The following is a 118,651-nucleotide window of genomic DNA, read 5'->3' on the forward strand; positions in this document are numbered from 1 at the left end:
ATACAATAATAAAACAAGTGGTAAAATGTCATCATATAGCAGAAACACACACTAAAACAGGTGACAACACATTGTGAAACGTGAAAACGGATGTGAAAACGGTGGTGAAAACGATGGTCAAAACGGTAGTAAAAACTTATCTGTCCAGGTGACACTGTTTATAATTTTTTAGAGTTTGGTACCTCTCAAAACATGGCACAGCACAGACACCACACTGACGGCACCTGAACTTAGTCTGCCGACGACCTTTAGGCCGGGTACGGTCAGAGCAGACAGCACAGTCTGGTCTGTCATCAGCCTCACTGAGCCAGTGATGCTCAGTGAGTCTCTGTGGCATCTCTCCCCCCTCCACTGAAGGCCACGCTCGCCACTGCCACCCACCCCGTAAAAGCCAGATAAAGAGACAGAAGGAGTATGTGTTTGTGCTTGAACATTGTGTGATCCGATGTCAGGATCATTGCGCTGGCGGATAGGCAAAGCGCCGCGGCTAGCCGCACCACCGGGGGCTGGGTGGAGAGAGCGCATGCTAGAGATACCAGACCCACTTCTCCCACCCCTGATTCCTCGACCAACACCTCTACGGACACTGCGACCGCGTTCCCCACTACCACCCACTCCATTGAGGTTGGATAACGGCACCGAATGAGTTGGAGTGTGTGTGTGTGCTTGGAGAACAGCCTCGCTTCGCATGCCGGCACCATTGCCTTCGGAAGTTTCACCGTGGGAAGCATGAGTGCTCGTCCGATCCTCCTCCTCACGAGGTAAAAAGTCTCCTTCGGAGTCGGAATCGGCAAATAGCATGCTCAATACCTCCGCACGGTTCAACTTCTTACAAGCCATGGTGTTAAAAACTCATTAATAGTTCGCTGACAATAAAAATTCGACTCGCACGTCTCTACAGTAAAGCTCTGAATAACTACTTCCGTATCTGAGCTCGCGTGGCTTTTTTCACTGCTTCATATAGACACTTTGAACTACAAAATGACGTGAGCTTGGTCTTGTTTGAAAGGGTAACATGTTTGCCAACTAGTGGTAGGAGGACTGAACACCTTAAAGTAGGGTAGGAGATCCTGGATTTTGAGTCCAGCGAAGCGAAAATACACCGAAAATACAGCGAAAATACACCGGTAAAAAGTCCCAACCCTTTTCTTCACTTTCCCCCCGAAGGCACGCCTCTAGAGTACATGAACGCGCACGAGCACGAAGGTGCACGAGCGCTGTTCTGACAGCAAGCATCGATCGTTGCCGTATTTAGTATTTAGTTTATGCTAACTATACGTTTAATAATGCTAGGTACTAGCCAAGCTGGCTCTAGTTTAGCTTCCTGCCAAGCTTCGTTCACGGAGCAGGGTACGCGCACAGGGGGAAGGAGGGGGAAGGAGGGGGGGGGGGGGGGGGGAGGAGCAGATTGCAGTTTGATAGACGGCATCAGAATCCAATCATTGTGAACGGTCCGTTCACAATGATTGGATACTGTTTTTCCTAGATTGTACGTTCTAGAGGCCACTAAAACTTTTCATATTTGTGTCAAAACTTTTAATTAATTGGTTGCAATGGGGGTGTGAAGAGTATTTCAAGCAATATGTAAAAAAATGTTCCAGAAAAAGATCCCCTACCCTGCCTTTAAAGCCCGTTTATTTTATCTACAGACTGTTTTGTTTATGCTGACGTCATGTCGCAATTCTGCGACTTTGGCGGTTAGAGGGTTAACTTTCAAGTCCGAGTCAAGTCTGAAGTCTTTTATTTCTTCTCAAGTCAATTCAAAAGTCATCAAAACAGCGACTCGAGTCCAAGTCACAGTGACCTGAGTCCCCATCTCTGGTGATAGGTATACAACAGAGGATGCAGGGCTCTAAATTAACACCCGCCAACCCACCAAATGCGGGTGAAAGTTATTTTTGGCGTATATTAAAATAAACTCACTAGCCGGCTTGGCTATTTTGCGGGACGCAAAATTATTATATACAGTCTATGCGCGGGCAAGCGAGCGCAGTTTCTAGGGAACGCTTCCACCGAGGCTGCCGTACGAGGGGAGTGGGCGTGGGTCAGTCTTGGTTTGGAAATACGATAGATGCCGGTACAAATACAAATACAAATACAGACGCAAACACTTACAAAATGTGGCGATGGTTGGGACAGCCGGCCGTGAAGAGAAAAGATATGCCTGCCAAAGGAGGGGAGGAGGATGATATTGAACCTTGCGAAACAAAAAAAAGGAAATTTAACTGTAAATGGCTAACTGGTCGTGAGTGGCTTGTGCATGATCACGAAAACAACGTAATGTTCTGTCAGGATTGCAGAATGTATGCTAAAGAAAAACACAAAACAAATCAATTCGTGGTAGGAACTAATAATTTCAAAGTAGAGGCGGTAAAGGATCATGAGAGTGCCCGAAGTCATCAGGAGAGCCTGAGGACGAAAACCGCCAAAACGTGTCGTATCAAAAAGAGTGACGCTGGAAGGAGCCTGGCCTTAATGAAGACGTCTGAGTTTGAGAAGATGGAGTTACTTTTTCGCAATGCCCACGCCATCGGGAAAAAGGGCAGGCCTTTCACTGACTTCGCATGGATATGCACATGTTTCAGGCTCGTTACATTTTATATGGTATCTTGACGTACTATAGTGTCTCTGCTATAGAATACTTACCTCAATGGCGCCTCCAGATGCAAGTGCTACACCATTTTACGGTTCAGCTTCACACTTTATCAGTCACAATGTTAGAATAAGTTTTGTATGTACATAAGTTTAATTATTGTAATTATTTTAATTGCAAGCTTTAAATTAATTTCATTTTAAAATTAATTTAAAGCTTTAGTTAATAAATTGATCAAATGAATTCAGTGGCTCTCATCTGTCTTTTTTGCCCGGAAAAATATGTGGCTAGTGGAAATTCTGACTGGCTGGTAACTTCAGAAACTTACTAGTCACATTGGCTGGTGATCAAAAAAGTTAATTTAGAGCCCTGAGAGGATGCCATAGGTGAAATTGAAATTTGTTCAAACCTATTGAATCCATTCTACTCTTCAAGTCTATTCATCCTGCACAACTTATTCAAGTCTTTTTAAAATGAAGAGGGAAGGCATCCATGAAGTCACTGTCTTCAAATAGTGAGATCACTCAGACAGTAAGTTCAAAACACAATTTACTCCAGAGAGGTCTTTGTGGGGAATTTGGGTGGGTGGCTAAGAATGTTTTATTCCAATTTCCATTTCCTCAAGCACAAAGGTCTAAACAAACAGCTTGACAATCAGCTGCTGTATTTCTACATTCAGCTTGTGTCGATCTAGGTTCATTATGATCTTCTGACAAAACTCAAAGGTGTACTTGAGGTCATCTGGAAAACTCAGATCAAGTGCTTAAATCAATCCAAAGAGCAAGATGAAAGCCCTCAACTTGAGGGATTTTCATTTAAATTCATTACATTATTGTAACAGATCAAAAGATTGATAAATAACAAAAGTGATTTATTGTTGTTAACAGACTTGAACAGATGCAGTCCTTAGCCATTTACATTCCGCTTTATTTGAGACTAGTCCCAAGTGCTGCCTGCAACCTTTAGTTTCGACCTTTTGTCAATCTCCAAATAATTAGAAAATAAAACACCAGGTCCATATAAAGTGCTGTAAATTAACACATCAAAAAACAGTAAGAACACTTTTCTGATAAAAGCATTGATAACTGAACTTGTTGCTTTTCCTCTACTTCAGATAATATAAAATAAATAAAACAGACCCAGCAATCGCAGTGCTGTTAGCACATCACACGGGGTGTTCTCCTGGAGTTTAGTTTGGCGAAGAGCTTTGCTAACGTTTTCTTTGCTAACATTAGCTGTGGCTGCACTTGCGACTGGGTGCTTTGCGTTGATGTGGTTGGATAAACTTGAGCTGCTTCAGTGGTAAGCAAACTCCTTCTTACAAAGACCGCAGATCACTTTACATTTATCAATGGTGCCGTCGGGGCATTTGTGAAATGTAAATTTTTCATTCATTGGTCCGACAACTCTCACAGGCTCCTCCATTTTCAAGTCTCCTCACCGCTCCTCACCTTGCCCTCCCAACAACAATGGGAGCCTATCACCTTATGCTAAACAATCCCCAACACAATGACAACCAATCAATGTCCACTTCAGGGTGTGACTGACCATTGTTTCCCACCCCCCAACAACTCAAGCACAAGAAGCCCAACGCAGAAAAACTGATTTTATAAAAGGGCAACTCGCATACAGAAACAGTAAAGTTAGAGATTAAAAATTGGATTAACGTGATTAAAAAACACAACGCACTAAATTTAACTGTAATTAATTAATCGCAATTGACGCGATAATTTGACACCCCTAGTATTTTGTATATTTCAACATTTCTTGGGCTAACCCAATGAGGATGAATGCCTTTCAATTTTGGGTCTGGGTTTAAGCAGGGTTGCCAACTTTTCCAAAAACCTTGGAGTGAGATTTCAGCGGGTCGGTTCGCGACGCGCATCTCAGAAGTTGTTCCACAGTACAGATATATATATATATATCTGTGTAGATATGAAGTAGATACATGTATACATTTTATGAATATGCAATAGTGCAGAGTGTGGGGCCTTCCTCTAGAAAATTTTGCATTTCTTAAATGCAATTTCTTCCATTCTAGTCGATTTTAGGGTGACTAGTTAGACATGGCAAATCCTAAATCCACATCTCATTCATAGCCTACATCCTCAGCTGCCCTTCAAAAGACAATGTTGTTTAAAGCAATACAATGTAACTTTTCAAAAAGCCCATTATGGAGCTCCCCCTACAGGCTTGGAGGTAATGTGCGGTTACACTGTCGTAAATACAACGCACTTCCACTTTCACGTTTCACGTTTGTTGACGAACCGGCGAGGAGTCAGAAGGTGCAAGCTATGTCGACCGAGACGGTAAGAGTAATCAAATGTACCTGGGAGCGTGAGAGGGGTCTATTTGTTTTTGCGGTAGGTGTGCCAGAAAGCAAGTCGAAGTACTTCCGCTCAGCTCCCGGGCCGGTCCAGCAAAGTTACATAGACCCCCAGACCCCCGAAGGGCATAGGAGACAGGCCAATCGTAATATTAAAACTCATTCTAGCCGCACAATTTTTTTCAAGCTGTTATTTTAAGGTAGAAATGTTACCTAGTATTGCTTTAACAGAGAGAAACTAGTCTAAAGTCAAAGTCAAAGTTTATTTATAATGCACTTTTAAAACAACAATAACAGCTGACCAAAGTGCTAACAGGAAGGCCTAACAGGAACGCCTTGAGGAACATGAACAACACAGACAATAAGACTAGAAGACACCCATAAAACACACAATAAAAAAGTTACAATAAAGTAAAGCTAAACTAATGGAATAACAGAAGGCAACAAGAATGTCAAAACATAAGAAGGATAAAAGAGAAGGGGTTAAAAATAAATAGATAAGACTCAGATGAGATTAAAAGACTAGGATCATAAAGAAATAAAAGCCTGGGCATAAAGATGGGTTTTAAGATCTGTTTTAAAAACAGCTAAGGTGGGAGCCAGGCGGATATGAAGAGGGAGCTCATTCCACAGTTTTGGGCCAACAACTGCAAAGGCCCGGTCCCCTCTACTTTTTAATCTGGAGCGGGGCACCACTAAACGCAGTTTGTCTGCTGACCTGAGGGCCCTGGAGTGGCTCTGGATTTTTAAAAGATCAGCTAGGTAAGGGGGTGCCAAACCATGTAGGGCTTTAAAAACAAATAAAAGAATCTTAAAATTTATCCTATATCGTATGGGGAGCCAGTGGAGGGCAGCAAGAACAGGAGTGATATGCTCACGCCTTCGTGTCTTGGTGAGAAGACGGGCTGCTGCGTTTTGGACAAGTTGTAGCCGCGTGAGAGAGGTGGAGCTTATGCCGGCATATAGGGCGTTGCAGTAGTCTAAGCGGGAGGTGACAAAGGTATGGATGACATTTTCAAAGTTTTTAAAAGATAAAAAAGGTTTAACCTTGGATAAAAGCCTTAGTTGATAAAAACTGGATTTTGCGACCAAACTGATTTGTTTCTCCATTTTAAAAATTGGATCTAAGGTCACACCAAGGTTTTTTGCTGTGTCTTTGACATAGGGCCCAAGAAGGCCTAGGTCAATAGGTGGGGCAGGGGAAGTATTGGGACGAAACACTAAAACTTCAGTTTTGTTTTCATTAAAATTTAGAAAATTAAGGGCCATCCAAGCTTTGATATCCTTCAAGCAGTTGAGAAGGCGTTTGAGGGACTGGGGGTCATTATCTTTAAAAGGCATATAAATTTGAGTATCATCGGCATAGCAGTGGAAAGATACATGGTACTTTCTAAGAATAGACCCAAGGGGGAGCATATACAGGGAAAAGAGTAGAGGGGCAAGAATGGATCCTTGCGGCACGCCACAAGAGAGAGGTGCAGAGGAGGACAGTGAATCCCTCAGACAGACAGAAAAGCTTCTGTTTGCCAGGAAGGATTTGAACCATTGAAGGGCAGTGCCTCTGATGCCAACACAGTGCTCTAGGCGAGAAATTAAAATGTTGTGGTCAACCATATCAAAAGCAGCAGTGAGGTCAAGTAAAATTAAAATTGCAGAGTCACCAGAGTCAGTAGCTAATAAAAGATCATTAAAAACCTTGAGGAGTGCTGATTCTGTGCTGTGGAGTGCTTTAAAACCAGACTGGAGGGGTTCCAGGATGCCATGTCTAGGCTGGTTCAACAAATTTCAAGGCAAAGGTGAGATGGTATATGTATATTTTTAACCATCAAAAAATAACCATTCATCAGGGTTGCTGATCCATTTTTTTGTTTGCCTTTTCTTGGTCTCTTTTTTTTTTCTTTTTGCCTTTTTTGTCTCTTTTTTTTGCCTTTAATGACCATATCCAAAGTGTCTCTCTTCAATTTCCAACTCATACAGTACAGTCCCCTCCAAAAGGCTACCAGGCACACACACACCACCAGGCACAAATACACCCAGAAGATATCAGTGTGTGCATATCTAATCATCACATCGTAAAGAACTGTTATAGCGGGTTGTGGCAGACTTTGCGTCTTTCACTATCTGAGCCGGGGGCTCATACTTGTAGCACGGCTCTAGGTCGTTCATTTTTATGCACATAATGGAAGAGAGGGTACCATCAAGTGAAAGCCTATTTCTTGTGTTACCTTACTGATTTCGCGGCTTCTCAGTGAAGTGGCAAATTATGTCCTTCCCCTCAGGCCACGCTCACTTAAATCGAATAAAGGCTCTAGCATGGTTGCCGCGTCAGCTAGCGCGAGCGGTGTTGATGACGTCACAAGTTCGTGCCCACCATATATAATGACGCAAGTCGTTGCGCCAGTATTTGCAATTTTCTCCGTCACAGAGGTGTCCCTGCTACGTGAAGGTTACCGCTACTCTATAACCACGAAAGTGGAGAAGAAAACAATGAAGAGCAGGAATACTGTCATTAATGATACTGCTGCAGTATTCGGATAATTTAGATTTTTTAATTCAGTTAAAAGAGGTGATGGTCTGAAGCCCCCGGCATCACCAATTTTTGTGTCTCTGCCCTCTTCTTTGCCTTCACGTATCTGTCCCGTAGCTTCCTCCACACGTTCTTACAGAACTCTCCCTCTTTCCCCAAAGTTCTGCCAATCTCTGTGCACCTCCTCACTGAGCCTGGTCTCACAACGGTCCATCCGGTTTTTCGTTGGTGGCGCCGCCAAGTTACAAAAATCGACTGGTGCACGACAACGCGCTGCGCCATCTTTTCAAGGGAAGCGCCATGCCTGAAACGTCATTTTGACGTCACGGTCCGCCACGCCGTGACAGACGCGTCAACCATGCTAGCGCCTTAACACTACATTGCTGTAGTGAGACAACGCTGCGTTACCAATCAGATTTCGCCTTGGCAGACCGACGTCACTGACGTATCGACTGACGTATCGACTGACGTATCGACTGACGTATCGACTGATGTAATGACAAGCCGTTTCCAGCGAATCAACAATCAGAGAGGGATTATACACTCTGCTGTGGTCCAATCATGAGTTTAAGCATTCGGAAATTATAGAACGAGAGTGAAAAAAAATCAACACAGAAAAAAAAAATAATCTAGCGTGAGATTTCTTTGTTAAGTGTGAGAGCGTGACACTAAGTCTGAAAGAGTGAGTGTCACGGCAGATCCGTGAGAGTTGGCAACCCTGGTTTAAAAGGATACGCCACCCCCAGGCCAAATTAAGTGTATCCCCGCATTCCCAAGACATAAATAAGTGTGTGGGAGCGTTTTCCTGGCGACCCAGGCATTGTCCGAATCTCACAGCACTGACCACTGCTTGATTGTGCGTAATACATACATGCTAGCGTCGCCAGCGTCGCCAATCAAAATATTTCGCCCAACGGGAATTAATTTACTTGATTTACCTTCTAATTACTGTGTGAGTGGTGTACTTTCACATCGAGTGCAAATGACTGTGTAAATCAACACGAAAGGCTTGGTTTGCTCATGTTGGTTTGGGAACTAGTTTCCGGTGCGGAAAACACAGCCAAAGCACACTCCCCGCTACGTCATTGGGAATCCCCACCCCGTGGCTGCTTCACGCTGGTTTGTTTGAGGAAGTCGGGGGTAAATATTTCGATTGGCGACGCTAGCATGTATGTATTACGCGCAACCAAGCAGTGGTCAGTGCTGTGAGATTCGGACAATGCCTGGGTCGCCAGGAAAACGCTCCCACACACTTTTTTATGTCTCAGGAATGCGGGGATACACTTAATTTGGCCTGGGGGTGGCGTATCCCTTTAAGCGTGTGCCATTTGTCTCAAATTATGCATTCTTTTGCTGGAGCTCTAACTCAGCCTCATGTGAACTTGGGGACCACAAACACATTGGGCCAAGAGGATAGTTTTGACAGTTGAGTCTCTGGTGATGAGTGAGGGGTTGATGTGCATAGTGTATCATCAGTGCAGGATGAGGCTATTGAAGACTGGGCAGTACTGGTTGTGTCAACTGGGTACAAAGTGATGAACTGTTCTTCAAGTGCCAAGTTAGGACTATGTATCCTTTTGTCTTTAACTTCAGACACTGAAGTTAAGTTTATAAATGCATTAAAGTCTGCATCCATGTACTGCAAGCGGAAGTCCTCTTTTAAATCAAAGAATGTCTTCACGAATGTATGCAGCTCTGATACTGTTGCAGGAATTCCGGAGGTCAGAGACATTTTTCTGGAGTCAGATTCATCCCCAAAGATGATTCGGAGAACAATTGGGCTTGCCATTATTCAACACCTTAATACTTTAAAAGAAACAGAAGAGAAAGAAAAACAATACATTAGTGACACATTGACAAAACCAATCACATTTTAAGAAGAGTAAGACTAAATTCACAAATATAATATTTTAATTGATGATGTTTTTTTAAGTATTACAAAGCATTGAATCGCTTTAACATCACCATGCACAAACCCCCCACGATGTAGTCCACAAGGGGATTTGGGTCCTCTAATGGCACTTTTCCACTAGCACACAGTACCTGCAACCGGGTAGATTTTCCGTATCACCTCAGCTCTGGTTCCAAGCTGGCCGAAGCGTTACTAAAACGTGACATCAGCCGACTGCCTTCCACTGATTGGCCGATGAGTGTCATCACTTTTCAATTCTGTTTTGTCTGGCGGCCAGGAGTCTTCTCTGGCTCTCTTCTCTTGCCTTCTGTGCGACAAAAAGCCACAGGGTGAGCAGCAACACGAGCGCCTCAATGTCCTCCATGCTATCCTCCTCGTATGTTGTTGTTGTTGTTGTTCTGGTCGCGCAGCCGTGTTACGACGACCCCACCCACGTCGAGGAGGCACGAAGTGATACTCGGTTGTAAATGGAAACACAACCAAACCGAGCCGTGCCGAGCTAGTGGAAATGCGCCATAAGTCACCAAGCTCAATTATGGCAATCTCTCTTGTGAGGCAGTCAGCTCAAAACCACTGTAATGCTCCCCGTACCAAGAACATAGATCTTTCACTATAAAACACAACTTCTCCTTAGTAATGCACAGCTGAATAATCTCATTAAACTTTGGCAAGCCATTCACAGATCTGTGAATGATAAGCATCCCTTCACTATAATGTATGCGATTGCGAGACACTTTCTTTGCAAGAGGAACCTCAGAAATATCTGGGTATCTTTCCTTCAGATACTACTCTCACATTAAGGACATCAACAAGCATGACAGAGACATTTGTAACTTCCAAAGATGACTTCTTGTGATTGGAGGATTTTGCATTTTAGGCGATCATGAACTGGTGTTTCATAGATAGTGAACGAGGTATGTTTTTGAAGCAATTTGTATGACAAGTAACTATGTTTCGCCTCAAATCGTATTGTCCACAGTACAGTGAGAGGTCCAAAGCATTGAATCATATGTGGATAATGTTCTAAATAATGATGTTTTGGCAGGAGCTTGACAAGTGGAAAGTGGTCAACATAGAGTTGTCTCTGATCATGGATCTTTGCCTCAAGATAAGCTATGGTTTCATCTGTGTGGACAGGGGCAACAACCAACTCAACTATGTCTTTTAGGTGTAGAATTACCTGCCATGCTGGCTCATCCTCTGGCAAAAGTGGTCCAATAATTAAAGGAAGCAATCTTAGCAAGGCCCAATTTTCATGAGCATTACCCCCTATTCTGTTGATAGATAAATAAGTACGTGGTATGGAGGGCGATTGGTTTTGTCACCAAATTTGTATGGAAATGCCTGGATCAAAGTGTTAAGGGTGTCAAGTTCAGTGGGAACAATACCTTCAAAGATATCGTGAAGAAGATCAGGGGGATAACCAGTGCAGACATGAAAATATGAGATATGCTCTGTTAAAACACAGTTTTTTTACACCATATTCTTGAGCACAACGGACAGGAACTTCATGGGTCTCTCTGGTTTGCAGTTGGAAACTCTTGGACATTACATCCTTACTCTGAAATTCTGATTTGTTCTACTGTACAAAACCTACATACAAACCCACTAACAAAACTCAAAAAATCCACCTAGCCCATGAGCTGCAAGATTGTCCACTATTACACACTGGACAGAGCCTTTTACAAATCGACCAAGCTGAGACACAAAAACACCATGGTGTTCTAAAATACTCAAGTCCTGCAGGAGAGGCTCCAAAACCTTCAAATGACCAAAAGACTTAGTGTCATCAGATTTGCACAGAACTGCTAGTAGATTGATTTTATTGCTGAAGAGGAACCTGGTGGTAAATTGCCTAAAACCCAATCGACACCGCAGAGTTTGTGCTTCTCACGAGATGTCCCAAGTGGGTTACAAATCTCAAAATCATCAATATAAAGATGAACTGCAATTCTGAAGCTTTCACTACAGAGAAAATGGTTTTGCTTATAATACTCACCGTCTCTTATAGTTCTGTACTCTTTGAGAGAAGTCAGTTGTTGGTTTTGTCTTCTATGAATTTCAAGAAGCTCAAGAGTATCTTTCTGAGAAAGCAACTGTTGGAAAGATTGTAATAAAGGAATGTACTGAAATGTTCTATTCCTTGGAGCATCTAGTATGTACTCTACTGGCTCTAGAACACCAAAATGAGAACGATAATACTGCATTATTTTATATGCAGTAGCTAAAGGGCCATCATTTGCTATTGGTAAGCAAAAAGGATTAGATTTGCATACAACTGAGGAAATTTCATCTACAAATTTCACTACAGACTTCAATTTGAAGCTTATTATTTTGAAATATTTCAGAAATTATTGTATAGTTTTTGTAACAAGTAAAGATGCTGTACTCAATAAGTAATGAAGCTCTGAAAGGACTTCATCAATTTCTGTCTTTGGGACATGGATAATATTTTCCAACTTCAAAAGAAGGCAAGCAATTTTTCTTCAAGATAATCTGAGATAACCAAGTAATTCTGCCAAATCATCATCATTTATTTTGTCATCCACATAATCGGTGTCTACAGAGTGAGACGGATAATCTGCAGAACTTTCTGACTGGTGATACTGACCACTAGTGCAGATTATATTACTTTCAAAATCATTCAATGAGCATTTATGGTGTTTCCTATTTTCGTGTGTATGAAATGTACTATATATGTTTGTTTTAAATTTACAATCTAGAAACACACATTGGACAGTTTTGTTATGCCTGAGATGTCTGTTAATATGTTGAAAAAACTAGCTCTGATATCAATTCTCTATATGAGCACACGTGACACTGAAATGTAATTAATTCGGTTGACTTCTGAGTTGTCTGTTCGGAAAGATTTTTGTAGGTGTGATTTAAGAGCTGACTCCACGAAGTAAACGTACATGGGCAATCTGTGTATGGACACGGAAAGCAATAATTGCCCCTTGTATGCCATGAACTTGTCTAAAATGTTTTAACAACAAATACCAGTTAGATAACTCCAAACTGCATTCTTTGCATGTCCACATTCAACCTAAAAAGGGAAAATGCACACAATTATCACAAATATAAAGAATACTGATTAACAAGTACTAAGAGAAAACTTACTATTGCTAGGAGGTTGCTAGAATACCAACAACTTAAGTCTATAAAAACTAAGAAATGTATCCTCCACAAACCAGACTTACAACTCCCCATAAAGCCTGATTCTTACTCGGCGCAACCTCGCTCTTACTAGCTGGTCGCAAATGGCGCAAACGGTCACGTGACCCAAAATTCCGCCACGCCCCCCGTCGCAAGCTAGAAAATCCTCGCACATCGCAAGGTCGCGCACACAACTTTTTTTCTGACTTCGCGCGCGCTCAACCGGAAACAGCTGACCAAGAAAAAGAAAAAATGAACACTGCAGAGACCGCGGTGATCGAGAGGGTGTGCCTCTACAAACATCTGTACGACACGTATTGTGTATGCTTTCTTCGTATGCTTTTCAGCTTGTTTCCTCAACAGTGACGCCCGCTGGTCTGGAGAGAACTGCAAATGTGACGCATACTCGGCGCAAACTGCGCTTATGAGCTGAAGGAACTGTGAAGGGGCTGGCGCTTTCGATGACGTCATTAATGGTTCTCGAGCCAGAACAGTTGCGCGTTTGCGCCGAGTAAGAATCAGGCTTTAGGGTAGCAGAATTTTTAAGCATCTGCACACTAAAACTGCTATCAAAAATATATAAATTACTGTCTAAGATGGATGACACAATTTCTCTACCATCCTCAAAATGGGAGGCAGACTCGAAATCCTAATTTGCAGCTCATATATTACAAAATTCTTCACAGAACACATTATAAAGGACAAAAGATGTTCAGGATGGGTCTTACACACTCAAATATCTGCTCATGTTGAACAGATAACACACCTGATGATTATGCACAAGGTTTATGGTTTTGTGTGCCTGTCCAAAAGTTTTGGCTTGAGGTCTGTGAGGACCTATCAACAGGGCTTAAGTGTAGTATTCCTGCATGGTTGTGCGCTGGCAGGGGCTGTGTGGCTTCGGGTGGCTAGTGGTCTCTCGGGTCGTGGGGGCCGGGTTGATCATTGCTTGGGGGGGACTGTGTGTCTGGCCTGGTTGGCAGTTTGGGGGGCTTGTGGGTGGAGCTGTCTTGCGGTGTGGAGCGTGGTCACTTGGGGGCCATGGGGTGGTGGCCGTTGGCTCTGGGTCGGGTGGCCGCGACACTCTGGCATGGGTTGTAGTGCTGGGCCTGGGCCCTGGTGTCTGGGCGCTGCCTTGCGCCCTGGGGGTGCCCTGCCTGCGCCTGGGGATTCTGGGTTGCCCTGGGCACGCCGCAGTGAAAGTGGGTTGTTGCGGGTCCTGGTGTCGGGCTGGTTGCTCTGGGATCTCTGATGTGTCTGCAGGTTCTTCTTTGTTAGGGTGGGGTGGGGTGTGGTGGTGCTTTTCCCCTGTTGGGGGCGGCTTGGGTGGGCCTGGGTGATGGTGGGTCTTAGGCCTGGGCTGGTGTGACTGGAGTGACCGCGTGGTTTGTTTGTTGTTTGTTTGTTTGTTTTGTTATTTTCTTTATTTGTAGGGGCCGTCTGGGATGGGGCGGGTGGATGCCTTCGGGTTGCCAAGTGGCTCCCCGAATACGCTGCGGGCCCCAGACCTGGTGAACATCGAGCCCTCCTGCCCTGTGGCAGGTCCCAGGAAACGGGGGAGCCTATTGCAGCCATTATGTGGCTGCCCTCTCCGGGGGAGCCTCTCTCCCCCGGTCTTCTAGATCCCCATATCCCTCTACCTTCTGGCTCCTGTACACAGCACACATTCACACACCTAGGGTTTTGAGGGCGGGTGTGTTCTGTGGGGTGCAGCGGATGTGTCCACGTAGGTGGTCCCCTTTGCTGCACTCTGCAGCCCCCCGCCCTTGTTTTAATTACACCTTAGACATCACTACTCAAGAGACACACACACACACATTAGGTCTTGGGGGGTGGTAGCACTGAGTGGTATCTGGTGGGCGGGGCTCTTTGGGTATTTAGGCTGCCCAGAGGGCCACGCTCCCAGTTCCACAAGGTTGCCTGCCCCTCAATTTTAAATGCTCACTATTAGAAAATATCAAAGAGCCAGAGGGGCGAGGGGAGGGGTCTTCCTACACCCCTATTGCCTGGTTGCTGCCTTGGGCGGGAGGGGCCAGGAGGAGGAGTTGTCCTGCTGGTTCGGGGTCTGTGGTGGCTGGGGAGCTGGTGGCCCCCGGATGTGCCCGCTGCGCCACACCCCAGCGGAGTTGGGGGATGGATGCATGTGCTGTGGGAGTGTGTGTGGATGTGTTTATTTATTTTTGGGGTTTTTTCTCTTTCTTATATGATTTATGGGGTGACTGGGTCTGGGTCTGGGTCTTGCTGTCCTCTGGCCTGCTTGTGCTGTTCCTGATGGGGGGGTGGGGGGGCATTGCCTCTCCCCGCTGCTCGCGGCTTCACCCACCTGTGGGCACGTCTTGACTCCCAGGGCGCTTGCCAGGGGCACTGGGGCATGCGCTGGCCCACTGCGCTTGGCTGTCTGGGGCGCCTGGCTCTCTCGGATGTTGAGCGGGGCCTCTGCCGGGGGGGTTTGGTGGCACTCGGGCTCGCGGGGACCGGTTACGGTGCACGGCCCATGTCTGGGTGGCGGGGGCCTGGCAGAGCTGGTAGGCTGCCACCTCTAGTCACCGGGGGGCCTCTGCCCTATGCTTGTGGAGGCTCTGTTCGGGGGCTTCCTCTGCTGTCTTCTGGGTGGATGCGTGGTTGTCCCTGCGGTGGGCTTCCCAGGTTCTGTGCTCCTTGGGAGCTGTTGGTGGCCTGGGTCTGGGGGCCCTCTTGGCCTGCTTCTGATTGCTGGGGGGGTGTGGATTGTGGCGCTATACACTGATATTTAAGCCCGGTTATTATGTGGGACCATCTATGTGTATTGTATGTTCATGCACACAAACACACACACATTCATTAGCCCAGTAGCATGCTCGCCAGGGCTGGACTGGGGAAATTTTTCAGGCTGGGCATTTTTAACCAAGACCAGGCCACCACCAGGTATTGAAGGGGAAAAAATTAAGTGCGCTGTGACAGCGTGTTTTTTTTTTTTTTGTCCCTTAAACCACTGTTTCCCAACTGCTTTTGACGTGCGTACCCCTTAAGCCTTTTTGTCATACCATGAGTACCCCTTCACTCATACTCTATGTGATTATGCTGCACACATTTGTTAATTTTTCCACATACCCCCTGCAGTGTGCTTGCGTACCTCTGGTGGTATACGTAACCCTAACCCCTTGTTGGGAATCACTGCCTTAAACGATCAATGTGCACCAGGAGACACAAACATTTTTAACACTATGAGAAGCATTATGAAAAGTTCTCCCAAAATACTGTTATTATAGGCTTATCAAAATTATGATCTATTGACCTTAGGTCACATTACTTTTTAGACATGTGTCATTTCTTTCAGCCTTGTTACTTAAATTTAAGTTAAGGAATTATATTAAAAGATTAATTCATTCATTTTAGTTAATATAAGTAAAATAAATGTAATACTGTAGGCTAAACTATGAATAATATATCATTACTTGTGTGATACAATGCATTATATAAAGCAAGAAATGACTGGATGACTGTACCAATGACTGGATACAAAGGCTGAACTTCTAAAATTGCAATACACAAAAAGGCCACCAGATTGAGACAGTTGTTTATCTCACTACAAGCTACAAGTAACATCAAGGATTTCTTTTATTACCAATTTGTGTTGCTAATCAACTTAGAGAATGACTCTCAATTCAAAATATAATGTTAGGTATGTGAAATTATGCCAGGACTTGGAAAGAATAAGATTTTTTTTCATCCATTTAATTTAGAATACAAAATAAAAAGGCATGATACACATAATAGAAGTTCAACATTGATCTTTATAATGAGTCAATAATAACTTTGTACAAAATAAAATAAATAGAAAAAAATAAAGTAAATACACAATTATATATTAAGAATATGAATATCAATAACACACACACACACACAAACAAACCAACAAGTGAGAGAGATGCTGATGCTGTCTCATCCTGCCTCTTCTCAGCAGCAACACCCTGCACTCCTTAACCTTCAAACCTTCAAAAGATGAAAAGACAGAAGAAAGATAGAAATGTGAGAAAAATAACACAGGTGATCATAGTAATGTATTTCTACTCTACAAAAACGTTCTAAGACAGTGACACAGTAAATGCGTACTCAGATCTAATATGTTTTAATTCTAAATTACAGCGATTCTAATACAAGGTCTCATGTGCACTAAAGGTAGATACTGCTTTACGTTTTCTTTGCAATGTACTTTGTGTGAGGACAGAGTTTAATTTAATCTGATCCACTATGAGTGTTTCAAATCAGTGTCTTATTTTACCTCATCACAAAAGCAGCCTTTTCATCAGCTCACTCTTCTCAGCTACTCTGTCAATTATGACATCGGTATCCAGAGACATGAGGATGTCCTTTTCAGTGGCCATCAGCATAAACGCCTCCAATTTGTTTGCGGACAGGCTTCTTCTGAGTCTGCTTTTAATGAACTTCAGTGTTGAAAAGGTTCGCTCACAGGCCCCCTGAGTAAGGGAGAGGGTCAGCAGGTACTTGTACGCAAGCCCAAGGAGATGATAGGCATCCGAGAGCATGTTGAACCTCCGAAGCACTTGATAGCAGCAGAGTGGGCAATCTTTGCAAGAATCACAGATTTTGGTTATTATGCCACCATCTTCTTCAAATTCTGCCAGGGCTTCCTCTGCTGTTCTTGTCTGGTATTCATCCACATGGGACTCCTTCAGCCTGTCCCACTGTGCGGCAAATCTTTTCAGTTCCGACTGTAGATTATTGACTGTAGCCCTGGAGTCGAATTTCAGGAGACACATGCAAAGATTTTTAAGTGCATCGCCCGGAAGAGTAAGAGCTCTGACCTGATCGAACCTCCTGGGGTACAACCATGCCAAGTCAGCAATTAAGGTGCCATGTGTGAGGAATCGCCTGTGTATTGCCTCTATAGCCACGTCCAGGATGGGGTTGTGCACCTTCATCTCGTACAACTTGCCAGCCTCCAGTGGGAGCTCATCGTCTGCCATCTCTCCAGCCATGCGCTTTCTTTTTTTGGCCCTCTTCTCAGGCAGTGCAGCCTCCACCTCCACATCTGTGTTTTCCTACCTCTCCTCCAGTTTCTCATTTGCCCATTTAACAAATGAGTCTGTGGTCGCCTTCACAGTTCTGAAATCCCTCGCAATGCCTTTGAGGCCCTCTTGTGTGGCAGCCACCATGCGATGGGCAGAAAGGATGTCCATGCCCTTGGACTGGAGGTATTTGAACAGAGGAGTCGTCAACAAAGGACTGTCCTGTGGACGCTTCACATCTTACTACTGCCACCAGCCTCTCCTGCACAGCCTCATTGACATATCTCAGTATTACGGAGCACTGGTCATGGCCTGTTATGTCCTGGGTGGTGTCTAACTGAAGAGAAAACATCCCTGCTTCCCGGACATCACTGGCGATGCTCTGTTGAATGAAGTGCCCGTCAATTACTGAGTCTACAGTTGTTTTGGAAAGTAGGGTGATGAGGGAGCCTCTGCCTCTTCCACTGGAGTGGTGTGCCTTGCTCTTCTCAATGCACTCATTAAGGTGTTCTCTGAGGCAGTTATCATATTTACCCAGCAATAGCACCAGCTCCAGGAAATTGCCATGGTCTATTGTTTGGTCGTCCAGGGTGACGCATGACCTCACACAAACCCACTGACACATCAGCGTACACAGTACCAATCTATGACAGACTACCGTTTAAAGTGAACTGGTAATATGATTTCATTTCAATTCACTTCAATTCAATTCATTTCAATTCAAGGGTAGCTTTATTATAATTGCAGTAGTGTTGACAAAGCTGACAGAATGAGGATGGGAAAACAAAATGTATCTGAATAAACCGATTGGCCTATTTGAAAATGTAGGGGAAAAGAAAGTATGAAATTGGTGATGTCAAGGGCTCTCTCTATCTGCCTGGTAACAACCTCTGTTGATTACCTCCACCTGTCCCTGCTCTGCTCTGCTCTGCTCCACTCTCGTTAACCTGCCAGCTGCACTTCATTCCAGCTCATCATGCTCTGTATTTAAAGCCCTGTTTTTCAGCCACATCTTGTCAGATCGTCTGCAAAGCTCACACCCGGAACCAGTTTGCTTGTGACTCTCTCTGACTCCTGTTCTGTGATCTTGGTCCCGCCTGACAAACTCTTCTGCCCCGGAAAACCAGACCTGCCTTCTGCCTTTGCAACTACGATTTCGGATTCTCCTTGAACTGTACTTCTGCCTTTTCATCTGCCCTGTTGTCTGTGTGTCCCCCCCCCCCCAGGACTTCCGGACCATCCACCACCAGCTCCATAGGACACATCACTGCCACTGGGGGGGACACACATACAGCACCTTGGACGGACCACCCTAACCCCGGTAACCCCTGTACCCTCGTAACCCCTGGAGCCCCCTGAGACTTTCTCCTCTACTCACTCCCAACTTCCAAATGGTTTGGGCATTGAATGGTTAACTTACTCCGGGAGTAAGGTCCAAATCAATTTCAAAGATCTTGCCCTCCTGAGACACATAACGCACCACAAATGTTAGTTGGTCAATGTGACTCAAATCCGGTGTAGAATCCACAATAAGTGAAAAATACTTTGCGTGTTGTAGGTGCATTATTATCTCTGAACTCGCTTGCCCATGAGTGCAATAAACTCCTCGCATATAGTCGATGACAAATAGGATGTCCCCCGCCCCTTATTTCCAAAACGTTTTAAGTGTTCATCCAAAAAAAGGGTCAAACTTGGCCAGCAACTCTAAGATGCCCAAACAATTCCTGTTGTGCTCTGAGCCCAGTGTTTCATTTTCTCCCCGGAATGCGAGCCCACGCTCTGACAGAAATTTTATTACGGCCACAACTCTCCTCAATACCTCTTTCCAGTAATTCGCCTCATCTTTCAGTTGATCCTGCAGCCCCGCGTCAATCCCACGCACCTGCGTGCGCGCAAGCCAAGTAAGCACAGCCTTTCTGTGGGGCTGGCCCGCTTCGTGCATCTCAACTCGGTCAACTGAATGTTTCCAATCAGAGAATCTGTGCGTGAAAGCAGACGAATCGTTACTGAATAGTTTGGAAAAAAAACAAAACACATTTCCAGTAGATGGGGAGTAAGACGACCATTCTCTTGCCACCTTCTCTCCATTTCTGAGCGAGCGACTGAACAATGTTTTGCTCATAAATCGCTTCTGATTTTTATAGCTACTTTCAGAAGCCGAAAAATCGGCATCTTTATGTTGACATTGTGTGGGTGCTTCAATTCCCTTTCCGACCCAATAGCTTCGCATCTCCTCATTAACTTCTCCCCAGCATGCAATATCTGTTGATATATCTATTTTCGCCCCCGCCTCAGAATCAACAGGCTCATCTGCTACATTACCCACTGGTTCTTCTCCATCACTTGTTTCCTCAGCGATTGTAGCGCTATTGCTAGTAGACTGGTTAGTTGGCTAGTGGTGGTAGCTGCTACAGCAGGCTGACTACTCCACATCTTGGTTAATTTGGGTGTTTTCTGTAATAATTCTGTCGCTCTTTCCTTTTTGATTGCTTGTAATTTTCTTTTGCTCCGCTCTCGTGTTTCCTTTGGCCCGACATTTTCACTCGTTTTCGTTTTATTTATTTTTTTCTTCTATTATTTTTTGTCATTTCACATTCAGCGACCGGAGGCCCCTAGTGGCGAGGCCCGGGACTGCAGCCCTTTCAGCCCATTCTTTTAATCCGGCTCTGAGTCATCAGGGCAGCGGGCAAATGCCCGGTATGCCTTACTATCAGTCCAGCGGTGATGCTCGCCAAGCAGTTGTTGTGTTGTCTTGTGGTTTAAGGTCATCCGTATCCGCAGTTATATTATATGTGATTGCTGCTGCTTGTGCTTTTTTCTTTGTTTGTTTGTGTGTTTGTTCTCTGCTTGTCTGCTTACAGGTGCTCCTAGTGCCTCTAAGGCTGGATTCCCCACAAAAGCCGTGGATTGTCTTCAGTTTTGTTTTTACAGGTGTAGCAGCTGGTTGTCTGATTTTTCATTGTTTTCTATGTTTGTCTCTTCATATTTCTGTTCCTTTTTTCCTCTTCTTTGCTCTGCCTCTCTCTCTGTCCCCCGGTCCGGTTCGGCACTATCACATGTTAAGTATTGTAACAAAATAAATAAATAAATAAGGAGTTGATGGGCATCAAGGGGAGCTTTACATTCATAAAGCTTCCCTTGGCATAGCAAATGTGTTTGGCATAAACGGTATTCAGATTACAATTCTGTTGCCATAATGCTGGACAGGACAAGGGGTTAAAAAAAATGCTAAAACTAATTGAATTAGTTAAATGATAAAATAAGTGAATAAAATAAAAAAACAGGGACATCCTGGATCTGTTTCTTCGCCATTCTTAATTTTTTTAATGTACTGTAGAAGTATCGGATCGGGACTCTGTATCGGCAGATACTCAAAATCAAATGACTCCTGATCAAAAAAACCTTATTGGGACATCCCTAATATTATGCATATTATATTCAATTTGTGTGTATACAAATGTTATAAACAAGCACTGATTTGTTTAAATGAGAGGTTGAGAAAACTCAAATTCAATCCAAACCCCCCCCCCCCCAAAAAAAAAAAACATTTGACAAAAGGGCACTTTGGGCAGAAAGGGCCAAAGGCGAAGGTGCTCCAACACCCTCCGCTCCTCGCTCTGCACGTGCCTGAAGTTGTGGTGTTTTCAGAATTCTCTAGACAAATGTTTTATGAGATGGTGGAATGGAGAAATCGAGTTCTTTGTTTTATCCAAACTCTCTAATGCTAGAATTAGATCCCTCAAAAAAACACGCCCAGGCAGATGTCACAACAGTTCCAGGCATATCATTGGCTGAAAGTGTAGTGTAAGCCTACGTCATGCCTCACCTCTGCGATAGGAAAGTTAGTGCGAAGAAGAAGGATGAAGGATGAAAGAAATTAAAGAATGAATGATGGAAGAAGATGGAAAGACTAAGACAGACAGAAAGATGACAGGATAGAAAGATGAGAAGGAAGAAAAAGATCTGAGCAAAGAAAGGAACAGGATGAAGTAGTAGAAAGATATACATTTTTGTGTTTTTATGTTCGTCAATATTGTCTCGTCTCTATGTCTGTTTTGCGTCGCACGTTTTTAACCACGTTATCACATCATTAATTTTTCTTACCAAGAAAGCCAGTTTAAGCTTGTCAACTTTTTGTTAATATTTTGTGAATTTAAGTTCACCTCCTCAGAGTTGGTCAGCAACCCAACCAGTGTCCGACACTTGGACAATTTTGTCATTTTTTGCAGTGAAACCCTTGATACCAGCCAGTTCCGTCTCCTTGGCGACGAGAAGCCCTCTGGTGTAGAAGAGCAACCTGTCTTGAAAGTCCACGAAAGCCACCCAGAACTAAGGAAGGACTTGAGACGCGGAACCGAGAGAAACCCACTTGGACCCCGCTGGCTATCACCTGGTGTGTTCAGAGCTGACTAACAGGGCTAAAGTGTCAACCCAAGTAAGGTCTGCCCTCTTCTTACCTTTCAGACGGTATACGGTGGGTGTCGAGAGAATTCACTGTTAAAATGATAAATGAATCCAAGATGTTAGCCTTTAACTGCAAATAGTAAAGAAATCTAGACAATTTAAGTAAATCCAGTATCTCTCCATTCCCCATAGTCCTTTTTCAATTCACTAAGGGTTTCCTATATAATCACCCATATATACGCATTTCTCCTGTTTGTCTTAAGGTTCATGTCTTTGGTCATATCATTTTAACAAATAGTTCATATACTTTATATAAATAATTAACAGGTTGTGTTGTATGTTTTCTTTACAAAATTGTTGGTCAAACCAAACGAGAATTCACAAATTAGTGCTATGAGACTGAACATTAATATTAACATACCAAAATCTAAATATTCTTTTTTTTTTTTCTTTTCTTAAGGTGGTGCCCATACATACGAGGTTGAATAAGGTTTATTTAGACAGTGAGAACTTCTTGTAAATCCTTATATTTTATCAAATTACGCTACACAGTGTAGCCCCCTGTCAGAAGGTCTCAGGTCCCAGCCCAAATAAATGAATAATGTTATTTATAGCTGTGAAAAAAGGATTTGGGAAGGAAAATAGGCAGACATTGAAAAACACATGTTGGTAGCACATTAATTAACAATTGTAATGCCAAGACATTTAAATCCTGTGTTGGCTATTTGAAAGGGTATAGTCGATGGCAGTTTGTCTGAGGCCAGTTGGTTGATTGGTAAGTATTCGCTTTTAATTTCAGGAATGCGTGGGATGCTTGACAAAGGATCACTTAAATAGAGAAGAAGATCATCAGCGTATAACGAGACCTGGTGTTTTATGCTCCATCTTTCAACCCCCCAAGTCCCTCCTCCACTTTTAGAGCAGCTGATAATGGTTTGATTGCTAGCGCAAATAATAACGGGGATATTATCGACACGCAAATAACAAACAAATAACGACACGCACCCCTGTCGTGTTCCCCGAATGAGTGGGAATGGAGCTGAGCATTGGTTATTTGTACACACTGAAGCGCCGGGAGAGGAGTAATCTGACCCATGAAATGAAGTTGGTATTCAAACCAAACTGTCTCAGGAAAAAGAGGAGAAATGCCCACTCCACCCTGTCAAAGGCCTTCTTGGCATCAAGATATTATGACTTCTGGGATGTTAGAGGAAGATGGAGAGAGAATGACATCAAGAAGCCTTCTCATATTAGAATATAAGTGTCTTCCCTTTATAAATCCCCTCTGGTCTTCTGAAATGATCAGGGGCATGACAGACTCTAATCGCAGAACTAAGATTTTTACGAGTATTTTAACATCTACCGGTAGGAGTGATATTAGTCGATAAGATGCGCAGTTCAGTTGGTCCTTACCCTTCTTAAAAATTAGTGAGATGGAAACTTGGATAAGTGTGGGTGGCAGGGTGTCCTGTCTCAATGAGTGATTAAACATGTCGAGTAATAACGGAGCTAACTGATCTGAATTTTTTTATAGAACTCGACCGGGTATCCGTCGGGGCCTGGAGATTTACCCTTGTTCATTGACTGTATCGCTTCTTTAATCTCTGAGAGAGCAAGAGTTGCGTCTAGTCTTAGATTGTCATCGGGTGAAACTTTAGGTAAATTCAATTTTTCAAAAAAGTTGTTAAGTTGGTTTTCATTTGTGAGGGACTCTGAGGCATAGAGTTGGGAGAAGAATAACCTAAAGGTATTATTCATTTTGTCCGGGTCAGAGGTTATTTAGCCTGATTTGTCTGTCTGTTGTCTGAGTAATTTGATTCAATGCTGTTTTTGCCTTCAGCTGATGAGCCAAGAGACTTCCAGCTTTGTCGTCATGTTTGTACACCAACCCCCGAGAGCAAAGCAGAAGCTGTTCAGCTTCAGAAAGTGAGAAGGAGATCAAGTTCTGTTTGGAGTCTTATTCTTTCTATATATAACTGTATTTGCGGAAGAGAATTTATTATCTAGATCTGCAATGGTTTTCTCCAGCTCTTTCTGTCGAGATCTGCGCGACTTATTTGCATGACATGTGAACAAAATAATTTGACTCCTTATGTAAGATTTAAGAGTGTCCCATAATATGGACGGGAGGTTTCATTATTTTAATTAGTTTCACAAAAGAAAGTGATCAATTCAGAAACATGCGTACAAAAGTTAGCATCTGAAAGAGGATTTAGCCTCCAATGTCTGAATCCCTTTGGCTTCAACTTAAAGTGGAGGTCCAAGATTACTGTGGCATGATCCGACACTGTTATGAGTAAGTATTGGGCGGAGACAATCGCTGGAATACGTTTTTTTCTCTACCAAAAAATAGTCTATGTGCGAAAATGAACGATGTGCATGGGAGAAAAAATAAAACAGAAAGGTGTAAAAATCAAAAAGGGTCAACAAATCCATATTGATTAATAAACGTGGAAAAAGCCTGGGACATTTTAATAGACGTAGTAGATCGCGGGCTGCACCTGTCCAGTGCTGAATCGATCACACAGTTCATGTCTCCTCCCATTATCAGAAGGTGAGAATCTAAATTTGGAATTGCAGTAAATATTGAGCTCACAAAGTTACGGTCATCCCAATTGGGGCATAGACGGATATTAGGATAACCGTATAATGTGCCAGTAACAATAACACAACGACCGTTTGATTCAGTTATTACTTTATCTGGCGTGAAATTAACATTTTTCCGGATTAGTATGGCCGTGCCCCTTGTTTTAACATTGAATTGAGAGTGGAAAGTTTGATCAATCCAAGGTCTATTTAATTTTCTATGGTCAGAGTTGCATAAATGCATCTCCTGAAGAAACAATATGTCAGCATTTAGATTTTTGATGTGTGTCTTTTGCATGTTTGATCGCAGTGTTTAGCCCACCAGTGTTTAGTGAAATAATCCTCACAGCCTGTCTACCCGCAGCACCTCCACTTGTTACACTAGCCATGGATAAGCTCCAGCAGCAGGATTGTCAGGTCAGTGTAAAAGAGCAGCGGGGTGGAGCTTAGCGGAGGTGCCACTTTCAAATCTTGCTAGCTCTCTTGCTAGCTCTCCAGGATTACCAACCATGCCTTTAATGAACAATGTGAGTATTCAGACCAATGTGCAGGACTTGTTAAGTAAACATAGTTGGCAGTTTCCCATGTGGCTCACTTTCACTTTCCCTTCACCAGTGCCTGACTTCCTTTGCTTTTATTAATTAACATTTTGTTTGGTTTATCACACTAAATTAAACTTAATCTGTATTTGTTAGAACCCACAAGCCAAGTTGTGACAAATATAGTTTGAGTATTTCTTTTCAAATCAGAAATCAAACCTTCATTGAGGTGACCACTGTCCAAAGTAAAACTTAGCTTTTAAGCTCAAATTAAGTTTAAAATGATATGGAAGTAAGACTTGATGTGCATATCCATAAATAATCTATGTGCTTTGATTAAACATGTGGGAAACAGCATGGACATCATTAAAAAGAAAGGGGAATTGAAAATATACCATTATCAAATTGACGTTTCTGTCAAATCAGGTGAATATTAGCCAAGAGGAAGGAGAAAGGGTTTGTGAAGAAACTAGCAGATCAGTAATTTAATTTAAGAGTTTGTGTTCACTTGGATTCTCCAAGCATGTCATTTATGCCAGGAAAATATCAACTAAACACTAACTTGACAATAATATGCAAACTGTGGTTACGCTATGAAGTCCCCAATTCTCAAAAAGCAATTAAACAAGCCATTTAAGGCCAGACACTGCAGGCAAAAAATTTTCATGCAGTGGTCAATTTTGAGATTTTGGGCCAGTCTACTCCTTCAATATGTTCTTTCAACCTGGTATAAAGAAAACGTTGAAAACATAAATTAAAATGTTTATTTCATCACATTTTCAGTACGTTTCGCCCAAATTTACCAAAATGAATTCCCCTATTTAAATTTTTAAATGCCATTTTCTCAAAATCAGTGTTTTGTATTTTTCCAGTATCAATATCTCAGCCTATGGAGCACTTACTAACACCAAACTTTCCAGTTATTCTAAAGATATTTACAGAAGGATGATAAATAATTCCTGGCATGATTTATGTGACATTATAATAAAAAAAAATGTGGCGAAAATTGATGTTTTTTAGGCTATGGGCAGTATATTTTGATTTCCTAGGAAATTAAAGCAGATATCCTGAAATTCCTCTGTAATTTACTTTTCATTTTGTGTGTAAACACAAAGAAAAAAAGAATTTTGCACCTTATATTTAATGAGATAATGCCTAATTTGCATTATTAAACATATACATTTCTAAAACTTGTAATACATTTTTTTCATACTTGTATAAGTAATCAACTGAGGAAGTTTCATGGTAATATCTATTATTTTAAGATATTACCCCATTCACCTGTAGTGTCTCACAGCCTTTATTTTGAAGCGTCACAGCGGAAATCCACGTGAGCGTCGCTAACTTGAACGCTTATTCTGCACACCGAGTCTCCTCGCTGTTGCCGATAAAAACGATTTAGTGCAACACTTTCTCCTCCATCACTTCCTTCTTTTGAGCAATGTGTTGTGAGGCAGGGAGGTGAGGAGCCCGACTCCTCACTCCCTCGCGCAGCCTCGGGAGCTATGGCGGAGCGGACACTGAGCAGCCAGCGCGAGCGCAGCGGGTCCACAAGAAGCGGATCAGACGAGGAAGGGAACCACGTTACCTGCTGCACCGACGCAACTATTGCTGTCGGAATACAATGGTGACGGCGTCTCAAGTTTTTCCCACACATTTTCAGCTATTGTCACAGATGGCAGAATTCCCTTTTTCACTGACTGATACTATGTTTATCTGGATGTAATCACAGTGGCGACGAGTTTGTTGTGCTGTTTCAGGACGTCTGTCCTGTTAAGCCATCTGCCTCAGGCGGAAATCTGGCACACTGTCGGCTTTCCCCTGCCTCTTTAATATCTCAGAGACGACTAAGTGGAGGTTAACATGGGGGCAAAGCAGAGCAGCCCTATTGCTAATCCAGCTGCTAATGGACGGACCAGAGCCTATTCCGGCTCGGACCTGCCCTCCACCACGTCCAGCAGCAACGGCAGCAACGTTCCCCGGACTACCGCCGCGGGTGTGAGGTTCCACGCTTACGGTACGCCCAGAGCCTCTGGAGCTACAGCCAGCAGCAGCAGCAGCCAGCCGCTCGCTGCAAGGACAAGGTCTGTGGGGGACTCCGGGGTTTCTGGTGCAAGACCCCAGTCCGGCATCAACATTCCGAACAGCGGCGGAGCGTACAGCTCACAAGAGTCCGACGGCAGCAGTCCGGAGGAGGCTGCGGGCAGGGGGCGCTCAGGCGGAGAGAACGAAGCCCCTCGGCTGTTGATAGGTTCATTACCAGCACACCTCTCGCCTCATCTGTTTGGAGGTAAGAGGGTTGAGTCTCTGCAGGGGCGATTTTAGGATCTGGTCTTTAGGGGTGCCCAGCCCCCAGTGCTCACAGAGGCACATTATTTCTCACTTAATTGAGGCGAACTAGTAGCCTGGAAAACCAGCGCCAACTGCTGGACGGCAAAATGTTTTGCCTGCGGTTGGGTCTGGCCTCGATCCACTTGTCATTTTGAAAATACTGCCCTGAATCTGGCAGATGGCAACTAAACCAATCACAACGCAGAGATGTGTTTTGAATCAACACGGGCGGGCCAGAGGGTTCTGAGGGAGTGACGACAGAGCAGTGCGACGTTGGGCAGTGGAAGCGAACATAGACAAGCGAAAGCACAACAAGAAAGATGGCGGCGGCAATGGAACAGTGCTCGTTTGATTCAGCCTTGGCACACAGCCATTATAACGAACAGCCTTGCCACTCTCTATTAAGCCCCATTGTACCGGCTTTTTGGCTGCAGTTCCACCAGAATTCCACTGGGAGCGTCGGTGGAGACCAGAATGAATGGGGCCCAATGGAGCTAGATGCTACAAATGGTCAGTTTCACCTAAGTCTCCTCAAGAGCGCTCAGATTTGAATGTAGTTTCTGAGAGCTCAACATGGGTTTCAAGTAAAAAATCAACTGAACGAGTACATATATCCCTTTGATTTCTTACTGGTTGGCTTCTTGTTGTCCACAACGCGCTAGCATTGTGCTAATGACAGCTGGTCGACCAGCTATGTATGACGTCATATACACTTCAAATCCTTTTTTTAAGCAAATGAGTGGCTCTAAAAATCTAAAACTCAGCCATGGGTATTTTCTAAACACCCTCTTTCGAAAACAACATTCGAATTACTAGAGAAAAAATTATATCTTGAGATAAGGGCACGAAAGGGCGTATAGCTCCATAGGACTCCATTCATTCTGGTCTCCAAAATTGGGCGCCCCACGTGGAAAGAGGGTGGAACTGCAACCAAAATCGCCTCGTTGGAAACCGGAAATGCACCGTGAGTGGCGTATCTGTCCTATAGAATCTGTGCTTGGCATCAGTTTTGGAAGAGTCCCCTCCCACCAAAGCTTTCTGTCGCGCTTACTACGTCACAGTCAGTTGCGCTGATTGGTCAGAGCGTTGGCCTATAGGCACAGACGCGGTTTGAAAGACAACGGGTTGTGCTCATCAACAATGTTCCGTTGTATCCATTGATCGGTGCCAGACTAAATTAGACATCCAATCCATTTAGGCTGGTTTATCAGGCTAGCGAACTAGTACATTTATAAATTTTGGAGCCGTATTAGTTTTGCTTTGAGTTGTGTTTTCCCCTGCAACAATTTTGACCTCTTCATTTCAAAAGACTGGCTTGACAGCAAGGGAGTAACTTTGATTTTGACATTGGTGGGGACATAAAAGTGCAGTTTTTTTTTTTTTTCTTTTGCATTACCAATCATAAGTTAATGGCATGCAGATGCTATATGTCAACGAGCCATCTTAATTTTTAGGGAGTTGGTCTTTAAATCACAGGGTTGCAAGCTCAAATCCCACGATTAGGCTACCTCTGTTTACACCTGAAGTGACCTTGAGCAAAACAACTAACCCAACAATTCTCCAGAGACTGTAACCAATAATGTGTTCTTATAAGTCGCTTTGGATAAAAAAAAAAGTCAGCTAAGTGTTATGCAATGTAACTCATATAATGCAGGGTATCTGCACATTTTTTAATCAACAAATTTAATGACTTTTAAGACCTTGTTAAGACCTCTAAGAATAAAAATTAAGACCATTACCACGGCAAAAATATATATAAAAACTACACTCTAGGCTGTTCGGTGTTGAAAAAAGTCCAGTGTGAAATGTGTGCTTCAGTGATACTGAATCAGTGTGTCAACATGATCGCATAAGATTTGAACGCACAAGGGAACACCACACACTACAGGACAATCGTGCCCAATTGTCACACATCTGCGAAGGAGCGTGTTTTCGCTGCCATTTGCCTGTCTGTTTGTCTGAGGCTCTGAGCAAAATAAATCCATAATTGAACCTAATTTTCGAGTTATGTCTACTGTGCTTTTACAACTAGCAAAACGGTTTTACAACCCAAGTTAACTTAAACCAGAACTTTGGACAACTCGCGTGAAGCACAGACTGGTTTATGCAATAGTCAGCTGTCCATATATGGACTGTGACTTTGCAGCATAAACCACACGACAAAATCAAATTTCCTTCGGGATTAATAAAGTATCTCCAATCTAATCAAATAAATAAAAACGAGCACAGACCGCTCATACAGTCAATGGCACGTAGCCTACCCATATAAAAAATACACACTCTCACACACATCACACAACCTGACTATCGACTGCTAACAACCATGATCAGTAACCTACACAAACCCAGACACATAATGGCTCGGCGGCCAGCAATCGGATAAACCAATGAAGTGAATCAATCCTGTGAAAGAATGAAAACAAGTGAATGAAACCTGCACTCACCCATTATGAAGTTAACTCTGCACCTCCATAATCTTGCCCCTGCTCAGCCAACACCTTGACGTCAGGTATGTTTGGTAACGTTACTGCGGCTAGCATTAGCAACTAGGCTGCTAGGCTTGCTAAATCGGTAAGCATTAGGCTACAGAAGAAAGCTAGTCTTTTTAGCTACGTTATATTATAATCTTTCTTCTCGGCTATAAGTTAACCTTTGTTTACGGCCACTGGCCCTAACCTGACGCGCTAGCTGTCAAATCACCGGAAGTTTTCACCGGAAGTACTGGCGCACACACAAAACGTCAGCGGTCGCCATATCATGCACAGAGCGATAGAAAATCGTCTCTCCAGACATATCTTTCTTTCATTTCGCCCAGATGAAATTTAATGCCACTCTTCGAAAATCGGCGAAATTTAAGACATTTTAAGACCTTAAAAAAGTATTTTTTATTTAAGACTTTTTAATACTTTTTAAGGATCCGCGGAGACCCTGAGTAGGGGGCTGAATATTGGTAGGGACGTGACCCTAGCGTCCCTACCCAAAATTACGCCCTTGCTTGACAGGGATAACAGAGAGCTTGAGACAAATATTGAAGATAACTCTACATTTATTTTGGGAGTAAAGAGTTAAAACAAAAACAAATGCTAGAAAATAAATAAAATGGTCACTAAAATAATGCATCCTTGAGCAAAAAAGAAAATGTGTTTTTGCATAATATAATATTTTAAAAATGTGATGAGCCAGGGGGTGCCGAGCTATCTCACGGTGGTGCCTTGGCACCACTAAAAATACCCTAGCCTCGCCCCTGGTTGAGTCTCTGTGTGATGTTTTACGCATATCAGCCGCTCACTGAACTGTGGTGGACACCAAGGGCGTAAGTTTGGTCTTAATTTTTGTAGGGAGACTAAAAAAAAAATTTGTCACTGAATTATGCTGAACAAGAAAATAATTTCTCAATTGAAGCCCTGAGGGTCCAGCTGCTGCTTCCACTACCTACAATCTGTACTGGATCTCTGAGTTTCCTGAATGATAAATAATGCATCAATGAATAAAATGTAGACTTTATGATGACTAATATGCATAACACTTTTCAAACTTATTAGAAAAAATGTTTGAATATTTCAGGAATAGCCAAGATTTAGGCTTTATGAAACCAACTTTGTTTATAATTAAAAAATAAAGAGAAAAAACATCTCCTGATAAAGAAATTCTAATGTAAAATAAAACTAGCCTCTGAGCCTACATTAAATTCACACCTTAATAACACCTTTCCATAGTAGAAGGAGTGTTTACGTTAGGCTAGAATGCTAGCATAGTGTGGGTAGTTAGCTACTACTTACTCTCTGGGTGGTGAAATAACTTTTGATCAGAGGTGGGTAGAGTAGCCAAAAATTGTACTCAAGTATAAGGACTGTTACTTCAGAATAATATGACTCAAGTAAAAGTAAAAAGTAGTCATCCAAATAATTACTTGAGTAAGAGTAAAAAAGTGCTTGGTGAAAAAACTACTCAAGTACTGAGTAAATGTTGAGTAACGTCTGATTTATTTGTTAACGCAAGCATTCAATCAGACAGACAAAAATAATCATCTTTAGGCAAATTAGAGTTCATCCAATTGATAAAATAAATTAATTACTTAATTACAAAATAGCTTCAATTAAAATAATCCAGGTAAATTCAAGTACTTCAATGAAAGAGATTTAGGAAATGTTTAAAACATATGTAACCTAAAAACCAAACATATGCCTATCCATGGGAAAAAAAAAAAACAAATTTAGGAAACTTAGATGTTGAGTTTTTGAATGCTGAAATGTCCGTTTGTTTTGGTTGTCACAGAAGACACATATTGTAGCTGCTGTTTCGCACTCTTTGCAAGGTAAACATGCTTTCAGTATGAGGCCTCGTCTGTGTCTTCATTTCCTACCGTTGATTCTGACATTTTTCATCTGTTTCTTTGTTTGTTTGCTACGACTGTAAACTGTAAAGCTAACCCGTCCCGCCGCTGAGATTGAGTATGGTCACGTGACGAGACTGCACGGCTACGTTTGATTGGTGAAACACAGTCACATGGTAGAGCCTTTGGCGGAAGTCTCTCTCTCTGTCAGAATAAAACATTAAAATGAGGCGTACGCGGGGGGATAAAAATAATGACGAGTAGAATACCAAAGAGGTAAGAAGAGAAGTAACCAGCTCATTGTAGCCTAATGTAGCGGAGTAAGAGGACAGTTTCTGCTGCACACATCTACTCAAGTAAAAGTAAAAAGTATAGTGTTTTAAAACTACTCCTAGAAGTATGTTTTTTTTTTCAAAAACTTACTCAAGTAAATTTAATGGAGTAAATGTAACTCGTTACTACCCACTTTTGCTTTTGATGTCTCTCTTCTTTTTGTGACATTTCCTATTTGCAAAGCAGAAACACGGGCAAAAATGTTGAGACCAAATGAAATATTAATGTGAGGATTTACTTTCATGATTTTGTGGTGTCAAGCCTGTCTGCAACAGCCAATGATATTTTACCGTCAATCCAGCATCTTACAGCAACTCTGCCACACAGCGGGTCTCCTCGTTGGGAGCGGTGACGAGAAGGGCTTTTATACCTTCATGTGCTGATCCTTCAGCCAATCAAATGGCAGCATATCTTGTTGCATTGCAGGTTACACTAAATAGTTCTCTACAAATGCTTAATACTACGAATGAGTTTGTGAAAAATATTATATTTAATGCATTTTGTAAAAAAAATGTTCTATTAGAATATTATCAAAAATACTGGTAGGGACAACTCTCTTTCCCAAACTTTGGATGTGACTTGTCCCTATGGTCCCTAGGCCAACTTACGCTCTTGGGTGACACGGACAGCGCTGTTTATAGAGGGCTTTGCCGGTGGGTGAGAATGGGGCCAATGGCACCTGGATGTTACCATGGCCAAGTCGGACAGTTTTTTTTTCATTCATGTCTTTACTAAATAGTAAATCCAGCGATTATGTGCTATGCGACAGATTTCACACAATGTTTGAAGGAAGAGCATGGCATCTTTGTTTCACTGAAGGACATTCTGATAACTCCTCAGGAGATGGGCCACATAAACCGTCCAACCTAAGAGACCTTTGAACACAAATTTGGTGTTTCAAAAATGTATTAACACTTTTTTTTGTTTATAAATCAGGGGGCCCCCCCACGTCTTGTCAGGAAAATTTCAATCAGATCCAATCACTAAACATAAAAACAGTTAGGAAAGTTTCTATTCGTCATATTCATTCATGTGATAAACTGTAACCTTTTTGTTTTTGTTGTTGTTGTTCGGTTTCTTAAAACTAGGTTTTTTATGTAAAGTTTGGTCAAAACCTGAATTTTGATCAGAAAAATATTCAATGCATTTAATCAAAGCTAATTGGAAGTCATAGAAATGTCTTACTTTTTCTACTTTGACCACTCAAGTATTAGTTTTTTTTTTCACATATCACACCATACAGTAGACATATGGGGGTTTGAAACGCATCTTAAGCAGACCAAAACCTCTTATTTTTTTCCTTTTTCAGTTCATCAGTGGACAGAAATTAATTAGTTAAGATTATCTATAGTAGTCTTAGATAATGGCTGAGTTTGCTGAGTTTTAGTACCCATACCATAACAATACTGAGTTTCAGTGTTTCCTAAGTAAAAACTAAGTGTTTCCTTTGGAAAAGTGTTAAAAACAGAATCTTCGCTGATGTTCAAAGGTATTGCATTTTTTCACGGGTAGTGGCAGCCGGTTAATGTGGTGCTCTGGATGCTGCTCCACTCCATTATCCAGAGAGGAAAAGATACTTAAATATGTTAAACATAAATCCATAAAATATTGCCGATTTTGTGTGGAGTCTGCATGTTCTCCCCCATTTATGCATGTGTGGGTTCTCTCCAGGTATTACAACTTCTGGGCGGCTGTAGCTCAGGATGAAGAGCGGGGGTTTCACTCTAGGCTTTCCCGGGCCACATCTCAAAGTGTCCTTAGGCAAGATACTGAGCCCCAGCCCGAGCGATGCATCCATTGGTGTATGAATGTGTGTGATAGAGGGGGAAAAAAAAGCACTGTGTAGCCTGTATTGACTAAGTTGTGCTGTATGAGTGTGTGTGAATGTGGCGTGTAGTTTAAAAGTGCTTTGAGTGGTCAGCTAGACAAGAAAAGCGTTATATCACTACATTCTATTTGAGAATGCTTTAAGGCATTCTCACTATTAAGTTCCTGTTTCTCTTTATTATTATTATTCCGCCAGTTTTCGGCACCTAACTACTGGTACATACTTTCAGCTATTTCTACAATTTTGGTATCAAAACGTTCAGCTCTTTCAGCAGATTCCTGCTATCATTTTTGGTGTTTTTAACTTTTACACTTTTTAAGATATTCAACTTTTATTCAAATTTTCCCGTCATTCAAATGAATGTAAACGGCTTTCAGCTCTTCCAAATCATCTTCCTCTTTCCAACTATTTCTGCATGCTTTCAGCTAGAGACACCATTCAAACTTTAAATGGGTCACAAGACATTTTGCTCCTTCTTGAGTTTTATGAATGAGCACACAGTTGAGTGTGTGCTGATAAGTTTCAAATGTTTCAGTTTTTTCAAACAAATTCCTCTAACTTTCATACGGTTTAACTTGGAGTAACAAATTATACCTTAAAATGTAGGAAAATTTGTCCTCTTTCAGCCAATGTAACTACTAAAGAGCTCACATTTACAGAATTTCAGCTATGAGCCTTGAACCGAGAACAACCTCTCAAATTTTCTGACTAACTCCAATGTTAAGTTTGGTAGTACACAAAAATCACAAAATTCCTTCAACCAATACCATAGCAACCGTTTTTACTACTAAAATTGAACTATTTTCAGCTATTTTAGCATGGTCAGCTATCCCCATTCAGCTCATAAGCATTCTCCCTGCTGTTTCGCAGGAACAACTCTTTCTAGTTACTGTTTACCATTCCTCCCACAGTCCAAAAACAAGCATGTTGGGTTAACTGATTGCTCTACATTGGCCATTGGAGTGAGTGTGAACTTGCATGGTTGTTTGTCTCTGTGTTGGCCTTGTGGTGGACTGGCGTCTTTTCCAGGGTCTGCCTTGCCTCTTGTCCAATGTCAGCTAGGATAGGCTCTACCAAAAGCTCAGGACAGGGACTATGAATCATATGCAGAATACCCAGATCATTTTGAGTACCACTGAATATATACATGCAGTAATAATTCAACGTCCAGCCACATTAACTGGGTGTTGGTCACAGTTTAAGTGTTTCATTTAGCGTGATTTCAATCTTATTATAACATTTACATGTATTGTTATAAATTATTTTCAGACTAACACAATAGTAGCACAAAAAGACCTACACAACAGCATATTTCTTTATTGTATCCTGACACACATTAGCAACTAGATAAAAACGTGCAATTGCCAAAAATAGATAGGGTTAAAAAAATAAATATAAAAACTACTGCAATTACAAATAAAGCCATAAAAAAATTCTTGAGGCAAATGCAGCGACTAGACCCAAGACAACGTTATTAGAGGACGTGAGGAAGAAAAGATGAAGTGTACGAGGAAGACACGGGACAAGAATAAACACCAGATTGGATTTTACTGCTGGATAGAACTCAGAGAAAAAACAGGATGACAGACGGATGTATAGTTGACGTCATTGTTACCATCGCAGGTTTAAATTCACGGAAAGAATACATTCATGATCACTTCTGCCTCAGCTCTGTGTAGACTGTAAATCAGAGGTGATTGAAGCTGTGGTTGATCCTGTAATAAAACTAATGAAACATTGTTATATACTCCAGACATTTACTTTAGTTATCTGTATCATATTAAAAGGAAATACTATGTCTATATCAGCCTCTAAAGCATAGAAACAAATTTGCGTTCATATACAGGATTCAGATGGAGCTTTGCTTTTAAGACAGTGGCATTACATCCAACAACGAGGGGAAGCCAAAGAACAAAACGCTGCCAAATTCTCTAGTGTTCCTTTTAAAACCTGAGATAACAGCGGACTCACCTGCTTTTACAAACAGTCCAATAGCAGCTGCAGGATAGTTACAACCATTAAATTGTACAATGTGTACTTTTAAGTTGAGTTTACTTAAAGGGATACGCCACCCCCAGGCCAAATCAAGTGTATCCCCGCATTCCCGAGACATAAATAAGTGTGTGGGAGCGTTTTCCTGGCGACCCAGGCATTGTCCGAATCTCACAGCACTGACCACTGCTTGGTTGCGCGTAATACATACATGCTAGCGTCGCCAGCGTCGCCAATCGAAATATTTCGCCCAACGTGAATTCATTTACTTGATTTACCTTCTAATTACTGTGTGAGTGGTGTACTTTCACATCGAGTGCAAATGACTGTGTTAATCAACACGGAAGGCTTGTTTTGCTCATGTCGGTTTGGGTGCAGAAAACACAGCCGACTCACACTCCCCGCTACGTCATTGGGAATCCCCACCCCCGGCTTCTCAAACAAACCAGTGTGAAGCAGCCAGGGGGTGGGGATTCCCAATGAAGTAGCGGGGAGTGTCCAATCAGAGCGTCATCCCACCAATGGAGCAAGCTGGTAAATTAAACTTTTATCGTACCCGGTGAGCAAAACTCCGAAAATGTCCTTTATTTTTCAAGAAAAACTTAAGTGCAGTTATCTGTTCGTCTCGCAAAGAAAAATGTATATTTAAATCTTCTAGAGTCGCTGCCAAAGCTAAATCGAAAGACTGTTCGCTGGGCGCAGCCATTGTTTACCTCTCTCTGGAACTACACACTGAAACGTAGCACCTCTGTCGTCACTAGGTAGCCCGGCCTCCGACCCCGCTCCTCACGATTTGATTGGCCCGATTAAGTTTTGATTTTCAGCCTCACAAAATGACCACAACTGACTAGACTAGCCCGGGAGCAAATTCAATTTGCGGTCGCTAGGGGCGTCTAGATTTCTAGGCTAAAGGTCTCCCTGTCTCCGTCGGAAATTTATATCCGCAGAGAAATCTGGAATATCAAATGCAGAAGGCCAAGGATCTAGCCTTATCATTTGAGATTTTTTGTATACAGTACCTCTCTGATGTGCTCAGATGTGCTCGGTGAAGACACTGTGCTACAGACCGAAGAGAAGGACTCAAGACTCATAAATTTTAGCGTGGCTCGATCTGGCAGTTCTGACACATCTGTCAGATTGCAGAGGGCATTGTTAAACAGTGGATCTTCAAACTGTAGTTTAGTCATATGGTAGTGCCAGTTTAACTTTCAAGTTATCCAAAAGAGACTCAAGGTTGCCTGGTTTCTGATCAAGACTGATTCTTCTAATGTCAAAATCAGTGACGATGACTCTGATTGGCCACTTCTGTTCCATCGTCCTACAAAGAAGAGAGTCGTAAAGTTAGTGCGGCTAGCATAATATGTAATGCTTCAAAGAAACAAACAACGTGCCTCTGACTTGGTTTGATGACAAAGGAAAATCATTATTGAACTCAGCCAACTGAGTGGCAACAAACCTGTGCTGCTTTGTGTCAATTCATAAGCACGAAGATGTTCATGATACCATACAATCATTGGTTTGCACAAGAAAACAATGTCCACATTAAGCACTAGCACTTGCTTAATTTGTCTGAACTCTGGAAGCCCTCCACATGAGCCTACAGAAACCACCATATCTGCAGCATAGTTCATTCCATCAATATTGACAGACACAGCTGACAGGATTGTTATTTTGGAGACCACATCTTCGTTGCAAAATGTCTTGAATGTTCCCTGGGAGGGAAGAAATCATTATACTCTTTACTTTGTTTGCTTGGAGTGCTGGTTTGAAAAAGGAAGCACAGTCCAAATGGTACGCCATCATCTTTTGATGTCACTTCGCCAAAGTTAGGGGAACATTTTTTGAAGTTCTGAGTTTCGTGGATGACTTTTTTGAAGAACTTGTGCTTCCTTTCGAATCTCATTGTCCTGTGTCTATGAGAGGTCCAAAGACTTTGGTCAAGTGGGGATAGTGCTCGATATAGTGATGCTTTGGACGGAGTCTGCAATCTGAAAAAGCATTCAATATTAACTCTGTGCTCTGACATTTTAGACTCTAAATAGACAAAGACTCATCTGTGAATCTCAGAGATACAACCAATTCAAGCACATCTTTTAAGACCATGAGCACCTCCCACGTCTCATATCCCTCAGGTACATGATGCCCAATCATTAAAGGAAGCAATCTGATTAGACACCAGTTTTCATAACCGTTCCCTCCCTTCTTTGAGGCAAATGTCTTTAGAACTGGTTGAGGTTTGCCCGTTTTGTCAAAAAAGGAATATGGGAATTCTTTGATGGCCTGATTTAGTGTCTACAAGAGAGATGTACTTTTTTTTTTTAATCAGATCTTGAATGCAAAGGGACAATTCATATGGGACCACTCCCTCCAAAAAATCATGAAGAATATCTGGAGGAAATCCATCTACAGTATGAAAATATTTCAGGTGTTCACTAAGCACACCTTTGACTCCATACGTGCTACTTTAGATGGGTCCTGCTTGACTTCCTGAAGCTCTCTGTCATGGGCATCTTTGGTTCTCTGTGTGTAAAAACCTGAGCTGACATTTTTTGTTTGAATTTCTTCTCGTGTGGCCATACAAAACCTGCACATTTATGCCACAATAAAGCTCTCTTGAAATCCTGCCAATGCATGGGCACCAAAGTTATCTGCTGCAACATACAGCACAGTCCCCTTAATGCTTGCTCCCAACTTTTCAACATAAACGCCATTCTCCTCAAGTCATACTAGGTCTTCAATAAGTGGACATAGGACTTCATGATACCCCTTCTCTTTAACTGTGTTTACCTTGCATAAAACAGCTAACTGTATGGCATGAAGGGATGAGCGGTACTTTAGGTGGAGATTGGCAAGGACCCAATATACTGCACACAACTTATGCTTCTTCTTAGATGTTCCGAGTGGGTTTTCAACCTCAAAGTCATCAATATACAACCCCATGGCGATTCTGAATTCGTCTTCTGCTAAAATGGCATTTTAGAACCATCACCAAGTGAGAACCATCCCTATAGTTACTGTATTAATTAGACCCTCCAGAAAAACCCGGGCATAACTAAGTAACTTCACAGAAGGTTTTTTTTTATTTTAACAAAAGCAGTTTCACAATACATACACACGCACGCACGCACGCACGCACGCACACACACACACTTACTTCTCGGTCTCATTCTGTTTAATTTATTCTTTATTTGGCCAATTTCAAGCTTGTACGCTACTCACCTCGTTTCTGGTAGCCCTCGCAATGGTTTTGGAGGTTGATGCCTCGGTGAACGTCAGCTGTCTGGCTTTGGCTTTCCTTTCCGCAGCTGCAGAAAGCATTTTCAAATGTTTCGCGCTGGTAAAGTGGCACGTCACCGACGATTTTCTTTTATGCTCCAACACACAGTTGCACGGGGTGCAGAATAGTTTCCCCCCGCTTTCGTGCAAGACATTGGGGTACTGGTTTGCCCGGTCTTTGGCAGTAATGTGCGTCGGTAGGTGAGATCAATTAGCTTTTTTCATTTTGTCTCTCGTTAATTTTCAACATTTTTTTTCTCTTCCCAACTTTATGCAGAAATGTGCGGAGATTGTGAAATCAAGCGAGTCCTGCATATTTCGCATATTTTGCGTGGAAAATGTGAATATGCGGCTTTTTTGAAAAATATTGACCCCCGCATAAATCAGCGGTATTTTGCTGATTTTGCAATGAAATCAGCGATCGCAAAATCGCGTTTTTCTGGAGGGCCTAATTAATTTCCTTTAGAGCTGCTTGTGATGAGAGCCTTGTCTAAAACATTGTCTTTGTTCAACAGTGCCTGAAGCATTTTAATCGGTGGAATGTAAACTATATTTTGACCCTGCTTGTCAGTGACAAACTCCACAGGTTCCACAACAATATGGACAAAATTTCATACCTTGATATTCATGTCAGATATCTCGATATCGATACGATATGACTATGGGTTCAGTGAAAACTAAGCATTTTTCTGAAAAATAAAAAACATCATAATACGAAAGGTTGTGGAAAGTACAGTTTTATTGATTAGAGCTCACTGTCAATCATCAACAATAACATAAAGTCACCAATAAATAAATTAGAAATCAAACATTTTATTGCAGCTCTGCTTTAACAATAAATAAATAACAAAATATTATGCTGCAGCTGGTGGAAGGTGTGCAATATCTTATAGTCTTCAAAAGAAGTTTGTTGTTATAAAATGGACCTTTAAACTGATGTAAGTTCTGTCGTCCGACTAGACCACAGGTTGTGGCAAAATGATCAATTTCACGGAGCTCGTGTTCAACATTCATTTTACATTTGTTATAGATTTTTGGAATGGCCACACTCATTTTGTAACGTTTGTCCAGCATCCGAACCATTTTCTGAAAGCCCTCTTTTGTGACTTACAAAACATACCATGATACCCCCGTGTACATAGTACATAGTACACGGGTACCATTATACGCCATACGAGTCGACGTCCACCAGCCACAAAGACAACATTACTGAACGCATCAGCAATCAAACTTTGCTTGGGCTTCACTTTGGATGACTAAGAAGTCTCCGCCGTTTCTCTGCAATACTCTTCCTGCAGTACGTGGTGGTGTTGTTTCAGGTGGTGGAACATGTTTGTTGTGCTGCCTTGCCTCGTCGCAATTTTTGCCAAGCACGACCTGCACAATACCTCACCCTGGTTCACTCTTTTCTGAATCCAAAATACCTCCAAAAAATGGAGAATGACTTATTTTTTGGCCACTAAATCCGCAGATTCTGCACCGGCTTTATCTTCTGCACTCATTTTTCTCTTTTTAATTTCCCCGCTGTGAATGTAGTGTGTGTGTGTCTCCGTCTCCCTCGCTCCCTCCCTCGGATGTTTTTCATTGGGTGGCTTCAGCTGTACAAAAGGGCAAGCGTAAAAATGATGTTTGCGACTGCCTGAGCTCAGCTGCACATGCGGGGGAAATCTATATCGTTGAATTTGCGATATTAATATCTTGAATGTTCATATCTAGATATTGATACGATAATGATATATCGTTCAGCCCTGCTGCACAGACTACCTCCTTAATATCATTATTGATATCAGGGTAATGGCGTCTGAGTATCTGCTCAACCACAGAAAACATCAGCAGTTCTGAAAGTTGAAATACCTGTCCTATTTGCTGGATGATTTCTTGGAGAGCACTTTCAGATATGTTCAGTATTGTCTGCATTTTCAGGAAAAGTGAGGCTAAGTTATGCTCAAGCTGAGAGTCGAGGTCATTGACATCAACATCAGCATCTGTCAGCTCCTCTTCTCCTAAACTAGTGACATCTTCAGCTGGGTCAGAGGTGCTCTCCTCAGTGCCACAGAGCTGCACAGCTATTCCTGGTTTGAACTGAAGACTAGATGTAGAATACTTCTGGTCGTGAATCTATCTATAATTAATGGCAAAAAAGTAATTAAAACTTTGTTTGAATTGAAAATGGCAGCATTACAGCATCTTCTATATACTCCAGATTATATGTCTTCAAAGTCAGAGTAAAGCAAAAATCAATCTATGCTCTGAGTTTGTCAAAACTCAGTTTTAGTACTTCCCCTTAGTATCTCCTTTGGCATAGCAAAGACTGGACCATCTTTCAATTCAATTTTATTTATTTAGCACCAAATTACAACAAATGTCATCTCAGGGCACTTCAAAGATTGAATTCAGTCCAAGCCAATTAGAATCAAATTCATTGTAATGCAATCGTGATCCAATCAAATCCAATTATTAAGTTCCAAATTAGTCCAATTCATACAGAGCCAATTTTAAAAAAGTAGCCTAACAGATTGCACCGAAACTTCTGTTTGATCTCATCCCCCGTCCTGAGCGTGCACGAGGCAACTTTTGAAAGAAAAAAAACTCCCTTTTCACAGGAGAAAACCTACATTGGTACCAGAACAAAGAATGGGGGCCATCTGCCTCGACCACCTGGGGTTTGAGAGGACAGGTAAAAGGCGACAACAAGCACTATGACACCAGGCCAGGGATACCTGCTGAGAAAGAGAAACACAAGTCAATGAAAACAATAATGTCTTATTTGCATGGAGAGCAAAGACAGCAGAGTGAGGAGAGGTGCATCATGGGAGATTCCCCAGCACACAGTGCCTGTGTGAGTTTTCACCATTTATTCCAACTTCCTCCCACAGTCCAAAAACGTGTGTTAGGTTGATTAGTGATTCTAAATGGACCATAGGGGTGAGTGTGCATGGTTGGTTGTCACATTTCTGCTGGCCCTATGATGTGACTTGTCGAGGGTGCACTCTGCTTCTTGCCAGAAGGTATCAGGGATAGTCTTCAGCCTCCCTGCGACTCTGAATTGGAAAAAGTGTGTACGGTAACAATAAATTAACGAATGCCTTGCAGCCACAACTTTGACAGCAATGTTCTATTATTTTCATACAGTTTTACTAACTAGCATTCTTGTACATAATTATAATTTAGTAAGATTGTGAGAAGCCTTTGTAAATGTCCTTAACTTTTTTTAGATGCCTGACTTCATCATGAAATAGTGTTTTATGAAACATTTTATTATACTGATGATATGTAGAATATAGCTTCTGTGAATGTAATAAGATTGCATAGATGTGTTTTCTAAAGCACTTCAGTTGAGTATTTATTGAGCAATTGTAGTTTTATTATGACAGACTACCATCACAGCTTAGTGTAGGTGTAGTTAGAATCTCATTGTACTGTGGTTTGCTTTTTCAAAATCTTTAAGAATTTTTCCTACAACCTTTCCTTGACCTCATGACACATTGCAACAAGGTTAATGAGTTTTTATAGGTTTTTTTTTTTGTTTATTTATTTATTTATTTATTTATTTTTGTAGTTGCTTAAAATTTCACACAATCTAAATACAGTGTTCACCCCCTCAATCTGTGAGTGAAGCACCTCAGTCAAAAACATCAGAGAATGTTAAAAGGGGAACTGCGGTATTTTCAACATTAAGCCTCTTTTCTGAGACGTCTGCAATGTTTTAGAACCCCCCTCACCGCTTTTTTGATGTTTACTGCTGTCTCCGGTATTTGCCTAATTTTGATTCTTCTCAACCTGCTTCAGAATGGCAAGTCATGCGCATGTCTAGAAAGGTCCGTAAAAGCATAATAAACGTCCGTTTTCAAAATCATCAACTCACCGGAGTGGTTACTGGTGTGCACTGGTAATCCATATCAAATTTCGTGGCGAAAAGTTGCTTCTGTCGTGTTTTATTTGGCAGCTCGTTCATGCTCGCACTATTTTCTTAGCGGTGGCGGAGTAATATCAACGAACATCCAGTACATAATGTCAAATAAAACACGACAGAAGCAACTTTTCACCACGAAATTTGATATGGATTACCAGTGCATACCAGTAACCACTCCGGTGAGTTGATTATTTTGAAAACGGACGTTTATTGTGCTTTTACGGACCTTTCTAGACATGCGCATGACTTGCCATTCTGAAGCAGGTTGAGAAGAATCAAAATTAGGCAAATACCGGAGACAGCAGTAAACATCAAAAAAGCGGTGAGGGGGGTTCTAAAACATTGCGGACGACTCAGAAAAGAGGCTTAATGTTGAAAATACCGCAGTTCCCCTTTAAACGCAAAGCAACAAACCCAAGTATATACTTTAAAACCTCACTTTAGAATCTTATAGCTGACATCATCCATGTAGAGAGACACTAGCATACATTAGCTGCAGTATTCAAATGAAGTCACTCAGCATCAGATACTAGGAACATAGGTTTAAAGTGCAATTGGCTTATCTCATCAAGGTAGCTTCCAACTAACCTGAACTGACTCAGCCACTAACAACACAATGGCTTATTACTGCAGCACATGATCTCCAGAAACCTCAGGAAGCTCACATTGAGTCCTGGAACACTTTCCAGTGGGGCAAAATGAGTTTTTCTCTGTAGGAAAGAGGCTGCACTTCACTGTGTCCTTTTGTGTGAATAATGATTGCAACAGTTTAAAAACTGTCCGGCCTAGTTTCCTCAGTTGCTTTCTAGTTGGCTTTAATCTGGCTAAAGCTTTTTGAGACTGTATAAGAGATCCACTGTCACTCTGCAGATGGACTACATCTGCAAGCTTATTCGATTAATTTCATAGTCCATTCTTTTTTCAGAAGTTCAAATTGCAAAATGTTTGTACACGACACTCTTCACAGCTTGATCTGATGCGTGGGTTCCCTCTGGATACTTTGGCTTCCTCAGAAACATGCATGTTAGGTTATTTGGTGACTCTAAATTGACCCTAGGAGTGAGTCTGAATGTGTATAGTTGTTTGTTTCTGAGTGGTCCTGTGATTGACTGGCGAGCCATCCAGGACTAAGTGGGTATAGACACGGATGGTTGGAAATCACATCTTCTTGTCACTGTTCAAATGATGGTGTGTAGTGTCTATTGTGAAGCTTACCTGCTTCTGCACCATAGAATAAACTGCTATAGTACGGCATCAGTCATCATCACATACTGTGATCTTATAGATTCAGTGTCTGTTAATACAAACCCAAAGAAATCCCATACAGTTCCACATAAAATCCCTTTCACTATTCACTTCTCCTATAATAGTTTTTGATGATGGTTATATATGAAAGCCCAGCTGAATACAAACTCCATTTCAAGAAAATATTTTTCTTTTATCTAACATAAGCTTGATTATAACTTTTAACAGAGAAATACTTTTCAGTGTTTTTACTGACCATCTTTAAGATAACGATTACTTTATTGTCATGTTACAAGTGTTACAAGTCACACGAAATTGCTCTCCACATTTGACCCATCCAGTTTGGCACCTGTTGAACACACACAGGCACAGGGTCACACTCAATGAGACAGATGCCATCTGGAGTGGTGGGCAGCCAATCACAGGGCCCAGGGAGCATGGGGGTACGGTCCTTACTTAAGGGCACCTCGGCCGTGGCAAGGAGGTGAACCGCCAACGTTTAGGTTAACCACTTTGTGCCAAAATCCGTCAATAAGTTCAAAAAATATTTCTCAGTGTAAGATTGTAAAGAAATTTCGGTCTTTCAGCAGAGCGGAATATTGTGAAAAGATTCAGAGGAAATCTCAGTGTGTAAAGGCCAAGGACAGAAACTACTGTTGGATAACCTTGGAGCCCTCGGGCTGCACTGCATGAGAAACCGTCACGCCACCATGATCAATACAGCCAAACGGGCTCAGGGGGACCTTGGAAAAACATTTTGACTTGATACACACAGTGTGTGCTTGACTGGCCTGCCTGCAGTCCACATCTGTCTCCTATTGAAAATGTATGGAGCATCATGAAGAGGATAATCAGACACCAACAACAACCACAAACTATTGAGCAGCTGAAATCATAGATTCAGCAAGAATGGACACAATTCCACTGACAACCTGCAACAGTTAGTATCCTCAGTTCCCAAACCATTAAAAAGTCTCATTAAATGGAAGCTGATGGAACACAATGGTTCCATCAGCAACATGATACAAGAACAACTCCTAATCAGTGTGTTGCTGCCACGAATTCTGCATTCGTTTCTTTTTTAGAAAAAAAAATCAAATGTCTTGACATTGCTTTGACCCTTGTTTTGTCTGTCTCCTTCACAACCTCATAGAAAACCTGACCGTCTTCTCATTGTAATCACTGATAAAGTCTGCAGTTTAATTGATACACTTTGAGTAAGAAAAGTCTCAGTGGTGAAATGCTCAATTAAAGAGGTGTTTGTGAGTTTGTTTTCCTCTTAAATCAAAACCAAACAAATGTTCTGCTGGGAATGCACGATTGATCAGCTGGTGATTTTTCACTGAGCTCATTTTCACTCTGACTAGTTTGACCGGAGTCAGTCAGAATGTTTTTTCCTGTCAAGTGAACATATCATGCTTGTAGTCATGCTGGTGCCAGCATAGCATGCTTTGTGTCAAAATTTTGCTGTTTTACTGATTTGGAGACCCAAATCTTGAGCTTATAATGTTTATAAGGTGTTCTAAACTTTTTAGATTGTAAAAGATTGTTAAAAGAAAAAGCTGATTTTCTCTAATATATATGTAGCATTTTCCAGCAGTCCCAAGTTTCTATTGACATATTGACAACTCACCTCCACTTCAACACAATAAGTAATGTACATGATTTAAGGTAAACACTAGAAACTTGTATGTTTGCCCCATTAACACATCCTGGGTCTGTCTGAATCCTGAGTGTTGGCTGTCACTTTCCCAAAATCGAGTTTGAACAAATGTGATATAAAAATACAACTCTATAAATATATTTTAATGTCACCGCCTACTCTAACACATGTGCATGTGTGCGCACAACACACACACAAACTTCTATTTTGGTGGTGATTTACCACTGACATAATGCATTGCCTTGCCCCTCACCCTAACCTTTACTGTAAACTTGACTTTATGATTTATCTAATTCAAATCCTCACCCTTAAACTGAGTTTTGACCCTCAAATATCCCCAAGTATAGTGGGCTTCTAGTTTCTGGACCCTACAAAGACTGAAAAACAAGAAAACAAACACAAACCCTCACACATAAAATGCTGAGAACTTTCCACTTTTCACACATTTCCTGCTTCATGGTAGATGTTGAAAAAAGTGTTTAACCGGCCACTGATGTTTTTTAGCAACATGAACATCAGTGTGTCATCCTCTCACTACATTACACATAACTGTCATGTATATCTTGGCTCCAGTTCCACCATACATTCCCTAAACCCTTCTCAAAACAGTGATCTACCATATATCTTTGTCATAAATTTTACTATCTTGTTGGTGAGGGCATTTGCAAGAGTCTCTGGCAAGAGACCTGCTTTGGCTGACCATCCCTGACATGTGGTGCCTCTGCCTCACTTGGGTGGGTGGCAATTTGTATAAACTGAAAAGTGCTGTATTTTCCACATATCTTGCATACTACAAAATATGAGAAGAATACATTCATGTTAGTTACATTAACCTATGGATCAAATGACAGGGATAAGATAAGGGTAAGACCTTTATCTTTGATCCACAGAAATTAGCCTAGATATTATCCTAGAAGATGCAGTTCAGTGGTGCTTTCAAGATGGCATCGCAGATGGTCATCTCAGTACTGCGCTCTCTCGGATTGTCTTTGTTTTTTTTTATTGTATGTGGGTTTTGCTTTTTGAGCACAATGACAAGAGAAGAGCCTCTAACCATCAGACAGTCATCAAATATTTTTTCTCCTCTTTTTTTGGTTTTTGGGGAGATTCTGGGTGGAGCACAGAGGAAACGCAGATGGGGGAGGCAGGGGGGAAACTCAGGCAGAGCTTTCAGGGAAAACAAAAGGTGGCAGAATCAGCTTTTATATTTACGAAGGTTGGTGTATGTGGGTGGTTGACATATAAGCCAGAAAAAAGTAACACTGTAACATATTATTTAACACTATGACATACGTGTATGAAGACCTTCGGAGGGGAAGGGCTGACAGCCTGACCGATGATCTGCACATCTTCTATTGTACGTTCAAGACAGCCAATCTCTTACCCCTCACCCACTCAAGACCTGAGACATTGTCAACAATCTCACCCCCAACCCCTTACCCATTCCCTCGGAACTCTGACCCCACTCAGAATACATGAAGCTGATGTAAGCCGGCTCTGCCAGAAACGGAGAGTCACCAGGTGCTAATGGTGTCTTCCCCTCTTGCCTCAAAGCCTGTGCTGGCCAGCTGGCTCCATTATTCACTCAGATCTTCAACAGATCCCTGGAGCTGTGTGGTCACATCCTGCTTGAAACACTCCACCATCATCCTGGTTCCAAAGAAACCCTCCATCACTGGGCCAAATGACTTCAAGCCTGTCGGATGTCTGTGGTCATGAAATTCTTTGAACGCTTGGTGTTGGCCCATCTAAAGAATGTTACAGTACTCCTGCTGGACCCCCTGCAGATTTCCTACCGGGCAAACAGGACGGTGGATAATTTAGTAAACATAGGACTGCATTATGTCCTGCAACGCCTTAACCGTTTCGGGACTTATGCAAGGGTCCTGTTTGTAGAATTCTTCCAAACTCTCCCAGCTTACCGTATCCCCTGCTATCTGTCAGTGGATCACCAGCTTCTTGACAGGCAGGGAACATCAGGTGAGGCTGTGTTAGGTCACTTCTGATTCGCAAACTATCAGCAATGGTGCTCCTCAGGGTTGTGTCACCAGTCACTGGACTCATTCAAGATGGTGACAAGTCAGTGTATTGGTAGGAGGTGGAGAGGCTGGTGCAACGGTGCATTCAGAACAACCTGAAGCTGAACATGTTCCAGACTGTATAAATGGCAGTGAACTTTAGGAAACTTCTCTTTTAACGTCTTCTCCTCACCATATCCGGCAGCCCTGTATCAGCTGTGAAGACCTTCAAGTTCTTGGGTACCACCACGACTTGAAGTGAGACAGCAACATGTCCTCCATCCTCAGTAAAGGATGTACTTTTTTGTGGACACTGAGGACGTACAGTCTTCTACAGGAGCTGTTTCATGGTAAACACAAAAAACTTGTGCTAAAGAAAATATGGACCAGACTAAGTGAATAATTCCCTATAATCCCTATATAGACCAGTAAGCAGTGCTGACCAACATGTCATTGGGGTCATCGGGTGGGAACCTCCTTTCATCTGTTTTTCGTCTAGTTGGGCCCACGACAACTCCAGGATATGATATAGTTATATGCCACGGTCATAGAATCTGTCATGTGCTTGTCCAAGATTTCCATCTGACCAAAAGTTTTCCACTTTGCCTCTCCATTTTAAATGAGCTTTGGTCCAGAGAAGATGGCAGTGTCTCTGGATCATGTTCACATATGGCTTCTTCTTTGCATGATAGAACTTTAACCTGCATTTGTAGTTTTTTTTGCATATTGCTGAATTTTGGTAGAATGGTGTTGAGACTAAATTAATAGATAAGTAAATAAATTGGAGAAAAAGATTTAAGTACACAGCAAAAAGATGATTATTTGGTACTGTCTAAAAATGTTGTTATTGATATTTTCTTTTTGTCTTACGTTTTGACACAAGCTTCAGTTTCCTTAGTTTTCACACCTGACACAGAAGAGCACTGCAGAAATGTAAAAGTTTAGCTTGTCAGTTTTCAACTTGAGCATCTGCCTTCTTTTCTGAAAAACTCAAGGTAATTTAGAATTTATTCTGAGTGGTTCAGTTCACTATTTAACTGATAGGCCTTAATGCTCATGTGTGGTTCACTGAGCTAAAGGCTGAAGGGCTTACTTACTGGTTGGATGATCAGTGAACAGATCAATAAAACGATGATTCATAAATGTCATTTAATAGCATTGAGTGCAGGATGTGCTGATTCAGGGGCTGCAGTAGAGCTGAGTTAAGGACTATGGATAAAGAACACAGAACCTTGGGATGAGCTCCAAACTGCAGATTAAATGGGGAGCTGTGTGAAGTCTGGAAGCTGCTGTTTTGCAGCTTTTGTCAAGAGAACTATATAAGAAATTGGTCCTCGTCAGCACAGTACTGTGAATACTATGAAGAAGAAAAAGCTTGGGTTTACATTTATTCAGTCAAATTAGACTGTTTTTTTTTGTACCTATTTTGTTGCCATACTACCAATTAAAAATGTGTCTTTTTAATGGTGAAACACAAAAAATAAAACATTCGTTTATTTCGCATACCTGGTTCATCCTGTTCAAGGTCACTGTAATCACGTGGAAGGCAGGCTACATGCTGGACAAATCACAGGGCCAACACAGAAACAAATAAGACAACCATTCACACCTCAGGTCAGTTTAGAATCCCTAAAGCCTCGTTTCCACTATGCAGTACGGTACGGGTCGGTTCAGAACGGTACGGGTCGGGCCGCTTTGGGGTCAGCTTTGCGTTCCCACTGTACAAAGGGGACCCTCAGGGGTGGGCGGAGTGCGTGCCGAAGCGTAAATAGCAAATAACAGCAAATAACAAATCGCATCCATAATTTGGAACCACCTCCAAGCTTCTTCAGCTTAATGCGACACCGGCTCGCGGTCCGGTTGAAACCACTCTGCCATTTTTGCGGCAATCAGCTGGAAAACATTTTGGTTTGGCACAGCGCCATCGAGCTCCCGCTGCACAGCCTCCTCACCAACACCGGAGAGCAGAGCCTGGAACCGGTCCTGTGTGCTAGGTACCCCAAGCAGAAGGGTTACAGACATGGTAACGGGTCCCATGGGACCGGTACGCTTTTGTGGTAGTGGAAACACTGAAATAAGCGAATCGTTCCGAACCGACCCGTACCGGACTGCATAGTGGAAACGAGGCTTAATTAACCTAACATGCATCTTCAAATCTGACAAACCGCTCCTTTACACCTGTGCCCGTTACATAACGCAGGACCAGTGCGAGCTGCGCTGCGTTACTCGTGTCTGTCGTCTCATCCACCATAACAGAGACGAACGGTGCTTTATTAACTTCCATTCTGATCTCTTCTCCCATAACTTCAGCAACAACAGTAATGGTCGTTTTGTATATTGCCCGACGTGCCACTAAACACTTAGTGGATAGGTGGTAATGTAAATCCGTGTTGCTCTCAGCAATTCTTTCTCTCAGAGAGAGAAACCCTTTCGTTGTGGACCTCCGTTTCCCTGTGCATTTGCTTGCTCAGCTGGAAAAGCACCGTTGCTTGTAAGTGTCCGGCAGTGTTTTGATGTCTCGTTGCTGCCTTGGTTAGGCAAGTCCAATTTACAAACCCAGTGTGGCTCCAAACACCATGTAGATCAGTGGCAAACAGCGAGCACTCCCAGCAATACAATTTGCAGTGTTCCTCGGAGTCTGTGAGCCCGTGGTACCGCTCTTAATTAAAGGACTGAAAGTGGCGGACTTATCCTTTTCCCGGTTGTGACAGGGTTGCTAGCTTCAGAGTTGCCAGACAATTTTTAATGATGTCCAGCTTTTCTTGTAAAGTCTGTCTTGAAAATGGCTTTGACAAGAAATCTCCAACCAAATCCATTCCTTCTCCTCCTTCAGCCATTATGGGTTGACAAAACAGCTATAAAATCAATACTAAATCAAAACTATATTTTTGCTCGTGTAGCTTTGCCCGTGTAGCTATGCATTCAGTTTGCTATATCTGGCTAGTACACTCTCTGATTATCCAATCAAAGGATATGAATATGCTGACGTTACCGTACGCCTGCTAGAGGGCCTTGGTGTCGCCAACTCAAAATCTGATTGTTTAAAGCAACAGTTTGATCGACACTTATTTTATGCTACAGGGCCCGCAGAACTGATTGTGAAGGCCTCCAGGTAGAGCCCTGCACTCCCGCGGGAGTCCCGCGGGAGTCTCGCGGGACTCACGGGACCCAACGCAAAGCAGTGCGGAGCGGGACACATTTTGAAAGCTCATTGCGGGCGGGAGGGGGAGTGCCCAGTGCGGGAGCGGGCCGGAGCGGTGATAAGCTGCAGTCCCGCTAACTAAAAACGTGTTTAAAGCTGCAGTCGGCAGGTTTTCAAAATTCCGAGTCTAAAGTCTGAAAATTAGAACTGATACAACTCTCAGGTCCCTCCCCCAACCTCTAACAAGCTCCGAATCGCCCCCCAAACCCCTCCCCCTCTGTGGACGAGGTTGTGCACGTGAGTTCACACCAGTGTGAGCGCACACAAGCTGGGGCAGACTCACGCTCAGCAGCGTGTGCACAAGCTGTGATTGACAGGTAGGATTCCTCCACCTTAACTTGATTGGTTAAAAACAGCCGGGAGCGCTCGGTTTTTGCAAGCATGATTACAGGCTTCAGAGGGAGCTACAGATTTCATTATTTTTCCTAAACAGCCTATTTAATATCCTACTTCCAGAATCCCATGACAGTTCAAGCTAATATGACTAAAAAAAAGTTGCCGACCGCAGCTTTAATATAAAAGCTATAATGATCTCCTGCTGCTGAAAACAACTGAGAAGAAATAAAGCCTAACTAAAAGAAGTTCAAAAGCGCGATCCATCTCTCCTTTTATTCAGGAGATGCGCATTGCACAACAACGAGGGACAGGGCATGGTTAACCTACTTAAATAATTATTGGATTGCATGTTAAATTTTCAACATTCTGGGTTTAGAAAAGGTAGGGTCATTAATAACACATTGTTTTCATTCCACTTGTTTGCATTTAAATCAATGTAACGTGAGCTGTAGGCTTAGATATTTATGCTTAAATCCACTCAAAGTAGGGGGCGGGTCTCCATCACGCTGTGAAATATACTTTTACTTCCAAGAATGGAAACGTGAGGAGTGGCATATAACATATGTACAATGTATTATTCTTAATATTCACGGTAGATTTTGGTAGGTATGTTGGGTAGGCTTATTGCTGTAAAGCCTCAGCTGCTTGTGCCATCTAATGCGCTCCTGCACTATGTGCCCCACGTGAAGGATCGGACAGTGGTGTGCGCAGCTAAGATCATGTTTCTTTCCTCAAGCCAATGACAAGAACTTCCGTGAGAAGTAACGCGAACGTCTGAAACATCCGGGAATTGCGGGCGGGAGCGGGACTAAAAATCCTATCTTTTTGCGGGAGCGGGAGTGAACAATGCGGGAGCGGGCGGGCGCGTGACTGTAAATTCTGTCCTGCGCAGGCCTCTACCTCCAGGCAGATTTCTTTGACCCTGGCAACAAATGATGGCTGAAATGTGATTGGTTAAATGCTTTAATCTGCAAATACACATCTGGAAACAACGCAACCAAGGGAAATGCTATGAAAGGAAGTGGACAGACCATTTAGAATGATTTAATAAGTATTCATGGACAAAATGTAATCAACATCAGTCTGCGATTCAGATTTTTTTAGGCCAGCAGAGAAGGCATTGTAGGCTGTGACAGCCAACCACTGGAACCCACACATGCAAAGGAAGAACATGCAGAACCAACCTTCCTGCTGTGAGATAACAGTGCTAACCACCACATTACTGTGAAGTCCTGGTATAAGACGTGTACAAAGGCATTCACTCCCAGTCAATAGTAAATCCCAGTTTTACAACAGCTATAGCTCTAAGTGTCATCAGGTATCTCTCCATCAACAGGCACAACTGGTCGCTGGGATTTTGAACCAGCTCAAAGGTTCTGCTGGTCTTCATCACTGTGTCATGTCACTGATTCTCAATCGGACAGGAGTCGGAGCTTTGACTAGATTATTCCAAAACATTTCAACGTTTGCCCTCAAACCGCTTGAGTTTTGCTTTAGTAGTATTCTTTGCATTCTTTGGGTCATTGTCCTGCTGGAAGGTGAATCTCCATCCTAGTCTCAATGGCTAGATATAGTCGCATGAAAAGGAAAGTACACTTCCCTGTCAATTCCAAGTTTGATGTTTCAGCTCAAAAAAAAAAGGTCATTACAAAGTGTTAAAATGAGGTAAATCCAACCTCAAATGAACAACAGCACATGCCAAATTATGTGTCACTTTTTTTATTGAGCAAATACTAAGAAAAAATGTAGAAGTAGTGTGGGAAAAATTAAGTCCACCCTTATCAGTTGTGGGGACATTCTGTCATGGCAGCAGCTTCTGGTGGGCAGTACAAAGACGAAGAAACAAAATGATATATTGCTCCTTGCCATGTCATTCACATGAACATATTCCAGCATGTGTGACTTACACAAGGCAACATATGTTATACTTTAATAGGCCGAGTTTTAATGAGTTCAACAGCAGGTAAGACCTTACATTAACATGCACGAGGACACACCAAGCAATTCAATTTCCTAGGGAAAGCATCCCACAGTTTGCCGGATGAGTCATCAACTTCACAGGGAGGACTTAGCAGCATTTTCAGAATGGCTGGTGAAGTCTTGCAGAGCTGGATTCTATCCTCTTTCCTCTTTCAAATAAACACACATAGACTGGATAGTACATTCCTCATTGTCAGCAGATGGCCTGGAGATCTTGCGATGACATTGTACATGTGTCTACTTGTTGTGATTCACTTAAATAGGTCAGACAAGCAGCAGAGAGCCTGCCTTTGCCTGCCTTTGCCTGCACTAATCTATTTAACCCATCAGTATCACAGCATGTAGACAGATTTTGCATTTGGACAGAAGCCCCACACACACAATTGACTCATTTAATCTCCTCTGTCTGATGTGCATCCCCTTGCAGCGCTTGCAGTTGTGACACTCTGCCCTAATGTCAACAGCTGATGGACAAGTGTTGTTTAGAGGGTAATCTATTACTGATGTCTGTGGAATATTTAAAGAGGGTTATACACATTAAGAAATCAAAATGCAGGAATGGTTCCGAAAAGGTACTTGAGCTTTGCCGCTCAGTGCTGACAGATTTAAGATTTTTAAGTTAGATTATCATGTAATTTAACAAAAAAAACAATTTAACAAAAAGTTACCTTTTTGTTGGTTGAGCCCACAGTGCCTGGAGAAAAATCTAAAGTGGCACAAAGTGAAAAAAGTTCTGTGTCCATATTAAAAAGCCACAGCTGAGTTTTAAACTGTGAACCTTTTAGTTGGAGGCCACCAATTGAAAACCACCACACCTCCAAGCAGCCCACACCTAATTATCAACTACTTATTTGCCTGTACAGTCAGGTTTTAAAGGTTCAATGATGCACCCTGAGTTGTCTGATGATTTTTTTTTTTTACCATTTAATTAAATAAAGGTTCATATCATTTACCTTAGAGACCATTTTTAGACCTTACAGGGGACTTTCGGAGAACCATAGCTTTGAATACACACATGAAATCCTCTGTTCTGTATGTAGATGGTGGTGCATTAAAACTGTCTTTGACTGATTCATTCACTCATTGTAATCCAATCAAATCAAATTTAATTCCAAATTAGTCCAATTCATACAACGCCAATTAAAAAAATAAAGTGGGCAAGCCAAGGAAACCAACAGATTGCATCGAAACTTCTCTTTGATCCAATCGCCCGTCCTAAGTATGCACGAGGCGACTGGAAAGAAAAAAACTCCTCTTTTAATAGGAAGAAGAACCAGGAAGGGCAGCTATCTGCCTCGACAGGCTGGGGATTTAGTGAACATGAAATTAACAGCACTCATAATTGTTTCCCATTTCTTCGCTTTAGCAGGTACCGTAATTCCACTGCTGACACTGCTAAAAATGACAGATTTTCCTTTTTCGGATCTCTGAAAGCAGAACTTCAATCTCAGAGCCCATAAAGTTGTTATTTTTGCGCCTTGATGCCATTCTCAACACTCAACACGTCCTGGCACAGGAGTGAGGAAGCACATCCTAATATGGTATAATTTTGGGCGTGGAGTATGCAAATCTACTATCCTCGTGGACGTGCACTTAAATACGCACGGGTGGCATTCATCATTTACGCAGGTCGTTTACACACTTTTTCCGAAGTTAAGATAGTTTTTTTTAATCTGACGTGGCGTGTTCGTACGAGACCATTTGTACGAATAAAGTAAGAGAAATTTAGAATAGGAAAATGTTCTTGCATGAGACCCATTGTTTTATATTTCATCTTAAACTGCTGCCAAGTGCGCTTCTCCCCCACGGGATTGCACCTAAATTAAATAAATGAATGGGCTACCATTCAAGCAGCTGGAGATGTTGTCCAACATTTGTTTCTTCATAATGTTGCTTCTGCTCATCCAGACATCAATAGGAAGGTGACGTTTTCAGGAGGTGTAGCCATCAATCACTGTCATAAATCTGAATTATTTTCTCTGTCAGGATGGTAGACTGTGCTGTTGAGCTTGTCTGTGACATCTGGAAGTCTTAACTGCTTGATACGCTGCTTAAAGTCTGTTATGAAAACATCATTAGATTTCTTAATTTTCACTCTTTGTACATGTAGTTATACCTAAAGAAACTTTTGCAAAGTGGACTACACAAACATTAAGCATGTTTACGACTCATAAAAACGTAAAAAATGTCAAAATCATGTTAGATGACCAAAACCAGACGCATGTTGATGTATGAACTAGACTCAGATGGCCGTAGGTGCTCTGTCCATGCTCAAAAGTTCCATCTTTTAGTAAAAACAGCATAGTGTAAATGTGTATTAGTCGAGCTGAATTCCCAATAAAGCTGCATATTTAAAAACATATTATTCTGTTTCTTTTGTCAGAAACAGGGGCTGAAAATCAGCCCATTCAGACCAAATGCCAACTGTTGGTCCCTTTAAGCATTTCCAGACTGGCGCTATTCTAATAAAACCCTGATTTTATAACCGCAGCTTAATCTGACAAAATCACCATTCGAGTAGCTTAAATACAACATCTGTGCAGTGAATTCGGCTGTACCATGATCTCCCACAGAGGAAGTTGGAAGCAGCAGGATATCTTCAACGTTTTCTCACACAGTCCACAGCGCCACAGCCTCACACACGACAGTCAATAATTGGATTCTCTTCCTGTGTATGTATTCTGGGACAAGGACGGTGGTCCAGCTGAATAGACCAGTCCAGTTGGAACAGTAACCCAATTTAGCTGTGCATATGTGTGCTGTAACCAGAGAAAAATCTTTGAATGTATGTAGTTCTTTGGGGAACTATGGAATCCTTGTTTTCTTTAGTCTCCCCTGTCAGGCTCACAACGCTTGTAGATGTCGTTTTAATTTTTTTTTATTCATAATATTAGAGAAAAACTTATTATTATAATAATAATAATAATTATTGTTATTATTATTCCAAGACCGCTATTGTTCATAATGTGGCTATGTGAAATTGTAACATAAAATATCTGGGTGTCAGGATGGTTCCAGATGCTACAATGAGATAAATGTAACATCTGTTTAGCCCTTTCAGTTTCATCTCAAGAGCAGTGAAAGTGGTGAGGACATTACTGGAATGTTCATGAATGAATGATGATGATCAGAGAGAGGAGCAAAGTCTGGTGTCTGTGAACAGCTGCCTTTTACTGCTAACAGAGGAGCTCCACCCTCTGTCATCAGCTGTTCAAGGTTAACATAGTTTCACAAGCCGAGGGGGCGGGAGCTTCGACTGAGGACAGTTTTATAAACCTAGAATGTATTGCTTATGTGAATCAATGAAGGGCTCTATGGTTCAAAGTGCATAATGAATCATTTTAAGGATTTTAAAATTGTGAAAATATTCCATGTTGTATTTTAGCAGGAGAGGATAATCAGAACATATTAAGGTCTATAAGTATTATAGTTGGGGTTCTTTTTTAAGTACAGTTGTTTATTTATTATTTACATCTAAAATGGTGCCACCCTAAAAGAAGCCTGCTGCAGCAGCTCTGGACATACTGTGTCATTTCTACCACATCTTCCTCTCTGCTACACTTCAACTTTCTGCATGTTTGTCAGTTGGTTTATATTTTAGTTTTTTATCCATTTATAACCATAGCATATCTTAAATAAAAATGAAGACTGCTGCAATATAATTTCCCGTAATGAATTAGTTTTATTGAAATTAATTGAATTATGTTCCGCTTCGACAGTTGATATTGTGTAATGTGGTTAGTAGTGGTCTTTGGTGCCCTGCTTTACTAACATTACTTTGCAGGTGATAAGATATGCTGTATCCAAAGAATGCCACATCAATCTTTCACGGATAAATCTTAGGCTACGTGCCCACGACAACGCTCTGAAGCATAAACGCAGATGTCCGTTTTTTCCCTCCACAATTTATCTGCGTTCTCACGAGCGCTTGGGGGTGGATATCTGTCTATCCATGGAAACAGGGAAAATGTATAAAACTCATAAAACTCGCAGTTTGCCGATGTAGTATGCACGCACCGGACGTAGGAGGCAGTAGCAACAATACCTTTGGTATTGTTATATGAGTTATATTGTTATATACTAATAAATATGAGAAATGCCTGTTTTGTGGCTACTTCCTCCGCGTCAGTTGGAAGAAAATGGCGAAGCGCGGCGGCAACAACAGTACGCCTTCAAACTTTGTTTGGACAGATGATGAGGTCCAGTTGCTCCTGAACACGACACTGAACTACAAAGCCAGGAAGGCAGTGGATAATGTGGATTGGGAGAGTGTCCAAAATAAATATAGTGAGATATGGGAGTCGTTCATGGAGAACTACCCACTTAACGTGTGCAAAAAACGCACTTCTGCGTTTTGAACTGTTCCTACGGCGACGAGAGGTTGGATCGTTTTCAAGATCTCCACTCTGGAGGGCGTTTGCGTTTTCTCCGTTTTGAACTCCTAAAAACGCCGTCGCCGTGTGCAAGATAGGCACATCTGTCGAAATGTTCTGCGTTTATCTGTCGTTACCGTTGTCGTGGGCACGTAGCCTTAAGCTCTTCTATCGAGGGAGCACCAAAACATCAGCTTCTTTGACAAGAAACCACATCTTCTTTTCACCTTTTTTGTTCCTTTAGTATAAATTCATGTTATTACACTGATTGATCTTTAACACGTACAAATACCTGTGTCAGAAGGAAAAATCTAAATCTTTCACTTGACTCTAACTGTCCTGTTCCCGACAGCTCTAAAATAATATTTAGTGTCTCTTTGCTCATTGTTTTGTTTTTTCCTAAAGGAAAGCTTTTAAGCCAATTAAAGCCATTAAAAATGGAAATAAACACTTATGAATTCACAATGATTGTTAGTGATTAATGTGGCACTAAAGGTAAGCTAGACACCAATAATGTATTTAATTTAATTACTTATTTTGCTTTTCATGAAGTCAAAATATCTGCTATAAAAAACCTTAATCTTTGTTTATGTATTTTGAGATGATGACTTTAATATTTTGTTTTAAGAAAATGGAGAGAATGTTTTGTATTCATTGTTGCTATGTTTTGTCTCTTTTTTTTTATTTTTATAAGGCTTCAAGTGCCCTGTGTGCTCCAAGTACGTGTCCTCAGATGAGATGGACCTTCACCTGGTTTTGTGTTTGACCAAACCCAGAGTCACGTACAACGGTAGGACTGACTGTTCTTTTTTAACTTCACATTGTGAGAAAACTGCTGTAGCTTCACAAAAACCCCAAGTAAAACTGTGATGTGCGTCAGTATAACATCATCCAGCGACAAGCAACAGATTACTGAACCAGCTAACAGAATCTCACAGAAAAGAAGATCTTCAGCATATATCAGCTAATGATGACACCCTCATCCCACCAGAGATGATCACAACTGTCACATGAAGAAACTAAATGACTACTTCCTTATAAAGTGTGAAACTCTGGTTATGTAACATCCTTCTTTTTCAGTCTGCTTCCCTGTGAAACTTGTGTGATCTCTCTGTCAAAACTAGTCTAATGCTGTGTGTTGCCTGCACAGCTTTTCCTCGTATTTATCAGAGATTGTTAGGTATTAAATTCCATCACAGCCATGGTTTCTGTGACCAGGAGATGTTTTAAGCTCTCTAATAAGTGTGGTTTTGTTGGTTCTAAACCCCTCTGTCTTTTGTCAGATTTTAATTTGGGCTTGTAAAGTTCTTTTAAAAAGCTTTGAATTTACAGGCAACACATTCTAATCAAGTCCTCTTGAACTTTATTTATTTAGCATTTTTTTCAATCAGAATGCAACCCAAAGTGCTTTACAGAGCAGTGGCAAAACAAACTCAAAATATTCATCTGTAGGCTACGTTGTGACATCTGGAAAAAACAGAATTCTTGTCACTTGTGAAAACCCTCAGAAACCCCCCCCATTCACGCTCACCTCTATGCCTAGTTCATGGATTTGCTCTCTGTTGGGACTTTGTTTCAACTTGCATCCGTATTACCTCCATTCATTCCTTGCAGATGGGCAGTGCAGGAGACAGAGAACCAGTGGAGTTACAGGATCAGTTTTAGTTCAGTCAGTGAGGTTGTTACATCCCTCATATTTACACTGAAATTTCTGACATTTTTTCTGACATTCACTCAAGTCTCATCAATACATCAGTATGCGCTGGGGATTTTAAGAGGGAGCTCTCGGGTTTGCTTTCTTTGTTTCTTTCAACCTAACTGAATGCTTAGTTGCTTGTAGAAACATTCGAAGAAAGATGTATTCACAAATATTTGTATGAAAATCAGTTCAGCTGAACAGACCTAACCTGGGGTTGTGGTTTGAATCTGATGCAACCAGTGTGTGTTATCTGTTTTAAAGATGGTTCACACATCACCGTCCTCCACTCATTTTCCAGCCCCAATGACCTTTTTATCTAAATATAAACATGACAGTCATGAAGTTTAACAACCATCAAAATAAATGAGCACAGTACATCATCTTCTGTGACGTGTTCATGTCACGTATTTGTTTTTAAGAATGTATTGAATTTGTTCTTTATCTTTCCAAAATGACTGAGAGCTCTGATGACTTTTCACCTACTACACACTGTGTTTCCCTCTCAGCTGACTTCCTCTTGAGAAAACCGACTTCCTGTTCAGCTGAACTGATTCCTCTCCTCCTGTCGCACAGTCATATGATCATTGCAATGTTAATAAGTAACTTTTAAAAAATGTGTGTATGTGTGACAGAGAGTCTCTATGAAGCATAACAACAGCAAAGTAGATGTCAACTGTCTGTATCTCTTATTTCAAATTAGTCCTTCAAACCATCTATTTGATCAAATTGTTCAGTTATTGCATTGTTGTAATACACATAAAAGCAGCACAGCTGAAACAAGAAGTTATAAAGGTAAAAGTTCCTCCAGGCAAACTGTAGCTTGGCTTAGGGGTGCGCGATCTGACGATATAAAATAGTGACTGGCGAGGAAGAGTGGAGAATCGCAGGCGATCTACCAAATTAGAGAAACCGTATAGATCGCCTTTGCCAGTCAGCGCAATGATTTATTTATTTTATTTTTTTAATGCTGGTTCCCGCCGATGCGGCAGACGTAGGGCGTCCTTAACCTAACCGACCAATCATAGCGAACTGTGCGTCGTGACACTTTCTTACACGCCTCCATGTTGTGTTTGTAAAAACTTAGAAAACGCATGGACAGCCATGGCTGAAAGCCAAGCCAAGCTGGTGAAGAAGAGGAAATCCACCTCTGTAATTTGAAATTGGTTCGGGTTCTCTTCTACCCTAACCCACTGCTGCTGGTCCACATCAGGAATGGGAACAGCAGCAGCGGCACCATCCACAGCACATCCATAGCGGCGCACGGGAGAAACTCACGGCCAGCAGCAACACCCTCGGGTCGGATGAGGAAACCGCTAGCTCGTAAGCTAACTACGGTGCAAGAGAAAAGGGATGCACCGCGACCGTGACAAACATTACACAGTTGGAAAGTATTCCTTTAGGGCGCTCTGGTGATGGCAGTGCGTGACTGTGGCTGCAGTAAATGAACATGCAGCGTTGCTCATCTGTTGCTAAATGGCATCATGAGGTGGAGTCAAGTCGTCATCAGTGGTTCGTTTTTCTATTTCCGGTTGCTTCACTTTTCACTGTGTCAGATGTCATTAATTAGATCATTGTTTTTCATCTTGAATTGGGTTACAGTTGAATTACAATGTGTTGATTGCCAAATTCTTTCTTTTTCTCCTTAGCTCTTCTGTGGTTCAGCATGTCGACTTAACTCAACTGTAATTGGTCTTCTTTTTTTTTTTTTTGGATGGAAGATCGTGATAAAAAAATCGAAATCGTGATTTCATGCAAAAAAATCGTGATACAACATTTTTTCCATATCGCCCACCCCTAGCTTGGCTGTTTATTTTCACACACACGCACTCACGAACCTCCGATCCCAAAATATATCCGGTAGTGTTGGTTCATAACACAGACACAAGCAGCAGCTGTCATGTGCACATGACGTCACAGGTCCTGCTGGTCTGCATGTGTTTCCACTGCAGTGTTACGGAACCTAAGATGTTTTACAACCGCAGCTCTGATTTATAACCTGCTATGAAACAGATAGATGACTCTGTCGGACCAAAGTGTATTTATCTAGTAAACAGCTGATATACAGAAACTCCAGCTCAGAGGTCAGCCCGCTGCAGTTAAAGCTGCCGTTTAGAGCACCTCCTTCTCTCAGGGCCTGTACAGGGCGCAAAGGTCAGCAAGCAGTTGTTTTTAACAGAAAAAGCTAATGGGACTTGTGTTTCTGTACAGGACCCAAAAGGAGTTTTAAGTTACTTGGTTCAGTATTTTTAGTATCTTTCAGTGTAATTCTTATATCTGTGAATGGGCATGAATCTCAGAGCTCTTAGGAATTTGGATAAGTCGTGTGAAAAAGAAAATGAATTTCAAGAATTTCTGTATAAGGGCAAAATAAAATCATCTGGTCCTTACTATCTGGAGTCCATCATTCTACAGAGAGAAAGATTATTCACAAGTGTAAAACATTCAAAACAGCTGTCAATCTTCCCAGGAGTGGACGTCCCAGCAAGTTCACCCCAAGGTCAAAACCACAAGAGCTACATCTCAGACTCTACAGGCCTCAGTTAGAATGTTAAAGGTTAAAGTTCATGCCAGCACAGTTAGAAACAGACTGAACAAGTATGGCTTGTTTGGAAGGGCTGCAGGAGAAAGCCTCTTCTCTCTAAAAAGAACATGGCAGCACAGCTTAGGTTTGCAAAGCTGCATCTGAACAAACCACAAGACTTCTGGAACAATGTCCTTTGGACAGACCAGACCAAAGTGGAGATGTTTGCTCATAAAGCACAGCAGCACGTTTGGAGGAAACCAAACACCGCATATCAGCACAAACATCTCACACCAGCTGTCAAGCACGGTGGTGGAGGGCTGATGATCTGGGCTTGTTCTGCAGCCGCGGGACCTGGGCACCTTGTTGTCCACCATGAACTCCTCTGCATACCAAAGTAGTGGTACCAAAGAGGCAGATGTGAGGCCGTCTGTCCCACGGCTAAAGCTGGGCTGAAACTGGCTCATCAACAGGACAATGATCCCAAACACAGCATCAGATCTACAACAGAATGTGTGAAAAAGAAAAGAATGAAGGTGTTGCAATGGTCCAGTCAAAGTCCAGACCTCAGCCTGACTGAGATGCTGTGGTGGGACCTTCAGAGAGCTGTGCAGAAACCAGAGCTGCAAACCTCAATGAGCTGAAGCAGCTGGAGAGAAGAGTGGGCCGAGAATCCTCCTCAACCATGAGAGAGACTGAAAACGTCATACAGGAAACCATTACCTCAACTTATTTCTGCTAAAGGTGCTTCTACAAGCTGCTGGATCATGGGGTTCACTTAGTTTTTCACTCACTGCTTCTGTGTTTTATTCAATAAACAATGAGACGTGTCATGTGTTGTTCATCTGAGGTTAGAGTAAAAAAAAAATGAAACACCTGTCAGGATCAGATGATTTTGATCATGGTCTGATTTATATAACCTTAGAATATAAAAGGATGTACTTTCTATTCATCCTGACTGTAACTTAGCATAAATATTGTTGTCATGGGAAAGCACCTTGCCTGGCTCTGTTCCAAGTCCATGACTCACTGCACGTGTCAACATAAAAATAAACTTAATTATCAGTCAAATGCACAGCAAGCAGAACCCAGCATAATTAATCATTGTTCCTCCTCGCTCAGTATATAAATGATTGACCTAAAGTGAAATTAACGAGCGTTCACATGGTGCACAATGTCTTAACGGTTGGATATCTGAGAGTCACAATAGTGAGCTTATTGCACAGTTCTGCAGCGTGTAAAAAATACCTCTAGACTAGAGAGTATTGACATGAGAGAGGTATTAACTTAAAGCACAGTGCACCCTAAATACTGTAAATTCATTGAAATGATATTTGGAACGAGTTATCTCCTTTCCCACACACACACACACACACACACACACACACACACAAAACCAAAAACTTAATAATAATAGAAACTGCCAACCCAAAAACATAATGTTTTTTTTTTTACCATAACTGACTGAGCAGTCCAGACTGTCTGTGTGCTAAAATATTTTTTTTCTTCAGCTGAGCTAGGCCATGTGCTCCAGCCCACAATAACAAGCTTTTGCAAGCCTATGTGGGTTAATCCACAGTTACGCAAGTCCAGTCCTCATGACTGTGTGTTTTGCTGCAGGTGATGGGTTTAATGGTGCACAGGCTGACTTCCACTCATGAGCCAGACCAAAGCCACAGCCTGTCCCAGCAACAGTATGAAATTGAGCATGTCATATGAAAATATTTGATCACAAATAACAACGGCAAATAAAACCAAATAATGCATTACACTTTGTAGATGTTGTTGTGTGTTGCCACACTGTTCCTGTCTGGTCTGCACTGTCTCACTTTGAAGAACTGGACATTGTGAAGGTGTCACAAATTAGTGATGCCTTCAGGGACCTCTAGAAAATACAATTTTTGAAGCTTGAGCACACGGAAAGAACCAAAATAAGAGGATGCAGTGAAGGCTTTCTTCGATCATTGCGTACAATAGACCTGCAGCCTGAGCTCCACTACAGATTCATCATATGTACTATTCTTTACTAAATTACTAAAGACAGAGTTATACAGAGATATATAAATATTATAAATACAATTATTTTATATATGTATACATACATATATTTGTATGCTGCACATGTTGGCTAACATAAAGAACAACACTGACCGTCCTGATTGTAGCATCATGTTGAAACAACAGTGTAATCAGTTTAAGACAGGACACACGAGGTCCTTCATGCCAGCATCATTCTTATATTGAAGGCTTTTAATGATAAACATAACTGCAACAATATAATTTCCTTTTGAAATAAATAAAGTATTTTTTCATTTAACCCCTTAACGCCTATTGTCGCATATATGCTACAAACCGTTTGACTTAATCAACCAGCTGAGATAGCACCCCTTTCTAGTGGGACCGCAAAGTGACGGACTTATTTCCTGTTGCAGATTTATATAAATAAATATGTAAAAAATACAAGGGTGAATAAAAAACATTGTTTTTTCACGGTTATATTACTGTGTTGTTGTTATCTTATTATTGACCATTATGCCTGGTGTTGCAAATAAGCAACATACTAAATTACACACCAAACATACCAAATTAACTCCTGCCTGTTGTCGCAAATTTGCAACGTTCCAAAATTTCTATTTATTTTTTGTGCAAAAGTGAAATGAATAATCTCAGCATTATTTACCATCTACTTAAAGGCTAAAACACACACAAAACATTTTTTTATATACAGCTATATAAATTCAGGCGTTAAGGGGTTAATTTAACTTTCATAAATGCATATTATATGTAAAGCTGAGTACATATGGAGGGATTCATTTTGTATGATTAGTGTAGCATATGTATCACCAATACACACTGTTTACGCTACTGGACCAGTTCTAGGTTCTAAGTGAGCGAGAGACCAGGTACTTTAAATGCAAAAGCCAGCTCTTTACTGGAAATAAACTAAAGTAAAACACACATAACATTTCAATAACCTGCAGGTATCAACAATAAATGTCTTTGTTTTCATTTCTTTTTTCCTCACCTCTGTTTTTTCTCCTAGGTTTGAGATAATTTAGTTCAGGTGACCCACTCTAGTTAGATGGCTTTATTTAGTTTAGATAGGTTAGTTATTTTAGACTGGTCTGTAACTATCCTATTTTAGGTTAATCTATTTTAGTTGAATTATCATTCTGAGTCAACTCTTTTTCCTCTTCTCATGAATGAGAGAATAATCACAACTTCATCACTCAAATGAAAGCAGAACACTTTATACCTCTAATCACAACGATAACAATTATGAAGAACAAAATACAAAATGTAACACTTCAACGAGTTCAAAGGTCCCTTTCTGAGCACTTCAGTTTCTGTGTCCTCCAGATCAGTTCAGAGTTCAGTTCAAAGGCCAAAGTATAATCCAACACTCCTGCTGCTCTGGCAGAGTTTACCAACAGTCCTCACTATCACTATGAGGATGAACTGTCTATAGAAATGGAGTCTGCGGGTCTTGCTCGCCATCTTGTGTGTCGTCCCCTCACACACACACACACACACACACACACACACACACACACTCCACAGAAGTAACTCCTATCCCAAAACTGTTGTGGTTTGATTAGATATGGCTCTTATGAACTACCAACCACGTAGCTATTCCTTATCAAATTTTAAATCACTCTCTGGAAAAATATTCGTTCATTCATTTCTCTGCTTGCTTCTTTGCTCTCCGATCCGTTCTGCATATACGCCGTGTCAGAACAGGGCCGTGGGTCTCTTAAAGGGATGGTATTTTATACAGGCCTATCTTTAAACATTCCCATAAAATTATTATCACACCCTTTTTTAATTACTCTTATTTTATCAATTGTGACATTTGAACCATTTTACCTTATTTGCATCTTAAAGGGACACTGTGTAATATATTAAGTCATTTATTAGCTCAAATCAACATATTCATTCATAAATTAGTCCTCATTGGTGTAAAATTATCTCTGTCAAAAATCTCAATTATCCTCCTGAGTGAAGAATAACTTGTCTGTATCTACATAGAGCGGGGAAGCTCTATGGAGGCTGCCATGTCCTTCCGGTCTATGAAAAACGACGAAGTGCCGAGAGGGACATAAAGCACTTCGAATCGTTTTCCCCAACGCCAGGCCTGCAAGCGGAAATGACGTCATTTTAACGTCACGTTTGCACGCAGGTATAAACGGAGCCAGTCTACGCCATTAGACATTCTGTGGTATAAACCAGCCTGAACGGCCTGCACTTTTGTTCGCAATGGAAGACCATAGTTATGCCACGCCACAGGAGAAGGGATCCTCGTCGCCGAAAAAGCGAGAAAGAGAATCTTGACACATACCGCCTGCCGTAGTTCAACAAGTTGCAACGCACATTTGAAAACGCGAGGCGCTAGAGAGCAAATTCATTCGACTTTGCAAAATAAAATTGCACCACTAGATGGGGGAAGAAATTACACAGTGTCCCTTTAATGAATTGTTTGTGTTTATTCATATTTCACTGCATGATAACAAATTATAGCTAAAATTGCACCAGATGATTTCAAAGCAAGGCAAGGCAATTTTATTTATAGAGCACAATTCATACACAGGGCAATTCAAAGTGCTTCACAGCTACATAAAATCACAAGAAGGCAATAAGATCATTAAAAAGAAATAAAAAATAAAATAAAAAATAATATAATAAAAACCCATTAAAATAATTATTAATTAATTAAAAAGTGAAGAGTGCAGATAAAATACTTTCAGGTGTCATATGCACAGCTAAATAGAACTGTTTTCAGCCTGGATTTAAACATTGTCAGAGTTGAGGCCTGTCTCACATCTTCTGGAAGACTGTTCCAGATTTTAGGAGCATAAAACTGAAACGCAGCCTCACCTTGTTTAGTCCTGACTCTGGGCACCAGCAGGAGACCCCTCCCTGAGGTTCTGAGAGCCCGAGTTGGTTCATATGGCTTTAACATGTCAGAGATGTACTTTGGTGCTTGACCATGAAGAGACTTGTACACAAGCAGAGCTGTTTTAAAGTCTATTCTCTTAGCCCGTTTAGAGAGCCCAGTGAGCAGGCCGTTACAGTAGTCTAACCTGCTGGAGACAAACGCATGGATTAGCCTTTCTAAGTCTGGTTTAGACACTATTCCTTTGATTCTGGCAATGTTTTTTAGATGGTAAAAAGCTGCTGATGTTACAGATTTAATGTGGCTGTTAAAGGTCAGGTCTGAGTCCAATATTACCCCGAGATTTCTAACTTGATAGTTAGGTTTTAGAGAGAGAGTCTCAAGGTGACTGATAACACTTTCTCTTTGTTTCTGTGGGCCACAGACAATGATTTCAGTTTTGTCTGAGTTTAGCTGGAGGAAATTGTTTTGCATCCACACACTGATCTGTTCGATGCAGCGACACAATGTATCTACAGGCCCGTGTTCTCCTGCCGTCACTGACACGTAGATCTGAGTGTCATCTGCATTGTTGTGGTAGGACACATAGTTGCGTATTAGCTGGCCTAGTGGAAGCATGTACAGATTGAACAATACGGGTCCCAGGATTGACCCCTGGGGAACCCCACAGGTCATAGCCATTTGGTCTGAGAGACACAGTTACCGATTTCAACAACATATTTCCTGTCCTCCAGATAGGACTTGAACCAGTTTAAAGCACGACCAGAGATTCCCACCCAGTCTTCTAACCTCTGTAATAAGATCGCATGGTCAACTGTGTCAAAGGCAGCACTCAGGTCCAACAGAACTAAGACTGTGACTCTACTTGCATCTGTGTTCAGGCGGATGTCATTTGTCACCTTGATCAGAGCTGTCTCAGTGCTGTGGTGGGGCCTAAAGCCTGATTGGAAAGTATCAAAAGCATTGTTAGACAGGAGAAAGTCACTAAGCTGTTGGTATACAACTTTTTCTATGACTTTGCCTAAGAATGGCAGGTTTGATATGGGCCGGTAGTTGTTCAGTACTGTGGCATCAAGATTGCTCTTCTTTAGAAGGGGTTTAATGACAGCGGTTTTTAAGGCCTTTGGAAATGTTCCAGTCTGGAGTGAGATGTTGACTAGATGAGCGAGTTGTGGTAACAAACTGCTCAGCACAGACTTTAGGAATTTAGTGGGCAACTCATCAAGACAGCGCGTTGATGAACTCAGACTGCAGATGGTCTCTTCGACTGTTTTGTCAGTAACAGGTGTGAAATGTGTCAGCTCTAGGTGTCTAGCTGGCTGCAGAGTAGTTATTTATGTTGTGGAAATTATTGCATTTTTAATGCATTGAACTTTGTCATTAAAGAATGTTGCAAACTCATTACACTTAGATGTAGAAATGAGTTCTAAAGGCAGTGAAACTGGATGGTTTGTTAATCTGTTTACTGTAGCAAACAGGACACGAGAGTTGTTACTGCAGTTTTTGATGATTTCAGAAAAATAACTCTCCCTTGTTCTACGCAAAGTCTGGTTGAACAAACATAGCTTTTCTTTGTAGGTCTCATAATGAACCTGAAGCTTTGACTTGCGCCATTTCCGTTCGGCTCTCCGGCACTCCCTTTTCTGTGCCCTGACCGACTCTTCTTTCCTCCATGGCGCCCTTTGCCTACTTTTAACCATTCTAACCTTGACAGGAGCAATGGTATCCAAAACATTTAAAGGGACACTATGTAATAAATTAAGTCATTTATTAGCTCAAATCAACATAATCATTCATAAGTTAGTCCTCATTGGTGTAAAATGATCTCTGTCAAAAATCTCACTTATCCTCCTGAGTGAAGAATAACTTGTCTGTATCTACATAGAGCAGATAAGCTCTATGGAGGCTGCCATGTCCTTCCGGTCTATGAAAAATGACGAAGTGCCGAGGGGGACATAAAGCACTTCGAATCGCGATTTCCCCACCAGGCCTACAAGCAGAAATGAGGTCATTGTGACGTCATTTCCGCCAAATGGCTTATTACAGCCGCTAATGCTAAATAGATTTTATTCCTTGGCACATATGTCTTTGTGTTCATTAGCTTTCTTTTTGTAAGTGCATCATCTTCTTCTTTTTATTATTATTCCTATGCTCCCCCTGGATATCTTCTTTTTGGCGTTATGCTCACATTTGTAAACTGTTATTTTGTTGATTTACTAATAAAGTTTAAAAAAAAAAAAAAATGCTAAATAGATTTTATCTCGTAAATGATCCCACTAATAATGCATTGATTGTTACCAAACTTCTGCCGTAGTACACATAGGCTCTTAACTCACAAAACGAGGCATTAGAAAGTTTGTAAGTTTACCGGGAGTTTATTTACTGCTGCTAATGCTCCTATTGCTAACGCAGGCTAATGCTAAGGCTGCGTCGACGTCACTTCCGGTAACTCCCGGAATAGGACTAATTGCATTGCTTGCACACCAAAGGAGATGTTATGTTATCTGACATGTTATCTGTCATCTGTATTTATAGTGTTGTTGTATGTGTGTTATATAATCCTTTGTACTGTGTGTCTTGATTTCTTTTTGTTTGTATGGACCTTGAGTCTGAAGCTATAGCTTCTTGAATCTTGACACATTCCGCTTGCCGTAGTTCAAGAAGTTGCAGCGCACATTTGAAAACGTGAGGCGCTAGAGAGCAAATTCATTCAACTTTGCAAAATAAAATTGCACCACTAGATGGGGGAAGAAATTACATAGTGTCCCTTTAAGAGACTTGATGTGTAAGAGTTCAACAGATCATCAACATCAGAACACAGGGTGTTCTCAAACCTAATCATTTCCATAAACTGTGTCCCTGTTCTGTCATTAATGAGTCTTCCCCGAACAACTGCAGACCCAGCTCCTGGTTTGGGTAAAGTAGATAGGTCGAAGAAAACACAAAAATGATCAGATAAAGCAACATCGACGACATTCACGTTTGAAATAACAACACCCCTTGAAATGAGCACATCTAGAGTGTGCCCTCTGTTGTGGGTGGGCTCAGTCACATGCTGAGTTAGACCAAACATTCCAAGGACAGCAGTGAGCTCTTTAGCTTGCTTGTTATGGGCTACATCCACATGCACATTCAAGTCCCCTGTTATGACTAAACAGTCAAAAGCAGTGCACACAATTGAAAGTAGTTTAGTAAAATCATCAATAAAACAATTCTGTGGTGGTTTATAAATGGTGATATAAAGTATGGAAGATTGTTTTATCTCCATTTTGAATGACACATACTCAAATGATGAAAAAAACCCAAATGACAACTTGTGGGTGGGTATATTGTCCCTGAACATGGCACAAACACCCCCACCCCTCTGGTTTTCTCGTGTTTCAGACACAAAATTGAAATGAGGTGGACTAGACTCAATCAGGACTGCATTTGCTGTGTTTTTGTTGAGCCACGTCTCAGTTAAAAACATAAAATCAAGATTGTGAGAGGAAATAAAACTATTAATTAAGAATGATTTGTTACTTAAAGATCTGACATTGAGTACTGCGTGTTTGAGATTAGTTATAGTTGAACTGGATGCTGTGTTCTTGCAAGGGATATGGATAAGGTTTCTCTGATTGGACAGTCTGATTGTCCCTCTCTTCACTCCATCCTTGGACCTCTGGTTGAGATGGTGTTTACCAACACAGAGGCCCTTAGCGTCCTAGACAACAGCATTGACGCTGTTGGAAATGACAGCTGTGGGCACCGGTGGTGGGGGCCAAGCTGGGGGGGCTTTGGTCAATGGAGTAGGCTGGGGAGGGAGAGGGGCTCGATGCTTCTTTGAGGATAGAATTCTTGATCTTGCCATGTTTGGCGTGAGAGGAACCATTTTAATCCCCGATTTCACCAAGCTTTCAAGGTGATCAGGAAATCTCCTGGGTGACGGTGGAGAAGAGAACGATGGTGAAACATCTCTGGAGGGTGTAGATGCAGCAGGTGGGTCCCAGGCCTGTGGTGAGGGCCGTGGTGAAGGCGATGGTGGAGCTGCTGAATCCTGTGTTCGGGATGCTGGAGGTGCTGCTGTGGCTGCTGTGGTTGAATCCTTTGCTGGGTCCTCATTCAAATGGATGATAGATTAAAGCCAGAACAAACGGGGCAACTTTCCTCCTTAGATCAACACATAGATCCACCAGTTTTAGACGATGCAACATGCAACATGCTAACCTGTCGCTTGCTGACTAAAAGTGGAAATATTTAACCAACAATCTGGTTTGCTTTTCTTTCTGTTTATTGTCTTGTACACATTGAGGTTGAACACACATACAGGAACGCAACACACATGAAAACTAAACTGTGTGTGTGTGTGTCAGATATTATTTGGTGAAAATGTTTGAGACTTGGTTCCTGTCAGTGTATTCGAAGAAGTTTTTTTTTCACATGTACCTTCCATGCTGCTCATATCATGTTGTTAAAGTCAAACAAAAAAAATTCTATCTATATACTGATACAGCTTTTTTTTTTTTTTTGTTAAACAAATAGAACATTTTTCATTGCCGTTTTTACTCTCGCCTGTGATGTGTGTCTGTGTTGCCATGCAGAGGATGTCCTGACCAAGGATGTTGGAGAATGTGCAATCTGCCTGGAGGAGCTGCTGCAGGGGGACACCATCGCCCGTCTGCCCTGCCTCTGCATCTACCATAAAGGGTAAGGAGTTTATGTCTTTGCATCCAGAGAAGAAGTTTCTTTGTTATATCTTCAGTGTTACGGTTAAAGTGATCACACTCACATTTTGGCTATAGTTTACATAGCTTAACCAGCTAAAAGCTTTATTGATGGTTTTAGGGTCTGTGGGAAATCTGGAGCTATACAACTAGAACTCAGTATTGTTCAGATAATACTGACAGGACATTTTACTGATGTTTACAAGTTTGCTTTCTTAAGGCGAGACACTACAGGTGAATAGGGTAATATTTTAAAATAATAGATATCACCATGAAACTTCCTCAGTTGATTACTTATATAAGTATGAAAAAAAATGTATTACAAATTTTAGAAATTTGTATGTTTAATTATGCAAATCAGGCATGATCTCATTAAATATGCGCACATTTGCATATATTTCCGGAAGATAGATCTGAACATATGATAAAGCCAGGTGCAAAATTATTTTTTCATTTTGTGTACACACAAAATTAAAAGAAAATTACAGAGGGATTTCAGGATATCTGCTTTCATTTCTTAGGAAATCAAAATATACTGTCCATAGCCTAAAAAACATAAATTTTCACCATTTTTTTTTATTATAATGTCACATAAATCAAGCCAGGAATGATTTATCAACAAATCCTTCTGTAAATATCTTTAGAATACTGCTAAGTGTATAACTGGAAAGTTTGGTGTTAGTAGGTGCACCATAGTCTTTGATATTGATACTGGAAAAATACAAAACACTGATTTTGAGAAAACGGCATTTAAAGATTTAAATAGGGGAATTCATTTTTTTAAATTTGGGCGAAACGTACTGCCGCGATTAAACAAAATGTGATGAAATAAACATTTTAATTTATGTTTTGAAATAACACATATTGAAGGAGTAGACTGGCCCAAAATCTAAAAATTGACCACTGCATGAAATCACTGTTTTTGCCTGCTGTGTCTTTGCCTTAATGGTAGAATCTGCTGGTGACCTCAAACAAAGTGACAGGATTGTGTTGTGTCATAGTTTATGAGTCGGTTGTTCCTCAGACACTCAAATACATTCTCAGAATAACAGAGAAAGTGATTCCTTTTTTTACGTCCCTTTTTAAAACGCCGGGAAGATGAATGTACGTGTTTGAAAATAAACACAGAAATATGTTGGACATGTTAACTCTAAAACACGGCCTGGGCCTTTTTGTTTGGTTTCGCTGCTTACACTGTACACACTGGTCCAGCATGTGGGCTCACACTGCACATTAACACAAAGCCTCAGCTCAGTATTGCCCAGCACGTGTTTTCATCAAGTGTCTTCAACCAAAATGGGACATCTTTGAAGAGTACATAATCAATATTGACACTGATGAATCTTATTGTCTTTCTCTTAAATATATATTCAGACATGGTGTGTTAAAGAAAGGCTCATAGGTCAGCTGCTTCAGGTTTGGCGTGACTCGTCACATAAATGTGCCACAAATGCAACAAAGCAGATATTTTGAGGACAACGTGACCTTTCCTTTCCTCGGCCTCATGTCACTCTGCGTGCAAACACTGCTCTCTTCCTGTTTTTCCAGCTGCATTGATGAGTGGTTCGAGGTGAACAGATCATGTCCGGAGCATCCATCTGATTAAAGCTTTGTTTGCACAGGTAATGTCTCCAAGGTGTGCACTTTTTTTTATCTCAGAATGTTTTAGCTATGAGGGTTATCTGAAGCCCCTTTCACACTGAGGAAGAACCCACGTTTAATTTGCGAATTTAGTGTGTCCGCTGTTCCTTTCACACTGACGATCCGGGCTGGGGTGTCAACTCGATTCGCCATTCGACCCGCGTCGGACCCTAGTCTTTTTGCCGAGCCGAATTTGATGTGAAAGCAATTGACGTGGGATGGACGTGGGCGTGGCGTGACGTGAGGAGTTTAAAAGACAGAATGGTTCCAGTGGTTGTCGAAAGTTTGTTACCTTGCGCCTCACATGTGGCTCAACAAGTTCCACAACAAAGTCGAAGGTTTGCCGCGACATCCGAAAATGCTTTCTCCACTCGTCGTCGTCAAAACTGTTCAGAGCATTGGACCAAAACACCAACCCTTGTGGTCTTGCCATCTTCCACACTCTTCTTGCAGAGCCATTTGTGTTCAGAGCCATGACAGCTAAACGTCTTCGTCGATTGCGTCGACGCTGTTCGCGTTCTTCTGCTTCAAATTGTCGATGGATTTCCTCAACTTGGACATTATAGTGCTCTTGTATTACAATTGCGTGACCGAACAAACAGCCAGCAACAAAAACAAGTCCTCAAGGTGTCCCGCCATCGCTGGTTTGAAAAATTTGATGCAGACAGGTGTATTTAACCCTACCTCCAACGCATGGCTTGTGCCTACGTCATTGTACACGCCCAGCATTTTATGTGTTTCGTGTGACGCTCTGCCACTAGGCAACGCCCCCTGAACTCGGCTTCAGGCGGCATGGATCACCTATTACGCCAAGCTTTCACATTGCTGGACGCGGGACGAAGTGGCAGTTTGGACCCGCTAAGGTAGCGGATCTCAGTGTGAAAACAGCTTGAGACTCTCCTGGGGCGCTAATTGCACTTTGATGCTTTGTATCTAATTTGGTGTTTTGTTTTGTTTTTCATTTGATGACAGGTACCCCATCTTTAGCAGGATCTACAAAACTAAATGCAGATCCAAGGAGACTGCTGGACACTGTGACCACTGTGATCTGCACACTCCACCCCACGGCTCCCTCCCACTACTGTAGTACCGCAGTGTGCCAAATCTCATTCGAGCAATTTTCAGGGATACAAACTTTGTGTTTGTTTGAGTTGCACATGCATGCTTGACTCTGAGTGAACAGACTCATCTCCACCTCACACCCTCTCCATCCCTGACCGTCAGGGCATTACAGCAGGCAAAGTTATTTTGCTGGAAGGTTAAGTGTACACCAGGACAGTGGAGGAGGTGGATGTGGTCCTGGGAGGGGGGGTGTTATGGGTCAGCTCAACGGCAGGTGACCTGCTTTGACTCCCCTCCACCATGAGGATGGATTTCTCCTTGTGCCTTGTTGTAGTGATGCCCGGTGCACAGCGGGGCGGGTCACATACTGTCAGCAAAGCCAGTTGGAGCTGCAGGAACATCTCACCATAACTGCCATCCAAGCAACCAGGAGAAACAAGCCAGAGACCGTCTGACTGCAGCTGCTGCTCCCCACAGCTGATGGTGCCAAACAGCTGTCAACTGTGAATATTGTCATAATGTCATCAGTGCTTTTTAATCATAAACCACGAGCTGGAGGTCTTCAGGTATAGAGGCCTGACCCCCAACTCTTACCAGCCTAAACCCACCGCAGTCTGTTATTGGCAGCAGGAATGAAAATATAGAAAAAAGGTTTCTATAACAAGAAATGTCCTTTTTAATGAGATAAAAACATGTTTTTTTTTCTGTATTACAGTTATTACATTAAAAATAAAATGAACAAATGTATTTACATAGTAATTTAATGAAATTTGAATCTAATCACGATTAGGTTTTCATTAGAGCAAATAGAATAAATAAAAATAATACAAATAAGCATAGCTTTTTATGATGGTGTGACATAACATAATGGGAGTTGAGAGACTAAATCAAGTTATTGTAAAAACAGATGTTTTGATTTCACTCTGTAAACTGAATTCTCATGGTTCTCGTTTCATAGTGATAACACTTTAAGCAGAGGATGTGCCTTGTTTTCTGGGAATAATCACATTCAACAAGCACATGTCATCATCCGTCACTGTCTAATGACACGGATGCAGAATGTGGTAGTAGCCCAGGTGTTCATGACCACTTCCTCATGCTTCTTCTGGGGGCATTCCCAAGCTAGGAAGGTCACATGATCTCCGCAGTATAATCAGAGCTTGACCCGGGGTTTCCTTTCAGCTGAATACGCCTGGAGTCCATCCCTGGTGAGGTTTCCAGATGGTACCTTTGGTTAAATGTCGTTAGAAGCTGGTGAGAGCACAACAGTGAAGTGGTTACTGCTGGCTCACAGCAGCGAGCATTCTGCTTTCAGTTGACCTGCTCGCTTTGTCTGATCAGAGTATGGTGTCACATGAATGATTTCCCATTCTGACAAAAATTGGATGTCAAAGAGAATATAACCACATCAAGAGGATCCTTTTTTTGTCCCAGGAATTTTTGGCACAAGTGGCCTTTCTTTGAAAATGACTTGACATAAAAGAGGATAGAGAGAGATGAATGACATGCAGCAAATGGCCCGAGTCGGTACTCAAACTCAAACCCGGGCCAGTTGCGTTGGGGAGCTTGAAGCCTCTGTACATGGGGCGCCCACTCAACCACTTCAACTACCCGGCGCCCCAAGAGGATCCAGTTTTTAGTGGAGCAATTTCTTTCTTTCTTTGTTTTGTGTGATCAACTTTAATTTTGACCAGTTTTGTGATACTGCTGAAAAAAAATGGCTTCAGTTGTTTTCAGTAAGTCTGTCAAACTCTGATGTCATTGGAGAAGGCTCAACCGCAGATAAAAGAAAAACAGAAGTCTATATTTGCAGTTTGTTTATTCTTATGTAATCCAAAAGAGTAATAAGTACACATCTTTAAATCCAATGCTCAAGTTCACTTTAGTGGAACTGAAAGTCTCGCTTGTTTAATGACACCGCATTAATGAGAGTGACTTTAGAGATCTTTTACATTATTTGTAAGTAGGGATGGGAATTGATAAGATTTTTACGATTCCAATTCCATTTTCGATTCTGCTTAACGATACGGTTCTTTATCGGTTCCTTTATCGATTCTCATTTGGAGAAAAAGGACAACAAACCAGTCGATTAACATTAACTTTGTTTAGTTTAGAAGTAACACGAGTCATGACCTCACAAACCCAACAACGGTGAGGTCCATATTGATCTATCATGGCCTGGGTAATTTAACTCTTCCCTGCTCTGGTGAAAGGAGAAGCTGGAGGTAGACGTGAACTGGGGGTAGTACCACCAGCCTCTGGGTCTGAGCCAGTCAGGCTCTGTCTCTCATGATTTCATCTAAATGTAATGCCTGAGAAGGCATTCATTTAACCTTAACCGTTACTAATAGCAGGTTTTACAATGAGCGCAAATGGCACTAACATGATCGGCAGTGTTTGTTAGTTAGTTAGTTAGTTAGTTACCTGCAGTGTTAGCCGAGGACATGCTAATGTTGCTAACGTTGCTGGGTTCAGATTCACCAACATTAGTCCGGAGCAGATCGAAAACGCGACATTCATTCATAGTTATTGCATGTTGGTAGTATTTCCTCCTTTTGGTGAAATATTCACTTTGCAAGTTGCCCTGTTGTCGTCTTTTTTAGGGATGTGTAACCAAACTTTTGAGCGTTTGTACCGCTTGGGCGCCATGTTTACTGTTGACTGCTGGCTGCACTGGACATCATTCGCGCCCACTGGAATCGATAAGGGAATCGTTTGCAAAATCGCCAAACGATTCCAAGGAATTGAAACACTGGGAACCAGTTCTCAACAAGAACCGGTTCCCGATTCCCATCCCTATTTGTAAGAGGTTCTACTTGAACTGTGTGTTGTGACTTGGAAGCTGTCATCATCTGGGAGGAACTCAGTAGGGTTACAGCCTGACTGTGCCATCAAACTAGACCACTGTGTTTCTGCTTGGCGGTCAGTTTGGGATCTAGATTCCAGGACACTGATGTTGAGTCCTGGCAGCTCCAATCAAAATGTTTCCTCTGCATAAACTGGCTGGAGTCCAGCATCCCGTCAGGTCCGTCTTAACGTCTTGACCTGACACACTGAGCCAGCCTGGTTCAGAATTGGTTTATCTAAAGAAGTCATGTCAGATCAAGAGTATACAGACTTTAAACTTTTTTTTTTTTTTAAACCCTCAGTTTTTTGTTTTTTTTTCAGATTGATTTCATGGACAAGCCAGTTTATAACTTGACAGCATATGTCAGAGGCTTGAGTTTCTTGGAATTTGTCATCCATTTCCTCCTAAACCTCTATTTCTGTGACTCCAGTTGTGAATGTACTGCTTGTTCCATCATCCTAAAGACCGTTTTCATACTCCATGATGAAGACAGGAGGATGTTGCTCAACAAGAGGGGAAGTCTCAACACAGCGACTCTTTTTGTTTCCAGGTAGGAGAAGCATGATGGCGGACAGAAGCCTTTGTCTCTGAAATGCTCATCACTGTACACGTGCAGCCATTGAAACATGAATGTTAGCCAACTCATATATTTCTGGAACAGGCAGACTGCAGCAATTCAATAGGCATCTGTAGAGAACCAAATCCACTTCTCCCTCACAGCCTATCAGGCTACGAAACAGTCGGTGGAGAGATCTCAAAATTTTTCGTTTGTACCTAGAACTACACGTGTTCTCATGGTGTGTCCATAACATAGCATCTTAGTACTTTAATTTTAACCTCTTATTTTGATCTGGTAATAAAAAAATTAAGCAAATGTAGCAGCAGCTGAGTTAGTTCATGATGGAGAAGAATTACACGGATAAACTGCTAGCTTAGTTCATCTCAGTCACTGCCATCTCCTGTTGTGACTACATTTTGGTGGTTTAGGTTTTTAAATACTGTGTATGTGCTGTATGGAATGTTATAACTGGTATCATACCAAATGGGACAGACAGTAGCAGAGAACCACTCGATTCCTGTGATCTGTGGATTGTAAATAAGAGTCAGCTTCTAATAAATCAGAAAACTGAAATTGTGTTACGGCAGGATACTTTTCATGGTCCAAGTAAAGTGTTTGATTTTAGACGTGCATTTTTTTTATAGTTCTAGTGTTTGCAGGTAAAGTTATCCTTATAACTTGCTTTACATGTTACTGTTGACTTCCAAATTCCAGTATAATGTTCATACTATGATTTTATGTTGGTTCAGCTATGCTAACATTTCAATTTAAAAGGTCAGCTGAGAATTTCTGTCTTAATATCTGAACTGCATATAGTAATCAGTTGATAGCTCAACACAAATAATTTGAGTAATTTACAAGCAGAATTGCTAACCAATTGGTAGTTCTCGTATTTGCTGCCTTTAAAGTGTCGTAACAAACTGAATAGTTGTTTCTTTGGTTTGGTGAAGACAATCTTTTTTTAAGGGTCATTGTTAAATTTAAGAAAATTTTGAGGTTACCTTTATTGTTACCCATTGTGCGTTCCATTCATTACAGAGCAGAATTCCATAAACATAACATTGTTTCCACACCTCATATGAAACATGCATTCTATTGACAGAGTTGGAAGGCATAAAAAACTAAAAGGAGACATTTGAATAATATTTACAACAAGATTAATCCTATTTCTATCCCTTGAATAAGAATTAATGGAGTAGTTGTTTGTCAGTTTCGGGCTAAATAAGTATGCAGAAGTTCACATCTTTCTAACAAGATAACGTTTGGGATGGGTGAAAGGATGAAAAACATAAGAATCCTTCCATCATGCAGCCTTCTCCCCTTAAAAGTGTTCATAAAGTCCCAGTCATGCAAGGTTTGAAGGTCTTTTGTATAATCTTGAGTTCAACTTTATGGAACTACAACTGGACTACTGGAGTCCCTTTAAAGCACATAACCTCACATTGTTTTTGAATGTTTGTTAACTTGTGTCATTCTCTGGATGGGAAGACCTGAGGGCTCACACACACACACACACACAGTGGTGGTGCAGCACCTTTCTGCAGTGTAAGGTGGGGGCATTTATGGGGACTTTCCTCTTTCATTTGCGTTTGTAGCAATATTGTGAGCATGTGCCTGATTGATGTCACAGGCCTCATTCTACATAGCTCACTATAACCTGACTTGCGATGTTATTGCTGATCTTTTTTCATGTCTGATCATAGAGCTGATTTTTGTTCACAGGTTTGACCCTGTCTTTCAATTTCTGTCTGAATTTGAGCAGAAATGTACAACAGAGCTGGCCTTAATAGAGTCATTATAGCAATAAACTTAATTTAATCATGAAATTAAGTTCACAAACTTTTGGAGCTGCTTAACTTCTATGAAGTTTCTGTTAATAGAAATATACTAATCCCAACAAAGAATGTTTTTTATTTGTGCAGTTTTAAGAATTAAGTTTTAACAAATAATTTATGATTTATATAAAAATGTAAAAAGAACAAGAGGAGTCAGAAATCATTGTAGAATCATTATGTTGGGCTTTTGCTGTGGACATGGAGGACCTTCTGTGTCATTCCTTATTTTAGAGATACTGAAGAAGCCTCTTCTGTTCTCTGCTTGGTGGTCACACCAATGTGTTGTGTAACACTGTCATCACAAACAGTTTTGAAACTTGTGTCACAAAATAATGCATTGAAGTCTGGGGAGCCTAGAAAGGAGGGGCGGGGACCATTGCTAAATAATCTGTCGCAGAAATTAACTGACTGATTAACCAAATACAAATCCATCATCAGTCTTCATTGTCTGACAGCAAAATGGTGCTTAACATTTAATGATAAAAATGCAGATACACTGACTGGTTAAGCAGCAGCTTGTCTGTTTGAAAGAGTGTGCTGTGTGCGAGGCACTGAAGATAATATACAAGAGCCAGTATAAAGCTAGTCTGGTACATTAAAAACAGTTTTACTGTTTATTTCTCAGCATTTTGTGAATCACAACAAGCATTAGATGTGAGCTGTAACAGAGTGTATGCTGTTCAATACGAAAATGACAAAACATGAAAACAAGACACAGGAAACTTGTCTTTTATGTACATGCAAGTATAAAATAAAAGATCTTTGGAGCTTGTGTTTTTTTTTCTGCTACCAATCTAATGTGGAGTTCAGTAAAAGTCGTTCAGGAAGTCGTTCCTTTGTGTCAATGTGTTCACATTGTTTCAATTGTCTCATTTGGTCTCCAGTTACTCGAAACCAGTAAATTACAAGGCCCACTGCACATATCACAGTCAGTCTATTATTCACTGTTAGTGCTACGGAGCCAGGCAGGGAGAGTCCAATGAACAATGCTAATGAACTGCATTGTATTTCATCAAGATGGAAAGCTAAAAAAATAAAAAAAAACAGCAAAAACACTGTGACGTACAAGATGAACTCCTGAATCTCATCTGTCCATCTTCAACAGATGACAGCTGAACGATATTATTCAGGTGGTCCTAATGCTACGATTTCTTGGGGAATATTTTCCATATAACACAAAATGTAAACATTATAAAAACACTGTTTTTACAATTTACAGTTACACTGGTTTATCAAATCAAATCAAACTTATTTGTAGCATATTTCATGTACAAAACAGTTCAAAGTGCTTTACATAAAATAAAAGCATTGCAGCGGGGAGTGTAAGAAGCATTAAAAATACATAAAAGGATATAAAGAGAAACAAATAAAATAATTTAAATGAATATAAAAAACAAGCAACAGTCCAGATAAATTCAAAGATAGCATGCAGATTTCATGCATAGACACATGAGAAAATAAATGTTTCTAACCTGGATTTAAAAATGTCTACATTTGGTGAAAGTTTAATCTCCACTGGCAGTTTGTTCCACTTGTTTGCAGCATAACAGCTAAATGCTGCTTCTCCATGTTTAGTCTGGATTCTGGACTGGACCAGCTGACCTGAGTCCTTGGATCTAAGAGCTCTGCAGGCTTTTAAAATCTATTCTGTGACTGACTGGAAGCCAGAGTAAAGATTTTAAAGCTGCTGTGATGTGTTCAGATCTCTTAGTCCGGGTTAAAACTCTAGCAGCAGCATTTTGGAAGAGCTGCAGATGTTTAATGCTCTTTTTGGGAAGTGCAGTTAAAAAAGCATTACAGTAATGGAGTCTGCTGGAGATGAATGCATGGATGAGTTTACAGTAATTATCGCAGACAAAACTGCAAACAGGAAATTCTGCTTTGCACTTCTTCATCACTATTTCCACTTCCATTTTTCATGTAAAATGTTTAAATCATTTCATCAAAATTTCAGCTGAACTTCCCATACATAAACCATACATTTTATTCAGTTAAAATAAAAAGCTCATCCAGAAACAAATAATCCCCAAAATTTCCAGTAAAGCAGATGGTGTGACATCAGATGAGAGCATACAGAATGACATTAAATCAAATCAGCATGATGTTACTAACATTTTTACCAGTAGAAAACGACAGTGGTTCTTGTTCAGGAATGCTGCCTTTTGATGCCAAAAATGAATTGGTTCAGGATCCCAGTGAGAAGCAAATGTCAGTCTGATCCACAGTTAATTATTGTTGCTTCTAAACTTGTAAAAACAAACAGAAACTGGAGCCTTGGTGGTGGGCAGAATGTATGAGCTCTATGGTTCTCAAATACATCTGATGCAGGAACCAGAACCCGAAGCAGCTCTCCAAACACAGCTGCCGATAAAGACATGACTCCGGCAGTCAGTGGAGGCGCAGTCGTTTCTCTGATGCAAACTGTCTCTCTTCTTCTTCGGAGAACTGGTTTCCCCTCACACTGTGGGAACAGAGTCACGAGTCATCAGGCATTAATTCAAACACTTCCACACACTCAGAGCTTCCTATTGCCAAAATGACTGAACGCTAATATTATGCAGATTCTTTAAGGGTGCATTCACTCTAATACAGCAAGTTTCATTTTCATCTTTGATCTACAGTGATACCAAACTCAGATCCTGAAAGTTTGCTCAGCAGTGCCGTTATTAGTACTCATGCTATGATTATATAAGACCGTTTAAAGCTAGGTTTAGGATGTCTGTCTGATATTTATATATCACATCTTTTTTTGTTTGTTTTTGTTTCACTCGTGAACTTATTATTTTCTATTACAGTTGTTGGTTGCTCATCCAGAAAAGTCAAATGTTACTGTTCAAAAGAAAAGAAAACTCTTACTTTCACCTGAATTAGAATTTCAGATATTCATTTATTGTGATCACTGATGAACGCTTAAACTGATTCACACTATATTTGTTGACATTATAATTTTGTGTATCATTCTTGCAAGTAACACAAATGATACCACAATAAAGAAAAACGATGAATTAACAACAAAAAAGTATGATTTGTATTGCAATTTTTAAACAATGTTACAGTAAGAGATAAGGTGAGGTAGATCGCTTGAATGGACTTCAGTCAGCAAAGAGTTCCATAAGATGGGGGCAGGAATGGAGAAGGCCCGATCTCTCTTTGTCATAAAACTGTGATCTGGGAACAGTTAGCAGGGCACAATCTGCTGAGCTCGTTGGTCAGGAGGGCACATATGAGGTCAATGTAAGATTGTTTTGAGAAGCAAAACACTTTATTTTCGGGACCCCAGCAAACTAGCCAGACTACCTTCGTCAACGCCAAAACGAGGCTGGAACTCTGCTCACAGGACGCAGCAGGGGGTAAGAAAATGTTCATAAATGATATTGCTAATATGGGATGTCATACAGCTTCATGTCAAGAGGCGAACTATCCCTTTAAGGAGTCCAATTTATTTTTCTTTAATAGTAGATTGATAGGAACATGTTTAAAACAGTTTGGACAAGAATCAGAGGCCAGAGACATGCTGATTTTTTGGTTTAGACACTAATCAAAGGAATAGTGTCTAAACCAGACTTAGAGAGACTGATCCATGCGTTTGTCTCCAGCAGGTTAGACTACTGTAACGGCCTGCTCACTGGGCTCTCTAAACGTGCTATAAGACAGCTGCAGTACATCCAGAACGCTGCTGCTCGAGTCCTGACTAGAACCAGGAAATACGACCATATTAGTCCAGTGCTCAGGTCTCTGCACTGGCTTCCTGTCGCTCAGAGAATAGACTTTAAAACAGCTCTGCTTGTGTACAAGTCTCTTCATGGTCAAGCGCCAAAGTACATCTCTGACAAGTTAAAGCCATATGAACCAACTCGGGCTCTGAGAACCTCAGGGAGGGGTCTCCTGCTGGTGCACAGAGTCAGGACTAAACAAGGTGAGGCTGCGTTTCAGTTTTATGCTCCTAACATCTGGAACAGTCTTCCAGAAGTTGTGAGACAGGCCTCAACTCTGACAATGTTTAAATCCAGGCTGAAAACAGTTCAATTTAGCTGTGCATATGACACCTGAAAGTATTTTATCTGCACTCTTCACTTTTTAATTAATTAATGAATTTGTCTACCTTGGGATTCACTTAAAAATGTCTAAACATTTTAGGCGGCACAGTGGTGTGGTAGTTAGATTATTCACATGTTTTATGGAATGATTCTCTCCGGGTACTCTAGCTTCCTCCCACTGTGCAAAAACATGCATGTTAGGTTAATTGGTGTCTCTAAAATTGTCCTTAGGAGTGAGTGTGAGTGGTCTTTTCTGTAATTCTGTAATTGAGGTTGTTTGTCTCTGTGTGGCCCTGCGATGGACTGACAACCTGTCCAGGATGTACCCCGCCTCTCACCCAATGACCGCTGGGATAGGCTCCAACCCCCCGCGACCCAACCGATGGATTAAGCGGGTATAGAAAATGGATGAATGGATGGATGGATGGATGGAATGATTTTATTTGCCTTCTTGTGATTTTATGTAGCCCTAAAGCTCTTTGAATTGTCTTGTGTATGAATTGTGCTCTACAAATAAACTTGCCTTGTCTTACAATGAATTGGACTGCAATTGGTATCTTGAAATGTTTTTTTTTTATATTTGGTGCTATATAAATAAAGTAAATTGAATTTAATTGAATCACTGATTGATAAAAGCTCCGTGTTAGCACAGTCTCATACAAAGCTGACCCAGACATCACAGAAAACTGAACTCTTAAGTGTTCTCACCATATCTCTTTAAGCTGAGTGTTGTGAGTCAGAGCCTCTGCAAAATGCCGGATCCCATCTGCAGTGAACTGGTTGCTGATTAACCTGCAGACAAATATATACAAGTGAGTTACTGCCAATCGATTTCTGACCAGCAACATCACAAGCCCAATGATGTTGACACAGTGAGAGCATGCTCATGAATGAGCATTATGAGCATTATTTCCTCACCAGAGGTGGCTTAGACCAGTGTTCGCTTGGATCAATTCAGCCAAACATGGAGCAGCATCATCAGTCAGCTCATTCTGCACCAACCTGCAGGAGAACAAACAGATACTGATTCTAAACAGCTAGGACAAAGCTGTCCACCCCTACCTATGGTCCAGCCCAAGGGTCCCTGCTCATCCATAGACTTAATGTTTATGGATGATGTTTAACTTAATGTTTAATTCTGCACCTCAGGAGAGCCGTGGTGGCACCACATTACTTAATATGTCCCTGATGTAGACACAGCTTTAGACTCAAATTTAGTGGCTTGCATACCAGAATATCCTGAGGACGCTGTTCTCTTTCAGTGCTTCTGCCAGGCATCGCCCCCCTTTTGATGTGATGCCATTGGCTGACAGACTAGACCAGAGAAGAAACAAACAAGTCAAGCCAATGTATTTCGATCATTTTCTCTGTTCTGTTTCTTGCCTTGCCTTCAGACCTGAGGTTGGTAAGACGCGGGTGGTTCCGCAAAGCTTCAGCGAAAGCCTCTGCTCCCTCATCACCAATGTTGTTCCCCCACATCCTGGAAGCAAAGGCATCAAAGCTCTCAGGTGAGCTGCATTCGGTAGCTCACAAACAAAGAAGGCTTTTTCTACCTCAGCCTGTATTAATCTAATGTCCAATGGTAATTCAATCTGAAACATCCCTCTGACAGACTTACCCCACATCAAATATCGAAGTGCTTTTCTGAATTGCACTGGCCAAATACCTCCCACCAACGCTTGTGATCTTGTTTTTACCAACCCTATGAAGAAATAATGACATTATCAATTCTGTAACTATTTTTACATGAAGTTTTCGTTTTAGTAAGTCAGAAACATACTTGACAACTGCCAGCTTGGGGCATTCCTCAATGATCCGAGCGACAAGCTTGGCTCCAACATCTGTGATGTGATTGTTGTAAAGCCTGAATATGGAAATATATACAACTTCCAGATCAGTTTTTATTCATTGGATAAATGTTTTCTAGTTTTTAATTGATTAAAAAGTCAGAAAATATTGAAAGTCCAAGATGCCTCTTTAGCCTGACCAACGGGCCGAAATGTTAATATATTCCACACATTACATATGCAAAGTTAAATTGGGGTAATTTGGGCATTTTTGTTAAGTATTTTTTCTATTTTTACTAAAGCACATTGAAAAATACAGTAATGCACTCAAAATGTAGCTTTGAACAAAACATACAGCATTAGGCAGTAGTCACTAAAATAAATTTTTTACGCAAAATACTTCTACCCATCACAAGTATAACGGTCTGCAGTTTAGTTTTCACACATGACAGCACTGACGTTTGGTTGGTTCTGTTTATTAATCACTCACACTTGAAAGCATGGTCATACTGTGTGAAGCTAAAGAATCTCTGTCTCTTTCAGGCACATTTGACATGTTTCCGAAAGGCTCTGACATGGCTGTCGTGCCGATGTAATTTGGTCCCTGTCAAAGTAGCTACAACTTGTCTGGTTGTTAGAAGATAAGAAACAATACTGACTGTACATTACTCAGTTTTAGAACAACCGACACAAATATTTACTCACCCCAAAACCTCCACAATTTTGTGTCTGCACAGCTCCTCTGCCAGAACCTCAATGCTGCTGTCTGTCAGGTTATTGACACACAATCTGAACACAAAAAAAGCAAAATAAGTCTGAATATCTGCCAGTGTTGATAGGAAGGTACAAGTGCTGCTTCAAAGTTTGCTTACCCTTTAGAATTTTCTATACTTCTGCATAAATATGATCTAAAACGCCAACAGTTGATGAAAAAGCTTAAATTTAACAATTGTGAAAGAAAATTATACTATATATATATATCTATGTTAACTGCAAAAGAAAATCCAGTAAGACATGTGTGAGAGGTAAATGGCTGTGAACTTAGAGAGTTTTCAATTGTTGGTTCAATGTAAATCTAATGTTCACAATATATATTTATGGATTAATCAAAAACAAAAAAAGATTTCTGAGACCATCAGAAAAAAGTTGTTCACAGTTTAGACTGTAATGTCAGAGGGGGCATGTGATCATCTCAGTATGGGTTTAGAGATTTCCTTTAAATGGTCAGTAGGTAAGGCATTATAACAACCCCAGAGACATAACAGTTGTAGAAGTAGATTCTGGTAAGAGGAAGGATCAAATGTTTGAAGGGAGAAGTTTATGATCATTTAAAAAAAATGACAACAGGATCAGATTTTTACAGATAGAACTGAGAAATTCTTTTATGTGACATAAAGAATGGGAGACTAAAGTAACCTCCCATATCCATAGAATCCTATTAAAATGTGAAAAAAAAAATAGAATTGGTTTTACTGGGGAACACAAGACATAAAAGTAAAATGAGAGCTGGAGATCTTTGCAGAAACAAAAAGATAAAAGGTAACTAACAGCCCAATGTAACTGTAAACAAACTGGGGGTCATACTCACGTTTTCTGAGACTGTCCAAAGTTAAATTCCAAAATGCAAAAGACTCGATCAGATTGTTAATAGCATCTTAAATTCTGACTTACTACTGAAGCCTTTGTTTTATGTCTTTGCAGTGATCGACAATGGAATTCCAGAAAAGAAAAAGATGTATCTACAGATTCTTTTATCATCCCACAGAAAGTGATAACTGTACACTGACTCAAACCACCAGTTCCCACACTGCATCAGTGGAAAAAACGATTTTTGACCGTGCATTCAAGGAAAAGAAAAACGCCTTCCTCCTCACTTACATCTTTAAATCAATGTGCTAATTCTGGACTCACCATGGGATCATTTTTTAAACATACACACACCCACAAACACACACACAACTCTTAAGTTAAATATCTGCTTATTCAGTTTTTTTTCTCTTTGATGTCCTCTTTATGTGAGAGAATATGTTATCATGACTCAATGATTACAGACTGTATACGGTTATTCTTATTATTTTCTACCCGTTGTTTCCACCAGACAGGCTCAGAGCAACCCAAGGTGGGAGAATATAAACTTTCATGAGACCATCATCAAGAGAACAATTAACAGCATGGCAGGGCTGCGAGGCCACGATCGTAGCAGGTTACAACATCTCCTCCCTTTTGTTTCCACCCCCCTTATCCCCTCCACATTTGGCTGCTTCTCCCTGTGAATGCTGCATTCCATCGTCTCATCTCCCACTCAGCTCCACACCATTGTTTACCCCAGTAACACTCTAACCTAACCTCATCATGTTTTCTGTGAGATTCTCTTGTGCACCTGCCAACCAGCTAATCCTGTTTATCACAGCGGCACAGGATCCCTACTGCTGCCACTGTTTGCTCTCTTGGCCCTCTCCCAGGCTGTCAGTACGTCATCTCATCCCGTCTCCAACTGCTAGTCAACTATATTCAATAATCTTGTTAATAAATTACCCTAAAGTCAACCTCTGTCTGCTTTTGGGTTCAGCTGCCATTGCCATGTGACATGCCTGTTTGATAAAGATCATGTGGTCAAGCCAGAGTGTTGGATATCCATTTCACAACAGTAAATATCTCAATCCACTCACTCACAATCATCTCAATACAAGAGACTGTGTTGGTAGATTTGCAGACTTCTCAGGCTCCTTCTGAAACTTTTTTTTTTTGCTGTCAAAGTACCCAGCAACAAATCTAGAAACTTCTGAATGAACATTCACTCGTTTTCAGTACACACTTCATCCTGCTCAAGGTGACAGGGGGCCTGGAGCCCATTGGTAAGAAGCAGGGGGACAGGTTGCCAGTCCATCACCGGGCCAACACATAGGCTGTGTTCGAAACCGCATACTTCTCCTACTACTCCTACTACTCATACTAACTTTAACTTTTTTAAGTTCCCGGATGTATACTAGATGCATACTAGATTCGCCGAAATGTTGAGTATGCATCATGAGGTTACTACTCATACTCAAACTACCCAAGATGCAACGTAACTTGACGTCGCCGATCATCATTTCCTGTCAAAACGGCAGTTTCAAGCTAGCTACAATGAGGGTAGGTTCACTTCCTGTTTTCAAAACAAAAGCACCAATTGTATCGTAATGGCTTTCCCTATGATAAAAGGCAACAGGTATTTTATTTTGTGAAAATAACCGGAAGTGCGTTGCTCATATTTACAGAGTTTATAGCAGGAGCGAAGTGCATTGTGTGTAAACGCTCTGCATACTGTCTGATCGATGAGTATGCCGTTTGCAAGTATGTAGTATGTAGTAGGCGGTTTCGAACACAGCCATAGACAAATAACCATGCACACTCACACTCACACTCACTCCTAAAGTCGATGTGGAACCCTCCTGCTGTGAGCTGACAGAGCTAACTACCACACCACCGTGCCGCCTAAAATGTTCAAACATTTTGAAGTGAATCCCAAGGTAGAAACATTCATCCAGTAAAACAATAGACCTGAACACACAAGTCATCAGCGGTGACCGGTTTAAGGGTCACACAGCTTTGAAGCTCACATCAGGTTATATTGGTTCATTTTCAAGAATTAAGAAATGACGAAAAGTACCATATTTTTGTTTTAGATTTAAGAGTTGTGTATTTACCCTTTAGGCTTCTGATGTTTTAGATCAGATATACAGTGTAAATCTATCAAAACTTTTCCAAATTGCTTTCATGCACCATTATAGGTAAAACACATTCAACTCACCTCACAACCGTCATTTTGCAAAAGGATGGTTTGAGCTGCTTCACGCCATAGTCACTGATGTTGTTGTTATCCATGTCGAGTCCCAGGAGCTTCTGGCGGTGCTGCAGGACAAAGTTTATGGCGGTGCAGTCTCCTGAGTATATGTTACAGTAACCCAGCTTGATAAAGCCTGCTGTGATGCCTTTTGCTGTCATCTTAGCAATGTCTTTGCTCCCTGTCTCAAAGATACACCTCAACATCCAAAGAAAGTTGGGCAAAACATGAACCTTCTTGCCCTCGTTACCATTGTAGTGAGGTAAGCCCTGCAGGTGGGACTTGACACTCGTGGACAGGTAAGACTTTAACAAAGCCCGTTTTTTCTTTAATAAAACAGGAGATACAAAATCCTCCATCAGGCCCATCTTACTTTTTGACAGGAGTCCACACAAGAACAGGTTAGTGAACTGAAGGTGCTCATTTTTTGCAAATGGCTTCTTTTCATTTGGTTTCACAGAGGAGTTGACGCATACAACTAAAGACAGACAGGATGGTTCTGTTCTTCTGCTGCACTCTGTGAAGAACTTAAGGATGGAGCATGCAGCAGACTGCTCATCCAGCACAAGAGCCAGCGCAGCTAAGAATGACTGGAGGGTAGCATGGATGAATTCGTATGTGGCAGGGCCTTCACTGGCATCATAGTCCCTGACGGGTCGAAGAAAACCCAGGGCCAGGTCTTCCTCTGTGAGACCACACTCACAGATCTCCTCTTGGTGGCAAATCAAACTGCCTCTCTCTAAACCCTGAAGTGCCAGCTTAGAAAATGCAGCGAGGGGCCTGAGTCCCGCTTGGAACGTCTCTGAGGTGCAGCGGGTGCTTTTCTTCAGCAGAGAAGGAGCGGCTGAGGCTGAGCGGCTGAGGAACACTTCAGACAGCAGGAGGAAGATGTCAGTGAGTGTGATGCAGCTTTCCGGCAGATGAAAACTATCATGCATCGTGTGCAGGTGCCTAAAGCTCTTGAATACGATCCAGCAGAAGAGCGGCGTGGAGCAGAGGCCACACAGGTGGGGGCTGGCATCCAGCTGGACTGACACCAGGTCTTGGTGCTCCTGCTCCCTAAAGTGCAGTTCAGTGTAGGTTTTAAGGTGATCTAGGGAGAAGCCACGCAGAGCCACCTTCTTCCTGATCACTTTACTTTGCATCTCAATCCCTGATCGGGCCGTCAGCACCTTCTTGGAGCCCTTGAGCAGTTTCCCACAGAGCAAGCTGATGAGCAGCTGGAGAGAGTTAGCCTTGTCCTCTGGTGACACCGCTTCAGGAACATTCATCAGGTCCAGATCTTCCTGAATCTCATCATAGCCATCAAAAGTAAAAACCACTTTCTCAGGGAAGCGCAGGATGTAATTAAAGACTTCATTATCTGGATCATGATCCGGGTAGCAGTTGTATTTGAATAAAAGATCACTGAGGGAGATCTGTTCTGTATCTTTGAAGAAGCTGAACATCCGACAGCGAAACTTGAAAAAGAAGATGGCACCTGTCTGCAGCTCCTTCTTGGACCAGAGGTTCTGGAGTTTCTGCAGGAGGATGGATTTCCCCACACCAGCATCCCCCATTACATAGATGATTTCACCTTCAGAATTGAAAAGTGCGTCATCGCTCAGGAGCTGGTCCAGACTGTGTAAGAAGCCCAGACTTTCATTGCAGTCACTCAACACTTCCATGACAGTGTCGGTGTACAGGTCCTCCAGCCGAGTCTCGTCTTGCTGGCCGTACGACATGATGAAGCTGGTGTCCCGGCTCATCTGGTGTCGCAGCTTCTCACAGTACCTGCTGACTTAAAGGATGCACACTGTCAGTATGTCACCTGTTTCAGACAACACATGGTTTATCCAATCCAAAAAGATGCAAGTGAACGCTCTCAGGGAGTTCGGTCATCACAGTGACTTCCCTTCTCTGAGTGCACAAAGAACCTGCCTGCTGACCAGAGCAGTTTCAGCAGCAGAAAGGGACTAATTCAGCCATGGCCACAGGACTTCAGTCTTCAGTGGAAAACGTGTAGGTGATCTTAACTCACTATTAGGCTTAGTTTTTCCTTCATGAATACTTAGACAGTTATACAAACATGATGGCAGCTGGGAACATATTCTAAAACAACTTAAGGCTATTGAGGAAGCATAATTCTTTGCAAGAATTCTGCAAAGGTCTGCAGCAGACAATAGTGATAATGTGGAGGAGGAGTGTTTACAACATGCAGTGACCTGGGGGCAAGCCACAGCTGCGCTGATTCATAAATGACCATAAATCATACTGTTCACCAGTACAAGAAAAAAGAAAAGATCTCTTGAAATTAGACTGTTAAGAACATCCAAATGTTTGACATAAATGTGAGATGACTGGACTTTGGAATATGCCTCAGCAGGGGATGAGTAGAAAGATCTTTAAATTGGACACCCTTCATAAATAGATTACAGTGTAAACTCTTAATGACCTGTATAAACTCTCTCTTAATAAACTAAGTAATAATAAGAAGTAATGTGGTGAGAAAGATTTAAGCCCGTTCTATGTGTTACTGCTCATTTTACAGATTTCAGTGCTAGTCATCTGGATGGATAATTAGAAGCTGAGTGCGGCACAGGAAAATAATTGTAAGTGCAGGTGATTTAATTCCAATCAGTTTTTCTCAAATTTATTTATCTATATATCCATTTGTTATTATTATTATTATTTTCTAATCATTGCACATTTTTGAGCTACTTGACTAACTTTGAAAATTCTCCAACTGGGGGATGAATAACGTATTTTTCTATTTTATTCTATGTAGGACTAGCTTGTCCTACACATACACACACCGACCCACACAGTCCAGAAACAAAACAACAAAGCTGCAAGTGAGAAACCAGATTCAATCTTCAGTTCCGGAAGAAACCCTGGCCTATACACTGAGCACTAAATCAGTATGAATTTATCTACATGACACATTTCAGGAAGAACCTGTACAGAAGTGCAAGTGAAAGAGGGATGCCCCTGCTCTGATAGAAATTGGTAGCTGCTTCCATCATCGTGGAACCACAAACTACAGTCTGGACCCAGACTGCCTTGTTAGTAGGGATGGCAGAACCAAACGTGATTCCTGCGAGATACACCGAGGTCCAGAAGGAGCATAAGCCTGTGTGACTGGATTTAAACAGCTGCTGCAGACCCAGGGCTCTCTCTGTAGGCAGCATTATAGACCTGAATTTGATTCAGGCAGCCAGTGAAAGTCAGTGAGTAGTGGAGGGACGTGTGGCCTTTTTGAGCAGCAGACTGGTCATCAGTCATCAATCAGATAAGTTAGCATTCAAAATTGAAAGTTCATAGCAATCTGAAAGTTCGCCGTACGAGTATCATAATGCTATAATCCATAATCATCAATGCAATGGCACCAGAAACAACTGAAACCTAAAACAGACCTGGAACTGGGCTTCTCTAGTTGTAATTCTAGGACATTACTGTGGCATTAGCCCCTTTCACACTGCCGAATAACCCGCGTTTAATCCGCTAATTTAGCGTGTCCGCTGTTGCGTTCACACTGCCGACCCGGGCTGCCGCGTCAACTCGACTCGCCTTTCGACCCGCGTCGGACCCTAGTCTTTTTGCCGAGCCGAGTTTGGTGTGAACGCAATCGACGCGGGTTGGACGTGGGCGTGACGTGAAGTGAGGAGTTTAAAAGACAGAATGGACAGCTGATTCAGAACAACAGCGACAGGTGAGGACAAGTTTTACTCTGTTTTAGCCTACATCAAGTTGGAGACATTTTTTAATATGGCCAACTGGGGAGACAAGGAGGTCCGCGAGCTCCTCAGCCTCCGAGCAGAGGACGTTATTTACCGCCACATGTCGGGGACGGTGAAAGATGGACCTCTGCTGGAAGGGCTGGCGAGAAAGATGGGAGAGCGCGGTTTCCCACGCAGCAAGACGCACCGTAAAGTAACATCTCCATGAACTGCATTGCAAAAATGAGTTCTCAAGGTGTCCCGCCATCGTTTGTTTGAAAAATTTGATGCAGACAGGTGTATTTAACACTACCTCCGACGCATGGCTTGTGCCTACGTCATTGTACACGCCCAGCATTTTATGTGTTTCGTGTGACGCTCTGCCACTAGGCAACGCCCCCTGAACTCGGTTTCAGGCGACACGGGTCACCCTGACACGCCAAGCGTTCACATTGCTCGACGCGGGTCGCAGTGTGAAAGGGGCTATTGATTGTACTGCTGCCTCCAAAGGATTGTATCATACACTCACTTCTCTCAGCAGTGCAGATGTCAGATTGAGTCGTGACAAGATCATCTGTTGACAATATGAGGGCAAGCATCTTCTATTTGCTGCTCATGGTGAAAAAACAAATAGTAAACTGATAACTAAATATTATAAACCAAAGAAGTAACGTTGGTTTATCATAAAACTGCATTTAAAATGTGTTTTTATGTGTTGTCAAGATATTGTTGTCATAGAAAAAAGAGAAAACAAGTGTCCTTCTCAGAAGGCTTTTTTGATAAAATGCTGACAGAAAGTGCTCCTGTTGAGAGAAAAGCACAATGTGGACATTGACCCTTTATGATTTTATGGCATAAATGGCTTATTTTGATGGAAACAAATGAAAAAATTCATTTTAACACAGAAGAATTTTCAGGAGATCAATCAATGCCAGGCTCATTCATACACCTATTATGGTACTTGGCATCAGAGCTACTGACAGGGAAATATTGTTCTTTGTCTCCACTACATTTTATTTGCCCTGAAAGTTCACAGCTTCACGGCTAACCTTCAGGCCAAATAAAATACAATACACAGAAAAAAAACAAACAAAAAAAACAGAAAAATAACTCGCCAGTATACTGAATGTTTTTTTTAAAAAAAAGTCTTACCAGAAGCACTTTCAATGATGAAAATTCTATTTACACAGTATGTCTAAATAAACAGAAATTAACTTCAGATATGTTAAGTAATGAGTGAGAGACCCCACAGATGTAAATGGGTGTAGACTGAGTAGCAGAAATACATCCCAATGACACGAACATCCTCACATTAAATCTTAATGACTTTAATACTCACTGGGGTCTGTGTTAACCACTTTCATCTGTGTCACATCGTTGCTTGGGTTGAAGTTAATCTCTTTCAGCCATGGCTGGAGGTCCACATATGCATCACATACTTTATATATGATGAAAATAAAATATTCACAAGCCTCCTCCCCTTTAAATTGGATTAGCTCCAAGATTTTGCGTACCTGTAAAATAATGACAGAAAACAGTCAGTATTGTTGTGAACAGGTAATATTTGTATCTTAGACCACGTTAAATGTCCATTAAACTCTATCTGAACAAAGCAAAGCTCCAACCTGATCTTTCTTGGTGACCGTTCGCTGAACAATCTCAACATCTTCCTCACAAAAGAAGCCACAACCCAACAGGTTATCCAGGAGGCACTGAATGCTCCTGAGCCTGGACACCAACAGCTCTCTGTGGCAGGTGAGGATGTTGAGACATGACACTTTGGTTTCCTCAATCTGACCCATGTCTACAGAACGGCAGTCACCTCTGTGGAACAACAGAAAACACGATGCTGTTTATGACGTCGTTACTACTGTTACGGCTACTCTCTGCTAAATAAGCAAAGTGAACAGTTGCCTGGACCAGAAATCACCAGGTGTTGTAATAATAATAATAATAATAATGACTTGGTTTTATATAGCGCCTTTCAAGTAACCCAAGGTCGCTTTACAAAAAGGAGATGGGGCTGGGGAATAGAGGAAAGAAGAGGGGAGGGGGTAGAAATGGGGATGGGGCCAAGGTGATTAAGGACCATAGGCCTCAGTGAATAAGTGGGATTTGATGTGCTTTTTGAACGTTTCCAGTGTGGGAGCTTGGCGGATATGGAGAGGTAGACTGTTCCAAAGGGTTGGGGCAGCAAGACAGTAGGCTCGGTCTCCAAAGGTCCGTAGTCTGGAGCGGGGAGTGACGAGCTGGTTCTTGTCAGAGGACCTCAGGGACCTTGGTTGGGAGTGTTGCTGGATGAGATCGGAGAGGTACTGGGGAGCAAGAGTGTGGAGGGATTTGTATGTGAGGAGTAGGATTTTGTAGGTGATGCGTGACTTCACTGGGAGCCAGTGAAGGTGTTTCAGTGTGGGGGTAATGTGTTGCCACCGCTTTGTGTTGGTGAGGAAACATCACATCAACATCATCTTGGCTTGATTGACCAGCTGTTGAAATATAGCTCTCTATAATATCAAATCAAATCAAAATCAAATCAAATTTATTTATATGGCACATTTCATGTACAAAACAATTCAAAGTGCTTCACATAAAATAAAAGCATTGCAGCAGGGAGTGTAAGAAGCATTAAAAATACATAAAAGAATATAAAGAGAAACAAATAAAATAATTTAAATGGATTTAAATGCTAGGAAATTGTTTTTGAATTGGCTCTATATGAACGAATTGGATTATTTTATGAATAATTATGATTACAATTAATTGAATTCCAATTGGCTTGAATTGGATTTTATTATCTAAGTGCCTTGAGATGACATTTGTTGTATTTGGCGCTATATAAATAAAAATGAATTTAATTTAATTGAATTTAAAAACAAGCAACAGTCCAGATAAATTGCCCCCCCAGCAGTCTCATCTGTCACACCTTTCCTCACTTTACTCTCTTTATGTATATGTGACATTATTGTGGTCATTAACTCGTGTTTCCCTGTTCCAACAGATATCCTTTGAATGGTGTTACAGTGCCACCGCCGCTGCGGCCCCCTGCCCCCCCTTTCTGTCTTCTCAAACCCCAGCTGGTCGAGGCGGATGGCCACCCTTCCTGAGTCTGGTTCTGCCAGAGGTTTCTTCCTGTTAAAAGGGAGTCGTTTCTCTCCACAGTCGGCTCAGGCACGCTCAGGCCGGGAGATTGGACCGAAAAACAAAAAGTTTTCAGTGCAATCTGTTGGTTTCCTTAGCTAGGAAACGAATTGGATTATTTTATGAATAATTATGATTACAATGAATTGAATTCCAATTGGCTTGAATTGGACTTTACTATCTAAGTGCCTTGAGATGACATTTGTTGTATTTGGCGCTATATAAATAAAAATGAATTGAATAAATTAAAAGATATCGTGCAGATTTCATGCATAGACACATGAGAACAGAAATGTTTTTAACCTGGATTTAAACATGTCTCCATTTGGTGAAAGTTTAATCTCCACTGGCAGTTTGTTCCACTTGTTTGCAGCATAACAGCTAAATGCTGCTTCTCCATGTTTAATAGAAAATGATTAGAAAAAAAATGACACATCATAAACTAAAACAATTACTTTACCATCATACAATAACATCATGATTCAGCTATCAGCTAATCCATCATTCAACTAATCATTTCAGTCAGAGTAAGAGCAAACAATGAGAGGATTACAGCTGCCAGTGGGGTCCAACAAATCTGTGCCCAGCAGCCCACTCAGGCTCAGAGAAATCAGACTGATGAATAATAATTCATACACTTCATGACACTGCTGTCAGAGATCATGTCATTCAACATCACTCCCAATGATAAAGCATTTTTACGTGTGAATAAGAAACAGTGCACAATGTAAGAATTGATCCTGTTGGTAAAAACTTCACTTTTGCTGACATAATGCTTCACAAACGCAACAACAAATTCATGTTGTCCCTGTTCTCACTGAGAACAAGAAGCAGTTTCATAACTGCAAAACTGAACTTTGTGTGCAAAATGAATGTCTCCCATTGCCTCAGTGAAAAACCCGTTACGGTCGTTATACTTTCAGTTTCCACCCGACACTGTTTTGTTCGATTTACCAACCTGCTCACTTCTGCTCGATCCAAATGAAGCCCTGGAAACTTTGTCTACAGATTATCTGTCAATAAAAGTCCAAAAGAGACATAGCTGTAAAAGCGCGACTCCGCCTGTTAACGCCGCCAACATCGCCTGTTTTGTTTTCAGTGTCACATCTCAGCGAACTGTAGCCTACTCTGTACAGCTCGATGTGGAAGTGAAAGTGTTCAGTCAATGTGCGTCATTTCTGCACACGATTTCACAACACATTCCCACAGACATGGCACCGAATGAGGGTCACATGCCCGGCAGGTTCTCAAGTATTCTTACAGTATATCATATTCATCATATGACAACTACACTCACGTGATCAGTGAGAGCGACTCAATTCTTTTGTTTAGCTTTTACCTCAGGCGTTTACTATTCAAACATCACCTAACACAGATGAACATGACATTTCTGAAATCCCTTATTTGTCTTCGATCCGCACCAGAAGTAAGAATTACTGACATATGATACCCAAAGGAGTCACAGCTTTCTGTGTTCTTTGTCCCGAATAAAAAGAAAGAAATCTGCCTCAATTTGATCAATTGGAACAGTCCACTTTTTAATGGGATACTCATATTGATCTTAGATTCCAAGTTGAATGACAAACTTAAAAAATAATGACATACAACAACAAAAAAAAAACCTTGTGCAAACATGGATATTATTTACCTGAAAATGTATTACTTTATGTGAAAATATTGTAGCGTGTTAGGGGAGTATCTGGGTGGAGCTTTCCCAGCATTGTGACACAGTGTATGTGAAGCAATAATTGCTTTTGAGTGTGCTCCAAGTTACCTAAAAGTGTTATTCCTTGTGAAATAGTAAGTGTAATGCTGTTTCATACCTGTTTAGTTTGATGACTGTTAGTTTTATGATAGCAAACAATCACACCATGAGTAAAAGTGCTCATTGAGTTATTTAAATTCCTGGTCTTCTGCTTATCATATTTAATATGATTTATCAGATGGGTTTTAAACACTATTAGAGTTCTTTTCTGAGTTTAGAGACCTTTACACTATCATATTGGCAAAGTATATTTACAACTAATGTAACTAAAGGCCCTAAACTCTTCCACCTGCAAGCAAAGGGTGCACAATGTCCCTACTGCCTGCCAAGGATCCCCTATCACCATCACTGGCCATACCAGACAGTGCTTCTGCAATGGTTTTCTTGGCTTTGGGGTCCTCTACCTCACCACCACATACCTAAGAGAGCAGGGGCCTCCTGTACAAAGGGTGCGCACGCACAAAAAGGTGGCGTACGCACTTTTTCATGTCAACGATCAGATGTATCAAGAGCGAAATGACCATGGAAATGTCACGCCAACTTCAGGGCTGGCGTACGCACTTTTCTACAGCTGTTTATTCTTTGGCGACACTTAGAGTTGGCAAACTGTTATTATAAATAAATGTGAAAACAATTAGTCCTCAGACAGTGATGTGCACATTTTAGACCCATGAACAATTGATGCTGATAAACAATTAACACACCCATGTGTCTGCAATAACACGTGTGGATATAAAACCATGCGCAAAGTGGTGCAATCCATATCATCAAAAACAATGGCTGCTTTATCGGTATTAGAAGACTTTGCAAATGATCAAATTCGAAGAGAGCGTGTGTTCAGAGACAGAGAGTGTAGGAGCGCAACACAGAGGCCAACCGATTGGGACTGTGCCAGTCGACCCCGAGCCGAGGAATGCCATTCGAGTGGCACATAATCATCCGCATCTCAGCCACGTATATCAAATTCCCACAGTGAGGTTGAACAGGCCAACATTAAAGCGCAATTTGAAGCGAGAGCCGGTTTTCCTAATGTAATCGGAGCTATTGACTGCACACACATTGCTATAAAAGCATGTTTTGGCCTCACTTTGGCAGTGGGCAGCCAGTCTCCGCTTCACCTCCACCTTAATGTCGGACCACTTCATCTTCACCTCTGCTTGTGTGGCTTCTCAGACCACAGCATTGACAGCCTCGCACACGCTCTCCCACCCACTCCTCTTATGTTTGCTGCTTATGCCGGAGGACAGCGTGCCAAAGAACACATTTTTGCGCGCCTCCACTTCAGAAAGTAGCACCGACATCTCGCTTTCCGTAAAGTTCTTCTTTTTTCTTTATTTTCTGATCGTACAGAGAGGGGAATCGCAGGTGCAGGGCTCATTTAAATATGATTTGCATATTTAAGTAGGGGCGTGGACAGGGAGGAGTCGGGTACTCCTACATTTTCACTCAATTCCACGTTGATTGGGATGTACAAAGGGAATGTGCTTGGATTCATGCGTACGCACAGATTCATACATCCGGATATTTTTGTGCGTTGTAGGGCATTTGGGTTTGAGCGTACGCCATGTTTCAGTAGGAAATCCACGCAAGTTTTTGTACATGAGACCCCTGGTCCACCACATGATCAGAACCATCTTGTGCTGAGACCAAGCAAGCTATTGATGACCTGTACCACCGGAGCTGAGAGGGCCTAGGGACAGATCAGAAATGTCAGCTATGAGAGCTACTGGACCCGTTTGCTAATATCTTCGCCACCAAAGACGAAGACACACACCAGCTTTGTCCAGCATGAAATTTACACTCATAGAAAGCACTCCATTCAGCCCTGTCTCCTGCCATTCACCAAGGGGACTGCAGCAGAGCACATCAAAGAGATGTTGAGGTAGACATGATTGACCACAGGAACTGACCACCCTGTGCTCCTGGTCAAGAAGAAGGACGTAACCTGGCACTTCTGCATTGACTACCGCCTTCTCAATAAAGTCACCCACAAAGACTCCTACCCCATGCCCTGCTCCTATCAATGAGGTCCTCGACTACATGGGGTCCTGCTGGTTCAGCTCCCTAAACCTTAGATCAGTTACTGGCAAGTGGAGCTGGTCCCACAGGCATGCCCTAAGACTACCTTCTCCATAGGTCAGGGACTGTAGCAGTTTAAAGTGACCCTTTGGACTTTGCAGTACCCCGGCCACCATCAAATGCCTTATGGGGAGAGTCCTCTTTGACCTGGTTTAAATGAATAATATTGAAGAGCCTATATAAGTTGTTAGCTGAGGAGCGCTATGAAATAAAGCCATACTGGTCTGAATTTATTAGTTGTGGCAGGTATTGGCCAAGTCTGTTAGCCATATTTATTTTATTTTTTTTAAAGTATTTTTTGGGCTTTTTTATGCCTTTAATGAGAGGACATTTGGAGAGAGACAGGAAGCAGGGGGTAGAGAGAGGGGAAAGACATGCAGCACAGGGCCGGTGCGGAAGTCAAACCGGGGCCAGCTGCAGCGAGGACTGTAGCCTCTGTACATGGGGCGGCTGCTTAAGCCACTACGCCACCGACCGCCCCAAGAGCAATTTAATATATGTCTACTTTTTTATATAAATCACATATGACAGTAAAGAATGAGTCGGAGAGTCTTTAGAGTTTTAGAGGCTAAGTTAGTGACATCCTTGAGAAGTAAATCCTTAAATTCCCTTTAAAATTCGTGAGGAAACCCATCCTCTCGTGGCAACTTATTTTCTTGTAATGAGCTCAGGGCCTTCTCAATTTCTTTTTGTGTAAAGGCCAGATTAAGCCTATTTTGGTCTCCTTGGCCAAGTTTAGGCAGTCAACCATGGACAAAAAGTCATCAATCTTACTCAGGCTTTCTGGTGATTCTTATGTATATAAGTGTGCATAGTACTGTTTGAATGTATCGTTAATTTCCAATGGGTTATACTGTATAATACAGAGTTTGTTTCAGTTTGAATCAAATTAATTGTTCTCGAGCTTTCTTCTTTTCCTAGTTGCCAAGATAGAATTTTGTGTGCCTTCTCTCCCAATTTGTAGTATCTTCATTTTGTTCTCAAAATACATTTTTCAATTTTATAAGTATGCAATATATTGTATTTGAGCTTTTTATTTACTAACAACTGCTTTTTTTCCCTCAGACTTATTTGAAACTCCTTCTCCAATTATAAAATGTTTGTTTCCAATTCTTCTGTTTCTGCCATTTGAATTTCCCCCATGGAGGATGACTTAAGTATTTTTCTATTAGTTTGTATTCTATGTTTTTATTTTTAATACTTTCAGTATAAGAGATTATTTGTGCCCTTAAAAAGGCTCTAAGTGTATCCCATAATATAAAACTACTGGGGGAGGAGGCCTAGTCAGTCTCACAGAACAACTTAATTTGATCTCTTGTGAATTTTCAGAAGTCTGGTTTTTGCTGAAGGGTAGGGTTCAGACGCCACCTATGTCATGATTGCACTTGGCTGTGGTGGTTTGGTTTTGTTCTGAGTTCCAGGCGGGGCTGAGCAGGTATCCAGGAAGTCTGGACTGCTCCTGCACACCTGCTGCTCTTCTGAGCTCATTTAGAGCTGGTTTCTTAAAGGTGATAGAGAATGGTTGAATGGGGCATTAATCCTTGTTCTGTGATGTGATATGTAGCCCAAAAAAAATTGGTTGGGTCTGTAATGGCTCAGAACCTCCCTAAAAAGCTCTCTGAAACAGCTGTTACTATGCTGGGTTTAGAATGTGTCGTTTTCCCTTATTGGCGTCGTTTCAGAGCTTATCTGGCAACCTCATTATGAAATGCAGGTAGGTGTTGGCGCTATTCGGTTGCCGTTGCTTGATTGGCTGCCCTTGCTCTCACTAAAAACAGAGCTATAGAGTAATACACTGACTGAAAAGAAAGCTCATCAGAATCAGAATTCGTTTTATTGCCATTGTTAGTGAACAGTGTTCACTAACTAGGAATTTGCTGCGGCGTAAGGTGCAAACATGTAACATAGGATATAATAATAAAAAATAAAGAATAAAAATATATGAATATAAAATGTACAAGGTGTGTACAACAATACACAGTATCCAATATACAGAGCAACAACAGTGCAGCTTCATTAGTGCAATTTTAATGATGGTAAAGTGACTGGGGCAGGTTATGAGGTGATTATGAAGTGTTCATAAGTCCAACTGCAAGGGGGAAAAACTGTTTTTGTGATGGGAGGTTCTGGTCCGAATGGACCGAAGCCTCCTGCCCGAGGGGAGTGGTGCAAATAGTCCATGTGCAGCGTGAGAAGGGTCAGCTGTGATCCGACCTGCTCGCCCCATAGTCCTGGAGACGTGCAGCCGATCACCTTCTCAGCGGAGCGCACAGCTCGCTGCAGTCTGTGTCTGTCCCTGTCGGCACTGACCCTCTACTGAGCAAAATTACGACTGAAGCCTGCTCGGAATCGTGCAAGCTTTGTGAAACTGTACTCCGTGAAATGCGCAGCGCAAAGGAAAAGTCGGCGGTTGTATACAGGTGATGCTGTTAAAAATAAATATAAGCCACTGATCGCGAACATTGCTTTCCGGGGGAAGAATATGTAACGATCGTAGTCCGCTTTCACAGCCTTGGAAGGCACATCAGTTCCTGTTTCTTGCCGAAGGGGCGTGTCTGAAACGGGGTGGCTGTGGATTTGGGTGTGGGGGGGGGCGATTGCTGAAAAAGTGACATCACTTTTTCACAAAAACGGATTGGGGGATATTCTGGGGGATATTCAAAAAAGGGGAGTACTTGAAACCAGTGGCACAGCCCTTTTACAGACAGCCGTTCCACTTCCTATTCGCCCCATTATAAAAAATTTGGCTGCAGTTCAGTTGATTTTCTCTGGGGGCGCTGGCGAGCGAGTGCAGAATTACCATTTTCCATAGGGCTGGCGCTAATAACTCAAAAAATGTCCCCGCTAGCGGCTGAAACCTAAAAATAATACTGTGATTTCTGACAGAGGGATGTGGATTTATATATCGAAAGTACAATAACCTGGGAGTTATAGCTTTCTGTTTTCTTACAGGTCTGGCATTTGCGAGTCAGTATCCGCTAGCATCTAGCTAACGGAATCTGAAGAACGCACGGCTGATTACGACCGGCTGCTTTACGGCACTCGTCCACTGTGCCAGAGTGCTAACCTGGTGCCGCTAACAACAACCAAAGCTAAACCAGAGGCTAGTCAGAGAGTATGTAAAAGGGCTGTGCTGAAATCTGTAACTATTTGAGCTAACCCCTCTCTGCTAGCTCAGCGCTAGGACTGACCATGCCGTAAAGTGATGCCACATGCGTGACGTCACTCGGGATGCAATACTGACAATAAATGTGTATTTTAAACGAAAATCTTCCAAACTTCCTTCTCCGCATTAGTACAACGACGACTAAAGGGTACTTCTGTCAGAAACACTACCGTATTGTTGCACTCGACACTCGCCATCTTCTTCATAGAATGTTTTTTTTTTTTTTTTCTTTATTGAAAACCACAATGTTACAACAACAAGTAGAACGTTCATGGTCCCGCGCAACAGACAAATGACGAAAGCACGTTGTGCGTCGTTTGTGCGAGCACATAAACCCTCATAGAAAATGCATTGGGAGCAGGATTTTTGAAAAAAACCGAGGTCCCATTCATGTCAATAAATTATGCTACCTAGACAAATATACCTCAGTCCTATGGACTTTTATGGTACTTATGGACATAACGGGGGAAATTGCAGAGTCACTTTGGTTATTTGGCAGACCAAATAACCCCTCGACTCTGCGTTGTGTTTATTTAAGGAAGACAAGGAGTTTCTGGACGATTGGAAATTTTATTTCCTGTGTGGGAACATAACAGGTATGCATCAGTGCAATCAGTTCAGCTTTGCACAGCACACTCTGATGAAACTTTCACAGACTGGAAATTGCACTACCTAAAAAAAATGTCAGGAGCCGCCACTGCTTGAAACAGAGGTTCTGACACTTGCTGGCACTTCGTCTGTACTCCCCACAGCGGGGAGACTCAGAACTAACACCAAAAACGTGAAAAAGACGATTTTGATTCTCTATCCCCTTTAAGGATCTGTAGGAGCTCCAGTCTTCGCCAGATTGTCTCACTGTCTCTGTGGTAATCAAGCTGACCAGTGTTCCTCAGTGTTTGAAGATAAGGACAGTGCAACCTTGCTTGTCCTGAGATCTTGGATATCTCCACTGACTCCATCTCTGTGTCTGGATTGACAACCTGCATTCATTATCGCTTCACTGCTTTGTACCTGCCTACTCGCCCCTAATCACCGGACTGGATTCTCTGTGGACCTACCTTGCACCCACTACTACTAATACACCAGTTACTTCTTCCACATTTCTGTGTCTGCTTTTAGGTCCCACCTTGTGTATATTGGCTTTTTCTTAGCCATGACAACCTGTACAAATTAGTAGCCTTTTCTGGCATATAAATGGACAGGGTCAGAAGTGAATGATGTGAAGGTGTTCTAGATAGGTACTCTGATTCTACCACTCTGTGAATTAACTGTGTTGACAACAGAAAAAGATCTCTCTGAGTAAAGGAGTTGTGGCGACCAGAATAAAAGGAATAATCCCGCATTTGAGGGTGCATTTGTATCTACACATCCATTAAGTTTAAGTCTTTCAATGAAGTCAATGGCGATTTTGGCTGCTTTACTTTTGGAAACCAATAAAGTTGACTTATCTAAGAGAGGATCCAGGCAAAAAAGTCACACTCTATGAGAATATTTTGACATCCTCCTAAAACCTTAAAGAATATGCCTTGAATAAATGACTCATTTTCATAACTGGGTGCGTATAAATTTAGGAGGGTTTTGAATAAATCCTGCAATTCATTAAAACATATCTCCCCAATGTGTCAACAATGGTTTCTCCAAAGTCACAGGTGTGTTTTTATTTATTTATTTGACTTATTACTCCCCTGGCTTTAGAGTTAAAGGATGATGATATTACATGTCCTATGTGGTCCCTCCTCATTTTTTTAATGCTCCAGCAGTGTCAGGTGGGTTGCTTGTATAAAGACAAAGGGCCTCATGCAACAACTGTTCTTGCGAACAGATTTGTTCTTAAATCGTCCGTACGAGTGATTTAAGAGAATTTGCTCATTCACCAATTTTTTTGTATTTTGAGTTTTCTTTCAGGTACGAACAGAATTTACGAGTGATCCAGACCTGTTGTAGGAGTTTTGTAAAATAGTCCGCTGTTATTCCATTCAAGTTTGCTTGACTAATGGATTGTACATTTAATTACTTTGAAGCAAACATAAATAAATATATATATTATACCCCATAATGATGCTGACAGAAGGAGAGGACAACATTGAGTTAGAAAATAAGAACTGCAGAAGGAGAAAATAGAATTGGCAGAGGAAAGGGATAAACATCAAGCAGCAGAGAAAGACTTGAAAAGTCAAGAAATCCAAAAGGCAGAGATAAAATCAAGACCAAAGCCATGTAGGAAATTGAAAAAAGTTCAAGAGGGGAATGAAAAAGGTGAAGGAGAAGACAGAAATGGAGAAGAGTGAACCGACATAGGTAAGAAAAGGCTGGGAGGGATGGTAAAACGTCTTAAGGATGAGAAAGAATAAGAGACTAGGAAAAAGGGAGAGAAAAGATTTTAAAAGTGCTGTAAAAAGAGTGGAATCAATCACAAGGTTAAAATAAAGAATTCAATCAAGAAACTACTGTCAATCTCCTCTTCAATTAATCTGGATTTGGGGTCTTACTTAGTCTTTGGAAAGCTCAATCAGCTGCTCCAACATGCAAACAATTTTTCCATGGTTACACATCATAAGAGCTGTAAAAAATGCCAGGATTAGAAACAAAAAAAATCATTAAAAGTTTTTAAAAATCAAAAAAGGGAACAGATTTCTCAAATAGAAAAAGATAGAAGGACTTTGGAGATTGACCATTCAAGAACAAAACAACCAGAATTACTTAGTGTATTAAAACAAAAGCGGATTTCATATGACAACCTGTGTACTAGTAGAGCTGAGGCGGCAATGGCTAGAACAAAATATCACTACTACGAATTCGGCAATAAAACAATCAAATTACTGGCGTGGCAGATAAAAAAGGAGGATAATAAAAAATTTATTCAAAGTATTAAAACAGATGAAGGAAGATATTTAGAAAATATAAAAGACATAAATTTGGAATTTAAAAAATATTATCAATCGTTATATACATCTGAACTTGGCAGAGATAATATAGATATAAAACAATTTTTAAATCAATTACAATTACCCAAGATTAACACAACTGACAAAGATATACTGGAGAGTGAAATAAGTGAAGAGGAGGTTCGACTTGCTGTTAAATCATTACAAAATAATAAAGCCCCAGGGCCAGACGGCTTTCCAATTGAATACTTTAAAACCTTTTCAAACAAACTATTTAACCCTCTTACAAACATGATCAAGGAAGCATTTGAAAAAACAGCACTTCCTCAATCTTTGGAACTTGCAACAATAACATTACTTCCTAAACCTGGAAAAGATGTACAAAAGTGTGGTAACTACAGACCCCTCAGTCTTCTCAACTCCGATTACAAGATCTTGTCAAAAATAATAGCATCTCGACTGGAGAAAATAATTCCAAAAATTATTCATGCAGACCAAACAGGTTTTGTTAAGACCCGACAAGGAGCAGACAATATTTGAAGGTTGTTTCATGTTATCGATATTACTAAAAGAAGGAGGTACCCCCTGGTAATACTTTCTATGGATGCTGAGAAGGCATTTGACAGAATTGAACCTGATTTTCTTTTTGAGACTCTGAGAGCTATGAATTTTGGTGAAACCTTTATTAGATATGTAAGAACACTCTTTAATAGCCCTAGATCACAGATTTTGACTAATGGGGTTTTGTCGGACGCCTTCTCGCTCTCCCGAGGATGTAGACAGGGATGCCCATGTTCTCCTAGCCTATTTTCCATTGCTATAGAACCATTAGCGATCGCCATCCGTTCTGACTTATATATTACAGGTATGAGGGTAGGTACAGAAGAACATAAACTTGCGCTATATGCGGATGATTTGTTGGTTTTTATATCTCAGCCATCTAAATCCTTTCCATATTTACTGGCATGCTTTGGGATGTACAGCAAAGTTTCTGGCTATAGAATTAATTATTCTAAGAGTGAAGCATTTCCACTTAATATGACAGAACAGGAGACACAATTATTATCTGGTTCATTTAAATGGTGCCCAGATGGTTTTACATTACTTGGTATTAATATTAGTTCCTCTTATGATCAAATTTACCAAAAGAATTACATATCATTAATTGATAAAACTAAAGCAGAGCTGAAACGATGGATGGATCTCCCACTATCTTTAATAGGCAGAGTCAACTCAAATAAATAAATTTAGGTAGTATAAACATTTTGATTATTTCAATGTGTCCCCTTAAAAGTTCCAATTACATTTTTTAAAGATTTGGATAAAGCACTCTCTCTATTTTTATGGCGAAAGAAGGTCCCAAGAGTTAAGCTTCTTATTTTACAGGCTCCTTACGCTAAAGGCGGACTAAATCTTCCAAATTTTAGAATATATTACTTAGCTACCCAGTTTCGTATTCTATGGATGTGGACTTTTTCGAATGGCAATGATGTGAGGTGGGTCTCGATAGAACAACAAGAATTAAAATCCATGTCATTGGCAATTATTCCCTTCCTGAGTTCAAAAAAGCAATTGTCTACAATTACATCAAATCCATTAATTTTAGCTACCTACAATGCATGGGTTCAGATACACACTCTCTTAAACCTAAATACACGATTTTTGGTTAACATACCACTTAAAAGTAACCCTAATATTCCCAAACCTATAACAGATGGTATACTACAAACTTGGCTTAGAAAAGGCATTAAAACAGTCGGCAACCTGTATGTTGGTAATGTCTTTGCCAGCTTCATTCAATTATCTGAATGCTATGACTTGCATAGACACAATTACTTCAAATATTTGCAGATCAGACACTGGATTAAGAGCCAAACATTTGAAATATTTCCAAATAAACCAGATGAAACTCTGTTTGAAACATGTTTATTAGACTCCAAACGTGCCAATACAAAAGGACTTATTTCTTGTGTTTGTAAAATTGCTCTTGACTATTTACCAGCATATGAGAAGTGCTCAAATAAATCAAAATGGGAATCAGACTTAAACTGCAAATATGATGACTGTGAGGGACCACGTCAAACCAAGAGAAGAGACAGGAAAATTATTAGAAAATAGGGTTTCTTTATTTAACCCAAAAATCCACTACAAAATACTGAGCTCATAAAAGAGGTCAAAGAAACAAAACTGAACTCAGGCAAAAATGTGAACAACGTAGCTGTACAAACAAAACATAACTGACCTCAACAAAGAAATGACACACAAGGGTAAATGCTGGCTGATCAGACCAGTAACACACACATTAGGGGTAACTAAACAAAATACAATCACTAACTACAACAAATACCACATTACAGCCACATTAGTAAATAAACTAACCACCCAAAAATAAGAGCAAAAGTCTTACAATTTAAATACAAAAATCACTTAAATAGGAAACTTATTTAACTAAAGAACTCAAAATCTCCTCCCCCCTCCAGCAGGAACTGGTGGTTCAGTCCAATCAGTGTTTGCCTGCTCAGCTCGTCAGGCAACTCCCACAGAACAGGTAAATACCAGTAAAAGAAACATAATTAAATAAACAGAAACCACAGGTTGAGAAAGAATACATAAGTAACTAAATGTGCGCGCTTACAAATAGAACAAATGTATTTAACCCAAACAATAAACATTTTATTGGAACTAAAGTGATGAAAGTGATGTGTAAAAGAATACTACATAAGAGAGTTGCTGACTTTAGAGTGTGGCCATGGGTTTGGCCATCACACACCCCCCCACTTCTTTGTCTTCACTCTAGTATCGAGAAAGGTAATCAGCAGTGGCGTTGTCTTTACCAGGGATGTACTGAACCTTGAACCGATATGGCTGCAGTGCGAGATACCATCTAGTAATCCTACCGTTAGTGTCCCTCATTCTTTCTAGCCACTGCAGGGCTCTATGATCAGTTTGAAGAAAAAAAACTCTCCCCCAAGCAAATAATACTTGAATGAGTCAAGGGCCCACTTAATGGCCAAGGCTTCCTTCTCTACAGTTGCATAACGCCTCTCCCTTGGTAACAGCTTTCGGCTGATATAGGCAACTGGATGTCGGTTCTCTGGTGGTCCCTGCAGAAGCACTGCACCCAGACCCCCATCTGAAGCATCAGTTTGCAACAGAAAATCCTTTGTAAAATCTGGTGAGTGCAACACTGGATTCTTACTTAGGGATTGTCTAATATCCTTGACAGCTGCAATGGCATTTGCTGTCCACTGGAGTTTGTTGGGACATCTTGAGCCTGTCATATCTGTTAGGGGTGCTGCTCTAGCTGAAAAGTTGGGGATAAATCTATGATAGAATGCAGCCATGCCGAGACAGGATCGCAGCTGTTTCCTGGTTTGTGGAAGAGGACATGACACTATTGCATCAATTTTACCAACTTGTGGTTTAATTGTGCCCCCTCAAATGGTAAAACCAAGATACTGTATTTCTGTCCTGGCAAGAGCACATTTTGCTGGATTGATAGTAAGGCCCACGGAATGCAACCGATCCAGGACCTCCCTTAGATGATCTACATGCTCCTCCCAAGTTTCACTGAAAATAACAATATCATCAAGGTATGCACAGGTGAATGCCGAGAGCCCACGGAGAACCTGATCCATTAGTCTTTGAAATGTTGCTGGGGCCCCATGCAGACCAAATGGCAGGACCGTGAACTCAAATAATCCCCAAGGAGTACGGAATGCCGTCAGCTCCTGGGCCTGTTTAGTGAGGGGCACCTGCCAGTAGCCCTTAGACAAATCAATAGTTGTCAAATATTTTGCTTTCCCCAGGTTCTCAATGAGATCCTCTATACGTGGCATCGGGTAAGAGTCAAACTTTGAAATAGCATTGAGGTACCTGAAATCAATGCAAAATCGTATTGTGCCATCCTTTTTTGGAACCAACACAACAGGATTGCACCACTCACTTGTTGAAGGTTGGACAACTCCTAAGGACAGCATGAGGTCAACCTCTTTCTTTAGCTTCTCCCGGAATCGTTCTGGTATCCTGTAACTCATACGCTTTGCAACAGCATCAGGCTTTAAAACAATGTTGTGCTCTACCAGAGTGGTACGACCTGGACACTCTTGAAATAAATTTGTATTAATCAGAGGCCTTATCTGAGACTGTTGTTCACTGGTAAGATGACTTAAATCCAGGACAGAGGCTGTTACTGAAGGAATATAATCATTAACTTCCTCCTCCTCATCCACCCTGTGAATAAGCAACACCTCCGAGTCATTTCCAGTACGCGGAACCCACTCCTTAAGGAGGTTAACATGGAGCACTCGGCTCCCACGCTGGAGACCTGGTGTGGAAACTTGGTACGTAGTAGGTCCAAGTTTCTTTAAAACTTCAAAAGGCCCCTGCCACTTTGCAAGCAACTTGCTGTCAGAAGTTGGCAACATAACCAAAACCTTCTGGCCAGGGACAAACCTTCTATGGCAAGTTTTTTTGTCAAACCAAGCCTTTTGATTTTGCTGTGCAGTTGCCATATGACTCTGAGCCAGTTCACTCATCTGCTGTAACTTATCCCTCATTTGCACAACATATGAGACAACATTAACATCTCCCTCTTCACGTTGCTCTCCTTCCCACGAGTTCCTCAACAAGGTCAGAGGACCCCTCACCTCATGGCCGTAAAGGAGCTCGAATGGCGAGAATCCAGTCGAAGCCTGAGGAACTTCTCTATAGGCAAAAAGAAGGTATGGCAGCCACTGATCCCAATCAGATCCTGTATCATTAACAAACTTACGGAGCATTTGTTTCAGAGTTTGATTAAACCGCTCCGTCAGTCCATCTGTCTGGGGATGATAGGGAGTTGTCGGCATACTCCTGATGCCCAACAAAGTCATTGTAGTGGGTGACTTTAATATTCATGTAGATGTTGAAAATGACTGCCTGAATATGAACTTTAATTCTATATTAGACTCTATTGGATTTTCTCAGAGTGTTCACGGACCGACTCACTGCCTTAATCACACCCTTGATCTTGTTCTGACTTATGGCATTGAGAGTGAACAGTTAACAGTGTTCCCTCATAACCCTGTCTTATCTGACCATTTTCTGATAACCTTTGAGTTTACATTACTTGACTATACAGTTTCTGAGAAGAAATTTACATATAGAAGGTGTCTATCAGAGGATGCTGTAACCAGATTTAAAGAATTAATTCCATCATCCTTTTCTTCACTGCCATGTGCAGATATGACAGAGGACGACTACATAAACTTTACTCCAGCAGCATTTGACTCTCTTGTTGACAACACTATAGTTTCAATGCGTACAGCACTGGACAATGTTGCCCCTCTGAAAAGGAAGGTAATCAGTCAGAAGAGGCTGGCTCCTTGGTATAATTCACAGCTGCGTGCTTTAAAGCAGACTGCAAGAAAGCTGGAGAGACAGTGGCGTTCCTCTAATTTAGAAGAGTCTCAGTTAGTCTGGAAAGATAGTTTAACAATGTATAAGAAAGCCCTTCGTAAAGCTAGAACTGCTTATTATTCATCATTGATAGAAGAGAATAAGAATAATCCCAGGTTTCTTTTCAGCACTGTAGCCAGTCTGACTAAGAGTCCGAGCTCTGCTGAGCCAGTTATTCCTTTAACTCTCAGCAGTGATGATTTCATGAGCTTCTTTATTAATAAAATTGTTTCTATCAGAGAGAAGATTGATGGAGTCCTTCCCACTATTATCAGTGATGTATCATCAAGTACAGCAGCTTTAGAAGTATCTTTAGAACCTGATTTGTATTTAGACGGCTTCTGCCCAGTTGATCTCTCTGAACTAACAACAGCAATAGTCTCTTCTAAACCATCAACTTGTGTTTTAGACCCAATCCCAACCAGACTGTTCAAGGAGGTTTTCCCATTAATTGACACTTCCATATTGGATTTGATCAATCTGTCTTTGTTGACAGGATATGTACCTCAGACTTTTAAGGTTGCTGTAATTAAACCTTTACTTAAAAAACCTACTCTTGATTCAGAAGTGTTGGCTCATTATAGACCTATATCCAATCTCCCTTTTATGTCTAAAGTTCTTGAAAAAATAGTTGCAGCTCAGCTTTGTGATCACTTACACAGAAATAATCTGTTTGAAGAGTTTCAGTCAGGATTCAGAGTGCATCATAGCACAGAAACAGCACTGCTGAAAGTTACCAATGATCTCCTCTTAGCCTCTGATAGCAGACTTGTGTCTGTGCTTGTCCTGTTGGATCTCAGTGCTGCATTTGATACGGTCGATCACAGTATCTTATTACACAGACTTGAACATGTTATTGGGATTAAAGGAACTGCATTAGGCTGGTTTAAATCATATTTATCTGATAGATTTCAGTTTGTTCTTGTAAACGAAGAATCTTCCTCACACACCAGAGTAAGTCATGGAGTTCCCCAGGGTTCTGTGCTTGGACCGATTCTTTTTACTTTATACATGCTTCCATTAGGTAACATTATTAGACAGCATGGCATAAATTTCCATTGTTATGCTGATGATACTCAGCTGTACTTATCTATAAAACCAGATGAAACCAATAGGTTGGTCAGACTACAAGCATGTCTTAAAGACATAAAGACCTGGATGACTCAGAACTGTCTGCTGCTAAATTCAGACAAAACTGAAGTCGTTATCTTTGGACCTGAGCGTTTCAGGGAGAAATTGTCTAGCTATATAGTTACTCTAGATGGTATTTCCTTGGCTTCTAGTTCTACAGTGAGGAACCTTGGAGTTATTTTTGACCAGAACTTATCATTTGACTCGCATATAAAACAGGTTTCTAGGACTGCCTTCTTTCACCTTCGTAATATTGTTAAAATCAGGAACATCTTGTCTCAGAGTGATGCAGAAAAACTAATTCATGCATTTGTTACTTCAAGATTGGACTACTGTAATTCTTTATTATTGGGCTGTCCTACATATTCTCTGAAAAGCCTTCAGTTGATCCAAAATGCTGCAGCCAGAGTTTTGACGAGAACTAACAGCAGAGATCATATTTCTCCAGTTTTAGCTTCTCTTCATTGGCTCCCTGTTAAATTCAGAATAGAATTTAAGATTCTTCTCCTCACATATAAAGCTCTTAATGACCGAGCTCCATCATATCTTAAAGATCTCATTGTAAGATATTTTCCTAACAGAGCACTTCGTTCCCAAACTGCAGGTTTACTTGAGGTTCCCAGAGTTTCTAAAAGTAGAATGGGAGGCAGAGCCTTCAGTTATCAGGCCCCTCAATTGTGGAATAAGCTGCCAGTAAATGTCCGGGAAGCAGACAACCTTTCCACTTTTAAGACCAGGCTTAAAACTTTCCTTTTTGATAAAGCTTATAGTTAGGGATGGCTCAGGTGATCCTGAAACATCCCATAGTTAAGCTGCTATAGGCCTAGACTGCTGGGGGGCCTCATCTGACACACCTTTCCTCACTTTACTCTCTTTATGTATATGTGATATTATTGTGGTCATTAACTCGTGTTTCCCTGTTCCAACAGATATCCTTTGAATGGTGTTACAGTGCCGCCGTCGCGGTGGCCCCCTGCCCCCCTCCCCCCCCCTTTTTCTGTCTTCTCAAACCCCAGCTGGTCGAGGCGGATGGCCACCCTTCCTGAGTCTGGTTCTGCCAGAGGTTTCTTCCTGTTAAAAGGGAGTCGTTTCTCTCCACAGTCGCCTCAGGCACGCCGCTCAGGCCGGGAGATTGGACCGAAAAACAAAAAGTTTTCAGTGCAATCTGTTGGTTTTCTTAGCTAGGAAATTGTTTTTGAATTGGCTCTATATGAACGAATTGGATTATTTTATGAATTATGATTATTATTAATTAATTGAATTCCAATTGGCTTGAATTGGACTTACTATCTAAGTGCCTTGAGATGACATTTGTTGTATTTGGCGCTATATAAATAAAAAAAAAAAAAAATGAAACAGCTTGTAAACCTGTTTCAACAACTTTGACATAAAGTTAGTACCCTGGTCCGTCAAAATTTCCTGTGGAAATCCAATCCTTGAAAAAAATTGAATCAGTGAAGAAGCCACAGGTTTTGCTTTAACAGTTTTTAAAGGAAAGACTTCAGGATACCTTGTGGCATAGTCTGTAATGACCAACATGAAGCGATTTCCAGCTTTACTCTTTTCCACAGGGCCAACTATGTCCATGCCAAGACGTTGGAATGGTGTGCCAATGATTGGGAGAGGGTGAAGTGGTGCTTTAATTGGCACTCTAATTGAAGTTTTCTGACACTGAGGGCAGCTTCTGCAAAACAGAGCAACATCTGAACATAGACCAGGCCAGAAAAAATATCGCTTAATGCGAGCAGTGGTCTTATACTTCCCAAGGTGGCCAGCCCAGGGAATAGAGTGTCCCAAAGTAAGCACTGCTTCACGAGCCACTTTAAGGACCATTAACTGCTTAACCTGGCCATGTTGGTGGTATAAAATGCCATCTTGCAGAATATACTGCTCTTTATTTGTGTCAGATTCTGCAAAAGGTTTCTCCTTAGCCCTCAAAAGTATGGCAGACAAAGTTGGATCATCCTGCTGCAGTTGTCTAATGTTCATGGGTATTTGAAAACCCAAAGGCAAATCTGGAGCACCCTCACTTGAGGGCTTGCTAGTTGCATGTTGAAATTTTTCACGCCTTCTTTGACTGCGTGGCTTCCGAGACTTTCCAGGTTCTGTCTCTAGCTCAGCCTCAAAGAAGGGTAAAGCACTAAGTGTTGCATAATGTTCATCCTGATTTTTAGCTTGAGCCCTTGTTACAGCCACATTGCAGCTCTGCACTTCCGTTAATAAATCATAGAGAACTGGCAGATCATCCCCAAGAACAACCGGATAGGGTAGGTTATCAGCTAACCCAACCTTTAACAAATAGGAAGACCCCTGCACCTCAATAAACAGATCAGCAGTGGGGTACAATCTTTCATCCCCATGTACACAGCAAACAGATATTGTTTCAGAGGGACATACATAGCCAGTTGGTACATATTTCCTGTGCACCAGAGTTTGTGTACTACCAGTGTCTATTAAAGCATCCAATTCTTGTTCATCTTCACCTGGGTGACTTTATTTGAATGCTTCATCTCAGATTTAATATCCACATTCTGATGAGGCACTGAACACATCTGAGATAACTTGCTTTGATTCTTGGGACACACCGGCTTAGTGTGGCCTTCCTGTCCACAGAGGTAACACACAGGTGGTCTTTTACCTGACTTGAAGGTGTTTGCAGACTGGTTTTCCCTTGACAAGAGCTTGCCCACACTTGTTGCTGACCTCTGATGATGTGGAGAGGCCTGTGGTCGACGTGAGTCTCTAGCAGCCTTCCATGCACTGTTGCTCCATGGCTGACTCCTATTTCGGGCAGCGACAAATACATCTGCCAGTGTGGCAGCTTCTGCAGCAGACTTTGGATTATGCTCCTTGATCCAGACCTGAAGCTCAGGACACAGCATTCTCAAAAATTGTTCCAAAATGATCAGCTCACCAACTTCCCTCACAGTTTTATTTTTAGGTTGAATCCATTTCTCATAAAGTTCTTTCAGCTTTACATACAATTCCTTTGGACTCTCATCAGTAGCATCAAGAGAGCGGAATCTTTGCCTATAAGTTTCTGGGTTTACATCATATTTTTGCAAAATGGCCGCTATTACCTTCACATAATCCAGGGAATCATCCACATCCATGTTCACATAAGCACTTCGGGCCTTACCAGTCAGAAGAGGTATTAGATGAAAAATCCAGTCTGACTTGGACCAGTGACAAGCAGCTGCAATTCTCTCAAAGGTGGTCAGGAAATGTTCAATATCATCTTCAACAGTTAATTTTTCCAATCTAGGATGATGAATATGCCCAGACTGACCTGTTAGACTGGAAGCTGAGTCAACCCCAGGTTGAGAAGTTACTTGAGTCTGGTAATCAGTTGAATTTCCAACCAGCCCCGAATCATTTGATGTAGGCTCATGGACAGGAGCTGTCCTGGCATGTACTTCTGTCTGCAAAAGCCGAAACTGGTGTTGTAAACTCTTGAAGCGCTGTTCTTGTTGTGCAGATTCCTCTCTCTGCTTTTTATCCTGAACTTCCTGCTGTCCCATGAAGGTCTGAAGGATTCCTGCAATATCAAGCAAAGTTGGCTCCCTGATATCTTCACCCTCAGTTTCTTCTGGCATGACTGAAGCTCCTCCCTCCGTCTCTGGCTGCTGCAAGGCCTCTTTGGTCTCCACTCTATTTCCTTTCCTCGGTCGCACACCATTCTGCATGGCACAAAGGATTTGTTGGGGGAGTAACAAAAAGAAAAAAAAAATCCTGTCTCCTCAACTCAAGAATCCCACTTCTGACACCATATGTGAGGGACCACGTCAAACCAAGAGAAGAGACAGGAAAATTATTAGAAAATAGGGTTTCTTTATTTAACCCAAAAATCCACTACAAAATACTGAGCTCATAAAAGAGGTCAAAGAAACAAAACTGAACTCAGGCAAAAATGTGAACAACGTAGCTGTACAAACAAAACATAACTGACCTCAACAAAGAAATGACACACAAGGGTAAATGCTGGCTGATCAGACCAGTAACACACACATTAGGGGTAACTAAACAAAATACAATCACTAACTACAACAAATACCACATTACAGCCACATTAGTAAATAAACTAACCACCCAAAAATAAGAGCAAAAGTCTTACAATTTAAATACAAAAATCACTTAAATAGGAAACTTATTTAACTAAAGAACTCAAAATCTCCTCCCCCCTCCAGCAGGAACTGGTGGTTCAGTCCAATCAGTGTTTGCCTGCTCAGCTCGTCAGGCAACTCCCACAGAACAGGTAAATACCAGTAAAAGAAACATAATTAAATAAACAGAAACCACAGGTTGAGAAAGAATACATAAGTAACTAAATGTGCGCGCTTACAAATAGAACAAATGTATTTAACCCAAACAATAAACATTTTATTGGAACTAAAGTGATGAAAGTGATGTGTAAAAGAATACTACATAAGAGAGTTGCTGACTTTAGAGTGTGGCCATGGGTTTGGCCATCACAATGACAAAAGCTGGAACAGATTGCTAAATTCATCCCAAACAATATTAATATCAACAAAACCCAGGCAAATTCAATTTAATATTTTTCACCGCATATATTATACCCCATATAGATTGAATAAAATGAATGCCAGTATCACAGACAAATGCCATAGATGTAACACATCTGTAGGTGATCTTCTTCATATGCTTTGGAGTTGTGTACACTTGCAAACCTACTGGAATAATGTAATTCTGATAACCTCAGCAGCTTGTGGGCTTTCTTTAGATGCTGACCCCAGGATTTGGATACTTGGAGATGTTATGTCCTTGAATTTATATCCTTGCAAGAAATACTTTGTTTTGTTAGGATCATCTGCAGCAAAAAAGTGTATACTTATAAATTGGAAAGCTATGGAGCCACCAAACCAAAATCATTGGATCAATGAACTGTTGTCATATTGCACTCCTGAAAAAATTCTCCATTCAATACGTGGGACATTGGATAAGTTTGACCGGATATGGACACCCTTCTTGGACATTCTAACCAGATTAGATCTGAGAGACTGATCTGTCTTAAATCTTAACCATTTTATGTCAATTAAAAAAAAAAAAAGTTTTGTTTTATTAACTCTGGCCTTACAAAAATATGTTTGATGCTAAATTTAACATTACTGCATGTATTATTACATGAGAGAGTGGGTGGGGTGGGTGTTTTTTTTTTTTTTTTAAAGTTTTGTTGTTGTTATTCTTTTTTTATTCTTTTTTTTGTTTGTTTGTTTGTTGTTGTTTTTTTTCTCCAAAAAAAAAAGTAATATTGTACACTGGATGTAAATTTTGTACAACTGTATACTTTGAATAAATATATCTATACAAAAAAAAAAAAAAGATTTTAAAAATCAGCGTTTTTCACAGAAAAAAGGCTCACTTAAAAATCTCAAAAAACATGAAAAGTACACAATATGTCCAGAACTGCTGCAGCGGACTACAAGTAGTGTGCTATTCTAGAACTTTAATAATGGATAATGGATACTATCGACATTTGATTTCCTCATTCATTCAGTCAGCAGAGCGAGTTCTTCTACTTCTAGAAGTCCATTAGGCACAGTAGGAGGCAACTTTTTTCACGAACATGTCCTTTTGACAACGATCCCGTGGATGAAGGTGCAGCATTATTGCGCAGAGAAATAAATATTCGTCGGAGATGGTTATCAGACCGCGCATAGATTTTTGCATTTACAGACAATTATCTTTTTGAGCGGCACCATCACAATGTGTTGGGACAAAAGAAAAAAAAAGACATAAAAGACAAATAAATATTTGTATGAATAGGCTTAAAAAAGACATATATAGGCCTATTATATTTTATAAAGGCACTCGTGTCTTGGGGGTGGATTCCCTCCGGGGATTCCCTCAGCCACTGCCCTCCCGTTAGAGGTGGTGGTGCTGGGCAGCACCGGTTTTACGGGCATCTGCCTTCTTTCTGTTGGCTCAGTAGAAGTCTGTGTTAGTTTAAATAGGCTTAATTATTTAACAGAACATGATATAGATGACTCTAAATTGTCCTTCGGAGTGAGTGTGAGTGTGTATGGTTGTTTGTCTCGTTTGTCTCTA

At 41.3% G+C, this 118,651-nt stretch overlaps 2 protein-coding genes across 5 annotated transcripts; one reads left to right on the forward strand and one right to left on the reverse strand.

Annotated features, from left to right (window-relative positions):
- Positions 1 to 26,385: 26,385 nt before the first annotated feature.
- znrf2b (zinc and ring finger 2b) lies at positions 26,386 to 80,688 on the forward strand. 2 transcript variants are annotated; one of them, XM_075464721.1, is made up of 5 exons: positions 26,386 to 27,342; positions 58,570 to 58,665; positions 71,570 to 71,675; positions 73,241 to 73,328; positions 74,306 to 80,688. In XM_075464721.1, the coding sequence occupies exons 1-4, from the start codon at positions 26,916 to 26,918 to the stop codon at positions 73,296 to 73,298; spliced, it is 687 nt and encodes a 228-aa protein (XP_075320836.1). In that variant the 5' UTR covers positions 26,386 to 26,915; the 3' UTR covers positions 73,299 to 73,328; positions 74,306 to 80,688. The 2 variants fall into 2 exon arrangements, with proteins under 2 accessions (XP_075320836.1, XP_075320834.1); XM_075464719.1 differs by having other exon boundaries at positions 73,241 to 73,314.
- A 579-nt stretch (positions 80,689 to 81,267) lies between these two features.
- Positions 81,268 to 97,319, reverse strand: nod1 (nucleotide-binding oligomerization domain containing 1). Of its 3 annotated transcripts, none has more exons than XM_075464717.1 (12): positions 97,087 to 97,319; positions 94,608 to 94,806; positions 94,322 to 94,496; positions 89,252 to 91,064; positions 86,167 to 86,250; positions 85,455 to 85,538; positions 85,293 to 85,376; positions 85,071 to 85,154; positions 84,905 to 84,988; positions 84,593 to 84,676; positions 84,383 to 84,466; positions 81,268 to 82,098 (listed from the first exon to the last, which is right to left on the reverse strand). In XM_075464717.1, exons 2-12 carry the CDS (start codon positions 94,782 to 94,784, stop codon positions 82,026 to 82,028), a joined length of 2,826 nt encoding a protein of 941 aa, XP_075320832.1. In that variant the 5' UTR covers positions 94,785 to 94,806; positions 97,087 to 97,319; the 3' UTR covers positions 81,268 to 82,025. The 3 variants fall into 3 exon arrangements, with proteins under 3 accessions (XP_075320832.1, XP_075320831.1, XP_075320833.1); XM_075464716.1 differs by having other exon boundaries at positions 97,079 to 97,319; XM_075464718.1 differs by lacking the exons at positions 94,608 to 94,806; positions 97,087 to 97,319 and having other exon boundaries at positions 89,252 to 91,060; positions 94,322 to 94,400.
- Positions 97,320 to 118,651: the final 21,332 nt, after the last annotated feature.

Source organism: Odontesthes bonariensis, chromosome 5 (genome assembly GCF_027942865.1).
Source record: "Odontesthes bonariensis isolate fOdoBon6 chromosome 5, fOdoBon6.hap1, whole genome shotgun sequence".
Classification (NCBI taxonomy): domain Eukaryota; kingdom Metazoa; phylum Chordata; class Actinopteri; order Atheriniformes; family Atherinopsidae; genus Odontesthes; species Odontesthes bonariensis.

What these genes read in the sequence shown, in the direction of transcription:
- znrf2b (XM_075464721.1), top strand. Translation starts at nt 26,916, where the DNA reads ATGGGGGCAAAGCAGAGCAGCCCTATTGCTAATCCAGCTGCTAATGGA. An exon ending in CTCGCCTCATCTGTTTGGAG is followed by an intron (nt 27,343 to 58,569) that starts GTAAGAGGGTTG and finishes TATTTTTATAAG; the next exon opens with GCTTCAAGTGCCCTGTGTGC. An exon ending in ACCCAGAGTCACGTACAACG is followed by an intron (nt 58,666 to 71,569) that starts GTAGGACTGACT and finishes GTTGCCATGCAG; the next exon opens with AGGATGTCCTGACCAAGGAT.
- nod1 (XM_075464717.1), bottom strand. Translation starts at nt 94,784, where the DNA reads ATGGGTCAGATTGAGGAAACCAAAGTGTCATGTCTCAACATCCTCACC. An exon ending in CCCAAGCTGGCAGTTGTCAA is followed by an intron (nt 85,377 to 85,454) that starts GTATGTTTCTGA and finishes ATTTCTTCATAG; the next exon opens with GGTTGGTAAAAACAAGATCA. An exon ending in ACTTCGATATTTGATGTGGG is followed by an intron (nt 85,155 to 85,292) that starts GTAAGTCTGTCA and finishes CTTTGCTTCCAG; the next exon opens with GATGTGGGGGAACAACATTG.